At 43.0% G+C, this 144,179-nt stretch overlaps 1 protein-coding gene across 10 annotated transcripts; it reads left to right on the top strand.

Moving 5' to 3' along the window:
* The first annotated feature begins 59,392 nt into the window (after positions 1–59,392).
* Positions 59,393–122,384, top strand: ACTR3B (actin related protein 3B). Of its 10 annotated transcripts, none has more exons than XM_007165447.3 (12): positions 59,393–59,547; positions 75,572–75,627; positions 90,058–90,182; positions 91,170–91,280; positions 100,999–101,094; positions 102,021–102,128; positions 105,300–105,443; positions 108,179–108,352; positions 109,802–109,894; positions 119,838–119,963; positions 120,894–120,977; positions 121,530–122,384. In XM_007165447.3, the coding sequence occupies exons 1-12, from the start codon at positions 59,504–59,506 to the stop codon at positions 121,623–121,625; spliced, it is 1,257 nt and encodes a 418-aa protein (XP_007165509.1). In that variant the 5' UTR covers positions 59,393–59,503; the 3' UTR covers positions 121,626–122,384. The 10 variants fall into 10 exon arrangements, with proteins under 10 accessions (XP_007165509.1, XP_007165508.1, XP_057405947.1 ...); XM_007165446.3 differs by having other exon boundaries at positions 121,494–122,384; XM_057549964.1 differs by lacking the exon at positions 105,300–105,443 and adding an exon at positions 86,183–86,275 and having other exon boundaries at positions 121,494–122,384.
* Positions 122,385–144,179: the final 21,795 nt, after the last annotated feature.

The raw sequence follows: 144,179 nt of genomic DNA, 5'->3' as shown, positions 1-144,179 counted from the left end.
ACTAGATGATAGCTCCCATTTATTGAAAGTCAACTGTGTCCCAGACACTCTGCTTATTGTTGTATGTGTATCACTTCCAACCCTTCCCTGCAAGGTATTTATTATACCCTGATTTTATAGGTGAGGATTTTGAGGCTCCAAGAGGTTTAGCAAGCACACAGTCCTCCAGCCAGTAAGAACCCAAGTCTCCCTGACTGTAAAGCCTGTGGTCTTCCTAACACAGTAAGTTCTTTCCAGAAGATGCAAAGGATCTAAGTCCTTTTACAACTCTAGATTCTGTGATTCTTTGTTAAGAAGCAAGAAGGTGAGAATTGACATATCCGCTAAGGCGCTAATAATTCATAACCTAAATGTTCATTCGCTTTTTCTATTGGAATTAAACAACAGCTGGTATCACATTCCCTTACCCTATAGTCATTTTCAGCTCAACCTCTTTTTTATGTACCTTGGTGGTAGTTAATGGTACTTTTCAGTTTGTGAGCAGGTATCTTTCTGCTCCTGCAAAGCCCTGCTCTTGTTTCATTTATTTGTTTATTCCCTTTTAGCCCCATTTCGTACTCCCTGGCTCATCCCTGCATGGGCAATTATTCTCGTGTGTTTTCTATGTGTCCCTCATTTTGTAGGTTCTTTGTGAAATAAGAAGTTTTGTTTTGAATGTGTATGTATTTGTAATTTACATAAATAACTACGTGCTGGCTGGTGTCTTTGACTCTCAAATCCATTTCTTGTTCTTTCCCTGCTCTGCTTGGTATCACAGGGCAGTGCAGGGTGGTGTGAGGTGGGAAGGTAGGGGTGGACTGACCTCTGCAAGGAGCATTGCCAGGTTTCCTGGTCAGCCTTTGGCTGAGGTTAGCCAGTGGGAGGCAGGGCAGGAGCTCGGAGGATGGACGAAGGGAGAATAGGGTGCACGCTCCTCTATCTCTCTTTTTTAGGATCTCCTGCAGCAGCTGTGTTTCCCCATAGCTCCAGCTCCCCCTGCCACGGGTCCAGCTTCTGCCCAATGACCTCAGCCCCTGGACTCAGGTCACATCATTTCATCCCCTTGTCCCTCCAACCTTGGATGGTGGTGATGACTTCCTGCTTTTGTGAACACCTAGGCTGCCTCACCTGTCCCTTGGTGGTTTCTCAAATATTTCATCACCTGTGTAACCAGTTCCCCATATTAAATTCCCTCTCTGTTCTAAAATGCTTAAAATGTTTTCTGCTTTCCTGGTTAAATCCCCAGCTATACATTTGGTTTTCCCCTTTTTTTGTGCAACACCATATTTTAAGGTCCGTCTCTGTTCTTATTTGTATATGTAGCTCTCTAACTGCTGAATAGTGAACTACCGTGTATCCACCACATTTTATTTATCCGTGTCCTCCGTAACAAGTGTCTCCAACTCCTGCTCCCGCACACGGCACTTTGATGAACATTCTCATACATATGTTCCTTCGTGGATCTTTTCTGAGAATTTTTCTGCAATATATACACTGGAATGGGATGGCTGGGTCATAAAGTAAACACATGTTTAACTTGACTAAGTTCTACCAGGTTGGTCAACAAAAGTTACTCTTTCCTCGTATCCCCAACACTTGGCATCATCCAACTTTCCCATTTTCGCCTTATTTAATTTCATAATAATACTACTATTAGATAACAGTACTAACTAGCATTTGTTGAGTGCTTTACTATATGCCATCCACTTTACATAGTTTCATCATTTGGTCTTTATCTCACTTCTGTGAGTAGGTGTCAGATGAATGAACAAAGGATCAGAGAGGTTAAGCAACTTGCCCAAGGCCACAGAGCTGAGAAGTTGCAGAGCTGGATTATAAATCCAGGCAGATTGGTTCCAGAGCTCATGACTCTGACTGTTACAGCATACTGATCTTAGATAGTTGGTGATGTCCCATTTTATAGATGAAGAAACTGAGACTGGAGAGAGGAAATAAATTACACGATGAAGTTCACATGGCTGGGAAGAGTTAGAGATTATTTTGACCTTGGGTCTGACCCAAAGCCAGTGCTCTTGACTTCACACAGTGCTGCCTAATAGATTCTACGTCTGGGAGAACAGAGAACCAAGTCAGCGAGCTTGTGACTATGCGTGGGGCTTCTGAATTCTCTGGATCATGCTGACAGATAATAGGGTTATTAAAATGACCTACAGAAATAAAATTGCACTAAAATTAATTTAATTACTTAGGAGGTGAAACGTTTGAGGTTAGCATCCCCATTAGAATAAGAGTTTTGAGGAATTTGGGCATCTAAAGCCTGAGATGCTAGAATTTGCCAGTTGACAATCTTCATTTCCCAATGAAAAGACCACGACAAACCAAAGCCACAATGAGATGCCTCTTCACACCCACCAGAATGGCCAGAATTTTTAAAAAGGAAAATAACAAGCATTGGTGAGGGTCTGGAGAAGTTAGAACCTTTGTGTGTTGTTAGTAAGAATGTAAAATGGCTCAGCCCCTGTGGAAAAGTCTGGCAGTTTGTCAAAATCTCAAACATAGAGTTACCATCTGGCCCAGCACTTCCACTCCTAGGTCTATACCCAAGAGAAATGAAAACCCATACTCACACAAACACTTGTCCACTCATGTTCATAGCAGCATTTCTCATAAGAGCCATAAAGTGGAAACCACCCAAATATCCACCAGCTGATGAATAAATACCTAAAATGTGGTATAGTCATACAATAGAATATTCGTTGGCAATAAAAAGAAATAAAATACTGATTCATGTTACATCTGTATGAACCTTGAAAACATGATGTCAAGTAAAAGAAGCCAGTCACAAAGGATGACATACTGCATGATTCCATTTATATGAAATGTCCAGAATAGGTGAATGTAGAGACAGGAAGTAGGTTAGCAGTTGCCAAGGGCTGGAGGGTGTGGGAGAGTTGAGGGGTGATAGCTAATGGGTACAGAATTTCCTTCTGGGGTAATGGAAATGTTCAGAAATTGATTGTGTGATGGATGCACAATTCTTAAATATGCTAAAAGCCATCTAATTATACACTATATGATATATGAATTATATTTCAGGAAAGCTGTTTAAAAAAAGGCTATGAGATTGTGACTTTACAGAAATGGGAGTTGGGAATAGACTAGGATGACATTATCCTCTTTTTTTTTTTAAAGTAACATTTTAATTATTTTGACACACAATTATATACACTTCAGCTCATACCAGAAGAAATTTGTATTTCTCAGGGACAGATTTTTTACTCACGTGTATATATTTTCTGGGTTCTATGGGATGGGGCTTCCAATTCCCTCTTCCTTTTTCCTTTTTTATTTATATTTATAGAAATATATGAATAAGAGTTGTTATAATAAAAGCCTATGATATAGGTGAGGATGGAAATAGTAGATAGAATTTCCCCACCTTTGTGAGGTAAAAAATATTCAAAAGAAGATCTAAGATCCAGACTAAATTTGAATAATCATTTTAGTGCAGCAGCTTTCAGAAATCTTGAGCTGAGGAACCCTTTGCACTCTTAAAAATTAAGGACGGGCTTCCCTGGTGGCGCAGTGGTTGGGAGTCTGCCTGCCAGTGCAGGGGACACGGGTTCGGGCCCTGGTCTGGGAGGATCCCACGTGCCGCGGAGCGACTGGGCCCGTGAGCCACAGTTGCTGAGCCTGCGCGTCTGGAGCCTGTGCTCTGCAGCAGGAGAGGCCGCGGTGGTGAGAGGCCTGCGCACCGCGATGAAGAGTGGCCCCCGCTTGCCGCAACTGGAGAAAGCCCTCGCACAGAAACGAAGACCCAACACAGCCATAAATAAATAAATAAATAAATTTATAAAAAAAAAAAAAAAAAAAAAAAAATTAAGGACCCCAAAGAGCTCTTGTTTATGTGAATTATATCTATTGATATTTACTGTATTACAAATTAAATTGAAAAAAGTTTTGAATATATACTTATTCAACCCATTACATGTCAATGTATTCTATTTTATTTTTTATTTTATATTTTAAAGTTTTTATTTATTTATTTATGTATTTATGTATTTATTTATTTATTTGGCTGCGTCAGGTCCCAGTTGTGGCGCACGGGCTCTTCATTGCGGGCTTCTCTCTAGTTGTGGCACGTGGGCTCTAGAGTGCAGGCTCAGTAGTTACGGCACTCGGGCTTAGTTGTCCCGCGGCACGTGGGATCTTAGTTCCCCGACCAGGGATGGAACCCGCATCCCCTGCATTGGAAGGCGGATTCTTCACCACTGGACCACCAGGGAAGTCCCTCAATGTATTTCATTTAAAAAACTATTTTCTGAAATAAAAAATTAGTGAGAGGAGTAGCATCGGTCCACATCTTTGCAAACTCTCTGTGACAGAATCTCATACCTGCTTCTGAATTCAATCTGTTGTGATGTGAGCACAGTGCAAATGTCGGCACCATGGAAAAGGAAAATGGCATCTTAGTCCTTTTATGAAATAGTTTGGATCTCGTGAACCCGTGAAAGGTCTTGGGACTCCCTGGGGCTCTTAGATCATGCTGTGGGAACCGGGGGTTTAGTGCTTACTAAATTCCTGATAGCAGCTCCTTTGACTAGGTTTCACATTTCATTTTAATAGGATCATCGTTTAATAATTACATCTCAAAATATATGCACAGATGCCCGGGTATATGTACAAAGATTAAGTAATAAAGCTTCTGCCTCAAAACTAAACATTTACTTTCGCTCTGTGAAAATATGGAAACCATTTTAATCATGGAGGAGGAATGGCTAGCAGAAAAAGAAAATGCTGCTCAATGATCTGCTGGTTTGCAGTCAACTACTCCACATGTAGAGCACACTGCATGTCTACTCAACTTTGGATACCCTTCTAGTAGAAGCCCAGAGGCTAGAACCAATGGTTTTCAATCCTTGTGTGACAGATTGAAAATACAGCAGGAAAGAAGATTTCAGTCCAGGCTAGTTCAGATGTTAGTAATATAGGAGAAAACAGCAGAAACAATTATTCCAGTAATTCTTGGGACAAGACAACAGGGTTTAAATGAATCCGTATCTCTGTAACACGTGATATGCCATGTCCAGACCCTAGGTACTAAGCAAAGTGAACTTTGAATACATGAATACGGAAAATGGTCTTATAAAGTCACTGAGAATGAGCTATATCAAATTCATCATATGAATAAGAAAATAAGGGAGTACACTTTGTTCTAAAAAAACATATTAAAAGAGAGATGACCTGGTACTTTCTATCCAAAACTTATACACCTGTTGGGGAAATACACATTCTAGTAGGGAAATGGTGGAAAGCATTTGGGAAAGCAGAAATGAGGAAGGGGGTGCAGGAGGTTTGTTGTAGGGAGACCACCAGACCACATGGAGAAAATGAGTCATGTTTTCCCCAAATGAGATGCAAAACCAGCACAAGAAACACAAAGAGGACTGAATTGTCTGTTCATTGATGAAAAGTCTCATTCTGTTGAAAGTGGAAAATCAGATATGTCCTTAACTTTCTTGGTTGGAAATTAAACTGTTAAAATTTATTTATTTGATGTTTGTTTGTTTGTTTAATTTGCTTACGCTGTGCAGCTTGCAGGATCTTAGTTCTCTGACCAGGGATCCAACCCAGACTCCAGCAGTGAAAGCGCCAAGTCCTAACCACTGAACCACCAAGAAAGTCCCAAACTGTTCAAATTTAAATGTTAAATGAGAGTAACTGCTACACAAAGCTTAGTCCTGACCACGTGGGAGGGATGTAGTGGAAAATGACCACATTATCTTAGAGGAAATGTTGGGTCCAGTCAGATATGTCCTAAACCTAAGAATAGTAAAATTTTAGAGGAGGGAAAAAAAGCCATAACCCTGTGGTTTAAAAAGAGAATTTTAATTTAAAAGAGAATAAGACCAAAGGAAGATGTCTTCAAAAATAAGTCCCTTATGTCATGGAATTGTCATAGACATAACACATTTTGATTAGACCAAGCATTTACTAGTTTGTGAATAAAGTAGAGAAATAAAAGCTGACTGATAAAACTGCTTTTGTCAAATCTTTATCTCTGGGAGGTTGAAAGGAGTACAATCAGTACCCCTAGACCTATTAATACCCCTGTAAGATTCTGTCCTCGAAAATACCAGCTAAGATATATTTGCAAGGATAAATACTAGAGCTTTACTTGTAATAGAAAAAAGTTAAATAATACAAATGTCTGTAAATAGGTTGTTAATTTAATAAACTATGGTGATTCACTCGTAGTGGAAGGTAGCCCTATATACAGACATGAAAAAGATATGAACACAACATTGTTCAGTAGGAAAGCAAGAGGCAGAGCATGGCATGGTCAGAGGGTCTGAACTCCGACACGACAGCAGCTGAAACCACAAAGGGTTAGGCAACAGCGAGGGCAGCTGGAGGTGGAGTCTGGGGCAGAACCCAGACCCTCTAAAGGCAAAGAGAGATGGGAAGAAGGTGGATCCTGGGTGACATCATCTGAATCACTGCAATTAGCTCACCTGAATCTAGACCTCAACTTTCTGTTACATAAACCAAGCCAATTAAGTTTTGCTTTTCTTTACTTGTAAGCACCCCCCTCAAAAAAACTTCACACACATACATGCACACACACACACTGCATTGCCCACACCTTTTTTTTGTTGCTGTTATTTTTAACTTTTTATTTTATATTGGAGTATAGTTGATTAACAATGTTGTGATACTGTCAGGTGTACAGCAAGGTGATTCAGTTACACAGATACATGTATCTATTTTTTTAAAATTCTTTTCCCATTTAGGTTGTTACATAATATTGAGCAGAGTTCCCTGTGCTGTACAGTAGGTCCTTGTTGGTTATCCATTTTAAATATAGCAGTGTATCTAGAAACAATAAATGCTGGAAAGGGTGTGGTGAAAAGGGAACCGTCCTGCACTGTTGGTGGGAATGTAAACTGATATAACCACTATGGAAAACAGTATGGACGTTCCTTAAAAAACTAAAAATAGAACTACCATATGACCCAGCAATCCCACTACTGGGCATATACCCTGAGAAAACCATACTTCAAAAAGAGACATGTACCACAATGTTCATTGCAACACTATTTACAATAGCCAGGACATGGAAGCAACCTAAATGTCCATCGACAGATGAATGGATAAAGAAGATGTGGCACATATATACAATGGAATATTACTCAGCCATGAAAAGAAATGAAATGGAGGTATTTGTAATGAGGTGGATGGACCTAGAGTCTGTCATACAGAGTGAAGTAAGTCAGAAAGGGAAAAACAAATACCGTATGCTAACACATATATATTAAAAAAAGAATGGTACTGATGAACCTAGTGGCAGAGCAGGAATAAAGACGTAGACATAGAGAATGGACTTGAGGACATGGGGTGGGCGGGGGAAATTGGGGCGAAGTGAGAGTAGCATTGCAACATATATAAACTACCAAATGTAAAATAGATAGCTAGTGGGAAGCAGCCGCATAGCACAGGGAGATCAGCTCTGTGCTTGGCGACAACCTAGAGGGGTGGGATAGGGAGGATGGGAGAGAGGCTCAAGAGGGAGGGGATATGGGGATATATGTAGGCTTATGGCTGATTCACTTTGTTGTACAACAGAAACTAACACAGCATTGTGAAGCAATTACACTCCAATAAAGATGCATTAAAATATATATATAGCAGTGTGTACATGTCACTCCCAAGACCACGCCTTTTTTATGTGGCTGAAATGTTTCAGTATGACCTGGTTGGAAGGAAGAGAACAGACATGAGTCCTCAAGGGGCTTCAGGTCTTTTATTTTCATGCTCAGCTACGTAATGGTAGGCCTTGGGAACAGTGATTTCTTTGAAAGCCATGGCCAGTGCACATCTGGCAATCTGCGTCCCCCCGTCCTAGTCACTCATGATACACTGCTTTTCATTTATTGCTCAAAAAGCTTCTGTCAAAATGTATGGTAATCCAGGTTTAAAAATGCACGTGCAACTTCCTGTTTCATCTCTGACTTCTCAAGTTCTTGGAAGTCACCATGCTATCCCCACAGCAAGAAAAAAGCTGAATAAATTGAAAATCAAAAACTTCTCCTAGACTCATGAAAGAACTAAAATATCAGGGGGAAATCACTCTGCAATCTGGAGAAACAGGTGAAACAAGAGGCACAGGTGAGATCTGCTTACTGGCACAGAAGCTGCTAGAGCCATAAACTCTGGTAATTTTGACGATTTGCTGGAGGCTGAGTGTGGACTAGTATGAAAATTAGAAAGTCCAGGGGGCTGCAGTCTTAGAGGACTCCCATGGTTTCGTGGGTCATACCTCCAGCAATTCCACTAGCTTCTCATAGCGCAGAACCAAGAAAGATCCCTTCTTGTTTGGAGGTCACGGGTGTGTGGGGGGGTAACCTTGTAAAATAACATATTCTCCATTACAAAGGCTTACTCTCCAGTGTAAAAGTCTTTACCAGAGCCTCATCCAGCCATGGGAAAGGATATTTCCCAGTTCCTCCCAGCTGTCTCACTAAGAAGGGGGGGGGAAGCTAAAAGAGATTTGTGAATATAAGTTCACTAAAGGACTAATATTTGGGAGTTCCCTGGAGGTCTGGTGGTTAGGTCTCCGGGTTTCCACTGCAGGGGTGCAGGGGTTTGATCCCTGGTGGGGGAAGATCCCGCATGCTGCATGGCCAAAATATATAAATATAAATATATAAATATAAATATATATAACTAAATATATTAAAAAAATATATTTTAAACATATATATATGTTTTAAAAATATTTTTAAAAAAGGAGTCTCCAGGGAAACCCAAAATCAAAGACACTAGAGGAAACTGAAGACTCAGTCATGTACAACTATAGCAAGCATTGAACGAAGCCCATTCTTAGCCAGATTAACATAAAAACCTCAAACTAAAGGCCTAATTACCTCCATTCCTATTACCCAATACATCATGTCTCACTTTAAATGAAAAAGTACAAGGCATACTAGAAGGGAAGAAAAAACCCACAAGGTTGGAAGATCCCAGGAATGAATACAGATTATGACAAAAGAATCTGACTGAATCACAAATGTATAAAACAGCCTCATTGAAGGGGATGAGGGGAAATGTGCTGCACTTAGTAACTTTGGAAATGTCTTTAACACTAAAGCCAAAGGGAATTGCACTTAAGTATTGCAGTCTAGTTGATAAAGTTGTTTCCCCTGGGGGCCTGGGGTATGGTGTATATACAGGAATTGAAAAATTAAGCATTAATAAATGGATGGCAGATGATGGTAGCTAGTTTTCTTATTTTTGGAATGATTGATGCGGTAATGCATTAGAATTGGAGACATTAGTAAGAACTCATGTTTAGCTTAATATAGATACAGATAGTAACATAGAGAAATATGAAATATAGAGAGACAGAGAGAGGCAGAGAGACAGAGAGATTAGTATACTCACATACGAGGGTCTAAAAGAAATGACAGGGGAAATCTCTGGCGGTCCAGTGGTTGTGACTCCTTGCTTCCACTGCAGGGGTCATGGGTTCCATCCCTGGTTGGGGAGCTAAGATCCCACATGCCGCATGGCAAAAAAAAAAGAAAGAAAGAAATGACACTACAGTAGCACTGATCACACATGTCTTGGTTTGTGAATACCATCTCCTATAAAAGGAACCAGGGCTCCTTGGAGAAATGGCTGATTCTGGGACTCTAGCAGGAAATATACAAAATGAGCCTGGAGCGGGACTTCACTGGCGGTCCAGTGGTTAGGACTCTGTGCTCCCAATGCAGGGGGCACTGGTTCAAACCCTGGTTGGGGAACTAAGATCCCACATGCTGCACGGTGCAGCCAAAAAAAAAAAAAAATTCTTACATTGGTGGAGGGGTATCAAAGGTGCACAATAGCCAACTGAAAGAGCTCCCAATGGCCAAAACTGGAACAAATTTTTTTTACAGCTGTGTTTTAATTTTATTTATTTATTTATTTATTATTATTATTATTTGGCTGCGTTGGGTTTTCGTTGCTGCACGCAGGCTTTCTCTAGTTGCGGTGAGTGGGGGCTACTCTTTGTTGTGGTGCACGGGCTTATCATTGTAATGGCTTCTCTTGTTGCGGAGCACAGGCTCTAGGCGTGCAGGCTTCAGTAGTTGTGGCACGCAGGCTCAGTAGTTGCAGCACGTGGGCTCAGTAGTTGTGGTGTGTGGGCTCTAGGGCACGCAGGCTTCAGTAGTTGTGGTGCACGGGCTTAGTTGCTCCGCGGCAAGTGGGATCTTCCCGGACCAGGGATAGAACCCATGTCCCCTGCGTTGGCAGGCAGTTTTTTTTTTTTTTTGAGTATCAAAACAAAATTTATTGAAACGAATGTCAATGTTCGTATAAATTCACTCTTTAAAAGTCTGGTACAATGTTTGTGAGCAAGAACATCTGTATGCTGCAACGCTGAACATCTTTCTATCCAAACTTGACAAATAGGCCACATAAACACTGTTCTAGTTGGTGGGGGAGATGAAACTGGATTGCAGATGCACCATCAGTTGTAAAGGAAAGATAGTAAATGCCAAGCAATATACTGTCCTCAGAAACAATACATTATTATTTTTTACTGTCAGTTTGCCTTTCTTTGTAGGCAAGCCTAAGCATGGGCTTGGTAGAAAGGCTAAACATTGATAGAAATTGCCAGATAAAGTATTTTGACTAGTTAGAATTCACCCCTGGATTACAACCCAAAGTATAAAATAGATATCCATGATTCCATAGTGATATAAAAATTATAGAATAAATTAATTATTGGGGGAGAAGAGACAGATCTCCTTTGCAGAAGGATTCCAAATAATTTATGTAGACACTCTGTGCTCAGGGTGGAACATAACTCCCTACTCCTTAAGCATGGGCTGTGCACAGAGACTTCCTTCCAGAAAAGACAGTATGGACAGAGGGGAAAAAAAATAACTTTCCAGGGACTTTCCTGGTGGCGCACTGGAAGAGAATCTGCCTGCCAATGCAGGGGACATGGGTTTGATCCCTGGTCCAGGAAGATCCCACTTGCCGCAGAGCAGCTAAGCCCACGTGTCGCAACTACTGAAGCCCGCCCACCTAGAGCCCATGCTCCGCAGCAAGAGAAGCCACTGCGAGGAGAAGCCTGTGCAACACAACAAAGAATAACCTCTGCTCGCCACAACTAGAGAAAGCCCACGTGCAGCAACGAAGACCCAATGCTGCCAAATAAATAAATAAAATTTAAAATCTTAAAAAAATAATAATAATTTCCAGTGGAGAAAGCTGACAAACACCACCTCAGCCAGATGATCAAGGTCAACACCAACAGTGGTGAGCCGTGTTGACAGTATGTATCCTTGATATGATGTGATGAGAAGGGCACTTTACCTCTGTGGTCTTCCTCCCAAAACCCACAAACTCAGTCCAACCACGAGAAAAACATCAAGGAAATTTCAATAGAGGGGCGTCCTTCAACATACCAGACCAGTCCTCTTCAAAACTGTTACGGTCACCCAAGAAAAGAAAGTCTGTAAACTGTTACAGCCAAAAGGAGCCTAAGGAGAGATGACAACTAAATTCAGCATGAGGGGACTTCCCTGGTGGTCCAGTGGTTAAGAATCCGCCTTCCAATGCAGGCGACGTGGGTTCCATCCCTGGTTGGGGAACTAAGATCCCACATGTGGGGAGGCAACTAAGCCCACGCACCACAACTATTGAGCCTGTGCACTCTGGAGCCTGCACGCCACAACTAAAGAGCCCACGCACCGCCACGAAAGATCCCACATGCCGCAATGAAGATCCCACGTGCCGCAACTAAGACCCAAAACAGCCAAATAAATAAACAAATAAATTTTTAAATAAATAAATAAATAAATCATTCTCCTTTAAAAAATAGAATAAAATAAAATAAATTCAGCATGATTTCCTGGGTGGATCCTGGAACAGAAAAAGGACATTAGGGAAAAAACTAAGGAAATGCAAATAAAGTATATATTTTAGTTAATGATAATGTATTAATGTTGATTTATTAAATGTAACAAGTATACCATACCAATTTAAGATGTTAATAATTGGTGAAAGTGGGTGCCAGGTACACGGGAACTCTTTGTATTAATACTATCTTCTCAATTTTCCTGTAAATTTAAAGTTACTTAAAAATATAAAGTCTATTGAAAAATGTATGGGGAATTCCCTGGCGGTCCAGTGGTTAGGAGTCTGTGCTCTCATTGCTGAGGGCCTGGGTTCGATCCCTGGTAGAGGGAACTAAAATCCCACAGGCCACACGGTTCAGCCAAAAAAAAAAAAATGTATGTATACAAAAATGAGAAGTTCATGGATAAAAAGATGCTATTGAAGTGGCAATTTAGCATTTTTATTACCTTTTGAATTAAAACCAAAGAATCACAGTATGTTCACTAGTTGTATGAGAAAATCCCAATAACTCTCATGTTAAAAGACTAAAACACTCCATATAAAGTATAAGTTCCTCATAATTTATAAGTTTATTTTTAACTATTGGTGGCAAAGGAATAATCTTTGCCTTGTTTAGATAAAGTATAAGTGAACTGGGAAGCTCATTTTTTAAGACTTGAAACTCAAAAGTATTTTGTCCTTGCTAGTCTCCCAAAACCTCCTGTCAACCTGAAATATAGAACTTTTTCTCATTTTTGGTCTTAGCATATGTAAGGGATAAATAATTGATTAGCATGGGAATTCTGGGAATATATTCAGCTTATGTTCAGCACTAAACTGTTTTTAAATGTCCTTAGGCATCCACCCAAAATGTACATCAAAAGGATGTCAGTTGGAATTGGGAAGTGAAGTGACATTGTGGATTAGAATTATGAAACGTGAAATGCAACAAGAGGAATAGCAGTTGTCAGTTTCACTGCCAGTTAAACAGTCAGTGTACCTTGCTAGTCTCAAAAAAATTCCTTGAACGTCTCTCTGGTAAGACCATAGCCTCTTTGAGGATAGAATCTTCCTTTGTAATTTCAACAAAATCTGGTTGAGAGCAGAAACTTGAAAATGCATTGAAGAATAAAGTATGATTTAAAATTTTATTATGATAACACTTAACAATGAGATCTAATAACAATAAAATTTTAAGTGTACAATACAGTATTTTTAAAATAAATTTATTTATTTTTGGCTGCATTGGGTCTTCGTTGCCGCGTGCGGGCTTTCTCTAGTTGTGGCTGGCGAGCGGGGCCTGCTCTTCGTTGTGGTGCGCGGGCTTCTCATTGCAGTTGGCTTCTCTTGTTGCAGAGCACGGGCTCTGTAGCACACGGGCTCAATAGTTGTGGCTCGTGGGCTCTAGAGCGCAGGCTCAGTAATTGTGGTGCACGGGCTTAGTTGCTCTGAGGTATGTGGGATCTTCTCGAACCCCTGTCCCCTGCATTGGCAGGCGGATTCTTAACTACTGCGTCACCAGGGAAGTCCCTACAATGCAGTATTGTTAATTATAGGGACAATGTTGCAAGGCAGATCTCTAGAATTTATTCATCTTGCAAACTGACATTCTATGCCCATTGATTCACAATACACCCTTTTCCCCTTCCTGCAGCCTCTGACAACCACCATTCTACTCTCTGATGCTATGAGTTTGACTGTTTTGGATAGTGTAAGTACAACAATGCAGCATTTGTCCTGTGACTGACTTATTTCACTTAGCATAATATCTTCAAGGTTCATCCATGTTGTCACACATTCCGAATTTCCTTCTTTTTAAAGGCTGAATAATATTCCATTATATCATTTACTTTATCCATTCATCCATGATGGACATTTAGGTTGTTTCCACATCTTGGCTATTGTGAATAATGCTGCAATGCTGCAATTCTGAATTCCCAGAATTCCTGTGCTAATCAATTACTGATGTGCTGATATCTCTTCAAGATCCTGATTTCAATTCTTTTGGCTAAATACCCAGAAGTAGAATTGCTGGATCAGATGGTAGTTCTATTTTAAATTTTTTTTGTAACCCCTCCACACTGTTTTTCCATAATGACTGCACTATTTTGCTTTCCCACTGGCAGTGTACAAGAGTTCCCTTTCTCTACATCTTCACCAACACTTATCTTTTTTTTTTTTTTAATGGCCATCCTAACAGGTGTGAGGTAATACCTCATTTTGGTTTTGATTTGTATTTTCCTCATGATTAGTAATATTGAGCATCTTTTCGTATACTTATTGGCCATTTGTACGTCTTCTTTGGAAAAATGTCTACTCAACTCTTTAGCTCGTTCCTTTTAAAGCTTCACAACATTGGTCTTGGCAATGATCTCTTGGATGTGACACCAAAAGCACAGGCAACAAAGCAAAAATAGACAAGTGGGATTACATCAAACTAAAAAGCTTCTTCACAGCAAAGGAAACAATCAATAAAATGCTGTGTCAACCTACAGAATGGGAGAAAATATTTGCAAACCATATGTCAGATAAGGGATAAATTTCCAAAATATGTAAGGAACTCCTATAACTCAATAGCAAAAAAAACTAATAACTTTTAAAAATTTAAAAAATTTATTTATTTATCTTGGTTGCGCTGGGTCTTCGTTGCTGCACTCGGGCTTTCTCTGGTTGCGGCGAGTGGGGGTGACTCTTCATTGCGCTGCGCGGGCTTCTCATTGCAGTGGTTTCTCTTGTTGAGGAGCACGGGCTCTAGGTGCGTGGGCTTCAGCAGTTGTGGCACGTGGGCTAGACTAGAGCACAGGCTCAGTAGTTGTGGTGCACAGGCTTAGTTGCTCCATGGCATGTGGGATCTTCCCAGACCAGGGCTTGAACCCGTGCCCCCTGCACTGGCAGGTGGATTCTTTTTTTTTTTTTTCTTTCTTACCGCTTTCTTTTTTTTTTTTTAAACTAGGGCTTTTTTTGGGTTTTGTTTGTTTGTTTGTTTGTTTGTTTGTTTATTTATGGCTGTGTTGGGTCTTCGTTTCTGTGCGAGGGCTTTCTCTAGTTGTGGCAAGCAGGGGCCACTCTTCATCGCGGTGCGCGGGCCTCTCATTATTGTGGCCTCTCTTGTTGCGGAGCACAGGCTCCAGACGCGCAGATTCAGTAATTTTGGCTCACGGGCCCAGTTGCTCCGTGGCATGTGGGATCTTCCCAGACCAGGGCTCGAACCCACGTCCCCTGCATTGGCAGGCAGATTCTAAACCACTGCACCACCAGGGAAGCCCTGGCAGGTGGATTCTTAACCACTGTGCCACCAGGGAAGTCCCAAAAAAGGATAATTTTTAAAACTTGAATTTCTATACATTTATGAAATAGTGATCTCTGTCTGAAAAGTTTTCCTTCATAAAATTATTATTTATTTTTAATTTTTATTTTATATTGGAGTATAGTTGATTAACAATGTTGTGTTAGTTTCAAGTATACAGCAAGGTGATTCAGTTATACATATACATGTATTTATTCTTTTTCAAATTCTTTTCCTATTTAGGTTATTACAGAATATTGAGCAGAGTTCCCTGTGTTACACAGTAGGTCCTCGTTGGTTATCTATTTTAAATATAGCAGTGTGTAGAGAGCAATCCCAAACTCCCAGTCTATCCCTCCCCACCATCCAAAATTATTATTTTTCATCCGGAGCTAAAGGTCCCGGGCCCCACTCAGGGTGTAACTGAATTAACACCATGAACATGAAGAGCCTCAGTTCCCACATGCTCGTGAGACAGCTCAGCACCTTTATTCTCCCCAGCCCCACTCACTCCCCAGGGAATTTCTGGGATCCATCAGAGTTGGGCTATGTCCTTCTGCGCGGCTTTCTTCTGAGGTATCTCGCCCTGGTCTTTGCTACTCGTACCCTTCTTGGGTACCCAGCTCGACTGGATCCTGCTGTCCTCTGCAGGTGGCTTCAATGAGTCCTTGGAGGACCAAATGTGCAGACCGTAGAGGACGGACCTCCCACCAGTTTTGTGATTCAGTCTGTCACTTTGTCCTTAGAGCCTCCCAGCTCTCAGACAGAGCCTTTGGAGAGCACATCTCTTCCCCTGTGGGGCCCTACCCCCTCAGTCAATAGTGACGGGGAGGGGGAGGGATAAACTGGGACTGACATACACACACTACTATATACAAAATAGATAACTAGTAAGGACCTACTGTACAGCACAGGGAACTCTACTCCATACTCTGTAATGACCTGTATGGGAAAAGAATCTAAAAAAGAGTGTGTATACGTATATGTATAACTGACTCACTTTGCTGTACACCTGAAACTAAGGACGTTATAAATCAACTATACTCCAATAAAAATTTAAAAAAAACCAGTGATGGTGACATGTGCTTACCCATCCTCACTCTTTATCCTCATTCTGCCCATTCTCCTCAGGCATCCACGCACCCCACCCTTCATCCCCCACCAGCCCCCAGACCAAGGTCTCTGTTCATACCAGTTCATGCCAATAGGGCCCCTGGAGGAATTCCCAGATGCCCATCCTCCATACTCTGAGTTCTAGTTTGAGCTTAGCCAGGACCTACCATGTATTCCTAAAGCAAAGTCTTACTTTCTAGTTATGCTGGAGGAAGGGAGACTGGACTAGCTCATATCAGTGACCTGTACTCACCAATCACTAAGTCTGCACTGAACCTGCCATATGCAGGATTTCACTGAAGGCACAGGGAGCGGTATGAAGACGGGAGGTCCCTGCACAAGGCTTTCATAGTAACTGCTCAGCTTCTCAATCTTTCAGTTACTTTCTCAGGAATTAGCAGATGCCCTGGGACAACAGTAGGCCTACAGCTGGTTGCTCCTCCTTCGGTTCAATTGTTGCATCGATCTCAGCCCCATAAGTCCACACTGTGCAGTTAGCTCCCCTGATGCCTGTAAGCAAAGTATTCTTATATTTTGTGCAGCTTTTCTAAATCTTCTCAGTGAAAGAGTTGTTCCCCATGATTTAGTCTGCCATTTTCAGAAGATATCCAATTCAATCCTTAGTAAAATTCTACTCTTCCCACATAATCTAATAGTAAAAAACAAATGAACAAACAAACAGAAAAAGCTTCTGTTAAAAAAATGTCATTTTCTCTTTCTTTACTTATTGGTAAAGATGCTATTAAAACACTTTCTAAATAACTGAGAATCAAGGCAGATGGCCAAACAAGATAAAGGAAAAGATCTGGTTAATTCACAAACTGTAGAGTTAGTCTGAACAATGGGGATAAAAGGAATAGTCCCCGAATTAGGCTGAATAGACATTCTCCCTTTTAAAAGGCAATCCCATTTTCAGCATTTATATATATATATATTTTTTTTTTTTTAATTTTTTTTTTTTTTATAGCTACTTTATTTATTTATTTATTTTATTTTTGGCTGTGTTGGGTCTTCGGTTCGTGCGAGGGATTTCTCTGGTTACGGCAAGTGGGGGCCACTCTTCATCGCGGTGCGGGGACCGCTCTTCATCGCGGTGCGCGGGCCTTTCACTATCGCGGCCTCTCCCGTTGCGGGGCACAGGCTCCAGACGCGCAGGCTCAGCAGTTGTGGCTCACGGGCCCAGCTGCTCCGTGGCATGTGGGATCTTCCCAGACCAGGGCTCGAACCCGTGTCCCCTGCATTAGCAGGCAGATTCTCAACCACTGCGCCACCAGGGAAGCCCTATATATATATTTTTAAAATTAATTTATTTATTTAATTTTGGCTGCGTTGGGTCTTCGTTGCTGCACGTAGGTTTCTCTAGTTGTGGCGAGCGGGGGCTACTCTTCGTTGCGGTGCTCGGGCTTCTCATTGAGGTGGCTCCTCTTGTTGCAGAGCACGGGCTCTAGGCGTGCGGGCTTCAGTAGTTGTGGCGTGAGGGCTCAGTAGTTGTGACTCGAGGGCTCTAGAGCACAGGCTCAGTAGCTGTGGCGCACAGGCTTAGTTGCTCCGCGGCCTGTGGGATCTTCCCGGACCAGGGCTCGAACCTGTGTGCCCTGCGTTGGCAGGCAGATTCGTAACCACTGCGCCACCAGGGAAGTCCAGCATTTATCTATTATGTCCTCCCGGAAACAAATTTCTCTTTATGCAAAGCATAAAGTAATCAGGTATTTCATCAAGAGGGACAGAACTTGTTTTTCGCTTCCTCGATGACAGGTGGGTGTGCACACCATTTGTCTCACAGGAGGGGGAGGTAGCACCAGGCTGAAGGTGCAAAGCCAGGAAGGTGACCTCATCAGAAAGATTATGGCCAAGTCAGGGATCAGTGCTAAATCCATCAGTCAACCTGGGCAAGGGCAAGTCCGTCAGAGTGGACACGAGCTAAGGATGTGAGATGGCCTTGGCAGTCAGCAGGCCATGGTGCCTGGGGGGAGGTCAGCAGACCTGGAGAGGGCCACAGCAGCTGGAAGGGTCTGGTGAGACCTTGTAACTGGGGCAGTCTGCTTTAATTTCCTTCTTGTCCGGAGCCAGCCTCGTTCTCAATAGGACCAGCCCAGAGGAATGCAGGGGAAGAGAATTTCACACTGGTTTCTGTGGGCAGAGAGGGAAGTGGAATTTTATCCCTCTCCTGACAGAGGCAATTACAGCCTCCAGAAGCAAAGCCCAGGCGGTATTTCCCCAGAGCTGATCCTATTTCTCTCCCAGGGTTGACAACTACCTCAGGACAGGGATAATGGTTGTTGATAATATCTGCCACTGTGCTGATTTGAAACTAAAAGAGGGATTAAATGTTCAAGCAGAAAAGCATAAGGAAAAAAATCAAGACAGGGTTGCAGGCTTCTGTCTGCCTCAGATAACCACTGCTGAGTCTGGGTTGTGCAACTGAGAGGCTAACACGCCTTCTCTCCTGGAGCCTGGAAGGAAATGGGGTAGATCAAGGGCTCCCCACTTTCCCGGGCTCCCTGCCTCATCTACCTCAGTCATAGCACCTCTAAATGAAAAGGCCACATACTGACCCTGTCATGAACCGGGCCTTACCCAAAGCAGGAATTCTTTTAAAGCATCAACTCATTGACAAGACTCTGCTTAAGTACCATCAATGTCAGGAAAACTGTTAGGGGGTTCCTTTTAATTTCATTTTACTCTGTATTAAAACACATGCATGGAATTCCCTGGAGGTCCAGCGGCTAGAACTCGGCACTTTCACTGTCGAGGACGCACGTTCAGTCCCTGGTCAGGGAACTAAGATCCCGCAAGCCACGCGGATCGGCCAAAAGGAACAAACAAACAACGACAACAGCAACAAAAAACACATGCAGAACAAAAGAGTATGCTGAGCAGGGTAATTCTCCATCCTACCTCAGTCTCCTCCCTGTGGAACCATTGTTGTATTTTTAAAATATTTATTTATTTATTTTTGGCTGCGTTGGGTCTTCGTTGCTGCGCGCGGGCTTTCTCTAGTTGCGGCAAGCGGGGGCTACTCTTCCTTGCTGTGCGCGGGCTTCTCACTGCGGTGGCTTCTCTTGCTGCGGAACATGGGCTCTAGGCGCGCGGGCTCTGTAGTTGTGGCTCGCGGGCTCTAGAGAACAGGCTCAGTAGTTGTGACGCACAGGCTTAGTTTCTCTGCGGCATGTGGGATCTTCCCGGACCAGGGCCCGAACCCATGTACCCTGTATTGGCAGGCGGATTCCTAACCCCTGCACCACCAGGGAAGTCCTCCATTGTTGTATTGTAGCAGGAGGGTTTTGTACATGTGTTCATATGCGTGTAGCACCCTTCCTTAAACCAGCACCATACACACCTTTTTTTAAAAAATACATATGACAACATAGTTCTACATTAAGTTCCTTTTTGAGCACTCTAATTGACAGAAAGTTGTACCTAAAATTGAACTGGAATTTCCGCAGATTTCAAACGGTTAAGTCCTTATTTGGGCTTCTAGAACTTTACAGAATGGGTTGAACTCTTCTACACAGTGATGGTTCTGCAAGAATATCAAGACAGCGATCTTCTCTCACTTATCTTCTCCAACCCTCTGTAAGCAGCTCCTTGCCCCTTTTCTGTTTGTTCATCCCTGTTTTCCTTAGATCTTAAGCATAAAGATGAGATCATTAGGCAACATTTAAGTTAGCTCCTGATTTCTGCTTTTCTAAATATACACAACACCTTGCCTAACCTGTCAATTCCTTCCCTGGATTAGAAGGAATAAGAATAAAGAATTAAGTAGTTAAAGAATGACTGACTCTCCTACCCCAGCTTCTCCTAAGTAAATTTGTGGGTGAAGCCTGAGGACGCAGGCGGATTACGTGGGCAAGAGAACAGCCGATTGCAGGCAGGCCACGTGAGCAAGACAACCGGCAAGGAAGATTGGGAGGAGTCAGCAGTCCTGCAGCAATGGAAAGATGGCGAAGAATCTGACCTCCTGCCTTAACTGAGATTTTTTCCCTTTAAAAATTGTCCTGGGGCCTCCCTGGTGGCGCAGTGCTTGAGAATCTGCCTGCCAATGCAGGGGACACGGGTTCGAGCCCTGGTCTGGGAAGATCCCACATGCCGCGGAGCAACTGGGCCCGTGAGCCACAACTACAACTACTGAACCTGCGCGTCTGGAGCCTGTGCTCCGCAACAAGAGAGGCCACCACAGTGAGAGGCCCGCGCACCGCGATGAAGAGTGGCCTCCGCTCGCCGCAACTAGAGAAAGGCCTCGCACAGAAACGAAGACCCAACACAGCCATAAATAAATAAATAAATAAATTTATTTATTTTTTAAAAAAATTGTCATGGCTGAGCAGAATCTTTGGAGTTGGTCTCTGGACATAGTCCACCTTCTCCCCAGATCGCCGGCTTTTCTGAATAAAGCAACTTTCTTCTCTACTGAAGCTTGCCCCTCGAGTTATTGGCTGTTGAGTGGCCAGCGGCAGAACCTGCATTTGGGTACACCTCTATCTCTCCCATCACCCACCCCTTTACCACATGATTCATTTCTGGCCAAAATATTTTGAGTTTCTTTATTCCTCATGTGGCATTGTAGAACTAAAATAATTGTACATATTTCTTGCCAAAGAAAAACATTCAGAGTAGTAAGCTTGCTTGGAATTAAATAAAATGAGTTAATTGCTTTTGTGAAAGGTTTGTTTTTGCCATTATAACTTTATTATGCCATTACATAGCATATATTATGCTATCATAGCATTAGGTTATAGATGGTTACCTTCTGAAGACTCTATCTCAATTACCTGAGTTTCACTTGCATAAATAAGTCAAATACTCATGTGATTTTTTTGCAGCTGCAAAAGTAAACTTTCAAAATCAAGATAACTTAAAAAAAAAGTGTACAGTGTATCTCCTAAAGCAGAAAAAAGTTTAAATACATTTTGTTCTATAGCATGTTTATAGATACTATCAAATTTTCGTATTGAAATGCAAATCAATGGATTCAATTGAAAGACAATTTAAATCCCCAGCTATATAAAATCTCTATGAACTGGAAATCATTTAACTGTAGGAATTAATTTGGCTCTCTTCCTCAGAGTTTTGAAAATGGAGCTTCGACAGGGTCTCTATTTATGAAAGAATTTGTGCTTCGACATAAAGATCAAAACACAAGATTGCAGGAAATATTTTAGGACTTTCCCAAATTCTTAAAATGTGTGTGGAAGGAAGAAAAACACTGGATCTGAGTCAGAAGACTTTGGTTTGTATCCCAGATTTACCTCTTGTTAGTTTTTAATCTATTTGAGCTGCAATTTCCTCACAATACCATTATCTGCATTATATCATTATAACCAGTATTTAGTGAGCATTTACTATATGCCAGGCACCGTACTAAGTGCCTTACACAGAAGATCTAAGTAATCTACACATCAACCGCATGAGGATCATACTCTTATTAACCTGTTACAAATGAGCAACAGGCTCAGGGGTTAACTAGCTTGCCCAAGGTCACACAGCCCAAAGTGAGGGAGTGGGAATTCACAGGCAAACAGTCTGGGCTTCCCCACCCCCAACTCAGGGGTATTTGGGGGGATAATATTTTTTAAGTGCTTCCTTGCTTGTGTTTCCTTCATTCTATTCTACACATCTTCCTTTAAGACACTTATGGAATCTTTCTTTTTTAAAAATCTCAACTGGCTCTTGATTTGCACCTGTTAAACTCTGCACTTCTAACCTGGCATTCAACATCTTTAAAATATGCTCCCACTCATCTCTCTAGACTATCTCATAGAGACGTACCCTTGTGCTGCCCCTTGAACCCAAGTTGTGCTTTTTCTACTGTTCCCTTTCCTCTGACCAAAAGGCCTTTCTCAAGGGCCATGCTTTTGTGAAGCTGGATTATTCCCGTCTGGAGGGATTTCTTGCCACCACGCCTGGAAATCTTGTGGCAGGGACTGTGTAATTCATATTATTTCCTTAAATACACTGTCATGTAGAGTTATTTGTGTACACGAATTATCTCCTTTCATATCCTATAAGATGGTAGAAAACAATGTACAGCTCTTTCTATACCCATCACAGGAACTTGATGAGTGTTTCCAGAAGACAGGGATTGCTGGCTTTTTTGGGAAGTGGAATGGGGAGGGATTTGTGGCCCCAGTGGGGGTGAATGAACAGCCTTAGAAGTATCACTTCTACTTTGTGTTGCCAACAAAGGAAAGCTGTTAAGCCTCAGGCCATAAAGAATCACAAGCCAGTCCTTGGGCTACATTGCATTCCAACTTTACCTGGGGGCGTTGGCGGGGTGGGGGGAGGTAGAAAACCTGAGCTCCTCTCCAGTTCCAGGACTGTCATTCACTAGGATCTCTTTCAGCCCGTCTTGAAACCAGCATTTGACCCTGTGGTTTTAGGTCGAACGGTTTATGTAATCGAGTTAATAACGGCACCCGGCAGTCAAAAGTACCTTTGCATTTTTGGTTTTTTGCAGTACTCCTCATAAAGCTAATATATTTAAATTGCTGTGAAGTAGACAACTGAGTGTCCCGTCATCTCTTTACAATAAGTGTTCAGAGTCCTTTAGCAACTGGAACGGAGACAGAAAAAAAAAATTCCTTAAAATGCGGCCTCACACAGACAACACTGCCTCCTAGTGTCTAACATAGGTACTGCCTCACATCCGCGGACAGGAAGCCACTGTGGGTTGGAGACGGAGGTTTTGGAGCAGGTTTGAGTGAGTTTTTACCCGCCAGCAGAAACCTTAAGGACAGTGAAAGTTTCATCACAAAATGGATCCCAAGCAAGGAACTTTTGACTTTTCACAACCAAGATTCAAACCAGGTCTTCCAACTCATATCCCTTCCTGAGCCTGGCAGGTAGGGGTGAGATCGCAGGAGCTGTGGCAGAGGCATGCCCCTTATAAAGGCATTCACTTTTCTCAATGTTTAAAGTGTCATGGGAGCCCCGAAACACTTCAGAGGACCACATCAGACGCTAAATCATCAGTTTGCACTTAAACGATTCTGCGTGGGAGAAAAGAGATTTTCTTTCTCTTGGAGTTTCTGTTTTACTTTAAGAGGTTCCCAGAGCCAGTGAACTGAGCTCCAGAGTTTGCAAATACAGGCTACTTGTTTTCCCAGTGCCTGTGTACCGCAGACACACGCCAGGGTTAGGGATACTGTGGTCTTGTAACCAGGATGTGTGACTGGTACACACAGGGTTCCATACTTAGGAAGGTCCCACGCTTGGGTCAACATGCTGATGCTATCTTAAAATTCTTTTTTTTTTTTTTTTTAATAAATTTTATTTATTTATTTATTATTATTATTATTAATTTTTGGCTGTGTTGGGTCTTCGTTTCTGCGCAAGGGCTTCCTCTAGTTGTGGCAAGTGGGGGCCACTCTTCATCGCGGTGCGCGGTTCTCTCACTATCGCGGCCTCTCTTGTTGCGGAGCACAGGCTCCAGATGCGCAGGCTCAGTAGTTGTGGCTCACGGGCCCAGTTGCTCCGCGGCATGTGGGATCTTCCCAGACCAGGGCTCGAACCCGTGTCCCCTGCATTGGCAGGCAGATTCTCAACCACTGCGCCACCAGGGAAGCCCTTGAAATTCTTAATACTTTCGGAACCATGGCTCCCACCTTTTCATTTTGCACTGGGACCTGCAAATTATGTAGCTCGTCGTGCATTTGATAGAATTTTCTACCTTTCTGTCTTTTCTCCCCATTTCTTGCCCCTACTCGATGTTCTTGGCACCATGCTACGCCCTAAGCCTTGCCAGGAAAAAGAGGAGAGTCTCGGTGATGGTGGTCTGGACCCATCTTTTGATTCTCAACCCCAGCCTCTGAGACTAGGAGTCTGTGTCTTCTTTTGAAGTGCACCTGCCACGGTCACCCCACAACACGGACAGTGAAGCCCAAACATCACAGTTTGGACCCATCATCTTTTTTTTAAATTTATTTTTGGCTGTGTTGGGTCTTCGTTTCTGTGCGAGGGCTTTCTCTAGTTGCGGCAAGCGGGGGCCACTCCTCATCGCAGTGCGCGGGCCTCTCACTATCGCGGCCTCTCTTGTTGCGGGGCACAGGCTCCAGACGCGCAGGCTCAGTACTTGTGGCTCACGGGCCTAGCTGCTCCGCGGCATGTGGGATCTTCCCAGACCAGGGCTCGAACCCGTGTCCCCTGCATTGGCAGGCAGATTCTCAACCACTGCGCCACCAGGGAAGCCCCCCCATCATCTCTTATTGGACCCTGTCTGGTTACCATGTTTATTCTTGCTCCCCAGCTGTATCGTTAAACAGTCAATAACCATACTGGCAAACCTAGGTATCAGGTAAAGAAGCACCTGGGGCTGAATGCTCTTTGGCTCAGGCTACTATTCTGACGTAGCTCCTTTTTATAAAAAAAAATTTTTTTTAATTTTATTGAAGTATAGTTGATTTACAATGTTGTGTTAATTTCTGCTGTACAGCAAAGTGATTCAGTTATACATATATATACATTCTTTTCATATTCTTTTCCACTACAGTTTATCACAGGATATTGAATATAGTTCTCTGTGCTATACAGTAGGACCTTGTTGTTTATCCAGTCTCTATATAATAGTTTGCACCTGCTAGTTGCAAACTCCCTATCCATCCTTCCCCCATCCCTCCTCCCCCTTGGCAATCACAAGTCTGTTCTCTACTGACGTATCTCCTTTATTTATTTATTTGTTTATTTATTTATTTATTTTATTTTTGGCTGTGTTGGGTCTTCTTGCTGCACGCGGGCTTTCTCTAGTTGTGGTGAGCAGGGGCTACTCTTCGTTGTGTGTGGGCTCTAGGTGCACAGGCTTCAGTAGTTGCAGCGTGTGGGCTCAGTATTTGTGGCTCACGGGCTCTAGAGCGCAGGCTCAGTAGTTGTGGTGCGTGGGCTTAGTTGCTCTGCAGCATGTGGGATCTTTCCGGACTAGGGCTTGAACCCGTGTCCCCTGCATTGGCAGGTGGATTCTTTACCACTGTGCCACCAGGGAAGCCCTCCTTTTGATCACAAATTTCCTTGTACAACTTGTCATATCCTCCTCCCTGCCCACTTCTGGCAGGTTTCTGCTCTCCTGTATGACTGTCTACTTACCTACCTACCAACATCCTATATTCCTCCTACCTACCTGCCTATAAGATCACACACCGAACACCACCTATGTGCCAGGCACTACTAGTAGCTTATACACACATGCCCTTCAGTCTTCAAGGCCAGTAGTTTATTTCTTCATTTTCCACTTGAGAAAACTGAAGCTTACAGAGAGGTTAGGTAACCTGATGGAGTTGGAAACATCTCAGATTCTTCTGAACCCAAAGCCCATACTTCTTCCTCTACACCAGTGGTTTTCCAAGTGTGGTCCCCAGAGCAGCACCAGGAAATTGGTTAGAAATGGAAATTCTAGGCCTCACCACCTCAAACCTATTGAATCTGAAACTCTGGGGGTGGGCCCAGAGTCAGACCAAACTGTGTCTGAACAAACCCTCGGGGTGACTCTGAGGGACACTCAAGTTTGAGAACCACCATGTTGTATCCCATCCCTGTCTGCCTTCTCTACATCCTGGAATTGGCAACCAAGATTTTGGACCCTCAGATGGTCCCTAAACTGAATCATGCCCTCTTCACTCCAGCTCCATCAGAATATAAGTATCACTGCAAAGGGCAGATTGTATCCGGGCTCTGGGTCCCTGCTGTTTTGCCTTCTCTCTCCCTGTGCCTTTTCAAGTAGCATATCCCAAACCCAAATCATCTTTTCCCCCTCCTCAAACATGGCCCTCCCTCACTTCTTCATTTTGGTTAATTATTTCACTTCTTTACCATATACTCAAATGGAAATCTGAAGTTCTCTTTACCTTTTGTTGCCTTTGCTACCCCATCTACATCATCTTATAAAATCTTTCATCCTGCTCTTCTAGCTGTAATACCAGTTTTCTCAGATTCTTATTACTTCTAGCCTTTTAACTCTAGAATGTCTGTAAGAGTCGTTCTAAAGAGCAGTTCCTGAGCCCACCCATCAGATATAAAAAATCTCGGTCCTTTGGTCTCTCCCTGCCCCACAGCTCTTTATGTGTCTCTTGTGGCACCTTCCTTGAATTGTAATAATTTGTGTGCTTGTCTGCAGTGACGGCACAGTAAGAAAATGAGACTGGCTTCCAGAAGCCATTCAATATAATCAGCTCTAGTTTTTAGTTGTTTTTTTTTACTGTAGTCACATCAGCTGGCTGATTAGACATCTGCCATTGGAAGAGAATTTGATGGGCATCACCGATATTTTTGCAGACCAATAACGAACATCCCCAATGACCCAGAACAAACTCCCAGTAACCCAGAAACCACTTTTCAGTGACCGCATTAAGAAAAGCTCTACAGTTGAAAGCAGAAAGCTTTTTCAATGACCACAGAACCACCTTTGGAAAAGTTGCCTTAGGGCCAATATCAGAGGTAGACAGATTCTCAGTATTAGGGCCCTAATGACACAATTACCACCACCCTCCTCATTTAGTCTGCTTCATTAAGCCCTTGCTTTCCATTAACTAAATCCAGTCCTTTTGTTGCTGGTTGAGGTAATAAATAGTGAATGGCACCTTTGTCCAGCCACCCATTTGATTAGCTTAAAATGACCTCATACTAGTTTTACATACTAGCATGACTCACACTGATGTCGTTGGATCCTGCTAAGTGACTGTTGATTCCCCATGGCAATCAGCACCTTCCCAAAAGCTTCAGCAGGGAAGATTATGAAAAGCCTTTTGCTCTAACTATTTTTTTTTTCTGGACGTTGTACAATAAGCTTTAGCCTTGAGGTAATTGTCTCTGTTGACATATTAAGTCTTTAATTTTTAGTGCCTTGCATGCAAACAACTTGTTGAGAATGAGCCACCCTTACATTTCCAGTTTTGAGTGAAAGCCATTTTCTAAGACTAAATGGAATAAAAAATCTAAATCCAGGAATCAATTTTCTCTGGTGAGAGAATATTAGTCAGTGTTTCAGTTCATGAATTATTAATAATAACACCTGACATTTGTATCACTCTTCTCATTTCATCAAAACACTCTTATGTGTATTATCTCATTTGACCTCCCAATAATCCCTTCAGGAAGATGGGGAGGCATTGTTAGCTCCCCTGCTGACAGCAAGGATGAGTGAGCTGATCGGGGTCAATTAAGTAGCAGAAGGTCAAGTAAGTAGCAGAAGGAGAACCCCAGTCTTATGTCTACTTATGGAAGAGGTTGACACTGAGAAGTCTAATTATCAGTAAGCAATAACTTAAAAAAATTTTTTTAAAGCGGACTGGTGATCCTAGGAAATAGAGGAAACAGGAGGTAAGAATAGGAAGAATGAGGTGAAAGGGGAAGGAGAGAAAAGAAGGAGAAAATTTTCTATTAATGGACATCAAATCTCAAGCAGTTTCAAATTTACAGCCTCTTCTTTTCACAGAAGACTTCCGGATTTAAATATTACCGTAGAGAAGAGCTAGAATTTAAATGGTGGAGATGTTTTTTTTTAAAGTTAAGAACTGTGAAATCAGAGAGATGAAAGCATGCATATGAGAAAAGAATATCTCTGTTCAATAGCCAGAGTCAAGCTGACCTTAATGGAAAAAGATTCCTATGCTAAATGAGGTCCCATCCATGGTCTTTACATTCCTAGCTGCTCCCATCTCTTCCCTACTGATATTAACCTGCTGTCAGGTGGAGAGAATAGCCTTCCACCCACACTTCAACTGTGGCTTATTTCCCTCTGACTTAATCCAGCCCATTCTGGCCCATGACCCAGCTGAACAGATGGATCATGTGTTTGACTCTCATGTGAAGACTCTTTGTAAGGCTGATTTGGAAATTTAAACAAAATTAACGATTTGGTACTGGTGTTGATGGTGAAATATTTTAAAATAATGTGTGGGACTTCCCTGGTGGTGCAGTGGTTAAGAATCCACCTGCGAATGCAGGGGACATGGGTTCGATCCCTGCTCTGGGAAGATCCCACATGCCACGGAGCAACTAAGCCTGTGCGCCACAACTACTGAAGCCCGCGCGCCTAGAGCCTGTGCTCCACAGCAAGAGAAGCCACCACAATAAGTCTGCGCACCGCGACAAAGAGTAGCCCCTGTTTGCCGCAACCAGAGAAAGCCTGTGCACAGCAACGAAGACCGAACGCAACCAATAAATAAATAAATTACTTAAAAAAATAAACCCAATCTGCTAACAAGTGCAGATTGCCAATCTAAAAATAAAATAGGGGAGGAGCTTCAAGATGGCAGAGGAGTAAGACGCGGAGATCGCCTTCCTCCCCACAAATACATCAGAAATACATCTACATGTGGAACAACTCCTACAGAACACCTACTGAATGCTGGCAGAAGACCTCAGACCTCCCCAAAGGCAAGAAACTCCCCACGTACCTGGGTAGGGCAAAAGAAAACAGAAAAAACAGAGACAAAGGATAGGGACGGGACCTGCACCAGTGGGAGGGAGCCGTGAAGGAGGAAAGATTTCCACGCACTAGGAGCCCCTTCGCGGGCGGAGACTGCGGGTGGCGGAGGGGGGAGCTTCGGAGCCACGGAGGAGAGCGCTGCCACAGGGGTGCAGAGGGCAAAGCGGAGACATTCCCGCACGGAGGAGCAGTGCCGACCAGCACTCACCAGCCCGAGAGGCTTGTCTGCTCACCCGCCGGGGCGGGCGGGGCTGGGAGCTGAGGCTCGGCTTCAGTCGGATCGCAGGGAGAGGACTGGGGCTGGCAGCGTGAACACAGCCTGAAGGGGTTAGCGCACCACAGCTAGCCCGGAAGAAGTCCGGGAAAAAGTCTGCAGCTGCCGAACAGGCAAGAGACTTTTTCTTGCCTCTTTGTTTCGCGGCACGCGAGGAGAGGGGATTCAGAGCACCGCCTAAACGAACTCCAGAGACGGGCACGAGCCGCGGCCGTCAGCGCGGACCCCAGAGACAGGCGTGAGACGCTAAGGCTGCTGCCGCCGCCACCAAGAAGCCTGTGTGCGAGCACAGGTCACTCTCCACACCGCCCCTCCCGGGACCCTGTGCAGCCCGCCACTGCCAGGGTCCCGTGATCCGGGGACAACTTCCCCGGGAGAATGCACGGCGCGCCTCAGGCTGCTGCAACGTCACGACGCCTCTGACGCCGCAGGCTCGCCCCGCCTCCTCCGTACCGCTCCCTCCCCCGGCCTGAGTGAGCCAGAGCCCCCTAGTCAGCTGCTCCTTTAACCCCCGTGCTGTCTGAGCGAAGAACACACGCCCTCAGGCGACCTACACGCAGAGACGTGGCTAAATCCAAAGCTGAACCCCGGGAGCTGTGTGAACAAAGAAGAGAAAGGGAAATCTCTCCCAGCAGCCTCAGGAGCAGCGGATTAAATCTCCACCATCAACTTGATGTACCTGCATCTGTGGAATACCTGAAGAGACAACGAATCATCCCAAATTGAGGAGGTGGACTTTAGGAGCAATGATATATATATATATTTTTCCCCTTTTCCTCTTTTTGTGAGTGTGTATGTGTATGCTTCTGTGTGTGATTTTGTCTGTATAGCTTTGCTTTTACCATTTGTCCTAGGGTTCTGTCTGTCCTTTTTTTTTTTTTTTTTTTTACTTAAAAAGTTTTTTTTTCTTAATAATTATTTTTTATTTTAATAACTTTATTTTATTTTATTTTACTTTACTTTATTTTATTTTATTTTATCTTCTTCTTTCTTTCTCTCTTTTTTTTCTCCCTTTTATTCTGAGCCATATGGAAGACAGGCTCTTGGTGCTCCAGCCAGGCATCAGGGCTGTGCCTCTGAGGTGGGAGAGCCAAGTTCAGGACACTGGTCCACAAGAGACCTCCCAGCTCCACATAATACCAAACAGCGAAAATCTCCCAGAGAGCTCCATCTCAACGCCAAGACCCAGCTCCACTCAACGACCAGCAAGCTACAGTGCTGGGCACCCTATGCCAAACAACTAGCAAGACAGAAACACAGCCCCATCCATTAGCACAGAGGCTGCCTAAAATCATAATAAGGCCACAGACACCCCAAAACACACCACCAGACGTGGACCTGCCCACCACAAAGACAAGATCCAGCCTCATTCACCAGAACACAGGCACCAGTCCCCTCCACCAGGAAGCCTACACAAGCCACTGAACCAACCTTAGCCACTGGGGACAGACACCAAAAACAACAGAAACTATGAACCTGCAGCCTGCAAAAAGGAGACCCCAAACACAGTAAGTTAAGCAAATTAAGAAGACAGAGAAACACACAGCAGATGAAGGAACAAGGCAAAAACCCACCAGACCTAAATGAAGAGGAAATAGGCAGTCTACCTGAAAAAGAATTCAGAGTAATGACAGTAAAGATGATCTAAAATCTTAGAAATAGAATGGAGAAAATACAAGAAATGTTTAACAAGGACCTAGAAGAACTAAAGAGTAAACAAACAGAGATGAACAACACAATAAATGAAATTAAAAATTCTCTAGAAGGGATCAATAGCAGAATAACTGAGGCAGAAGAAAGGATAAGTGACCTGGAAGATAAAATAGTGGAAATAACTACCACAGAGCAGAATAAAGAAAAAAGAATGAAAAGAATCGAGGACAGTCTCAGAGACCTCTGGGACAACATTAAACACACCAACATTCAAATTATAGGGGTCCCAGAAGAAGAAGAGAAATAGAAAGGGACTGAGAAAATATTTGAAGAGGTTATAGTTGAAAACTTCCCTAATATGGGAAAGGAAATAGTTAATCAGGTCCAGGAAGCACAGAGAGTCCCATACAGGATAAATCCAAGGAGAAACACACCAAGACACATTAATCAAACTATCAAAAATTAAATACAAAGAACAAATATTAAAAGCAGCAAGGGAAAAACAACAAGTAACACATAAGGGAATCCCCATAAGGTTAACAGCTGATCTTTCAGCAGAAACTCTGCAAGCCAGAACGGAGTGGCAGGACATATTTAAAGTGATGAAAGGGAAAAACCTACAACCAAGATTACTCTACCCAGCAAGGATCTCATTCAGATTTGATGGAGAAATTAAAAGTTTTACAGACAAGCAAAAGCTAAGAGAATTCAGCACCACCAAACCAGCTCTACAACAAATGCTAAAGGAACTTCTCTAGGCAGGAAACACAAGAGAAGGAAAAGACCTACAATAATAAACCCAAAACAATTAAGAAAATGGTAATAGGAACATACATATCGATAATTACCTTAAATGTAAATGGATTAAATGCTCCAACCAAAAGACATAGACTAGTTGAATGGATACAAAAACAAGACCCATATATATGCTGTCTACAAGAGACCCACTTCAGACTTAGGGACACATACAGACTGAAAGTGAAGGGATGGAAAAAGATATTCCATGCAAATGGAAATCAAAAGAAAGCTGGACTAACAATTCTCATATCAGACAAAATAGACTTTAAAACAAAGACTATTACAAGAGCCGAAGAAGGACACTACATAATGATCAAGGAATCAATCCAAGAAGAAGATATAACAATTGTAAATATTTATGCACCCAACATAGGAGCACCTCAATACATAAGGCTAATACTAACAGCCATAAAAGCAGAAATCGACAGTAACACAATCATAGTAGGGGACTTTAACACCCCACTTTCACCAATGGACAGATCATCCAAAATGAAAACAAATAAGGAAACACAAGCTTTATTATTTTTTTTTTTCCAAAGGATTTTCTTATTTATTTATTTATTTATTTATTTTTGGCTGTGTTGGGTCTTCGGTTCGTGCGAGGGCTTTCTCCAGTTGCGGCAAGCGGGGGCCACTCTTCATCGCGGTGCGGGGACCGCTCTTCATCGCAGTGCGCGGGCCTTTCTCTATCGCGGCCCCTCCCGTCGCGGGGCACAGGCTCCAGACGCGCAGGCTCAGCAATTGTGGCTCACGGGCCCAGCTGCTCCGTGGCATGTGGGATCTTCCCAGACCAGGGCTCGAACCCGTGTCCCCTGCATTAGCAGGCAGATTCTCAACCACTGCGCCACCAGGGAAGCCCCACAAGCTTTAAATGACACATTAAACAAGATGGACTTAATTGATATTTATAGGACATTCCTTCCAAAAACAAAAGAATAACAGAACAACAACATTCTTCTCAAGTGCTCATGGAACATTCTCCAGGATAGATCATATCTTGGGTCACAAATCAAGCCTTGGTAAATTTAAGAAAATTGAAATCGTATCAAGTATCTTTTCCAAGCACAACGCTATGAGACTAGATATCAATTACAGGAAAAAATCTGTAAGAAATACAAACACATGGAGGCTAAACAACACACTACTTAATAACCAAGAGATCACTGAAGAAATCAAAGAGGAAATCAAAAAATACCTAGAAACAAATGACAATGAAAACACAATGACCCAAAACCTATGGGATGCAGCAAAAGCAGTTCTAAGAGGGAATTTTATAGCTATACAAGCCTACCTTAAGAAACAAGAAACATCTCGGGCTTCCCTGGTGGCGCAGTGGTTGAGAATCTGCCTGCTAATGCAGGAGACACGGGTTCGAGCCCTGGCCTGGGAAGATCCCACATGCCACGGAGCAGCTGGGCCCGTGAGCCACAGCTGCTGAGCCTGCGCGTCTGGAGCCTGTGCCCCGCAACGGGAGGGGCCGCGATAGTGAAAGGCCCGCGCACCGCGATGAAGAGCGGTCCCCGCACCGCGATGAAGAGTGGCCCCCACTTGCCGCAACTAGAGAAAGCCCTCGCACGAACCGAAGACCCAGCACAGTCAAAAATAAATAAATAAATAAATAAATAAATAAAATTTAAAAAAAAAAACAAGAAACATCTCAAATAAACAACCTAACCTTACACCTAAAGCAATTAGAGAAAGAAGAACAAAAACCCGCCAAAGTTAGCAGAAGGAAAGAAATCATAAAGATCAGATCAGAAATAAATGAAAAAGAAATGAAGGAAATGATAGCAAAGATCAATAAAACTAAAAGTTGGTTCTTTGAGAAGATAAACAAAATTGATAAACCATTAGCCAGACTTAGCAAGAAAAGAAGGGAGAAGACTCAAATCAATAGAATTAGAAATGAAAAAGGAGAAGTAACTACTGACACTGCAGAAATACAAAGGATCATGAGAGATTACTACAAGCAACTCTATGCCAATAAAATGGACAATCTGGAAGAAATGGACAAATTCTTAGAAATGCACAACCTTCCGAGACTGAACCAGGAAGAAATAGAAAATATGAACAGACCAATCACAAGCACTGAAATTGAAACTGTGATTAAAAATCTTCCAACAAACAAAAGCCCAGGACCAGATGGCTTCACAGGCGAATTCTATCAAACATTTAGAGAAGAGCTAACACCTATCCTTCTCAAACTCTTCCAAAATATAGCAGAGGGAGGAACACTCCCAAACTCATTCCACGAGGCCACCATCACTCTGATACCAAAACCAGACAAAGATGTCACAAAGAAAGAAAACTACAGGCCAATATCACTGATGAACATAGATGCAAAATCCTCAACAAAATACTAGCAAACAGAATCCAACAGCACATTAAAAGGATCATACACCATGATCAAGTGGGGTTTATCCCAGGAATGCAAGGAGTCTTCAATATACGCAATTCAATCAATGTGATACACCATATTAGCAAATTGAAGGAGAAAAACCATATGATCATCTCAATAGATGCAGAGAAAGCTTTTGACAAAATTCAACACCCATTTATGATAAAAACCCTCCAGAAAGTAGGCATAGAGGGAACTTTCCTCAACATAATAAAGGCCATATATGACAAACCCACAGCCAACATCATCCTCAATGGTGAAAAACTGAAACCATTTCCACTAAGATCAGGAACAAGACAAGGTTGCCCACTCTCACCACTATTATTCAACGTACTTTCGGAAGTTTTAGCCACAGCAATCAGAGAAGAAAAAGAAATAAAAGGAATCCAAATTGGAAAAGAAGAAGTAAAGCTGTCACTGTTTGCAGATGACATGATACTATACATAGAGAATCCGAAAGATGCTACCAGAAAACTCCTAGAGCTAATCAATGAATTTGGTAAAGTAGCAGGATACAAAATTAATGCACAGAAATCTCTTGCATTCCTATACACTAATGATGAAAAATCTGAAAGTGAAATTAAGAAAAGACTCCCATTTACCATTGCAACAAAAAGAATAAAATATCTAGGAATAAACCTACCTAAGGAGACAAAAGACCTGTATGCAGAAAATTATAAGACACCGATGAAAGAAATTCAAGATGATACAAATAGATGGAGAGATATACCATGTTCTTGGATTGGAAGAATCAACATTGTGAAAATGACTCTACTACCCAAAGCAATCTACAGATTCAATGCAATCCCTATCAAACTACCACTGGCATTTTTCACAGAACTAGAACAAAAAATTTCACAATTTGTATGGAAACACAAAAGACCCCGAATAGCCAAAGTAATCTTGAGAACGAAAAATGGAGCTGGAGGAATCAGGCTCCCTGACTTCAGACTATATTACAAAGCTACAGTAATCAAGACAGTTTGGTATTGGCACAAAAACAGAAATATAGATCAATGGAACAGGATAGAAAGCCCAGAGATAAACCCATGCACATATGGTCACCTTATCTTTGATAAAGGAGGCAAGCATATACAGTGGAGAAAAGACAGCCTCTTCAATAAGTGGTGCTGGGAAAATTGGACAGATACATGTAAAAGTATGAAATTAGAACACTCCCTGACACCATACACAAAAATAAACTCAAAATGGATTAAAGACCTAAGTGTAAGGCCGGACACTATCAAACTCTTAGAGGAAAACATAGGCAGAACACTGTATGACATAAATCACAGCAAGATCCTTTTTGACCCAGCTCCTAGAGAAATGGAAATAAAAACACAAATAAACAAATGGGACCTAATGAAACTTAAAAGCTTTTGCACATAAAGGAAACCATAAACAAGACCAAAAGACAACCCTCAGAATGGGAGAAAATATTTGCAAATGAAGCAACTGACAAAGGATTCATCTCCAAGATTTACAAGCAGCTCATGCAGCTCAATAACAAAAAAACAAACAACCCAATCCAAAAATGGGCAGAAGACCTAAATAGACATTTCTCCAAAGAAGATATACAGATTGCCAACAGACACATGAAAGAATGCCCAACATCATTAATCATTAGAGAAATGCAAATCAAAACTACAATGAGATATCATCTCACACCGGTCAGAATGGCCATCATCAAAAAATCTAGAAACAATAAATGCTGGAGAGGGTGTGGAGGAAAGGGAACCCTCTTGCACTGTTGGTGGGAATGTAAATTGATACAGCCACTATGGAGAACAGTATGGACGTTCCTTTAAAAACTAAAAATAGAACTACAATATGACCCAGCAATCCCACTACTGGGCATATACCCTGAGAAAACCATAATTCAAAAAGAGTCATGTACCACAATGTTCACTGCAGCTCTATCTACAATAGCCAGGACATGGAAGCAACCTAAGTGTCCATTGACAGATGAATGGATAAAGAAGATGTGGCACATATATACAATGGAATATTACTCAGCCATGAAAAGGAACGAAACTGAGTTATTTGTAGTGAGGTGGATGGACCTAGAGACTGTCATACAGAGTGAAGTAAGTCAGAAGGAGAAAAACAAATACCATATGATAACACATATATATGGAATCTATAAAAAAAAAAAAAAGGTCCGAAGAACCTAGGGGCAAGATGGGAATAAAGATGCAGACCTACTAGAGAATGGACTTGAGGATACGGGGAGGGGGAAGGGTAAGCTGGGACAAGGTGAGAGAGTGGTATGGACATATATACACTAGCAAACGTAAAATAGATAGCTAGTGGGAAGCAGCTGCATAGCACAGGGAGATCAGCTCAGTGCTTTGTGACCACCTAGAGGGGTGGGATAGGGAGGGTGGGAGGGAGGGAGATGCAAGAGGGAAGAGATATGGGGACATATGTATATGTATAACTGATTCACTTTGTTATAAAGCAGGAACTGACACACCCTTGTAAAGCAATTATACTCTAATAAAGATGTTAAAAAATTAAAAATAAAATAAAAATAATTTGTACGGAATATTTGTCTTTTTAGGGTTTCCTGAAGCAGCCTGGCTGGCTGGCAAGTAATTATCAATCCATTATTCAACTGTTTATTGAGCATTTATTTTGTTTTCTGCACGGTGATATGCACCAGTTATAAAAGCTTAACATTTGACAAGTGCATCACTCGTTTCTAAAGCATGTTTGTGGCAGCGGGGAAGGGGAGAGATAAATCAGGAGTTTGGGATTAACATATACACACTATTATATATAAAATAGATAAACAACAAGGGCCTACTATAGAGCACAGGGAACTATACTCAATATATTGTAGTAAACTATAATGAAAAAGAATATGAAATAATATATATATATTAATGTATAACTGAATCACTTTGCTTTACACTGGAAACTAACACAACATTGTAAATTAACTATACTTCAATGAAAAAAAACCTTAAAAATAAAGCATGTTCATACTCATTTTCCCACTTAACTCTCATAACCTCTGAGATGGGTGGACAGCATAGGTATTATTCTCTCCTTTTGGCACGTGAAGAAAGAGGTGAAGGATGAAGGGACTTGGCTAAAGTCCCTATTTGCCAGTTAATGACCAAGATATGCCAAGATATGACCATTTCTATCGACTTCCACTGCCTGGGTACTTCACCTAGAAATGTTGTTTTGTTTTTGCTTGATTTGTGAATCATGGAATCTTTATACATAAGGGGGATGGGGAGGAAACTGCAGACTCTTGTTTCAGAGTGAAAGACTGGATAAATTGTAACAGAACTTTAACCCAATTTGTAGACAAATTTGTAGGGTAAATAGGAAATGATAATCTGAGAAATGAGTGAGACTATATTAGCATGGTTACTGAGGATTGGAAATTGTGGGAGTACATGTTTCAGTTTATTGTTTTTCATTTATACTTGCCTGTTTGGATATAACATACATTCAGTATAAACAGTTCAATGAATTTTTATAGTGTGTGCAATGGAGTAATCACCACCCAAAACACGATACAGACTATTTCCAACAACTAAGAATGTTCTCTTAGGTTCCCTCCCAGGCACTACCCCACCCTCCTCCACCCAGAGCTAGGAGCTATTCATAATTCTGTAACATGAGTTTTGTCTCCTCTTCACCTTCATATAAATGGAACCAGAGGGTTTATACTTTGGTTCAACACAATCCCTGTGAGATTCATCCAAGTTGTGTGCAGCAGTGGTTTGTCCTTGTTAACTGTTGTGTAGTATTCCATGAATGACTACACCATTATTAATTTATCCATTGCAAGGTAAATAGGCATTTGGGTTATTTCCAGTTTTGGGTTATTATAACAAAGCCACTATGAGCCACTATCCATTGCAAGGTAAATAGGCATTTGGGTTATTTCCAGTTTTGGGTTATTATAACAAAGCCACTATGAGCATTTTCGTACATGTCTTTGGAGGATACATGTAGTATTAATCTTGGATATATACATACTTGGGGATAGAATTGTTGGGTCACCTGGTAGGCATACATTAACATTAATCAATACTGTTAAACAGTTTTCCAAAGAGGCTGGACCAATGCACACTCACACCAGCAACGTATGAGATTTCTAGGTGTTGCACAGCCTCCCTACACTGGTTAGCGCAGCTAGAGGCTTGATCTCACTGAGCTGTGATCATTTCAGCAAGCCTGGGGGTGATGTTGTGCTTTTCAACAAAACACACCTAATTTTAGGTTTTCCTGATAATAGTTTATCTGTGCCATTTATACTTGAGGGTCAGTTTTGCTAAATAGGAAATCTTTGGCTCACAAGAATTTACTCCATTTTCTTCTGGTACGAAGTGTTACTGCCAGAAGTTTAATCATAATCTCATTTTATTTCTATTTCTTCTTTCATGTTAGCAGCCATTGATACACAATGCCAAGATCCCTTAATTTATTAGAGGTTGCAAAACAATGATATTCTAATTTTATCTTTCATTTTTATGGATAAGCAGAAATGATTTTGTAAGAAAGCTAGCCCTCATCTACTATTAAGTAACCCATTAATAAAGTTCATACAGGAAAGTGAGGAAAAATGTTTGATTATTTCCTTTTATTTACTGACTTTCCAAATAATGGTTTCCTGCCATCCTCAGATGACATCCTCGTTGGGTCTTCATTTCTGCGTGCAGGCTTTCTCTAGTTGCGGCGAGCGGGGGCTACTCTTCGTTGTGGTGCACGTGCTTCTCATTGTGGTGGCTTCTCTTGTTGCAGAGCACGGGCTCTCGACGTGTGGGCGTCAGTAGTTGCAGCACGCGGGCTCAGTAGTTGTGGCGCACAGGCTTAGTTGCTCTGCAGCATGTGAGATCTTCCCGGACCAGGGATTGAACCCATGTCCCCTGCATTGGCAGGTGTATTCTTAACCACTGTGCCACCAGGGAAGTCCCCATGTTTTAAATATGATCATGAACTCCTGGATTTAAGCATATTTGATGGATTTTCATTTACTGTAGTCCTTATCTTTATTGCAACTCAAATCATCCCACCTTTGGCCAGTGGGGGCCTCCTTAGGTTGACTCTTAAGTGCTTTGCCATAACTCTAAAGTCTTTGATAGCTTTTTTGCTTTCTAGTATGAGAAGATATTTGAGGCTTATCTTGTACATTTCCTGCCCCAGCCCTGAACCAGGCATTTCACCAAGAAGCTCAGATTTATTTTAACAGGGAATGGTTTTTCAAGACTATGATCTGAGAACGAGGCATGCTTTTTGCTGCTGGGTTGTTCAGTTTTTTACTTTGGACAGATCTAGGAATTATATAAAGATAAAATACCTCATGAGTTCATATTGCTATTTCCAAATCAAATTCAGGACTATAGGGTTTTTCCTTAACCTCTTCTATGTAGCATTTTTATTGTATTTCTTCCACAGTAAGAATTTTGATTCTCAAGGGAATATGGAATTGGAATGTTCCTTACCTACTCATGGAATTAACACCTCTTAACTATACACAACATTCTCTAAAGAACAATAATTCTACTACCACCAATTATGATTAATAAAACAGTAAAAATATTTTGACATACACTATCCCAATAACCCCTCATATTTCTTCTTTTTAACTCACATTTAGACTTAGTTCTACAACTAACTATATAATTAATGCTCACTATTTACTGCTATGTCTATCTCTCTCTCTAGTTATTTTGGTGTTTGACACCCATTCTCTAGTGAATTCCTTAGGAAAGGCCAATGAAAACAATATTCTCCGTCTGTGCCATGTATACTTGAGGGTTAGTTTTGCCAAATAAGAAATCCTTGGCTCACAGGAATGTACTCCATTTTCTTCTGATATGAAGTGTTACTGCCAGAAGTTTGATCATGATCTAGTTCTATTTCTCTTATGTATATTTGTTTACCTAGCTGTTCAATGGATGTTTTTTCTTTAAAGTCCAGTTATTTTACTAAAATTTATTTATATTTGTTTATTTATTTATTTATTTTGGCTGTGCCAGGTCTTAGTTGTGGCATGTGGACTCTTAGTTGCGTCATGCATGTGGGATCTAGTTCCCCGACCAGGGATCGACCTGGGCCCCCTGCATTGGGAGTGCGGAGTCTTACCCACTGGACCAGCAGGGAAGTCCCCTAAATATATATTTTATATATATATATAATATATATATAATATATATATTATATATATATATATCCCCTATATATCTATATAAATATATATATATTTAAAATAAGTTTATTTATTTATTTGTTTATTTATTTTATTTTTGGCTGCGTTGGGTCTTTGTTGCTGCGCGTGGGCTTTCTCTAGTTGCGGCGAGTGGGGGCTACTCTTCATTGCGGTGCACCAGCTTCTCATTGCGGTGGCTTCTCTTGTTGCAGAGCATGGACTCTAGGAACGCAGGCTCAGTAGCTGTGGCTCACGGGCTCTAGAGAACAGGCTCAGGAGCTGTGGCACGTGGGCTCAGTAGTTGTGGCTCACGGGCCTAGTTGCTCCGCGGCATGTGGGATCTTCCCAGACTAGGGCTCAAACCTGTGTCCCCTGCATTGGAAGGCGGATTCTTAACCACTACGCCACCAGGGAAGCCCCATGTGTATCTTTATAAAGGGCAAGGAGGCAGAAGATGATTTTATAAAGAGACACACAGAGGAGACGTGATGTAAAGACGGAACAGAGAGATGTGAAGATGCTGGTCTGAAGCTTGGTGGTGTTGTAGCCCCAGCCAAGGAGTGCCGGCAGCCACCAGAAACTGGAGGAGGGAAGGAACAGACTCTCCTCTAGGGCCCCCAGAGGGAGTGCAGCCCCGCTGACACCCCGATGTGGACCCAGTGATACTGATTTCAGGCTTCTGGTCTCTAGAACTGGGGGAGAATAAATTTCTGCTGTTTTAAGCCACCACGTTTGTAGTTACAGCAGCCACAGGAAACAAATACAAAGATCAATCAAGGTGATTCAGTGAATAGAGCGGCCCAAAGCGATTTAAGGAACCCACTGAACTCGAATTGCGGAACTCTGAGTCAGCTGCGCACAAAGCCTCCACCTTCCCCCCAAGAGAGGGATTGCACCTCGATTTACTTTCCCATAGGGCCAGCAGCTCATTTACTCTGACAGGACAAGGACCAGCAGTGGCCCCAAAGTCCCCAGGTGGCGTCCCTACACCATTCATTTAAACAGCTTCACCCCCCAGTTCAGAAGGCCTGGGACCAAGAATCTGGCTCTCCCCCACTGACCCGGCAGCTCTTCTCCAGCGCTGCTAGTGGCTACACTACCGAGAGCTCTTTCCAAAGTCCTGGAGGAGTTCTGCCCCAAGACTCGGAGGTCCAGCCCTTTGAGGAATTAACACCATCTGCTGTATTAATCATATTTTTCATTTTCTGCATTTTATGATGTTTTGACATATTGGGAGCCTTGCCAGCTGGGGAGAAACTGCCTTTCCCAGGGCTAAACTCACCTGCAGACACTCCTTTCATATGCAAACCAAGCAGCCCTGGTTCTTATCTCCAATTACTTCCTTTATCTGACTCACACCCCAAGCAGTATTGTCCCTCCCCTAAATCACCCCAGGGCCATGTACCAGACAACTTCTGCCCCAAAAGCCACTGAAACCATTCATACCAGCCAATCCTAGCCCTGTCTTGCCTTTCCTGTGGAAACCCCAATAAAAGCTGTGCCCTACGCCTTCCTTTCCCTCCTTTCTGCCTCCTGACTGGTCCTGGGGCTTCCCCACATGGCCCTGTATGCTGTGACCTGCCTCTCATTTCTCCAGGAGTATAACATTAAACTTTTCTTTCAACAGCATTGCCCTCTTCATGTTATCACTTGGTCACCATTATAAATTAAGACTTGGGCACAAAATACCAGCAGAGTTTAGCCAATGACTGACAATGTTATCAATTGGGGTATCGGTACCCCAGCTGTATTGCCCTCAAGTGGGATAACTTTGAATTTCCCCATGAGAGGAAGTCCAGATGCACAGAGGTAGCCAGCTAGATAAGGCATCTTTGTGTCTTTCCCTTTCCCACCTCGGACCACTTACAGGTGTTTTCTGCACTTCCAAAATAAACGATTGGCTTCTGATCCCTTGTTTCTGGATATGCATCTGGGTGACCCCAAACTAAGACAGAAAAGGTGACAAAAAGATAAGTGCAAAAAGAAAAGTGTCTGGGTGGTGCAATAAATGTATAAAGATGAGTGAAGGGGAACAAAGGAGGGTGTGGTTTGTTCTACCCACCTGGGGTAGACTTATTGGCACAAGATGGTTCTTGAGCTGAGTTTTGTAATAAGTAAGTGAGTTTTGAAATAAGGCAAGGAATCTGGGGTGGGCCAGGGGAGGGAGTGATGTGAGCAAGGAGAGGATTCCAAGAGGGTGAGCAGAGATATAAAACAATCGTGCATGGTGGTGAATTGCACGGAGGATCTACGCTTGTCAAGAGGTGAGGCTGGAGATGTTGGCATATCACGGGGGGCCCAGTGTTCAATCTTATAGGTAACAGGGAACCTTTGAAGAGGCTAATACATGATTAACTTGATCAGATTTGCGTTTCCTCCTGACAATGCCATGGAATTTCGGAGATGATTTAGGAAGAACAATTGCAAAATCCAAGGTAAGAGAATAAGGATATGAACAAATGCTGTAACATCGTCAATGGAGGGGATATTCACAGGGATGTCATAGAGGGAAAACTAACAGGAATTGAGCGTAGGGGCTGGGGAAGAGTCAGGAGATGCTGAGAAAAATTATCCCAAGCTTGGAAACAAGGTAAAAAGGTAGGCTGCACAACTTGTCAATGACAAAGAAGGGCGAAAAACCCACCTAATGATTATCACAGAATGTACTTTGTTTAGCTCATTGTTTACTAGTAACTGAAGTTCCCAGACATAAAGAAGTTACATGTTAACTTGTAGATTTTTGTCTGGTAGAGATGAAAATAATTTCAGTCCAGTGGAAAAGAAAACCCCAAAGGTTATGTTTGATTGCCCTCTAGTGCATTAGCCAGTTTTTAATCCAATCCATCAATCCTATTCTAATGTTTCTTCATTAATTTGCTTATACATACCTACCTTCTCATTTGGTCTTTGTAACAGTATTAACATCTTACTATTTCCTGCATTAATTAGTGAGTTGAATAATATATTTGACAAATGTTCATTTTACATTTACATGAGAGTCATGATTTTCTCATTTTGAAAATTATAATCTAGTAGAGTGCATGCATGACATTGGGTATCTGGCTCTGGTGACAGTGTGGAGAATGAGGATGGTCCGCAGAGAGAAGATCTAGTTTGTTGATAAAGATAATAACATCTCTTGCTATGTGCTTGAACTTGAGGTGTCCTTGTGGTATCCAGAGGTAAATGTCTACTGACCTACTTTCCTGGAGACAGGAAAGAACTTAGGGAGTGAGGCCGCAGCATTTTTGGAAAGGCGGAGGCTCTAAATAAGTAACTGAGCATGATGAGCGTTGGAGTGGTCTCTGCAAGTATACTGTACACACACGCATACACACACTCACACACACTCACAGGGGCAGGACAAAGCTACTGCTAATTGCTAATTTGTTTTTTCATCAGAAAAATGGAGTGCTCCTCAAGCTTCATATGCTGAGATGGAGAACCTACCAAATAATTTTTAAATCAAATTAAACAGCAGAATAATTACTTTCAATCCACAGATATTTTGAGTTTCATTGACAAATTAATATAATACTCTTGCTGCAACCGTGCAACAATCAGACCAAACATAAGGATACCAGCCTTTGCTTGTCATCAAAAATAATCTTCAGATATTACTTGTTCACAAGGGGGGAGACTACTTAAAAAGTTATCCAGAACTTGGATATAGGGTCAAAAGGCGGGTGACATGTCCTTTCAAAGCCACAAAAAGGTGAAAGCTCATTGAGGGTTTGTCCAGGAGGATGTACTTCGACTTGCTCTTCACTGTTGATTACAGGGAGAGGATACAGTACTGTAATAAACGTTTGGCACTTTGCGAGAATATGCACTTAAATTTTTTCTTCAGTTATAAGGTATCACTTTTTTTCACTCGTTAAATTTCCTAAACACTTAATTTAAAGCAGAAATTGGTGGGGCACCTTCGATTAAGGAAACATTGTACTATTTTAGTTGAATTTTACTTATATCCTTGTAAGTATTCATGTTAACTAATCAAATCTTCTAATTTTCCATTTAGCCACCTAAGACATTGACAGGAAAGTGATATCAATGGCTGACAACAATCAATCAATCAGTTATAAAGCACAATTATGAAACTAAGACTTGTTAGTCCCTTTTAATTTTCTTCTCCAATGGAGCAACTGTTTTGACTGCTAGATACAGCAAAGCAAAAGACGTGCAATATTTTGATTTTCATGGAGCATTTAAGTTTTATATTTTGAGTAACACTGTCATCAGCAGCTATAAATATAAAATATATAAAAACATAATATATATATTCTATATATGTAATGTCTCTGAGTACATATCTTTGTTCTAGATGTCACAGCATTATAAAGTAAGGGGGTGGGTGTAAATGGTCCCTTCATAGTTACACATCTTGATTAAGGCTTCTCATTTCTCTTCCTCTGAAGAGCCAGTGGGGTGAGAGTTTAAAATCATTGGGATTTCTGGGAATTCCCTGGTGGTCTAGTGGTTAGGATTTAGCGCTTTCACTGCCATGGCCTGGTTCGATCCCTGGTTGGGGAACTGAGATTCCGCAAGCCTCGCGGCGTGGCCAAAAAAGAAAAGAAAAGTCATTAGGATTTCCACTTGAAGGTGAGCTGAGAAAATACAGTGACAGTAATGGAAAATTAACCTAGTTCATCTTGCTGCCTTTTAATATTTCTGAGAACAGATGGTTATAATAAATGGTCAGTTAAAATACATGTGTCTCCCGCATCCCATGTTGGTAATGGAAAGTGAGCGGTAAGGTTGTACATGTCTGAACACAATCCTGGTAGAAGGGAATGTTTGACAAGACCTACTATCCTTGCTCACTACTTATAGGCAGAAATGAAACCAGAAATTATGGGAAGGTTTCTTCCAGAAGAGGATAAGACACTTCTGGAATATCTTTGTCCACATTTTCTCCGGGTTGTTTTTGCTCCATCTGAGTGAGATGCTGTTGGCATATTGAATTTCTAGGAACTTGTAGAATGTAAGATGCTGAAGGACACTAGTTGTTATGAATCCAAAGCGGGGGAGAGCTGGAGCTGATAAATGCACTGGCTATACTTAGAAAACGAGGACAAAGGGTATAACTAGAGATTATAGTGCAGTCTACTTAATTTTAATTCTAAAAATGTTCAGAAAGCCAATTGCAAAAATCTCAAACATTGGCTTTGTAAAGGACACACTTTATCAGACCAATCCTAATTTTCTTCTACAATAGTGATTAACTACTAGAAGAGCTTAGAATGGGTCTGAGACATTTCAATTTTAGGAAATTTTTGGCCTTTAAATTCTGAATAATACACGTCCTAGTAGGTTGTGAAATATTTGGAACTTACTAATATTAGGTTGATTTACATCACACACACACATAAAATGGTTACCTGGGGGTTAGCATGAGTTACCACGGGGCTGTGATTCCTTGCAGCAATTCTGAAGTTCAAAAGGGCTCTGAAAACAGAAGGGTTTTTGTTCAGTATGCGGCAGACTTTTTGGCTGTAAAACTTGACCTGAACCAACGTGAGGCTATTTTTAGTCTTTATACTACTTAGTGTGAGAAGTCCTATGTTTCACTGCAGAAACGTTAGCATGATTGATTACAGCACGCTGCTCCGACCCCCGCTGATGTTACCCAACGATCTATACCTGCACCATTTCCTTTCTGAGGCCTCGAAATTCTGAGTTCTGAAATGCAGCTGGAACTAAAGGCTGTGGATAAAGGACCGTAGAAAAGTATTAAATATTTTCTCTTAGCTTTTTAAAAAGAAAGGATTAAGAAGGTGCAAATAATACGTATGAATGATACTAAATTTCCAGAGGTAGTTCACATTGGCCTCCTTTTTATTTCATGGAGTTAAAAGACTTTCTGAGAAGGATCCCCTGGTCTAACCCCTTCATCTCACACATGAGGCAGCTAAGATCTAGGGAGGCTACGTGCTTTGCTTAAGGTCCTGTATTTCAAAACCCATAGGAGGGGCTTCCCTGGTGGCACAGTGGTTAGGAACCCACCTGCCAAGGCAGGGGACACGGGTTCGAGCCCTGGTCCGGGAAGATCCCACGTGCCGCGGAGCAACTAAGCCCGTGCGCCACAACTGCTGAGCCCGAGTGCCACAACTACTGAAGCCGGGGTACCTAGAGCCCGTGCTCTGGAACAAGAGAGGTCACCGCAATGAGAAGCCCCCACTCGCCGCAACTAGAGAAAGCCCGTGCGCAGCAACGAAGACCCAACGGAGCCAAAAATAAATAAATAAATTTATTTAAAAAAAAAACAGAAACAAAACCCATAGAGGACGTTCCAAATGATTTTCTCAGCGACTTATTATCAAGTCGTTGCCTATAAATGGCCCCGTGCAACTGTAGAATCGAACATCTGTAGCCTTTTAGTTTGGTCCTGCCTAACCCCCGAGTTAATGAGAAAACAGCACAAAATAAAAAATGATTAGGGTTCCCTTCATCCCCGGTGGGTGGGGCGAGGACTTGGTTTAGTTGCCGTCACGCCTGCGACCTGGGACCTGGGACCTGGGACCCAGACCTGGGGCTCCGCGGTCAGGGCTCGGGGTTCGGCATCTACTCAGGGGCACCTGCTGGGTTACTTGCCTGAAGCTTGGTGCACGGGGCCTTCACAGCCTGTCGAGACCTTGTCACCTCCCTGGAGCTCGGACATCCAAGCTGGGTACATGTAAGAAAATCCATGAGGTTGCAGGGTAAATAGAATTCTGATTGTATCTACTTTTTACATAGTCAGACACAAACAAAGCTTTGCTAATATCTAAGAGCCTGGTGGCCACAGGTCAGCACTGTAGCTGGTGATGTGACACTGCTGGAAAGTGAAGAAGAGGGGACACTCCAAGGGGCTGACACAGCCCCTCCACGCCTCCTTGCTGCCAGCACATCGTGAAGATGGCAGTTTACGTGCACATGGTTAAGTGGCTTTATACGTTGTAGTATCTGTAAAAATTTTTTTTTAATTTTTATTATTTTTTTATTGAAGTATAGTTAATTTGCAATGTTGTGTTAGTTTCAAGTGTACAGCAAAGTGACTCAGTTATACACAATATATATATACATATATCCTTTTTCAGATTCTTTTCCCTTAGAGTTGATTACAAGATATTGAATATAGTTCCCTGTGCTATACAGTAGGTCCTTGCTGTTTATCTATTTTGTATATATTAGTTTGTATCTGCTAATCCCAAACTCCTCATTTATCCCTTCCCCACAGCTTTCCCCTTTAGTAACCATACTTTGTTTTCTATGTCTGTGAGTCTATTTCTGTTGTGTAAACAAGTTCATTTGTATCATTTTTTTAGATTCCACAAATAAGTGATATCATATGATATTTGTCTTTCTCTGTCTGACTTACTTCACTTAGTATGATAATCTCTAGGTCCATCCATGTTGCTGCAAATGGCATTATTTCAGTCTTTTTTATGGCTGAGTAATATTCCAATTTATATATGTACCATGTATTATCTTAAATTGTGTGATCTTCACAAAAGTTTTGTAATGAAATGGGGAATGACCCTGAAAATATTTTGTACCACACATAGGTTCATTGGTTATTTCATCACAGAGTAGTTCAAAGAATCTTTGAGTTTAAAGAGGAGCTATTCATTTCTTAGCTTTTGTGAAGTATCTTTTTCAGCAAGTTGGGCAAGGTTTAGTAATGAAACGAGTACAGAAGGAAACCAAATTTGATATCAGACTTTGAATAACTGTATCACAGTGTTAAATCAAGATCTTGTGAAATAATGAAGCACAATTAATCACAAAGTAAAGTGTGTTTTGTTCCATTAATAGATGAAATAAAATGAGAATTATTAAAAAATATTATTTATTTTATTCTTTTACATTTAAATTTTGTGTATGTTTTAGAATAATATTAATGCAGTAGCATATATACAAAACAATATATATATGCACAGACACACACACACACACACACACACACACATACACACACACACATATACAAAGCAAGTTCAAAAATTTTTTATAACAGTGTATGATCAAGCATTTGGAGACCAGTGCCCCAGGACTGGCTCCTGCCCTGTACCCTCAGCAGGTGTCCCTGGTTCTGACCCCATCTTGCCTTGAAATGATGATATCTGACCCTGATTCTCTATAGCTGGATTGAACATTTTCGTTATTAACGCCAAAATACCAATCTGGAAAAAAATGCAAAAATATTCCTAGAGAGAGATGACAGTTTAATGGGTTTACATTTGCTAAAATGCATTAGCATTGTGAAGTGTGGGATGGGAGGGACCTATTCAAATTCCTACTCTGTTGCTCACCAGCCCTGTGCTCTTGGGCAATTTCTTAACCTCTCTGGGACTTGGCTCCCTCATTTATAAAGTGATGACAATGCATCTTCAGAGGGTTCTTGAAGTTTAGGTTCAAACAAGGTAGACTTTATGAAAAAACCGGAGTGTCTACTGCATCCTTAACACTCTCACTTCTCTCCATAGCTCCCACTCCCGAGAAAGGTCCTTCCCAAACTTTTTTTAACATGTGGGCAACACTCCCACCTAGAGAGGCAATACACTCTGTGCAAAAGAGTGTTGTCCATTGTTGTTCATTACTGCTTCCCTGGAGCACAGCACAGGTGTGTGGAAGAACAGTTGAAGGAGCTATTAAATGTTTGCTGATCATTTAACTTTTCCAACTCTGTAAAGAGGGTATTTCGATATTCCAAAGTTGCAGATGAGGAAACTGAAACTAGAGGTTAAGTAACTTGTCCAAGACAGCAGAGCCGGTCAGTGGCAGAGCAGGGCTTGTATGCTATTTAAGACTAGCATACGTAACCGTAGAAATCCATGGAAACTTTTCTGGAATAGCTTGTCATCTTTTGTGTTTTCCCTCTTATTTTCCAGTACCTTCTACTCCATGGACAAAGTAGCAAAGGCAAATACAAGAGCTGGCTGGGTTTTTGTTGTTGTTGTTTGTTTGTTTTTTTTAACCTAGCAATTGATCTCACCGGCCCAACCAATTGAGCTTGAGAACTTGCATCATTTTTCTCTTTTGTCAACTGTAGGTAATCCCAGTGAGGGTTATAAATATAACTGCATCACTATGAGGATGGCTACTGCTGTAGGCTTTGTGAAATGCTTCTGATCATCTGCCTGCTTGTATATTACTTGGGGGGGCGGTCAGGGTGGGGATTCTAGGTAAGAAACCAGAGAAGAACTAGAAGGCATGATCTGACTCTACTGTTTTGGTGAAATCCTTGCAATTTCTTGGTAGATATTGCATATTTCCAGATACTCCAGAGCTTACACATCTGCCACCAAAGCAGGGATGGCAGACAGAGAAGTTGTTGCCATTTATTGAATGCTTATGAAGTTCCAGGCACACTTTCTGTCAGCTTATTTAATCTTCACACCATTTCTACATGGTCGGCCTTGTTTCCCCCTCTTTTACAGATGAACCTATTAAGTTTCAGAGAGGGTGAGAACTTGTCCAGGGTAACTCAGATTGCACGTGGCAGAGTCAGAACTGGAACCCATGTCCACCTGGATCAAGATCCCCACCTTTAATCACTACTCACACCATCTCTTGTGAAGATAACACCCAGAACCGCCGGCTGATTGAGAAGATCTTCTTTCCAGAATGAAAACCAGTGACTGTCATTGAACACAAGTGTCTTCCCTGATGAGTGTGCTGTTTTGGAGTCCGATTGCTGCCTTGGAATCCTGGATCCACCACTTAGTTCTAAACTTGCTTCCCTATCTACAAAATGAGCCTAATAACAATAGCACCAACCTCCCAGAGCTGTTTTAGGGATTAAATAAAAGTACTCATGTAAAGCATTTAGCACAGTGATTAGTAAGTTTTTTTAAATGTTAGCTATTTTTCACAGGGAACTATATTCAATATCCTGTGATAAACCATAATGGAAAAGAATAAGAAAACGAATGCATATATGTATAAGTGAATCATTTTGCTGTACAGTAGAAATTAACACAACATTGTAAATTAACTATACTTCAATAAAATAAAATTTTAAAATGTTCGCTATTTTTATTATTAGACAGTTCCCAATGTAAATATGGATGGAGTTCCAAAAGTTCATTTTACATTCAGTTGTTTGGACTCAGAACATATGAAGAATATTAGATGTTCTATTTGATTACCCATAAATACTATTATTGTGTCGCTGGCAATGTATGGACTTAGATTTGCATCCCAGAAGCCGGGGCTCTGCAGGGTAAGGAGGGGGCAGAGCACAGTCTACTCTATCCCAGGGTTGTTCTCCTTGAGGGGCCAGGTCCAAGAGCCCTCAAGCTGCCTTAAGCCCTTCTTCTATGGTTCTATGAGGTTTTCTGCTTCAATATTATTCTCTTCTTGCAGTAGTAATTAAATATTCAGTGCCTCTGGCAGTTGTCCAAACCTTAAAAAAAATAAACAATCCTCTTCTCCCCACCACGCTTGCCCTCTGTGCCCTGCATCAAATATCCTATTTCCTCAGTAGCTGGCTCAGGCAAGCAACCGCTAATTTATGATGATCCGTGAAAGCCCTAAACCTCTTAAACGCCCCAGAGTTGTTTACATTTTTGAAGAAATGGAATCTAGAGTTTCAGGCAGCGACACAGAGAGCAATCCCAGAATCTGTAGCGCTGGGATATTAATGATGCCCTTCTTACAATGTCGTTTTGAGAATGACATGCCCTCAGACAGGGCTAACGGGTCCACTATCTGTTTTCTTACATACTACCTGTATGACGGAAGGTACTTTGAGGCAGACCAGCTTTACCCGGAAGTTTGACCTGAGATCATCTCTCTTAAGCTGACCTTGTTTTCTTCATCACCTCTTTCCTTCTTCCATTCCTTAAACCAGTTTTGCTAAGAGCTCCTGGATTAAAAAAAATAAATAGTTGTAAGGTAGACGGACTCTGGTAAAAACTGGGACCTCTGATGGGGTACATGCTTGTTCAGTGACTAAGAGATTGTTGATGTGTTAGCGGAACACAAGAAGGATATGCAAACCAGTGACAGAGTGTGTGGGTGACAGATAGCTGAAGACTAAGGTTCCTGTATTGTCCAAGCTAAAATTTAGGACACATGATCTAAGTACAAATAAATTTATGGAGACAATGGGACCAAATAATTGAAACTGGGATGCACGTCAAACATATGATAGCTGAAGGAGCCGGGCAGATAACTGGAGAGAGGAGTCTTGCGGTGCTGTGGGAAGAGTTTTGACATTTCTATGTCCCCGTGCCCTAGGCAAAGACAAAGATGAATAACCCAAAGCCCCACCTTGCCTCTTCCAAACATAACAGAGAGTTAGTGACATCCTTTTTATGGCACTGGAGGAATGAAGAGCATCTGCCCTCCCTGCTCAGCTCCAGACCAGCATTTCCAACTGCTTCCTGAGCATCTTTCCCTTGATGTCCATGAAGTGCTTCAAAGGGAACCTGCTGGTCCTCCTTTGATCTCAGTTCATGGCTTCCCCATACACAGAACCATACAAGCTAAATATAGCAATTATTTTGTCTTCCTCTTCCTCACTTAAAAAAAACCCAACTGGTCCCTGAGACCTTTTATTTCCATATTTCTACCACTGAAATATCTTTTCTATTCCTATTGCCATCATGACCCTCTATTTCAACTACTTCATTGGTTCCTTAGTTAACATCCTTGCATTCAATCTCATCCTCTCTATTCCCTCCAGACATACACACACACACACACACACACACACACACACACACACGCACGCACACACTTTCCTCCTGCAAAATCTTTGGATATTTATTGTCTAGAATAAACTATAATGTCATACAATAGTGCTGAAGGTTTTGCCCAATTTGATTTCAGACTCTTCCTCCTAACTTCATCTCAACCAACGAACGTATCCTGCATCGGCTCACACCAGACTAGTCATTTCCTGAAATAAGCCTCTGTGCTTTTGCAAATGCTCTTCTTCTTTTCCCACTTTTCATTGTTTTATTTTTAGATGTCTATCCCTCTGTGGAGCTTGTCTTAGGTCTCCTGATGAGAATTAATTATTCTCTCCTTGGCGTTCCCTACAATGTCCCCATCTATCCTAGCATGTTCAGAGACGGACATGCATACATTTCCTCCTCTACCCCTCCCCGCACAGGCATTCATCTTTAGATCCCAATCACTTAGCCCACTGCCAGCATCTAAAAGGTACTTGCTAATAAGTGCATAAAGTCAGAGCTGAAATTCAAACCAAGGGAATTTGGCTTCCAAGCCTGGACCTTTCACCAATACAGACTATTTAGCTCTGAATCACAAAATCTTTAGCACCATGACAATGAAGTGTCCTTGGTCACAAGGGAGAGCTGGTAAGAGGACATGAATGATTCAACATAGCTCATCTCCACTAATGGAAAAATGTCTCAAATCTTAAGTATTAGTGATGATAGGTCTATGTCAATCCTTTTTTTTTTTAATCCCTTAGTTATAATCCAAATAGCTGGAACAGAGCTGTGTGATTGTGGCCACAAAAATCTAAGGTTAAGAGAATTACTAATCAGAGGAAAGCAGCCACTGAGAATCAGGGCAGTAATGATATTGAACACTTTACATGTTACAATGCCTGGTATTTTTATAAGCTAATTTGAAAACTCAGAAAAATCCTTCTTTACAGATAAGGCAACTAAAGCTTAGAGATGTTAAATAACTCATGCAGAAACATATTTAAGTTTCTGAGATGAGATCTGAACACAGTTCTGAAAGACTTCAAAATTTAGCCTCTTTCCATACTCCAATAAACAAGTAAAATTAATTTTATACATTTTTTGTTGGTACAAACTAATACAACTAAAAATATCTGGACTAAGAATACAGTATAACTTTTATCTTAACTCATAGCTACTTCTTATCAGTTATAATTATTGGGAACACAGTGACCAAATGTTTTTCTGCAAACTACTCTTGCTTAGAATTCATCTTGCACCTTGGTAAGTAAGAAGCACAAGAAATAGTAAGATAAGACATGGAAACATTGTGGTTGTGTGTCCAGTTTCAGATACACTTTGTTGCAACCAGAATTTCAGCTGGATGAAAAGACAAACTCAGCAGGTATGGTTCTCACTTTGCACCCTCCTACCTGTCACTGCTCAGGTAGAAACTCTTTAAGTCTCCCTGCACATCTTTTCCTGCCCAAAGGGACCAAGTCAATATCCAGTGAAGACACGTCGAAATGGCACAGTCTTGCTTCCTTTATTCTCTTATAATTATAAGAGTTCTTGCTGTGATGCTTCTAAAAAACGTTCTAGAATGAGCATCAAAAAGGAAAGGAGAGGCCCCTGGGAAGACAACTCTTCCAAAACCTGTTGCTTGTGAGATTGCACAATGGCGAGAAACGTTTGGACTTAGAGCTCTTGGCAGTACATTCTGTCCAGATTGCTTGGCGTCCAATTCCGCTACTCAGCAGTTTCATTCCGATTGGCAAAAGAATTAGATTTTTATTGGATATTACTCGGTCTCTAGAACATATAGTAATTGCCTAATGGGAGTTCATGGGCATTTGTTACTGGAAATAGAAAACATTCAAGGTGAAGAGCTCAAAAATTTCAAAGTGTATTTGAAATTATCAAAGGATTGGGTTAGTCTGAAGGACGAACTGCTGAGATTCCTTCTGGCTCTAACATACATTGAACCTATGCTTACCAGATGCTGGCTTTGAACACTTTATCATTTTCCTGTTTTCTCAAGGGCGTCTAAAGAAAGTGCCCAGAACAAAATGAAACTTTTAATATATCCTAATTTGAAAAGTACAAGTCTCCAGTTCTTTATTTCAGAGAGGTTTTTATAATATCTCCCTCATGGGATTGTTATGAAGGTTAAATGTGTGATGGAGTGAAAATGCTTTGTAAACTAAGATACTGTTATAATTTAGTTTTCTCCATGAGAAGTTGGTAGGAAATAGTTACAAATAAAACCATAAGACTGTTTGGTAGAGCAGAAGACCTTATTAAAATGCACATCTCCAGACTTCATCTGTAGACTCTGACATAGAATTGGTGATTGATTCTGATTTGAGCCGTAAGGAAGCACTCATCCTGTTTTGTTGAATGAATAAATGAAGTGGATTTGAACTGAAATTGAAAGGACGAGTGAGCTTTGAATGGAATGGATGTAGAGGATGGGGTAGGTAAAGAAGAATGTTCTAGACTGAGGAACCTGCACAAAGATCAGACAATAGCAATGGTTTGGTCTGCGGTCGGCTGTGCCCAGACGTGTCAAGGGCATCATGCGAGATGAGATTAGAAAGGTGACTTGGGAACAGATCATGGAGGACCCTGAATGCCAACTTGAGGGTTTGGATCAAATTCCATAACAATAAGGGGTCATTGAAGGTTGTGGGGAAGGGAGACTGACATGATGTACAAACTTTCTGGGTTTTGCCATGTTGCTTCTCCTAGCAGCATAATTCACCCCAAGATGTCTTGGATGGGCAAAACATGGAGATAGGCTGGCTGGCAGGAAGCTACGGAGTAGTTTAGCAAGAGTGACAGTAGGAGAAAAAGCAGGGTCATAGACCCAAGGGAAGTGGAGGGATTGAATGAACGGCACAGGAGGGGAGCAAGAAGAGGGGGGTGGGATGGAGGACCAGTTTTCCAGTCGGAATCTTTGCCATGGGTGGAGGCAGAAGCAGCAGAGTTGATCTGAATAAGGTCAGAGCTTTAGGTGATTTCCTTACCAATCTTGTGGTTTTATGTCTGTTATCAATTCAGCACACTCCGGCCAATCAACTCCAGCTTGGACCATTTTCTCACACTATTGCCAAGACCTCTGGGAGGTCCTTTGAGTGCAGTGACAGGCCCTTCCTCTTAAAGGAAAATGCCAGCTACTTTCAAAGGAACGGGCCCTACTTTTTGGGTACTCCTTTCTCTATTTGCATCCTCATGGCAACAGAGAACACACAGATCGCTCCTACCCACAGCTCTGCAAATTAAGATTCACAGAGCTGCTAGGTGGACAGTTTTTCAAGACAGCCTTTAGTTTTTGTGTTCTTTTTCCTTCTTGGCCCAGCACGACTAGTTAAATGCAGGAAATTAAGATCACATTGTCCGAGTGTGCCCTGACTAAATTCCATTAGATTGACAATCTCTATATAAGTCCTGATTATTTTGTTTTTAAGTTGTCTTCATATGCATAAAAATGCATCGTAACCAGCATCAAAAGATGTTTATTAAAAGTTCATTTGAGAGTGATGCTGGGTTATGCAGCCCTCAGGAGAGTAGGAAACAGTGACAACATCTGCCACGGAAGTGATGCTGAATTCTATACAGGAAGCATTCCGGTTCCCCTGTTTCTGCCTTTTTGGGGGTGGGGGAGGGGAGTAGGAGGCTATTGTTGGGTAGAAGCACGGTAAAGAGTTGCTCGTTCCTGCCACAGAAAGCCAACTATTGATAAAACATTCCTCTCATTACAAGGAGACTGTAGAATTTTGCTAAGTATGTTGGAGGGAGCAAACCTTAGCAATATAATTAATAGAGACTGTACTTGAAGTGCTTCTTACAGAATGGGAGGTTTATTTCTCTGTTGGTGTTTTGGCCTTTGTCAAAAGGGATGCCATCAGTCTCTGATCTATAGGAGTTTATGATCTAAGAAGAATAACACAGAAGAATGGGTTGTAATATAAAGAATAACTAGCAAAAACACGAACACAGAAATTATACATAACCTTTGCTTTTATTTGCTTTTGATGATGACAGCAAATAAAAGCAAGTGTCATGTATAATTGAGAGGCTTAAAAATTGCTGGATGACTTTCATTTATTCAATAACCATTCACTCAGTGGCTACAAAATGCCAGAAGTGTCCGATGAACTAGAGACATAAAATTATACGAGACATAGTTGTACTCTCAGAGAGCTCCTGGTGTACCAAGGGCTATGGAAGTGTAACCGTTATGATGCCATCAGATAAGTGAAAATGTGGAAAGATGTAGGAGGCTCTCTGGGAGCCCAGAGGACAGAGCGATTACTCTTTCTGGAAGTTGAGGGAAAGCTTCAGAGAGGGGACAGATCTCCACCTGGGTCAGCAAGGATGATTTATTTATTTATTTATTTATTTATTTATTTAATTTATTTATATATATTTTTGGCCATACTGCCCGGCATGGGGGATTTTAGTTCCCCGACCAGGGATTGAACCCGTGCCCCCTGCAGTGGAAGCACAGAGTCTGGAATGCACTGGACTTCCAGGAAGTCCCTAAGATGAGTTATTTAAATGATAATTCCAAGCAGAGGCTAGAGGAGTGAAAAGGCATAGAATCAGTTAGAATATATGGTTTAATTAGGAAAATAACCAGTGAGGCAGAAACTATTTGTTGTCATTCCCCTTATTGCTCATTAAATCCCATTCCCATCAGGCATTGGTACCATCTGCTTCTGAGGACTTGAGGCCCCTCTCCAGCCCAAGAGTATGGTCTTTAATAGTCTAAACCAATCACAGTCTATCAGTTCCCCTTACCAATGACTGTTTTTGGCATAGGCTGGCGTTATGAGTTGAACTGTCTCCCAAAAAGACATGTTGGAATCCTCACCCTGGTACCTGTAAATGTGATCATATTTGGAAACAAGGCCTTTGCAGATGGAATCGTGGTAAGATGAGGTCATTAGGGTGGGCCTTAATCCAATATGACTGGTCTTTATAAGAAGAGAACACCGTCTGATGATGCAGAAACACACAGGGAGAACACCACGTCATGAAGAGGCAGAGACTGGAGAGATGCATCTATAAACCAAGGAACATCAGGGTTTTCTGACTTTCCTCCTAGAGTCTTTCAAGAGGGCTGGTCCTGCTGACATCTTTTTTTTTTTTTGGCTGTGTTGGGTCTTTGTTGCTGCACGCGGGCTTTCTCTGGTTGTGGTGAGCGGGGGCTACTCTTCATTGCGGCGCGCAGGCTTCTCATTGCGGTGGCTTCTCCTGTTGCAGAGCATGGGCTCTAGGAGTGCGGGCTTCAGTAGTTGTGGCGTGCAAGCTCTGTAGTTGTGGCACACGGGCTTAGTTGCTCTGCGGCATGTGGAATCTTCCTGGACCAAGGCTCGAACCTGTGTCCCCTGCATTGGCAGGCACACTCTTAACCACTGTGCCACCAGGGAAGCCCCCTGCTGACATCTTGATTTTGACCTTCTACCCTACTGTGAGATAATAAATGTGTGTTGTTTTAGGCTGCCCAGTTTGTGGTACTTTGTTACAGCAGCCCTGGGAAACCCATAGAGCTGGATAATGAAATGAGAGAAAGCAGCTAGGGACTTCCAGGGACACCTTCCTCCCTCTCCTTCTTAGAAAAGAACCAAGATGGGGCATTTCTCCATCTGTCTTTGCCCATTACAGTTACGGTGGATGGAGTGGCTGTACCCATTTCACAACAGCAAGGGGATCTGTCTGAGCACCAAGGCCAATCTGCAGAGTCTGGCAGAACAGAATGTACAGGCCCACAGTGATGTCATGGGATGGTTGGATTATCCTGGGATTTCTGGATTTTCTATTACATGAAATAATAAAATTTGCTATTTCCTGTGCCATCTTAAGGGAAAACACCTTAACTCATACATCAAGGGTTAGTGGTGTCTAGAGGAAATAACTGAAGTCAGGAAGTCTTTTGTTTACTACCAGCTACTGGCCATGGTCACCATTTCCAGTAAGTCCTATGCCAAAGGGACACTCCCTGAAAAAGCACATCCTTTATTACGAGCCAGTTCCAAATTCCATTAAGGCTTCTCACCTGGTGAAGGGGACGGGCCCATATATGAGTCTTGAGGTCCTCCTGGCCTTTGTATGTGTTTCCCATCCCAGAAACACTCTCCCACCCCACCCTCTCCACCATCAAGCTATTCTCCACCCACCTTCTGGCTTTCAGCTTAGACACCATTGCTTTGAGAAGATTTCATTGACTCCCAAGACAGGTTTAGGTGCCCTGTTAATGGCTTTCTGGGCACCCTGGACTTGCGCCATCTTGGATTACACTGTATTGCAACTGCCTGTTTACTGTTGCTATCTCTCACTAGACTCTAAAGTCTTGGGGGCAGAGACTCTAAATGTCCCACTTACTGTTTCATGCCCAATCTAATACAAGGCCTGTCTCATAGTAGGCACTTGATAACTATGTATTAAGCGAATGAAAGACGTGGCAGTGCTGACAGTCTGCAGTCTAGAGTTTGCAACATTCTGATGAGGGCCATGGAAAAGTGGGGCTGGGCAGGGCTTTGGCAAAATACAAAGGAGTGAGCCTTTGCCCCCAGCCTCTGGGTCCTATACTGGGATTCCTCCACACTCCTGACCTTTCCTTTTCCTCCCACATTCTACTTTTCTTTCTAGTTCCCTTCAAAAATTTCTAGATCTGGCCCTTATTTGAACTGAATAGGTTAAAAAAAAAAAAAAAGGAATGACCATGGGTTACCTAGCATGACCAACTAAACTACTACTTTTCCTAGGGGAAAAACAGTTTAAAAGTGCTTTTAAGGGACTTAAAAGCTGCTGGTCCAGTGGTAGGACTCCACACTTCCTCTGCAGGGGACATGGGTTCCATCCCTGGTCGGGGGAACTAAGATCCCACAAGCTGTTCGGCAAGACCCTCCAAAAAAACCCAAAAAAACCCCATGTGCTTTTAACACCAGTTAAACTACATGGAACTATGTCTCCAGAAAGCTCCTAAAAAATGTCAGGAATTTATTATAGGGAGGGAGGAGGAAGGAAGTGGGACTTTCAGTACCTTCATAACATAGTCGGTAGGTGGTTGCCTACTTCGGTCCCAGGGTTCCAGTAAGAACTTTTGGACATCATCCCATCTTTGATACTTGAAAACATTTTCCATAATGATCTTGGTGTAGTGTTAACCCAATCGGAGGTCATTCATTCCTAAAGGCTGACCATGCGTTTGTTTTACAGGTTTTTCTTCTATAGAGGAAGGCATGCAATGTTCTGGTAGGTATAAGAATTCTAAGGGCAATTTTTTTCTTTATTCATTCAAAAAACATTTGGGTGCCTCCCATGAATGCACCAAATACTGTGCTAAGCATCCGGTGATCAATGATAAGATATTCAGGAGCCCTATCCTAGCGGAGTTTATATTCCAATGGGAGGACAGACTACAAATAAAAATATAAATTTGCTCCAAGTGTTGTGAATGAAAGCAATAGACTGCTGAGATAGAGAGTAAGGTGCAGGGAGGGCACCCAGTGGGTGATCACAGACAACTAATCTAAGAAGGTGACATTTGAGCGGAGACTTAAAGGATGAGAAGGAGTCAGCCTTCGGAAATGGGGTCACGTTCACCGTAAGTCAGTTAAAAATAGCCCGCAGTCTCTCCAGCTGCAAGGTTGGACGTATGGGCAACGAGGCTCCGCCGCCAGCACTAAAGATGGCGGACATGGGGCGGGTGCGGGGCGTGCCCGCGCCGTGATTGGTCAGTCAGGAGAGGCGTCACGTGGGCGGCGGCGAGCATCCGGGCTCCCGGCAGAGGCGCTGCGGAGGCTCCCGGGAGCGAGCGGCGCGGCGTGAGCGCGGCAAGGGGACAGCGGCGGGGCCTCTCGGGCAGCCAGCGTGGACCGAGAGGCGCGCGTGCCGAGCATGGCGGGCTCCCTGCCTCCCTGCGTGGTGGACTGCGGCACCGGGTAAGAGCCGCGGGTGCCCACCCCGCTCCCTCGCGGCCCCGCTCCAGCCCCGGCGCCGAGCACCTGCCCGCGGCCCGCCCCCTCTCTCACCTGGAGGCGCCCCGCCCGGGGCCCGGGTCTCGGCCGACAGCTGGGCAGGTTCGGGCGGCCGGCCCGTCTCCGCGCCCCACTCCTCTCCTCCACGCCCGCGAGGGCCACGCGCGGAGCTCGCTCCCCTTGATGCGAAGAGGACCGAGGGGCGGAGTCGGGCCGGCTCGCCTCTCCTCCCACCTCCTCTCTCCGCGCTCGGCCGGGGCCTCCCGGGATGCCAGCTTTCGGGCAGGCGGACTCCGCTGCCGTCACTTGCCTTCTGCCTGCCTGACGGTGCCCCTACCTTCTTACGTTCTTAAAAGGGGCCCTCGTTTTGGGTTCCCAAACGCATGCCATTTCTCCTTGCTGAGGATTCTCACTTGTGGAGGTTTTTATATTCATCTACCAAGTTGACACCTTTTTTTTGCAGCCCACTCTGCTCTCTTCCAGGAGTGAATGGTTCTCTCGGGCTAAGCTCTTGCTTTAGTTTGCGTAGAGTTGCCTTTTCACTTAAAAAAAAAAAAAAAAAAAAAGACTCCATTTTGAAAAACAGAAAGTCTAAATTTGGGAAAGCCTGTTTGTGGTATAGGTTTTATTTCGCATTACTTTTGGGGTGTGATTGCTTCTTTTGATGTTGTTGAGATATGCAAAAGAGACCTTAGGAAATTTCCTGCGCTTTCTTTCAGTGGCCCACGCTTTGCTGGTTTTAGGAAGGTGCTCACCGAATCCGTCTAGCTGGTGGTTTAGAAATTCAAGCTTGCCTGCTAAATTTAGCCTCATCAAGATCTTTCAAGATGGGGTTTTAATCATTTCTTCCACAAAATATTCCGTGGTATGTTCACCTTAGCCTTGATTCTTTTCTGTAGAGAAATGCACTTGGTTTAGTTTCCTTGACAACCTTGTAGGGGTGTCTTCTTTAATTTGCTTCAGTCCTTCTCCTACGGATCGTTCTTTCCTTTTGCTGCTGAAGCCGCCGATAGTGGTTACAGGCTGGAAAAAACTGCCTCTTTGCTTGTACTAATTTTCCTTTTTGAAATAGACATTGTACCAGAAGTTCCGGGGCTCTTTATTTTAGAAGTTGTTTGCTACCCAAAACCCAAAGCCAAACCAGTACTGATATTAACGCCCCCACCCAGTCGTTGGCTTCCTTATTCAACCTCTCCTCCCAGGAACTGGTGTTCACCCCACACCCACCTGAGGTCTGTTTGTGTCAAGAGTGCAGGCAGCAGGTAAAAGAATTTTTCCTTCTCACATTTGCACGTGAGATTTTTTGTTTTTGTGGTTTTGGTCTTGTAAAACTATTGAAATACAAAGCATTTCTTGGCAGAAGCAATAAAATGTGCCCACAGGGTTTGTCATACCTCTACTAATAGTAAGCTGGGGACCTTACTCATCATTCTTGCTGTAAATATCTAAAATGTGCTGCTCAGTTTTGACCTTTTGAGGTAGGTGGTATCTCACTTGGAGATGTAACTTCAGAATATCTTTGTTTTATGGCCCAGTTATGTTATTGTCTTCAGGCTGTCGTAGGCTTTGGTGTCAGGACTTAGAAACAGTGGCCGGGAATCTTCCCAGTGGGTTTCACATGGACATGTTCTGTTGTGGAAACAACGGTGGTTAATTATAAATTTCCAGTGTCCAGTGTGTGGCCAGGTGGAGCAGCCTGGAAGAGCCTAAATTTATTTAAGCATGTTAGTAGCTCTTACATTTCCTGTAGAGCTAAGTGGTTTTTGGATTGACTTTTACCTCAAAATACAATAAAAAGGGGTAAAATGCAGATTAAAAATAACTGGGACCAAGGAAGAGAATGGGCCTGGGGCGTCACCCTAAACTGTAGACCAGTGGTGCAGCCGGCCGGCCTCACATTTGGCCTTAGTCTTCCTGTCTGACAAAAATTATAAGAGGGTCACCATCAGTTATGTAATTCCTGTCATCGGGAAAGAAGAGAAATACCTGTTTCTCAGGTGAAAAAACTTTTCCTAGTACTAAATTCTAACAGAAAAATTCACACTGAATTGTACATAGTGGACATTAATGACTGAGTAGACAGTGTACTAAGTAGTATTTTTTAATTGCAAATAAATTTCATCCTGGGAGCCTGGCCTCCTCTGATGAGCCCTGAGACCAGCTCAGTGAGCACAGGTGAGCTGGGAGCCACGATAATCTGGACCACGGCTCTGCCTGCTCCAGAGATGAAGCTTCATTTACTTAAGTGAATCACTAGGCTGCTTAGTGTTCAGAGAATATCCCACAAATCCTAGTGTTTCTTCTCTTAACTGAACTTTTCGTATTTTTGAAGATTTTTATATTTTTAAACTTACTTTGAAAAATGTCGGATATACTGAAAAGCTGCAAAAAGAGTACCGAAAAACCTGCTATATATTTTCCATCCAGTTTACCAACTATTAACATTTGCTTTATTGTTCTCTATATACTATACACATTATCATTTTTCTGAACTGTTTGTAAGTCGCAGACGTCATGCTGTTTTATACCAAGATTCTTCAGTGTATCCTTTATGAAAACAAAGACCTTCTCTCATATAGTCACAGACCAGTGATCAAAATCAGAAAATTTAACGTTTATGCAGTAGCGTTGTCTACTAAGTTTGGATCCATGAATGGTCCCATTATGTCTCTGGACGCTCAGCTCTCTGCCCTCATCCGGCACCGTACACTGTGTGTGCCTGTCATCATGTCTTTTTAGTCTCGTTTCACTGGACCAGTTCCTTAGCCTTTTTCTGTCTTTCAGGACAGCGACATTTTTGACAGTCAGTTATGGATAATGTTCCTCAATTTAGGCTTGTCTGGTGTTTCTTTATGACAGATACAGGGTGTATATTTTTGTCAGGAGTACCACAGAAGTGATGTCAAAGCTTCTCAGTGCATCACATCAGAAGGCTTTTCCCCTCCAGCTTTATTGAGATGTACTTGACACACAACATTGCATAAGTTTAAGGTTACAACGTGTTGATTTGGTACATTTATATATTGCAAAATGATTATCACATTACGATACTAACACCTCCATCCAGTCACGTAATTACCTTTTTTTTTTTGGGGGGGGGGGGAGAATATTTAAGATCCACTTGTCTTGGCAACTTTCAAGTATAAAACAGTATTATGAACTATAATCACTGTGTTGCCCATTAGCTCCCCAGAACTTACTCGTCCTATCAGGAGGCTGAAGATAGTTGATGGCGTTCATTTGGATTATTCGGATACGGTGGTGCCGACTAGATTTCTCCATTGGATGGTTACTGTTTTCCCCTTTGTAACTAATGTCATTTGTGGAGAGATATTATGAGATTATGCAAATACCCTGTTCTTCCTTAAACTTTCACCCATTAGTTTTAGTATCCATTGGTGGTGATTCTTGTTCTAATGGATTATTACAGTGATGGTTGCAATATTGTGGTTTTATTTTTAAAACTCCAGTATTTTCTACATTTATTAGTTAACATTTTACTATAAGGATGCACTTTTCTGTGGCTCCCATTTATTTATTTATCGTCTGTATGGGTTATTATCTTGTTCAAAGAGTTATTTATGTCATTCTTACTATATTCAATGGATTATTATTTCTTATTGCCATTATTTGTTTTGATGCTTAAATTGTCCGGATGTGGCCAGCAGAAGCCCATTCGGGCTGTTTCTGGAGTTCTTTAGACATGTCCCCATCATTTTTTGAGCATTTTGTTATTATCAAAAGACTGCAACGTAGCCAGTGCAGTGCATTTGTCTTTTTGCATTTTTTGCTGGAGCATCTCTGAGATAGGTTTCCAGAAGTGGGATTTCTGGGTCAAAGGATAAGTGCATGTGTAATTTTGCTAGACAGTGTCAAATCCCACTCAGTAGCATGTGTCTTCACCAGCAACGTGTGAGAGTTCCTACGGCTTCTTACAGACTCACCAGCAGAGTAATTGCCAAATTAAAATTGTTTTTACCAATCTAGAAGGTAGGAAATGATATCTTATTGTAGTTTTAATTTGAATTTCTTACATTATTATGTGGGAAGATGAGCATCTTTTCATATGGTTAAGAGGCATTTGAGTTTCTGTTTTCTGTCTCTTCATTTCTCTAGCCAGTTTTTCTGTGGGTTTTTAGTCTTTTGCTTCTTTATTTTTAGAAGCTCTTTATGGATTGAGGTGTGGTGAGGGTCCCACAGACCACCCGCAGGTTCGTTGATTTGCTAGGAACAAGCACAGGATGATAGTGAAAAGGTAAAAGCAAGAACAGCCAAGGAAAAAGGCACATGGGGCAGAGTCTGGAGGAAACCAGGAGCAAGCATCCGGAATCCTTTCTCAGTGGAGTCACGCAGATGTGCTTAATCACAGCCAGTTGTGATGCACGTGTGAAACATTGTTTACCGGGGAAGCTTGTTAGAGACTCAGTGCCCAGAGTTTTTATTGGGGGCTGGCCATGGTACCTCCTGCCTAGCACAAACCAGAATTCCAGAGTTCCAGAAGGAAAGCAGGTGTTCAGCATAAACTGTATTTGTGTTAATTTTATAATCTGCTACTTTACAAAATGCTCTTATTGTTTGTATGAATTTTTCTCTTGATCTTTAGGGCTTTCCAGATACAGAATTTTGTCATTGGCAAATAGAGATTGTTTTCCCTCTTCCTTTCCGTTTTTAGGATCTCTAATTGCCTTTTTTTTTTTTTCCTTTATTTTGACATACTGCAGTGGCCATTGCCTCCAAATAATGTTAAATAGGAGTGGAGTTAGTGGGCATTATCCTTTTGTTCCTTACTTTAGTGGAATAGTTTCTGGTGTTTCTAAAATAAGTGAGATGCTGGCTTTTGGGCTGCTGTTTGTGTATACATACTTACGTATACAAATACATGTTAAGAAGGTTATACAAATATGTTAAGAAAGTATCTGTCAACTGCTATATTTTGGAATGTTATAACATGAATAAGTGTTGCATGTTGTATGATTTCTTTATAATAAATGGAATGTGTGGTTTTCTTCCTTAGCCAGTTAATATGGTGGATTTCCTAATACTGAACCACTCTTGCATTCCGTAATAATCCCCACTTGATCATGCTCCATTATTTTTTGATGTGTAGGTAGATTCTGTTAATATTTTATTTAGATTTTCATGTCAGTATTAGTATGAGTTATAGTTTAGCTTTCTGGTGCATTCTTTGTCAGATTTCGGGATCAGTGTTACACTGTCTTCATAAAACAAATTAGGAAGTTTTCTTTCTTTTTCTGTGCTCTGGAATAGTTTAAGTAGTTTGGGGATTATCCGAGTTTTAAGGTCATGGTAGAATTCCCCAGTGAAACTGTCTGAGCTTAGTGCTTTCTTGAGAGGAGAGTCCTGCTGTTCTTTACATTTTTTCTAAGGCTGGTTAGACTTCCCACCTCGAGTGGAGTCAATTTTGGTATGTTGTATTTGTCTAAAGAAAAATTCTATTTCATCTAGATTTTTCAAATTTATGTATGTAGGAGTCTCATGATTTTTAAAAATCTTTGTTTTTATGGCTACTTTTCCCTTTGTTGCTCACATTTATTTTGTTTTCATCCTTTTTTCGTCATGGCTTACCTAATGATGTGCCTATTTTGTGGATCTTTTTTTTTAAAAGATAAGCCTTGGGGTTGACTTATTCTGTTATTTTTCTGTTTTTTGACTTATTTCTACTTTTATCTTTATTTCTTTCTTCTGCCTTCCTTTTTTTGTTGTTTTTGAGTTGGATATTAAATTCATTTTAATTTTCCCTTTATATTGAAAAAGTATTTAATTTTGGCTGTTATGTCTTTAACTGTATGTATCCCTTACCTACAGGGATTTGGGTGTAGTTTCTCATTATCATTTTCAAGACATTTCTGTATTTTTCTTTTGTATTTCCCTCTTAACTCAATATTTCTCTACTAGTATGTTTTGAAATTTTCAGGTAAAAAGGCCTTTTTGTTTTTTGATTTTGTTTTTCATTCTAGTTTTATTACATTATGGTCAGAGTGCTGTTTATATCCTGTTCTTTAGACTTCACTGTGTCTGAGATATGGTCAGTTTTGTGAGTGTTCTGTATGTACTTGGAAAGAGGAATATTCCCTATTGGTATGTTCAGAGTTCAGTGTATATCTATATGAGCTATCTTATTGGTGATGTTATTTAGGTCTTCCAGTTTTTTTGTTCACTTACTCTTTGACTGAGAATGGTGTGTTTAGTGCTCCTATCACTAGTGTGTTTCTTGTTTATTTTTTCTTGCTTTGTGAAAGTTACTGCTGCCTTATTGAGTGCCTGCATGTGTAGATTTGGCTTATTGATTTTGAACTTCACCAGGGGTGATATAGGTGGGTTGTTTGTTGGGAAATCTCCTGGTCTTATGGTCTTTGGCTCTTTGCTCTTGAGCTGGTCATTTTCCCCAGAGGATATACTTCTGATCATCTGCTTGGAGGGTGGGGTCTGAGTGCTTGTGTTGTGAGAGCTGAGTTGGGGGCGGAGAAGGGCGTGGGAGAGGGCCTCTGAGCCATCAGCTTTTTTCTGTATTCAGTCAGGTAACCCCTTTCTTTTCAGAATGGTTCCCGGACTCGCCCAGGCCAGGTGACTTCGGAGTCCGAAGGCCCTTGGCTTTACACTCTCCAGAGTCAGCTTGCGGGAACGCGGGGGTCAGGGAAGGGTGGTCACCCCGAGGTGTGGGGCGGGAGGGGGCAGTATCACCTCAGCTTCGTGTTTTGGACCCTTCAGTCCTGGTTCCACAGGTGCCTGTGCAGCCACCCATTCCGGGGCTTTTCAGGGTCCGGGGTGTGTTGGGCTGGTTCTCAGCTTTGCCCACTGCTGGATTTTGTACACCTCCAAAGCCACTTACTACTGATCCTCTGCTATCCAGGGCCAGAATTTTGCTGTTACCTCCTCTTCTTTTCTCCCTATTGTTGTGGTTTATATATCTTCAAAAAATCATTTTGCTTTGGTTTTAGTGGGGCTTCGGGACAGAGTGAAATTAGATCACGTTTAGTCCACCGTTTCACCCTGGAAGTCAGAGTTCACTTGATAATGCGCCAAACCCACAAAGAGGCCACACATCATCATATTTACTAGCCATAGGGTAAAGAATGCTGCTGTAGAAGAAGAAATGGACAGGTATATAGGGTAATGTAAAATTTACAGATCAAATAGAGAAAAAGAAAAAAAAGGATATTGGATTTAGATAAAATAATTAATAAATTTGAACTTACATGTTTAACTGTGTCCTATAAACAGAGACTACCCTTTTCTGTATGACAGACAACCCAAGAAACGTTTGAAGAATTTGATCATATGTCAGTATACAGTGTACAGTGTGGGGAGTGTATATTATTTAGAACTCTATCATTAGGATCTGGGAGCAATTTTAGTTTTATCAAAGTCATATTCTGAGTCAGTGTAGTCACTTTTTTAAAAACTGAGAACATCTTAGGAGGGGGTAGAGCTATTCTGGGTGAAGTTGGGCGTTTGAGACTGGACCTTATAAGAGGTCTCAGTCAAAAAAACCTCCCTGCAGGATACAGTTTCAAAAACACTGTTTTAAAATGTGACATTTCCACTTTCACACATAAATTAATCGAGCTTACATTGTCACCTTCTGCTCTAGACACATGGTTGTAGGCGGGATATATATAAGTGTGTTGAGTTGACGGCAGTCAGATTAATCCTTCTCACTGCAGGCAGTTACTGCTGTGGGCAGAGGGGCCTTTAACAAGTGGAGCGAAAGAAGTTTTGCACAAGGACCTTTTAAAATGTTTGGGGCAAATAAGGATATGCTTTATTTACAGAAAGACATTGGAGGATACATGAGAATAGGATGGAAGGCGAAATGGGGTAGATGGGTGTAGGAGTGAGAGTGAGACTTTTTATAGGTACCTTTTTAGAGTGTTTGGAAGTTTGAACTATGAGAACATATTTGGTTAACAGGCAGAGTCCTAACTCTTGGCCTTGCTGTATGCAGCTATTGATCTGTTTCCATATCTTCTGTCTGTCCTGATTTCCGTATGAGAAAAGGTCTCAGGTCAGGGGATGTGTGGAAGGTGGCACTGAGTTTGAGAATATGGCTGGCAGTCTGTAAGCTTAGTTTATGTATTTTTGAGAATGATGCTTGCCCCCACCATGCTGGCTGTCCTTTGGGAAGATGGTGTTCAAATAAACAAAAAACCAAAGCCTTTTAATGTAAAAGTTGTTGATCTTAATTCCTTATGTACACATGTTTGGGAAAATCTGATTGATGTGTCTCTTCATGTATCAGGTATATTAGATATACACAGAACTGGAAGAGAAACAATACAAAATTTTAGTGTAGGGAGAGACTTTTCAGGTAGAAACTGCAAAGGAAATTATTCAGGAAAATAACGTAGATTTGATCACCTAAATTGTTTAAACAATTATATTTCAGAAAATGTATAACTGAAGGTAAACAACAAACTCAGAAAAAATAGTAATATATATGAGCAAGCATTAATATCCTCAGTGTGTAAGAGTTTACACAAATTGATAAGATCCAAAAGTCTAGTAGAAAAATTATCAAGGATAATTCATGGAAGAAATACAGATCATGACTATACATCAAATAACATTCAGTAGTAAAATAAAATTATTGACTGTGAGATCCTTTTACTTTTTGAATTAGGAGATATTTTCCAGAAATGGTAATGTTTAACATTGAAGTAGGGATTGTTATTACTCACCTTGTACCAATGAAGCAACTAAAGTAGGAGGGATTAAAGTCACAGAGCTAGTGCTGCGCTTTGAACCCAGCACTGTGGGCCCCATTAACTCCCTCACAGTATGAAAATACACTGTTTTGCAACTATTTTTACTATGAACTTCCCTCTGAGAACCGCTTTTGCTGCATCCCATAGATTGTGTAGTATTGTGTTTTTACTGGCATTTGTCTCAAGGTATCTTGTAATTTCCACTTTGATTTCATTGTTGACCCATTGGTTTTTTAGCACAACTGTTTTCAAATTATATCTATATATGGCCAGTAACATAAGTCTGCTTCATTTTTGTTGGTTGTGTAGCATTTTATTGAATGATTGCAATGTAGTTTATTTAATTTATTCTCTATTTATGGCATTTGAGTGTTTCCAGTTTTTTCGTTGTTTTGCTGCTATAATGCTGTAGAGAACATTTTTTGTGCATATCTTTTCATACGTGTAAAAGTGCTTCTGTGGGGGTAAATACCTAGAAATGTGCTATTTGGGCAGTAGGGTGTATGCATTTAAAACTATTTGGATAATATGGTATATGCATTTACAGTGTTGATAGGTAATATGAAACTTCTCTTTATAATGACACTTCAGCCTTTTAATAACACCCATGTATAATTTACTACCACCTTCTTCAGTATTGGCCCAGATTTTGAATGGTTTTGCATTAAATTTATAGGTGAATTTAGTGATATGTGATGTTTCTTTTAAAACTCTTGACTCATCCTGTATGAATAACGTGTGTCTCTGTTTGTCTCCTTGTATATGGAGAGTTCCTCACATCATATGGTTTATTCTCAAGGGTAATATTTTTCTGTGTTGTTGCCATTGTGAATGGGATCTTTTCATCCAGTGTATAGTCTCACTTGTTACTGGTAGGAAAGTTGCTGATTTTTGTCTCTTCATTGAGTAACTGGCCATCTTGCTGAATTCACTATTGCTTTTAGTTTTTCACTTAATTTCCTTTGATATTGCAGGTCTGTAATTATGATTTACAAATAAATTTTGCCTCCTCTTTCCCAGTACTATTCCTTTTATTTAGTTCTTTGTGGTTTGTATTATCTGGTTCTTCCAAAACAATGTTAAATGAGAGTTATGGTGGTGGGTCTCCTTTGCTTCATTCTGTCTTCAATAGGAATGCTTCTAGTTTTTCACTGTCTTTTGGTTTGAGAGATTTTTTTCCCCCCTATTATCTCTTCCTAAGGATTAACTATTTCTGTTTTGAGCCTTTTTTTTTTTTCCCACTACTAGATTTTTTTCATCACACCTTAATTACATAAATAGTTTGCATTGAAAAGCATTTCCTACATTTTTTTTTTTCCATAGAATACTTAAACACACAGTATTCTAAATAAGACAGACTTGGTACATCTGAGTCGTTTCTTCTGAGCCTCTAGCCAGTATTTTTTTTTTTTTTTCTTTTTTTTTTTTCTTTTTAATTGTATAGCTACTTTATTTATTTATTTATTTATTTTTGGCTGTGTTGGGTCTTCGGTTCGTGCGAGGGCTTTCTCTAGTTGCGGCAAGTGGGGGCCACTCTTCATCGCGGTGCGGGGACCGCTCTTCATCGCGGTGCGCGGGCCTTTCACTATCGCGGCCCCTCCCGTTGCGGGGCACAGGCTCCAGACGCGCAGGCTCAGTAGTTGTGGCTCACGGGCCCAGCTGCTCCGTGGCATGTGGGATCTTCCCAGACCAGGGCTCGAACCCGTGTCCCCTGCATTAGCAGGCAGATTCTCAACCACTGCGCCACCAGGGAAGCCTCTAGCCAGTATTAAACTTCAACATTATAGGTACATTTTATTTGATAATGTGGTAGGTGTAGATGGTTTTGTTAGAACGTGAGCGTGAGGATGGGGAGCTTGCGTTACATAAAAATTCACAGATGATTGCATGTGGTATAGTTTAGTCAGTGATTCCTGGGCTGGTTGATCATCAGAACCATGGCAGGGGAGGGGCAGGGGATGTTTAAAATATGGAAGCCCAGGCTCCTTCTCTGTGATTCTGGGACAGGCCCTGGGAATGTGTATTTTCAGAAGCTTCCCAGGTGATCTAATCAGTCAGGCTTGGTACATTCTTTCTAGATGCCTACCCAGATGATCTTAAACTCACCTGCCAGATAGTGTGGGCCATGCTACCGTGAAAAACTCAATCTGAAATCATGTTTCTAACAGGTGACCATTTAAAAAAAAGTATAATTCACATCATTTATTGTACGGCTTTCATTTATTTATTTTTACATTACATTTTTCTTTTTTTTAAATTGAAGTATAGTTGATTTACAATGTTGTGTTAGTTTCTGGTGTATGGCAAAGTGATTCGGTTATACATGTATATATTCTTTTTCATTATAGATTATTACAAGATATTGAATATAGTTCTCTGTGCTATACAGTAGGACCTTGTTGTTTATCTGTTTTATATATAGTAGTTTGTATCTGCTAATCTCAAACTCCTAATTTCTCCCTCCCCCCTCTTTCCCCTTTGGTCATCATAAGTTTGTTTTCTGTGTTTGTGAGTCTAACAGGTGAGCATTTGGGGGAACATTTTGAGGACAAGGGCCGTGTTTCCCCTCCTCTCTCTCTCTCTCTCAGTGTCCTCATATATGCCTGCTATATAATTTCTAGCTAGTAAACTGGTTGGAATGTTTCTTTGTTTGCATAAATGGTGTCTTGAACACTTTACCTATTTAAGAGTTGTGTTTTACTTGTTGATTTCTTTTTGGTTGTGTTCTTTGTATAGTTGCACCATTGTAAGATCACTGCTAATGGGGTGTGCCAATCTAGCACTGGGTTGTCCTCCTAGGAGAGAATTTTAGGAGGAACACTTGTTAGTTATATTTACAGTGTTCTGTTTAATAGGGTCTTGTTGAAGTTCTATATGAACCTGTATTGATGAAGATTTTGTTAAAATTTAAAATTTGAATGTCTCTTAAAAAATATTGTTACATGTTCCTTACGTTGTGATTATTCAAAGTGAGAAAACCTCAAGTATATTTGGTGCTATATAAAAAATAGCACAGGAAGATTCAAAGACATTAAATTACCATAAAGTGATCTGAGTCATTTGTGCTTTTGCCAGTGGTTTTAATGGTTTCAGTTTTGCTAGCAAAGGAAGGGAAAACCTCATAGTTAGTTGTTAGTACCTACAAATATTAATATAGTTTAATGTTAGTTTGCCTCAGTTATGAAGATCAGTGTTTGCCAAATGTTACTGCTGCAAGGTACTCATGTGATTCTGTGACAGAAAGCCTCCCTCCTGTGAAGGCTGTGCTGTCTCAGAACGTGGTGACTTCAGAATCTGAACACTCTAGCAACTGTTGCCAAGTGGCATGTGGTAGTGGCATCATCAGTATATAGTTGAATTTTAGAGCTGTGGGCCTGAAAAGGGCCCCATGCATTTCTGCAGCCTGACCTTTTGCTGCTGTGGGCCATTGTTTATGATTTCAGGGCACAGAACTTGGGATGGAGTTGAGCCATGGTTGTTGAAGGACACCTGGTACTTTTAGTTTCACTGCCAGTGCAGTTTATCTCCATCACTTCACAAATTAGTTTGTGGTGTTTAGAGTGGGCATGGCAGAAAGACTGAGTAATATGATTTCGGGCACAGAACGTCCTGTTTTTTAAAAAAATTTTCAGGGACTTCCCTGGTGGCACAGTGGTTAAGAATCCGCCTGCCAGTGCAAGGGGTATGGGTTCGGTCCCTGGTCTGGGAAGATCCCACATGCCGCCGAGCAACTAAGCCCGTGCGCCACAACTACTGAGCCTGCACTCTAGAGCCTGCGAGCCACAACTACTGAAGCCCGTGCGCCTAGAGCCCATGCTCCGTGACAAGAGAAGCCACCACAATGAGAAGTCTGCGTACCGCAGCGAAGAGTAGCCCCCGCTTGCCGCAGCTAGAGAAAGCCCGTGTGAAACAATGAAGACCCAACTCAGCCAAAAGTAAATAAATACATACATACATACATACATACATACATTAATTAGTTAAAAAATTTTTTCCAAAAATTTAAGTTAGGAAATATTTCAAACATACAGAAAAATAATAGTAAAAAATAACTGAAACATATAGCTAGCACTGTTGTAGTGCTCGTTCTGTTTATCTTTTTAATATATTAACTCACTAATCCTAGGGCGTAGGTTGTATTATGATACTCCTTTTAACAGATGGAGAAACTGAGGTACAGATAGTTACACATTTGGCAAATAACAGAGCTGGGATTTGAACTCGGGCAGTCTGGTGCCAAAGTGCATGGTCACAACCAATACAGTACGCTCTGTTGCCTTTCAGAAATACCAAAAGTAATATAACGGACATGAATGATACTTAGCGCCTAATTTTAATAAATGTTAGAATTTTTCTATACAGTTGACCCTTGATCAACAGTGGGGCTAGGGGCACCGACCCCCCCCCCCCCGCCCCACAGTTGAAAATTCGTGTATAACGTTTGACTCTCTCAAGACAACGACTAATAGCCTACTGTTGACCTTACTGACAACATAAACAGTCGATTAACACATATTTTGTTGTATGTATTATATACTATATTCTTAAAGTAAGTTAGAGAAAAGAAAATGTTGTTAAGAAAATCATAAGAGAAAATACATTTACAGCGCTGTACTGTATTTATTGGTACCGTAAGTTTACATCATCTGTTTACAAGATGAATCATCTGTCAGTACCTACATCAGTATTATACAAAACACTGTAGATGTTATATGTGTTACTAACACTAGACATCAAGAATGAAAAGAAAATGTGAAAAAGGAACTCATATTTATTTACAATGCATTTCAAACATTAATAACGAAGAGGCAGCAGTATGATGGAAACCTAGTGTAATTGATACATCTGCTTCTCGGTAGCCCAGCCTATACAGTGATGGATGAATTGTTATAGAATTTTTATGGCAAACAGTATTACAGTCATATTCATAATACAGTATTGGAAACATTGTTGCATTTTAAACACCACCACTTACCTGTGATGATAGACTGGTCTGCAGGTTCTCCAATTACTGGAGAGAGAGAGAGAGAGAGAGAGGCATACTGTAATGTAACTCTTTGAAAGCAAAGTAAGAAAACGAACACATTATTAATTTTATTTATTTTATTTTTTCATTTTATTGTTTATTGAAGTATATAGTTGATTCATTATTAATTTTATATTAAATATCACTTAACCTTTTGCCTGTGTAAGGATAGGCTATCCAGTTCAGTGTAAGTCTTGCACACGATCTTCTACACATTTATTTTTGTATATTTATTGAAAAAAAATCCACACATAAGTGGGCCTGTGCAGTTCAAACGTGTGTTGTTCAGAGGGTCAGTGGTATTCATATTTGTTTCAGGTTTTTTTCTTTCTTTTTTTTGAAATAACCCTATTACACAAAACCAAGTGTGAGAGATTGTATCAGACAATGTCTCTGGTCTTTTCTTGTCCCATCAAATGGTTTTTCTGACTGTCAGCATCCCCCCCTTTCAAACACTGGTTCCTTCCCCAGCAGTTTGCCAGTGATTGCCTTTTCTTACACCTGGTAAGAACTCATTCAGCAGATGCTTATGGAGTGTCTGCCGCAGCCAGGACTGTGCCAGGGTGGAGATAAAATCAAGAAGAAGGACCCTGTTCTGGTCATCCTGCAATTGATAATCTAACAGTGTGGGAGGGCGGGTTTCTTGAAGTACGAGGTGGTGGTGTGGCTGGTGAGCAATGTGGCCCCTGTTAAAAGCACTGACTTAGGTACAGTGCAGTGATTCTAGGGATTTCTGGCCTGCTTGTTAGCTTCTCTGGACTTCTTTAGCCTTGGGTCAGTCATTCACTTTGTTTATATTTGTTATTTGGGATTTACTTCCAGAAAAATGGTTCAGTTGAAGATGATCCGGAATTCTTAAAGTTCAGTATATATTGCCTTCCCTGGGCTCTGGGTTGGCTTCGACTCTCCTTTTGGGTCTGGCGAGCCCTGGAGTCGAGGACTTGTGGGTCCACTTGGTTTGTGTACTTGGGTAGAACTTGGGAGTGCCCTCAGATGGGTCTTGCCTTTTATAAACTGCTTGTTGGGCCTGACGGGTCTCAGGGCCTGGCCTTGCCCAAACTCTTGTGACACCAAGACCTTATTAGTTCCTCGGAGACTGAGCAGTAAGGCATGATTTAAGTGGACCCGACTTGCTTTTTTTGTCTCCCTAAACCTTATTTATTTAATGTGTGTTCAAAAATAGTAAAATTAGCGTATGGTTAAAATACACTTAAAAATCATAAAATCAATTTATTAGAACTTGGAATGTATTAATCACACTGAAAAATTTAGTATCAAGCATCTTGAAATAATTTGTAAAATAGCATGAATTAATAAAGTTGCTTTCAGCACTGCTCGGAAGTGTTTTTATTCCTTGGGAACATTACTGCAGAATGATGGCTCCTCGCCTCGACCTGACCGCTTGGTACAGAGGGCCTGCTGAGAAGGTGGCACTCAGGAGTCTTTCCAGGGTCACATTTCCAGCAGATGGTTCCGGGGGGTGGTCCCCGCCCCACTTTTTTTTATTTAGGAGATAAGCAAATGCTTTTGGAACAGATGGTAGTATTTTGGCATTCATTTTAGTTAAGACTTTTGGAATCCATCATAAAGAGTATCTTGACAGAAGATGGGCTCGTTCTGAAATGAGATGATAGAGAGCTGCTTCTGTTGGATACTCTCAGGACCTGGCAGTAGCTCTTCTAGCCCTGTGCCGTGACACTTTAAGAAAATTATGGGATTCCCTAACCCCCCCAAAAGTTCATGAAGTTTGGGAAGTAAGTACATTTTTTTGAGAGGCAGCTCTGGAATTAGAGCCTGCATATTTAGATTTGGGTTCTTTTTCTGTTCACTAGCTGTTTGGCTTTGGGCAGCTTAATTAACTTCTCAGTGCCTCAGTTTTCTCATCTGCAAAACAGGGATAATATTTACTTCCTTTGTAGGATTTTTGTAAAGATTAAAAGAATATAAAAGCACCTTAAAATTATTAGGGATACACAAATGTAATTCATGTGTTAATATATGAATTTTTCCAGTAGAAACAGGCATAATATTTTATGTTTTTGTAACTGCTTGCTTATCTGAAATTAACATTTGATTCTTAGTCATCATGAGGTTTTTTTTTTTTTTTCTTTAATTTCACGGGCATATTTTCAGTCTTGATATTTTAGGACTTGGAGAGCTTGTAATAAAAGACATTAATGGGATATAGAGGAGAGTATTATTATCTAAACATGTGTTGATGACTTTGTGCTTTTAGGTATACCAAGCTTGGCTACGCAGGCAACACTGAGCCACAGTTCATTATTCCTTCATGTAAGTAAAGCTCCACCCTCGGTTTATAAAGGATTGTGTTTCTTATAATTGTTCTAAACATTCTAATTCTGTTTTTCAAGGTACATGAATTTACTTGCCGTCTTCTTTTAGATGATTGTTCTGGTTACTGGGGAGTTATTTATGTTGGCATCTGGCTGCTGAGTATTGCTATCGGCCGTAGCTGTCACATAAACCCCCCCAACTTTCTAGTCCTTTGATTCTCTTCTGATACAGTCCTTTGTCACAGTCATTGGAGTTTCAGCTTGGGTAGTTGGCAGAGGCCTTCATTCAGTCATACATGTCTGAGCTGCTTACAAGAAGTATATGTGGTTCCTTAAGGTTAATTTGTAATTTTAAGTAAGTACAGATTTATTAACTTAGCACTTTGGTGGACTATCTATTGTATTACACTATTCACTTTATTGAAAGTTTTTTTTTTTTTTTGAAAGGAGAGGCCTGTTTTATTATGTTCTGAAGTGTTCTGTCTTTGTTTAAATGTTAGTCAGTAGAGCATAATAAGGGAAGAAACGCCCACATTTTGGCCAGAGTGCATCCTGCCCACTCTTTATTCACAGGAGACCCCAAGGTCAGGTTGGTTGTCCACAGGGTAGAATTCTTCTCTGAAACTGTTTAACTTCTGGGTTATTTTTTGGAGACCGTTTACCAAAGAGGCAGGTACATCAGTCAAGAGTGAAGTGAAGTTCTGCCTCCTAAATGTAGCCCTTGTAAGATATGTCATGATCTGAGAAATTGTAAGCTGTTAGGGGCTCAGGGACTTTGGATAAACAGGTTCTGACCACTGTGGAGCGTGAGCAGCCTGGCGGAGCAGTGGGGAGGGAGCTTAGTTACTAGTGTTTGTCCAAGGGAGACTAAAGCCTTTTTGGTGGATATGGGTATTCACATCGCTAGAAAGGGCACATTCCTTGAGAACAGTTAATTCACCTCATTCCAGGTCCTTGCTTGCTGGATAACTGATCATGAACTTGATTTTCTGGGTCTAAATGCTTGGTTACTATGATGGGGTGTCCTCGACAATAGGCATGATTGGTCTGCTGGTCCTCATTTTAAATTCATGATTTGTTGTACTAGTTTGCTAGGGCTGCCGTAACGAAATACCGTAGACTGGATGTCTTAACCAACAGAAATTAATTTTATCACAGAGTAGAAGCTTGAAGTCCAAGATCAAGGTGCCATCAGGATTGGTTTCTGGCGAGGCCTCTCTCCTTGGCTTGTGGATGGTGACTTCTCACTGTGTCCTCACATGGCCTTTTTGTGTGTGTGTGCATGGCTGAGAGAGAGACCTCTGGTATCTCTTCCTCTTCTTATAAGGACACCAGTCCTGTGGAACTGAGGCTCTACCCTTATGACCTCGTTTAACCTGAGAGGTCCCATCTCCAAATACAGTCACATTGGGGGTTAGGGCTTCAACATAGGAATTTTGAGGGGACACAATTCAGTCCCTAACAATTGACATTCTGTAGGCTAGATCAGTCTTTTGTGAATTTTATATTGTGAATGCCAAAGAACTGGATCATTCCATGCTGAACTGGTGAATTGGAATTGGACTTTCCGATTTTTCAAAGCAGATTAGTTTTAACCTTGTGAAGTGCAGCAGCTCTAAGAGGATAACCTTGCACCTCTTGCTTTAATACAACTGTCGGCAGCTTTCAGTTGGCCGCCCCACTTCACCTGTCATCATTAACAGAGAGGGGATTGAAGTCAGCTATTAGCAGGATTCCATTCACTGTCAGCAGGCGTGGCAACTCTCACACTGGTGCTGAGAACAGCCGTGGGAGAAGCTAGAAAGAAAAAGGTCAAGGAGGCAGGAGTAAAGGAAGAGCTATACCCTTAGCTGAATTTGTTGCAAGAGTTAGAGAAGCCACGGGGGGCAGAAGGGAGTGCGTTGGGACAGGTGGACAGAGGGCCTCGGGTACCTTGGGCAGCAGGCCTGTTGCCCTCTCAGTCCTGGCAACCGAACCCTGTTTGTGGTTATAGAGGCTCTGTTCACAAGGTGAAGTTCAAGATGCAAAGTGGCCTCGCTTCCAAAGAGAGAAGGGAGCTTGTCTGTACGTGTGTGGCTGTGTGGAGAGTGCCGGAACAGGGCCTTTCTGGTTCTGGTGGGCACAGAGGGGGAGGCACCCCCCAGGCAGAGGGTGGCGGGAGAGCGGGCTGGGAACGTGGAGAAGGGCCAGCACTTGTATCTTAAGGAATTGTCGTTTTATTTTGCAAACGGGGAACCTTCACCTTGTTTCCCAGGCTCCCTCAGGGGCCTCGTCCCAGACTAGAGAGTCGCTGAGCCCTGTCCTGGTCGACCAGGGCAGTCCTGCCTGTATCTTATTTATTTGAGCTTCTGTGCAGAATTTGCTTGATTGTTTGAAGAAAGGTTTTCTCTATTTTTTTTTTCCTTTAAGTTGTTGGAGAATGTTGAGAGTCATTGAAAAGTTTCAGGCAGAGGAGTGTGTGTGTGGTGATCACATCCATAGAAAGAGGATGTGGGAGGGGTCAGGAGAAAGTAAGTACATTGTAGACAGTTGGTGTTCGAAGAGTTCAGGTGTAAACGTCCTGTAGGCAACTGGGTAAAAGGTTTGATGCTCTGGGGAAAGGTCTAGACTGGAGACAGGGATTGAGCCCAGAGATGCTTTTGTTTCTGAATGTCTTTTAAATCTTTATTTTGGAAAAAAAAAGAAAGACAGAAAGAAAGATAATATAACAAAGACCCATTTACCTACCACCCGGAATGAACGAATGTTAACACAATTGCATCTTGTAAATACGTAATACAGACATACATCCGTGTGAGTGCCAGCCCCCTTTTCTCTCCTCCAGTCCTTCCCCGCTCTCCCTCCTTTGCTGGACATTAGCTGTATTCAGTCCACACTTCATCCTTATGTTACAGATACAGGATACAATGACAGTATGTAGTATTTTGTGAATTTAAACATTTCCAAAATGATAATTATACTGTAAATAACTTTCTGCACTGTTTTTTTTAAACCCTCAATATTTTGTTTTTAAGATGTATCAGTGTTGCTATATACAGATCTAGATCAGAAATCGAATACGTGAATCTACATTTGGGCATTTTCCAGTTTTTTCTCTGTTGTACAAAATGATACAGTAAGTATCTTCTTATCCACATGTGCTAGTTTCCCAAGAGAAAATATGAGAAACGGGGTTGTTTCATCACTTAGGTATGCACCTCTTCAGCCTTGTCAGGTATTGCCAGACGGCTTTTCCGAGCGCCTGTACTGATTTAAATGCCCATCAGCAGTGGATGGGAGTTTCTGATTCTGCACATCCTTGACGACAGTTGATCTTATTTGACTTAAATTTTTGCCAGTCTAATGAACGTAAAATGATGTCTCATTTTATAAGTCTGCATTTCTCTGATTACTAGGAAGGTTGAGCACCTTTCATTGTGTATTTGCCCATTTTTCTGTTGCATTTTTTGGTCTTTTTTATGGAGTTACAGAAACTCTGTGTATACTTTGAATACTAATGTCTTATAAATATCCTCTTCTATTTTATTTATTTATTTATAATTAATTAATTAATTTTTTGGCTGTGTTGGGTCTTCGTTGCTGCACGTGGGCTTTCTCTAGTTGCAGCGAGCGGAGGCTACTCTTGGTTGCGGTGCGTGGGCTTCTCATTGTGGTGGCTTCTCTTGTTGTGGAGCACAGGCTCTAGGTGTGCAGGCTTCAGTAGTTGTGGCACGTGGGCTCGGTAGTTGTGTCTTGTGGGCTGTAGAACGCTGGCTCAGTAGTTGTGACGCATGGGCTTAGCTCTTCCGCGGCATGTGGGATCTTCCTGGACAAGGGCTCAAACCCGTGTCCCCTGCATTGGCAGGGGCATTCTTAACAACTGCGCCACCAGGGAAGTCCCTCTTCTCCTATTTTAAGATGTCTTTAAAATTATTTTTTAATCCCAGAAGTTTAAAAGTTTCATGTAGTTCAGTTTTTCAGTCTTACCTTTTTTATAATTTGTTTCTATTAAAAAATGCATTTATAGTCTAAAGTCATAAAGACTGTCTGTATTTTCTTCTAAGAAAAAAAATTTTTTTTTTATGGTGTGGGAGAGAGAGTTAATTTAATTGTTTTCCAAATGGAAGGCCAGTTGCCCCAGCACCACTTATCGGAGGGTGCCTCTTCAGTCATATTGAGGCACTGTGTATGGTTGGGAATATTTATGGTGTTTTTCTGTTGCAAATTCATACTGTATTAAATACTATTACTTTGGCATGTCTCTTTATATCCGGTGGGTCTGGTTCCTCCTCCTTTTTCTTTCTCAGAGTAGCCTTGGCTATTCTTAGGCCCTTACTCTTTATCATAAATTTTAGAATCAGTTTAAGGTCAATGAAAAATTATGATGGGATTTTGATTAGAGACACATTGAATTTGTAGATTAATTTGGGAAAAACTTGATATCTTGGGACTTCCATGGTGGTCCAGTGGGTAAGACTCCACTCTCCCAATGTAGGGTGCCCGAGTTCGATCCCTGGTCGGGGAACTAGATCCCGCATGCATGCAGCAACTAAAGATCCTGCATGCCGCAACAAAGATCCTGCATGCCGCAACGAAGACACGGCGCAGCCTAAATAAATAAATATTTTTAAAAATTTGATATCTTTATGAATTGAATTTTCCTATCCAGGAATATGGTATGTATGTTTTATTGTTTATTCATGTCTCTTGTGTTTTTCAGTAATATTTTTCAGTATTCTTTAAAAAGCTCATACATACCTTTTGCCATATTTATTTTTAGGTACCTTTATGTTTTTTTGCTGTTGTGAATTTTTTTTTAAATTAAATTTTCTAATTGTTGCCACCATAGTAGGAATGCTGCTGAATTTTTAAAGTTGTTTTTGAATCCAACAATCCTGCTGCCCTGTCTTATTTGTTCGAATAGCTTGCAGGTTCTCTTAAGTTGTCTATGTAAGCTATTGTATTAACTGCAAATAATGGTTATTTTGTCTCTTCCAACCCCAGTACTTCATATTTTTTTTCTTGATCTGGCTGCACTGGCTAGAGCTTCTATCAGTGACTAGAACTGGGGATAGCCAGTGCTTTTGTCTTTCTGATTTTAAAAAGAATGATTTTACTGTTTTACTAGTGATTGTTGTAGGTTTTTGTGGAAATGCTTTTTCAGGTTAATACAGTGCCCTTGTATCCCTAGTTTACTAAGAGGTTTTTTAAAATTTTTTTTAAAATTATGAATAGATGTTGACATTTAAGGCTTTTTGTGTATCTCTTGAGATGATTATGTGGTTTTGACATTTAGGCTCCTAATATGAATTAATTGATATATTTTTCGAATGTTGAATGGTCTTTTATTTTATTCTTGAGATAAACCCTACTTGGTTATGAAATATCAAGTACATGCTGAATTGTATTTGCAAATATTTATTTGGGATTTTTTTATCTATGTTCAAAAGTGAGATTAGTCTATAATTTTTTTGTACTAGTTTTGTTTGGTTCGTACATCAAAATTATACTGGCTTTATGAAATGAGGTTGTTAGCTTTCTTTTCTGTTCTTTGGAATAGTTTATATAAGTTAGGAATTATTGTTTGAAGGTTTAGTAAAATGTTTGACGTTCTTTTGAGAAATATACTGGATATTTTTATTTTAAAAATTACTGTTGTCAGGATTTCCCTAGTGGTCCAGTGGCTAAGGCTCTGCTCTCCCAATGCAGGGGGCCCGGGTTTGATCCTTGGTCAGGGAACTAGATCCCACATGCTGCAACTATGAGTTTGCATGCTGCAGCTAAAGTTCCCACATGCTGCAACTAAAAGATCCCGCATGCCGCATCTAAAGATCCCGCATGCCACAACGAAGATCCCACATGCAGCAACAAAGATGCTGCGTGCCGCAACTGAGACCTGGCACAGCCAAACAAATAAACAAACAAATAAATAAATAAATGTTAAAAAATAATTACTGTTGTCTGTCAACTGCTGTAGCAAGTGTTCTTGAGATATAGAATTTTTATCTAAATCTTTAGGTGTATTCTTCCTTAGATAATACTCTCCCTGATAATTTTCCTTAGATTGCCTTCCAATGACTTTTTAGCACTTGGAGAATAGCTTATGTCTTCTGGTTATACACATTCTATACCCATACATTTTTTTTTTGATCTGCAGAACTTTTACATTGTTCTTTATTAAGTTTAATCTTGTTAGTTTTGATTCATCATTATAGCTAACTGAGGTGCTTTATTTTTTAATTTGTTTAAATAATTTACAAGCTCATACATACCTTACAACTATATTTTATTTGTGTTTAAAATATTTTATTTTGAAATATAGAGTCACAGGAAGTTGTAAAGAGAGTTTAGAGAGGTTCTGTGTACCCTTTTTCCTGTTTCCGCCAAAGGTTACATCTTACATAATCATAGTACAATATCAAAACCAGGAGTTTGACGTTGGAACAGTGTAAGTGCAGTTCTCTGTCATTTTATCCCATGTGTAGATGCCTGTAACCACCACTGCAGTCACGATATAGAACTATTTCATCACCACAAAGATGTATTATTTCTTTATAATTACACATATTATTACTTTATAATTACATGTGTTATTTCCCATGTTATTTCTTTATAATTACACGTATACCCCTCCCCTCCACCGTCCTTGCCCACTGACCACCACTAATCTGTTTCCGTCTCCATAATTTTGCTGTTTAGAGGATGTTATAAGAGATGGAGTGATACAGTATATGTGTCCTTCTGAGATTAGCTTGCTCATTTGGCGTAAAGCCCTTGGGCTCCATCCAGGTTGTTGCATGTATCAGTAGATTGTCCCTTTTTATTGCTGAGTGGTATTATTCCAGTGTGTGGATGTGTACCACAGATGTTTAAAGATTCTTCTTTTGAGGGGCATCTCGGTTATTTCCAGTTTTTAGCTATTACAAATATAGCTGCTGTGAACAATTGTGTATAGGTCTTTGTGTGGACATAACTTTTCATTTCTCTGGACAAATCCTATGTATAGCGCAAGTTATATGGCAAGTTTGCGTTTAGTGTTTTTCAGTAGCTACCAGAGTGCTTTCCACAGCGGCTGAGTCACTTTGCACTCCCACCAGCTATGTATGAGAGAGCCAGCTTCACCTTGACAGCGTTTGCCATTGTCACTGGTTTACTTTATCTGTTCCAGTAAGTGTGCAGTGATGTCTCATTCTCCTCCTTATTTTCATTTACCTCATGGCCAGTGATGGCAAACATCTTTTCATGTGCTTATTTGCTATCTGAATATCTTCTTTGAAATGTCTCTTCATGTCTTTTGCTCATTTTTTAATAGTGTTGCTTGTATTTTTACTGTTAAGTTTTCAGGGTTCTTTGTATATACTAGATATGAGTCGTTTGTCAGATATGTGGTTTGCAAGTAATTTCTCCCATCATTTAGCTTGTCTTTTCATCCTCTTCACAGGGTCTTTTGCATAGCAAAAGTTTTAACTTTCGATGAATCAGCTTTCTGATTCATTGATTTTTCTCTGTTTTTCTGTTTTAAATTTCATTAATTTCTGCTCTTTATTTCCTTCCATTTTCTTGCTTTTGGTTTATTTTACTCTTCTCAGTTCTTAAGGTGGGAACTTAGATTATTGATTTGAGACTTCTTCTTTATTCTAATGTAAGCATGTAGTGTTAAAAATTTCCTTCTTAGCACTGCTTTAGCTATGTCCCACACATTTTAATATTTTGTATTTTAATTTTCATTCTGTTCATGCAGTTTTTAGTTTCCCTGAGACTTCCTCTTTGATCCATGGATTATTCAGAACTATGTTGTTTAGTTTCCAAGTATTTGGGGGATTTTCTCATTATCTTTCTGTTATTGATTTCTGAGTTAATTCCATTGTAGTCAGAAAGCACACTTTTATGGTTTTAATTCTTTTTTTTTTTTTTTTTTTTAAAGGATTTTCTTATTTATTTATTTATTTATTTATTTTTGGCTGTGTTGGGTCTTCGGTTCGTGCGAGGGCTTTCTCCAGTTGCGGCAAGCGGGGGCCACTCTTCATCGCGGTGCGGGGACCGCTCTTCATCGCGGTGCGCGGGCCTTTCTCTATCGCGGCCCCTCCCGTCGCGGGGCACAGGCTCCAGACGCGCAGGCTCAGCAATTGTGGCTCACGGGCCCAGCTGCTCCGCGGCATGTGGGATCTTCCCAGACCAGGGCTCGAACCCGTGTCCCCTGCATTAGCAGGCAGATTCTCAACCACTGCGCCACCAGGGAAGCCCTGGTTTTAATTCTTTTAAACTTGTTGAGATTCGTTTTATGGTCCAGTATTAGATTTATTTTGGTCCCATGTGCACTTGAAAACAATGTGTGTTCTGCTCTTGTTGGGTGGAATGTTCTCTTCATGTCAGTTAGATCCTGTAGGTTGATGGTGTTGAGTTCTTCTATATCCTTGCTGATTTTCTCTCTACTTGTTCCATCACTAGCTGAGAGAGAGGTAAAGTCTATATCTATAATTGTGGACTTGTCTTTTTCTCCCTTGAGTTTTTGTTTCATATTTTGCAGCATTCTTTGGTGCATACACATTTAGGATTGCTCTGTCTTGACAGATTGACTCTTTATTGCTATTTAATGTCCCTTTCTATCAGTGGTAATTTTCTTTGCTATAAAGTTTACTTTTTCTGATAGCAGTATGGCCACTCATACTTTCTTTGATTAATATTTTTGTGGAGTATCTTTTTCCATCTTTCTAGTTTTAATCTATATACAGGCATACCTTGGAGATGTTGTGGGTTTGGTTCTAGACCACTGCAATAAAGTGAATATCACAGTAAAGTGAGTCACACGAAATTTTGGTTTCCCAGTCGATTTAAAAGTTATGTTTACACTGTTCTGCCATCTGTTAAGTGTGCAATAGCATATGTCTAAAAAAACAGTGTATGTACCTTAATTAAAAAATACTTTATTGCTAAAAAATGCTAACCATCATGAGCCTTCAGCAAGTCATAGTAGTAACATCAAAGATCACTGATCACAGATCCCCTTAACAAATATAATAATGATGAAAAAGTTTGAAATATTGTGAGAATTACCAAAATGTGACGCAGAGACATGAAGTGAGCAAATGCTGTTGGAAAAGTGGCACCAGTAGACTTGCTCAACTCAGGGTTGCCAGAAACCTTCAATTTGTAAAAAAGACTAAATAAAAGCAAAGCACAGTAAAACCAGGTGTGCCTGTATATTGTTATATTTGAAGAGAGTTTCTTGTAGACAGTGTAGAGTTCAGTCATGTTTTTTTAATCCACTCTACCAATATCTGTCTTTTAACTGGTGTGTTTAGACCATCATTACATTTATTGTGATTATTGATTAGTTCTTTTTCTGTTTGTTCTTTCTGTTTTTCATTTCTTTGTTTTGTTTTACCTAACTTCCTGTGGATTACTTGAGTATGTTTTAGAATTTCATTTTGACTTATCTGTGGTGTCTTATTTATTTATTTAGGCTGCGCTGGGTCTTAGCTGTGGCACGCGGGATCTTTGTTGTGGCATGTGGGAATCTAGTTCCCTGACCAGGGATCGAACCCAGGCCCCCTGCATTGGGAGCGCAGAGTCCCAACCACTGGACCACCAGGGAAGTCCCATATCTGTGGTGTTTTTGAGTGCTTCTCTCTGTGGAGCTTTTTAAGTGGTTGCTGTAGCTATTACCTTATATATACATAGCTTTTCTTAGTCTGTGGTGTCAGCATTTACCAGTTTCATTGACATGTAGAAACCTTATCTCCCTTTATGTCCCTTTACCCTCCTCCCTTTCTGTTACAATTGAGGTTATACATTGAGAAGCACATTAGCATTATAATTTTTGCTTTAACTGCCAAACATAATTTAGCAAACACAAGAGGAGAAGGAAAGGAATTGTAATTTCCATATTTTTGCTCTTGTTCTTCCTTCCTTCCTGATATTCCAGGATTCCTTCTTTTATCATTTCCTCTCTGTTTAGAGAACTTTCTTTAGTCTTTTAGAATAGATATGTTGGTGACAAATTCTGTTAGTTTTTGTTCATCTGAGAATGTCTAGGTTTGCTCTTCATTTTTGAAGGAAATTTTTGCTGAATATAGAATTCTGAGTGGGCAGTTCTCGCAACACTTGAAAATATGCAACTTCCTTTTGGGCTCCCTGATTTCTGATGAGAAATTTGCTGGAGGCATTCAGAATTTTTTCTTTGCTCTTTAGTTTTTGGATTTTTTTGGGTTTATCCTCTTTGGAGTTTATTCAACCTTAAATTTATGGGTTTATTTTACTTTTTTTGCCAAATTTTTTTTTTTTCTCACCACGCAGCTTGCAGGATCTTAGTTCCCCAACCAGGGATCGAACCCAGGTCCCTTGCAGTGGAAGCGCGGAGTCCTAACCACTGGGCCACCAGAGAATTCCCAAATTTGAAAAAAAATTCTCAAATTTTTAACCATAATTTCTTTGGATGCGTTTCCAGCCCTGCCTCCTTTCTCCTCTCATGTGGGACTCAGAATACATGAATATTAGATCTGCTGTTGTCCAGCCCACATGTCCCTGAAGCCCTGTTCATTTGTTTTTCAGTTTGTTTTCTCTTTGTTGTTCAGGTTGGGTTATTTCTGTTGCTGTCTTCAAGTTCAGTGACTCTTTCCCCTGTCATTTTCTGCTGCTGAGCTCATCCATTGACATTTTTATTTCAGGTATTGTGTTTTTTGGTTCTAAAATTTCTGTGGGTTTCGTCTTTATATCTTTTATCTTTGCTGTGACTTTGTGTTCCTTTGCTGACTTCCTTTTATTTTTCATTTGTTTCAGGTGCGTTTGTAGTTGCTCATTGAAGCATTTTATGATGGCTCCTAAAATCTTGTTTGGTAATTCTCTGTGTCATCTCAGTGTTGGTATCTATTGATCATCTTTTCTCATTTCACTTGAGATGTTCCTGGTTCTTGCTATGGTGAGAGTTTTTTTTTTTATTGAAACCTGGACATTTTGGGTATTATGAGATTCCAGATCTTACTTAAATCTTATGCTTTGGCAAGTCATTTCTGATATCGCTTCAGCAGGGGAAGGGGGATACCCTTTGTTAATGCCAGTTTGGGGCTGAAGTTCAGGTTTTCCTCTTGGCCTTTGTTGACACTCATTTGGGGAGGCTCTCCATGTTGCTGCTGAGTGTGGGCGGGGGATCAGACCCCTGACTGGGCCTCTACAGGTACCATCCGCCAGGAGGGTGAGGGGTGGAAGTGCTGACTTTGCACCGGGCCTCCTCTGGCAGGACCCTGGTGTGGAGGCAGAGGGATGAGAAGAGTCCTGGCTCCCGCGTGGTGTCTACACTGCGCGTGGGGGGTTTGTTTTTCTGTCGTGTTTGACTGGAGTCATGCAGTTGTATGTTTTCACTGCCCCTTTCACCTCCTTTGGCTGGAGACAGCAGGCTTTTGGGGACCGTGTTTGTTTGTTCCCACGGGTGTTTCTGGGTTGTTGGCTTCCCTGGCAGCCAGTGTAGGATACGTGAGACAAGCGAAAACCTGGAAGTCACCAGTGTGTTGTTCCTTGGGTCCTGAGGTCCCTAGCCAGTCTGCTGCTTTCTCTTCACCTCTCAGCACTTTTTTTAAAAATAAATTTATTTATTTTATTTATTTATTATTTTTGGCTGCGTTGGGTCTTCGTTGCTGCGCGCGGGCTTTCTCTAGTTGCGGCGAGCGGGGCTACTCTTCATTGCAGTGCGCGGGCTTCTCATTGCGGTGGCTTCTCTTGTTGTGGAGCACGGGTTCTAGGCGCACGGGCTTCAGTAGTTGTGGCACGTGGGCTCAGTAGTTGTGGCTCGCGGGCTCTAGAGCGCAGGCTCAGTAGTTGTGGTGCACGGGCTTAGTTGCTCCGCAGCATGTGGGATCTTCCCGGACCAGGGCTCGAACCCGTGTTCCCTGCATTGGCAGGTGGATTCTTAACCACTGCGCCACCAGGGAAGCCCCACCTCTCAGCATTTTTATGTTTCTTTCAAATATAAAGTCCAGGGACTCTAGCTGTGCTTAGTGAGAGGAGTAGAGAAAAGTATGTTTACTCCATCTTTCCAGAAGCAGAAGTCCAAATTTAATTAATTTTGAATAGGTAATGCATTCATGTGACATACAAATTAAATGCTGTAAAAAGATGTACAGTGAAAATTCACTCTCTACCACCCACTTCCCCTCTTAGATGGCAACTACTGTTTCTGGTTTCTTCCTTCCTGAGGTAGCTCTACATGTACCAGCAAATATACACAGACGTGTTTTCACCTAAGTGGTGGCATCCACGAACACCGTTTTGCACCTTGCTTTTTTTCTCGTGGCGCTCCATCTTTGAGAACGTTGTGGGTCACTTTGTGAACTGCTTCATTGCTTTTTGTGGCCTCATGATATTCCATTGCATGGAGATGCCACATGTATGTAAGTGGTTGGAATGTTTAGGTGCTGATCCTGTTATCTGTTATATTTGTTGTCCTTTCCATCTTAATGTTCTCCGCACACTTGTTGTCTTTGTTTACACCTGAGTCAGGGTCCTGTAGGAAGCTGTGGTGTGCTGGAGAAAGCTGCGGGTGATTTAGATCTGTGTCCTACGATGAGTCATGTATATATTCCGTGAATACTCAGAGATGCTCACTGATAGCTACTCTTTAGACACATTTCTCCATCATGTTCGCAAGGACTATTTGGACCACATCTTGCTTTTCATAGGTATGAACAAAAGACTTTGAATATAAGCTCTATAAACCTTTACTCTCTTTCATGGCTTTAGTTGCTTCCGTGTAATAGTTAAAAGAAGCACGCTCTACGGTTTGTTGCTGCTGCTGCTGCTAAGGGCCACTAAAACATAGATCTCCTGTGATTTGGGGTCAGAGTGCTTACATCTCCCTTCTGGGAGGGATAAGGTTTACTTTGTTGTCAGGTGAAGTTTTGAGCGTGGTAGCTTCATTCTCACTAAGGTTAGCATTTTTTTCTTTAAGGTGGTGAGTTTTCTCTTGGTTAGATATATTGCCCTCAAATTGTTGGCAAACTTGAATGAAGTCATGAATTGAATCTTTTTGTCTTTGTCTCTTTACAGTCTTTTATGTTGACTTGGCAGTTTAATTCTAAATTCATGCATAGTTAGGTTTGGTCTTGCCCGGAGGGTGGAATCTGGCACTGCCACAGGGCGAGGAGTTTTGAGGTCTGCTGCAAGCCCTCTCTCCAGGGGCCCTTTGAAATGCTCCCTGGTGCATCAGATGATTCTGTGTCAGTGCGCCACTGTTCAGTGTTCAGAGACGGGTTGTGTTTGTCTCCACAGGTTGCCTTAGTAAGTGTTGGCCCTCCAGACTTTTCTGGCCCCATTCTCAGCCTCATGGCCCCGATGGGCTCACTGCTTCTGACCTGGATGCCTTCTCTAGGCTCAGCCCCAGCATTTCCTGCAGAAATTCTGTCCTTTAGATTTGTGCCACCTTTCGTAACTTGAAAGCTTCGAGACTAAATATGGCAGTGAGTTGGAGTGAGAAAAGGAGATGGGCAAAGTGATTTCTGTCCTTTTTTTTTTCCACCTCTTCAGCCTGTTACTTAAAGATAGCTTTCTGAGAAAAAGGATTAAAATTCACTCCCGTAGCTTTGTTGCTATTTTTCATTTGTAATAAATTGGGGATTTCAGATAATCTACCTTTAAAAATAATTGTATTTGTTTACTAATTTGTTTTGGAATAAATTTGATGAAGAGTAGTTTTTAGGAACTCAGAGTTTAACCAGGGGTTAGGAGTTTAAATGGAAAATTGAATCTTTTGAAGCTTTCCACATTTCATTAGAGGTTAATTCTGGAGTTAAGTTTTATATGATTATTTACTACTAAGTATATTCCTAAGTATCAAGGTTAAGCTCTTAGTAAAATAATGTTTCAAAAAAGTCATTAATATTTTTACATAATACAGTTGTTTGATTATTGTACTTTTCTTTTTGTCGGATACTAGTCAGCAACCTCTTAGTTTTTCTTTTAATGGGAAATCAGGTTTTTTTTAAATTTTTTGGTAACAAGACTAAAAATATGTTTTAAATCTGACATAGAGTTTCATGAAAATGACATGAGGCGTTTTTCAGTTTACTCTCTTCTTCTGTATTATATTTTAAATTTTGTCTCCTATATTGTATTTAGAAATTTGGAACCTATTTGATACTCCATGGGCATTTCACTTACTATCTTGAGGAATTTTTTTCAGATGAAACTGAGAAATTTAGTAATGTAGCTTTTGTCGGCATTAGAAGCAGACCAGCTGAGTTCTTTTGTGCCACGCTGAAAATAATGCTGGAACGTGGTAACTTGTTCCTGTATTACTTGATGTACTCACTGATAGAGTCTTCTCTGTGAACACACTCGACCCCAAATAAAACCCTAACGTTGAAAATTTACTTGTACATACATAGGGATTTTATCATCCTCTCTTGATCATTGAAATGAATGAGTATGGTGATGGGCTCTTTGTGCTGTTTTTCCTAAGGTATTGCCATCCGAGAGTCGGCAAAGGTGGTCGACCAAGCCCAGAGGAGGGTGTTGAGGGGTGTCGACGACCTGGACTTCTTCATAGGGGACGAAGCCATAGATAAACCCACGTACGCCACAAAGGTAAACTCCTCCCGGGATTCGCTTCTGCAAGTGCACAGCCGGGAGCAGAGCAGCAGGGCGAGTGATGCAAGAGGGTGCTTGTGTAGAATCTGTACTTGTGAGTTCTAGAATATGTTTTATTCTTACATTTGAAGAGAGGTTTTGTTGTTGTTGTTTTTGATGAGGGTATTTTTGATGTGGGGAATCAAGTGAATTTACAAATGCAGAGTTGACTCAGGGACCGCTGGGTTATGTGGAAAGCAAGGTCTGCTCCTGTGGAAACCTGCAGGTTGACTAATTAACCTGTCACACGTGGAAAGTTGCAGATCAATCAATTAAAAAGAAGCACTAAAGTTATTTAACTAAACATTTGTTCCAAAAAAAAAACACTCCCCAAACTCCAGATCGAATGGTGTTGTAGATTAGCTCTGCTTTTCCGTCTGTTACCCCACTGTTAAGACGATTCGTTTTTTTTTTTTTTAAATTAATTAATTAATTAATTACTTTTTTTGGCTGTGTTGGGTCTTTGTTTCTGTGCGAGGGCTTTCTCTGGTTGTGGCAAGTGGGGGCCACTCTTCATCGTGGTGCACAGGCCTCTCACTACCTTGGCCTCTCTTGTTGAGGAGCACAGGCTCCAGACGCGCAGGCTCAGCAGTTGTGGCTCACGGGCCTAGTTGCTCCGCGGCATGTGGGATCTTCCCAGACCAGGGCTCGAACCCGTGTCCCCTGCATTGGCAGGCAGATTCTAAACCACTGCGCCACCAGGGAAGCCCTAAGATGATTCTTTGTGCTTAGAAATGGGTGGAGTAGAATATAAACATGTAATATCATGTAATCTTTCTGGTAAAGTGCCTGTTGTTTCTTTATATAAATTAACATTCACTCCATGCAGAGGAACTGTTTAATAACTCGCTGTCTTCCATCTCTTCCGGGCCAGTGCTGTTGTTAAACTGTTGCTCTTACTGGTGTGAACTGAACCTTGATGTAGTTTGGTTTCTCTTGCTTTAGTGGCCAATAAGACACGGAATAATTGAAGACTGGGATCTAATGGAAAGGTTCATGGAACAAGTGATTTTTAAGTATCTTCGAGCTGAGCCTGAGGATCATTATTTTTTAATGGTGAGTAACTGGACCTAAGAGGAATATATCCCTGTAAATTCCAAGTTGCGTAGATTTTAAACCCAAAGTGTTCTTCCCTGGGGAGTTTTTAATGCCTGCTAAAGCTGTTTGTATGAATGGGGGTGCTTTTGGGGCAAATAACAGAAAGCTCAACAAAAATGCCTGAAAGCCAAAAGGGGCTTATTATCTCATGAAACAAAAAGGCCAGAGTCAGGCCGCTCCAGGGCTCGTGATTTCAGCAGCTCAGGGACGGAGGCAAGGACCAGCCTAATTCAGTGGGGTGGCCTCTTGTGTTGGTTCCCCTCAAGCCCCAGGATGGCTGCCCAAGTTCCTTTACCACCTCTTGGTGTATTTGCTGTCAGAGGTAGAAGCACTTTTTAGGAATTAAGAATCCCTTTCCTAGAAACCTTCCCAGCAGATTTACCCCATCCGTCCATGCCTAGCCTGGTCCCTTGCAAGGGGAATGGAATTACCTTGACAGGTTTAGATTAATCAAGATTCTCTCCCTTGGGCTGGTGAGGGGACGATGTCTGATCACCTGGCCCCAAGAGGGTAGGTACCTAAACAGGCCTCTAACAGCAAGGAAGGTGGAGGGAGGAATGGACTTGGGTAGGAAACCAACTGTGCACTTAGATGTCCTTGAGAAGTAACTGGATGACTCTGATTTTTGCTTCTTATATAGCAGAGGAAACTGAGTCAAGATGTTATTTTGCCAGGGTTTAAATCGCACTCTAAAATAAAATTGACCTGAGTTATGGGCCCTGATATTGTGGTACGTAATTGATCTTGTTCAAACAAAATAAAGCATTACAGAGAAATGAAAAGAAATATCTCTTGGTTATGGAATCTGTTCTAATTGTTCGACTCAACTTCACATGTTTCCTTCCATGAAATGTTCTTTTTAAGTTAAAATTAATTACATGTACAAAACACTTGCTTTGTGGAGAGCAATTGCACGTAGCATTAAGCTGCACATTACAACCTACATAATTTAGCTTTGGATTTTTTCCATGCAAGTACATTGTCAAATGGTCCCTGATCCCCAATTATATAGTTCTTTCTAATGTTAAATATGGAGTGTTCTTTAGAATTATCTGGCTTAAAATACGTTAACTACAAGGCTAATAATGGTAGGTAGTGGAATCTATATATTTAATGTCTATTACAGCAAGTCCTTGCAAGTGCCCTGATCTTTTTTTCTGGCTATATCGCCATAACTAGGAATTGCCAAGTGTGAGTACTGTGTTTTACAGGCCGCCATGTGTTTTCTCTCCTGTGCGTCTACAGTGGTTTACGTAAAATAAGTGGAGCCAGGACACTGACAGTGTGTCTGAGTGGCTTTGTCTTTAAAGCCTCAGTAGAGCACAGATTCCCACCCGTCCCATTTGGCGTCTTTCCATCTCTCGCGTGTTGCGTAACAACCTGTTGGACGGGACTTCGGGAGCGCACGCCGCCCTGCAGCTTCCTTCTGTCCGCCTCAGCTTCCCACGCCAGGAGGTCCCCTCTCACTCCACTCAGAGGGACGCTCAGTCCTCGCCTGTGGAGCAGACACACACCACCAGGACACAGCCCGCAGGAATTGTTTCCTACAAGAAATTATTTTCTGCTTTAGCTGACATTACAGGCTAGTAAGATAAAACCACTTTCTCGGAAGGAATTGGAGGTGTTTGGTGTGAATATGGAAAAGTCCATTTGCCAAAAATGAGTACCTGTAATGAATATTCAAAAATAATCAAGTTTATTAAATTAAACAGAGAAAATATTGTGTTCTGTGTATTGTGCTTTGAATTTTGCAAGGTAAGTTTATTGCATGATGTGATTGAGGAAGTAATGAGAATGGTACATTTCTTTCAGGTTTATGCCCTTAAGTCGTCAGTTAATGGAATAGTTCAAGGGGAGTAAAGCAGGTATAGAGATTTATGGCCGAGTCTAGAAGTCAGTTGAAGACATTTACTGAACTGCTATACCAGATAATGCTTTTTGGTATAAGAGAGTCTAAAGGGGTTAAATTAAAGGTCCCTCAGTAGCCCCCCAAATTGTTCTTTCTGACTGCGGTGACCAGATGCCTGAGCGTATAGGTGAGAATGAGCTCATTACGGCTCACGTTCTTCAAGACGTTTCAGAGACTCGGCTGTATCAGTCATGTGGATTGAGCTGATAGCAAATGGGAATCCTACTCTTTTCTCCAATACTGAAGTGCCCAGAGTTCAAAACAGACGCATATATTTTAAAGAATTGCAGTGCTCTTGAGTGGAAATCGAGTTATAACTTTAGAAGAGATTGGCAGACTTTTTGAATACGAATCAAGGAGGAAGAGCAAGCAGCACGTGCTGATCAAGAATGCCTGAGCGCCAGGAGCCGGAAAGATGGACATCCCAGCTTAAAGAGAGAGAGAGAATCGCCCTTCCTTCGTCTTTTGTTCCATTCGGGTCCTCAGTGGCTCAGATGACACCCGCCCACATTGGTGAAGGCGTGTCTCTGTTCTCAGTCCACTGAATGCTAACCTCTTCCAGAGACACCCTCACAGACACACCCAGAAATGATGTTTTACCAGCTCTCCGGGTGTCCCTTAGCCTAGTCAGGCTGACCATGACATGTGATAAGTCCTGACTCGCCATAATAGTTGCCTTCCTGGCTCTTGAGAATGATGTAGACCCGCTGAGTCCAGTACGGAAGCCACCAGCCGGTGCGAAGGTTGACAGCCCTGGGTATGCTAAGTCCGTCACCCCCGGCCCACGTGCTTTCCACCTTACAGTGCCTTGTCATCTCCTCTCCTGGTCTCCCTCCCTTCAGGATTTATATTTTTTAAAAGGTTTCTTTACTGCAGTTATAGAGAGGCTTGGGGGTGGAGCAGTGTTAGGGACATGTGTTCAGTTTGCTGTCTTTATCCAGAAATATGGATTGGTTTTATGGAATGGATTAATTCTTTATTTTTGAATTAACACCAGATGATGTTTCACCATTATTATGAATAAATTTGTTTGTGTAACTTGCATTCATGTGATGTTTTAATCATATGCTTCAGTATTAAAAAAAATAAGAAAAACTTGATATCTCCTATTTAGATCTTGTTGTAAATAATGGTTTGGGAAAGTTTCATTTAAATTGGTCTCCTAAAGGAACAGTTACTGGTGGTAAACATAAAAGAAATGGAGGATTGAGGAAAAAATGGGTTTATGATTATGAGTCTCAGAACCCATAAGAATATGCCTTTAATAATGCTGAATTTGATTCAGGAGCCAGGAGAACCTAATTACATTGTAGACATTCCCTTAAATAGAAGTATGTATATTTTAATGTAAATTCTTCACAGATGGTGAATTGTTTGGCAGCAAGTAATTAAATATTGGTTTTAGCAAGCTAAGGGTTTTATTTTCCTTACATACATTTGTAGTAGGGAGGGCAGTGCTGGCAGGGCAGTGTTCTGGTGTCATTAGCGGTCTCTGTGCGCTAGTACCTCTAGCATATGGCTTTCATTCCAAGGTTACCTGATGACCCCGCGTTGGCTCCTGCAGCTCCCTCATCACCTCTGCATTCCAGGAAAGAAGGCATTGAGAGCGAGCAGAAGGAAGTCTACTGCTTGAGTCTGCCTTCAACCCTGTAAGGAGCTTTCCTAGAAGCCACATCCATCAGCTTTTGCTTCTTATTGGCTGGAACTCACTCACGTAGCCATCCCTGTCCATGAGGAAGTCTGGGAAATGCTTTTCCTCTGGGCCTGTGATTGATCAGTGGTCTGTCGTTAAGGCAGAAGGGAGAATAGGTACAGGGTAGGCACGTTGCAGTGCCTTCCATAATGATGTGACTACAGGTATGAAGGCAGTGGCAAGACGAGAATTCATTCAGCTGTCTTCACAACTCTGGCTGGACGTGGCGAGCGCCATCCCCATCGGGAGCCAGAAGGCCAGGAAAAGCCGTGTCGAGACGCACTGCTGCTTCTGCTGTGTTGCCGTCTTGCCTCTGTGAGTTTCTCCGTCTGGATAGATAAATCAGGAAGTTGTATTGGGAGTTTCTGTGGTCTTTACACACAGTCTGTAACCCAGGGTTTCACAACTCTTGTAAAGATTTTTTTTATTATAGAACTGTAAGTGTGATTTAGAAAATTTGAAAGATATCTGTGGGACTTTTCACATCCCATTAACATAAATATTAACATTTAGTGTATCTTCATTTAATCTTTTCACCCATGTTTTTGTATGACTTTGCATTCAATATTGTGTCCTCTGTCCCGCTTCCCCCGTTTTCTTACACTTTTTTCATAATCCTCATTTTAATGGCTATACAATCCTCTATCCAGTGAATATTTCCTATCTGTTTAGCAGTTTCACTATTTTTAGATGTTTACTGTTGTTTCCAATTTCTTGGTTTTCTAAGAAGTAATATGAAGTAATCTTTGCACAGTGTTTTCTATATTAGCATTTTTTATATTAAAAATATAAAAATTATATATAATTTGGGGGTACAGAAGTATTAATAATTTTGAATCTTTAGCATACCATTTCACGCTGAAATCTTCAGTGCACTAGAGGTCACATTATTAGAACTCTTGTCAGCATTGATTAATATTATTTTTGATTATTTGTTGTCAACTTGCATTTTTAATAACTTTGACCTTAAACATTTTTTCATGTGTTTATTAGCTGTATTTTCTCTTTTGTGAATTGCCTATTCATGTCCTGTGTTTTGTACATATCAGTGTTTTATTGCTTTTCCTGTTGCTGTGATTTCTATGATCTTTTTTTTTACCTAGAAGTTTCTTTTGTGATGAAATGTACATAAAATTTACCATTTTAACCATTTTTGAACGTACAGTTTGGTGAATTGAGTACATTCACATTGTTGTGCACCCGTTACCACCATCCGTCTCCAGAACTTTCTCATCTTCCAAACTGAAACTCTGACCCCATTGAAGAATAGCTCCCCCTTCCTGCTTCCTCCCGCCCCTGGCACCCCCCATCCTGCTTTCTGTCTCTATGACTGTAGCTATTCTAGATCCTCATATAAGTGGAATCCTACAGTATTTTTCCTTTTGTGACTGGCTTATTTCACTTAGTATAATGTCTTCAGGGTTCAGCCACATTGTAGCACGTGTCAGAATTTCCTTCTTTTTAGGGCTGAATAATATTCTGTTTTATGTATGTATCACATTTTGTTTATACTGTGAACTCTTCCATATAATAGATAGGAAGCTGTTGTCAGGAGCAGATACTTTTTTTTCTCAATTGATTTTTTTTCCCTTTATAGATTCTGTTTTTGAATCTGTAAGTTTTTATGTAGTAAACCTGTTTTCCTTTGATGTTTATACATAATTTTCATCCATTTGGGATATATTTGGAACATCATTTGACACTGGACTTAAACCCAGGAAGAATCCAGGAGCCAGGGTCAATCTACTTCTTGCTGGGAGTGTCTTCTGTAGGCTCACTTTTTGCTTCAAACCAAATAGGCAGCTGTTAGCCGGCGGGCAAGAAATGTTCCTCGACTGTGCTCACACTTTTCATGCCTTTTTAGTCTTCTCCTCTTGATCCTTTTTTCCCCTCTACTCAGTTTAAATGCTTTGTTTATAAAGTTAACTTATTAAGGTGCTTGCATTTCTCTTCATGGTGAGAAAAGATTTTATAGATCTCTGTAGCTAATATATATAATTTCTTCTGGTGTGAATCACATTATTGATGGCCTGGCTGACATGTATTCAGCGCTTGCTTTGTGCCCTGCCCCTCCCCTCACCAAGTATTTACATGTATTCATTCATTTATTTAATCCCACCAACAGCCCTGGGGGAGGTAGTTATTAGGCCTGTTTTTCAGATGGGTAGGAGGTACTTTAAGGAGATATATTGTAGCCAGTACTGTTGGAATGTGCAGCTATTATTCATGTGCTTTAAATGAAAGAAATCTAAAATAGTAATCATAACACAGTGCCAGCTATGTGCAGGGCGCTTTAAGGTATTCACAAATTTAATCCCAACCCCCTGAGGTAGGCATGTTAAAATAAGTTATGTTGTTGTTGGGTGACTTTCAGATCCCTTATTTACAATCTGCTTTTGATGACTTTACTATTTCTCACATATGTCTTAAGATTGCTTTCTCTCTCCCATCCAGGGAATATTATATATTGATTCTAATCACAGTAATTAAAACTTAACTTGGGGCGCTGCGTTTGAGCTTTCCATCATTGCTACACAAGAGTCTAAGCTAAAGCCCCCAGTGAGCTGACAGCCAGACTTGCTTATTTGTTTGAAGTGATAACAGGCACAGCACAGAATTCAAAAGGTGCAGAAGGATTTCCCGTGCACATGTGTCTCCTTCCCAGCTCTGTGCTGCCCCCCAGATCCCCTTCCTGGAGGAAAACACCTTTACCGGTTCTTAACCAGAGATAATTGTGTGCAGGCATATGGATTATACATAAACTTGTTTTTATAAAATGGTAATGAAATACACATATGGTTGTAACCTTGTTTTTTATTGTAAAACCTTTAAAAATTGTGATTAAAAACATGAAATTTACTCCCTTAACCTTTTTTAAGTGTGTAGTTCAGAGTGTTACCTATATTCGCATTGTTGTGTGACAGGTCTCTAGAACCTTCGCATCCTGCAGAACTGAAGCTCTGCCCATTGAACAGCTCCCTATTCCTCGCCCCCATACACCTTGATTTTTTAAAAAAAAAGTTGTTGATACAGAAGAACATTTAAGAATGTGTAAAGTGTGGAGATGCCTTTCTCTTTTCACTTAACTGTTTATCCTAGAGATTGTTTCATACCAGCACACAAAGAGCTCATCCTTTTTAATTGCTGCAAAGTGTAGCATTTTATGGATGTGGCATAATTTGTTTAACCTTTTCCTAGTGATGGGCATTTAGCTTTTTTCTTTTTTAATATTTTATTTATTTATTTGGTTGTGCCGGGTCTTGGTTGCGGCACGCGAGCTCCTTAGTTGCAGCTCGCGGGCTCCTTAGTTGCGGCACGCATGTGGGATCTAGTTCTCTGACTGGGGGTCGAACCGGGGCCCCCTGCGTTGGGAGCATGGAGTCCTAACCACTGGACAACCAGGGAAGTCCCAAGGTTTTTTCTGATCTTAGAAGCAATGCTGACTTTGGACCTCTCTGAGGCACCTTGTTTTTTCTTGCCTAGAGAATGTAATTTGATTTTGTTTCATGGTCTTAGCTAAGAGGCTGTCTTTAGTGAGTTTCTCACTGGTACTTGCTGATGATTTTAGTAACAATAACTCACCACGTGCTGGGTGCTGCCGTGAGCACTTTATTTAGACTCCTGTGAGGTCAGTGCTAATTACACACTGAGAGAGGAAATCGCTGTCCAAACTTAGTAAAATTGAAGGTGGGACAAGCTCTCCTTTTAACCGGGCTGGTGTGGCCTGCCACCGTGCGACAGGTGTGTGTGGCCTTAGTTCAGCTGTTCTACTATATGCTTTGCTTTCTGGTTTTAATGTGTTTTATTTATGTATTAGTATTTTAAGACTTACTATTTATAAAAATAATTCATAATAATTCATTAAAATTACTTTAATGTAACTATCCTTCTGTATAATATATTTGCCTGTGTTTGTTTAGGTGTGATTACTTCCTACTGTGGTCAGTGACCAAGTTGGTACATTTCCACATTTTCTTACCTCCTCTTCCTTCCTCTGTCACCTGCTTTTGATTGATTATGTTACTAAACTTATTCTACTATTTACAACTTTAGGTTTACTGATGTCTCTGATACTCTATAATAAAACAATTATCTTTTGATTCCATGGTACAAGGATATCAATGTCTATATTCTCTCCGTCCATCTATACCTCTCCTTCCATCTGTACCTCTCAACTTGATGCTGGTTCTGCTGTTTTAATTTATAATGTTTGCATTCTGTTCTATAGCTATTATTCCCTGGAAAGAAAAATCTTTATTCCTACATCTTAAATGGATTAATTGCTCACTGTGAGTCTTTGGCTGTACTTTCTGCATTCTTATTTTTTGGCAAAAGCTTATCTTCTAATAGTTAATTCATGAAGGCTTCATAGGAGCCAAATTCTCCCAAGTTCTTATATGTTTAAAGGTCCTTTGTTTTTGCAACATACTTGATTGGCAGTGTGGCCAGATGTAGAATTCTTGGGTCACACCTTCCTGCCCTGAAGACTCTGTAAGTGTGGCCCCCTGTGTCCCAGTGCTACAAACGTATCTGTGTTGATGGCCAAGGCTGGCTGTACTTTTCCTGCTTTAAGGGTGTTTTAGGTGCTCGAACTAAGCATAACAAAATCCCACAGGCTGAGTGGCTTACACAGCAGACATTTGTTTTCTCACAGTTCTGGAGGCTTTAGGTCCGAGATCACCGTGCTGTCAGGGTTGGTTTCTGGTGAGACCTTCCTTCCTGGTGTGCAGACAGCCGCCTTCCCGCTGTGTCCTCACGCGGTCTTTCCTCTGTGCGTGTGCGAGAGAGAGCTCTCTGGTGTCTCTTCCTTTTCTTACAAAGACATTGGTCCTGTCGAATTAGGGCTTCCCCCATGACCTCATTTAACCTCGATCACCTCCCCAGAGGCTTTGTCCCCAGATGCGGTCACATTGGGGGTTGGGCTTCAACATAGGAATTTTGGGAGACACAACTCAGTCTATAACAAAGGGTAATGTGGGAGTTTTTGCCAAAAGGCCCAGAGAATTTTTATTTATTCTTTTTTTCTCTTTCTTTCTTTCTTTGTTTTGCAGCTTAAATATGTGATGTATAACCATATTTATTGACATGGAAAAATGTTCACAACCTATTGCTGAATGACAAAAAAGCAGGTTTATTTATTCTTTTTATCTTTCTGTAATCCTGTTAATTTCCTCCTATTTGATAATGGTTATTATTTTAAAATAGATATTTGAATTTTTTGAAATGTCTTTATCATGATTTTCATCTGCTGTATTTTTACATTTTTCTGGGTACATGTTTTTTTGTCTGCCATTTGTTTTTCCTGTTACTTTCCTCTCTTCCCTCTCTTTTTCTTTCAGTGTTTTTATATGGTCTTTGGCTGGTTTCTTTGTGTTCTTTCCTCCTCTTTGAATGAGGGGAATTCTTCCTGGACAGGCTGTGTGTGTGAGTTGAGGCCGGGCAGGGGGCAGTGTCTGGGTGAATCTGCTTCTGCCCAGCTTTTTCTGCCTTGCAGCTGATGGCAAAGATGCTTTGTCTAACCTTGCGGCCTGTGCTCTGATGGCAGGTGGGGCTTGGGGAGGGAGGCTTCTCAGCTGTTCTGCTCAAACTGGTCTTGTTCCAAGCACGGGCTCACTGCTTTTCCTCTCTCTGGAGGCCTGTGTAGCTTGCCTGGGGTCTGAAGTCACCGGTGTTCCCTCTTGGCATACTCACTCGTCTCGGTGGGGTTATTACTACCCTTGGCAACTTGCTGCAGGGCTCTTCAGTTTCAGGGTGTTTGGGTGTTATGTTATCGAAGGTAGAGTTCCCTTTTCTGTAACTTGTTCCTGTTTCGGGGTGGTTAATAAGAGCAGAAGTGTTTAGAGAGGCCTTTACTCTGCTGTGTCAAAGCTTTTAAGCCCCGCAGCCAAAGTTCTTTAAGACAGTTTCTTTAAGTACAAATTTCTTTAGAGTACGCTCTGGGTGTACGCTACCTGTAAAATCAGGAAGTTGTACAGAATCCTAATTAACATGCCTTTAGGTTAACTTTTTTATGATTCTGATATAGTTACATGAAATTTGGGTGAACACTAAATATAGTGAATGTTTTCTTACAGACAGAACCTCCACTGAACACACCAGAAAACAGAGAATACCTTGCAGAAATTATGTTTGAATCATTTAATGTACCAGGACTCTACATTGCAGTTCAGGTAAAAACAAAGTGATTTTTATGATTCCCAAATGACCTTAGCTGTCTAATAGTGGAAGAAATGGTGATTCTCAAGGCCTCTGTTGTAAGAGTGTGCTGCTGTGCATTCTTCCTTTTCCACACCCTACACACACACACACACACACACACACCCACCCACCCCATTCAGGTTTGAACTCAGACACTGTGCAGACCATGTTCTGTGATTTATATTTTTATGTTTTTACTGCTGGTGTAGAGTTTGTCCAGCTTTTGTCTTTTTACATGCTTTAGAATCTAATGTATTCTTCTCTGGGTGACAAGATCGATATGATGGTTCTGTTTTGGCTTCTTTCACTTCTGATCATAAAAAAGGAAAGATACTATAATATCTGCTAAAAAACAAAACAAATGTCTCTAGAGGGTTCCCCCTGTGGGATCTGGGCTCCTGTGGGTCCATGAGCTTGTAGGGCTTCCTTTGAAGCTACTTGTTCTTAGTGTGGGAGTTTTTGTTGGGTTTGGATTTTGTTATTTATCTGCCACCCTATATAAGGGAATTGATGGAGATTTGGGGGAATACATTTTTAAAAAGTATCTCCTAAAATGTTTTCTGCATATTCCAGTCCCTTCTAAGAAAAAGGAGAAGGAGTTGCATAGAAAATTAATTTGGGAGATAGCACAGGCTGTTGCCTCTGGTGATTCTCTCCGGCTTTTCTTTGCAAAACTTTGATTTATTTTATTGAAAACTTGACCCCTCCAGATGAAGTATACAAAATTTGCGTGTCAGTTGTTCAATTTGGAATTTGAATTTTGGGGGGAAGATGGAGGATAGGGAAAGGGAAGAGTTACTCGTAAGAAAGGTCTTATTGATTGAACCTGAGAACAATCAGGTGCAGTCCTTGGGAAGAGTTTCCCCGAATGCTAATGGTCTCCGTGTCTTTGGTGCAGGCGGTGCTGGCCTTAGCAGCGTCTTGGACCTCGCGACAAGTGGGCGAACGTACGTTAACGGGGATCGTCATCGACAGTGGGGATGGGGTCACCCATGCTATCCCAGTGGTAAGCAGAGTGTTCAGTGCTTCGCTTTCTGTAGGCCTCCCCCGACTGGAGGTAAGGGAAGAGATTAAAGGAAAAAACCCTTCTGTATTTAAGGTACAGAAGTTAAGGTACTTTCTAAAGTACACTTTAGAAACCATAACTGTACTTAGCAAAGGTAACAGGAGTCTTTAAACTCAGGTATGTGAGAAAGAAGAAGAAGACCAGTGTCTTCGGTGCTGGCAAGTTGGAATTCATGCTGGGAAATTTCTGCAGTCAGGATGTCAGCAGTCGTTCGGGGTCTCCAGGGCTCTGCCTGATCACCGGGGGTCCATCACCAGGAGGTCCTTCCTGGCTTACGTTCTGAGCTGTCAGCTTGGGCATCAATAGGTGTGGTGCACCGCCGCTCTGAAGGGTGAGCTCTGTGACACGATGTGGACGGCTTCAGCCAGCTCACGCTTTAGAGAAATCGCTTCTTGTCTTTCAAAATTTATTTAAGAGCCAAGAAGAGGAGATTGTTCCTTTTGACTTGCAGAATGCTCTGCAGTGTCACTTTTTGGTTTTAATTTTCAAAATATTAGAGAAGTGATTCCTAATTCAGGGTCAAGAGACAATGTCTATATTTTTCTTTCGGTCCAGTGGACTATTGAAATGAATTATTTGAAGTTTGCTTTTTTGAAGATGAATCGAAGCTCTCTGCAAGGGGACACACAGTGGACAGTCAGACCTCCTCTTCCTTCTCATCTTCCTCCTCCAGGCCCCCTGCTCAGAGAACCCTGTTACTAGTTATTTACGTATATTACAGGCATATTTTCTGCATATATGGGGTGCGTGTGTGTGTGTATAGCTCCTTTTAAAAATGCAAACTGGGTTTGTTTTTTTTTTAAACCATTTACTTTAATTGAAAAAAGAGACACCGTTTTCATTTCAGGAAGTGGAAGGAATGATGTACTAATAGGCTAAGGCTTTAGTTCCTGAAAGGCCAGGAATCACTGCGGGGGAAGGTCAGTGTGTCGTCCCCGCGCCCTTGCCAGTGTGCCCTCCGCGGGGCGAGGGAGACGGGGCAGAGCCTCCTCTGTGCTCAGAGCGCCCCTCGGCCGGGCTCCGAGCACTTCCTCCTTAGTGGGCTGTGACAGTTGTTCGTGCCCCTTGAGTCATGCTGACCGGCCTTCTCTCTGAGCGTTGCCCTCAAAGATGAGCACAGACCAAGGTCCGGAGAGGTGCTTGTGGGCCCTGCTTCTTTGCCTTCCTCATCCATCTGATTGAGGAGAAGAAAAGAAAACGAATGCCACACAGTGTACAGGCCCACAGAGAAAGCCGTTGTTCAACTTTTTTATGTTTCTCAGTTCAGTTTTTTTGCTGATTATAAAAATTACATTTGTTGTACAAAATTTGGACAAAATAGAGAAATGTGAAGAAGAAAATAAAATGACTCATAAACCCACCTGGAGGGCTGCATCATACTTTTGGTTGTATAGCCTTCTAAGCTCTTTTTCTTAAACACACGTGTGCACGTTTAAAGCAAAATTGGAATATCCTATGTCTGATTTTGTATTCTAATTGTACAATGTAATCCTAAAATTATCTTTTGCATGTTGGTTTAATCCCTAATATTTTTTCCTAGGGTTAAATATTCTGTGAAAAAATAGTAACTACATAATAGCCCATCATGTGGGTATAACATTACTCACTTATTTGCCTGTTGTTGGACTTGTGGGTTGTTTTAATATATTTAATGCTGTGATGAAGCTGATACTTATTTAACACTGGTTGAATTCATTTTAGAAAATGTTATATGTAAGGCATGGATTATAAAAATTGTGAATAGTTTGTGTTAGAATTCATATTCTTAGGAGTTTTGAAGTTGATCTTTATTATTTTAATAATTTGTACATACCTTTTATCTGGATCTTAAAATATTTTATAAATGGCTCGGACTCTTCAGAAAGGCCACACCTACTCTTACTTGTAGAAGTAGGTACATCAGAAGAAGGCACACGAGGAATTCAGTGACTTGTTCTTGCAACTTAACTGGCGACTGTATCTGTGCTTACGACCGTTAGAACTGAGGCCCCCGAAACGTGGAGTCACTCCTGTCCCTCTATCTCAGGGGCACCTGGCACAGAAGCCACTGCTTCACGGGGGTCGCGGGGTGTTTCTCCTCTACCTGATGAGACTGGGTGGGGCTTCTCTCTTTGACTGTCAGCTCTGTAGAGCAGCCGGAGGCTCCGAGCCGGGCTTCCGTGACGCCATGCCCGCAGGGAGACACCAGCGGACAGCCAGACCGCCTCTTCCTCTCATCCTCCTCCTCCAGGCCCCCTGCTCAGAGAACCCTGTTACTAGTCAGTTACGTATATTTCAGGCATATTTTCCGCATATGTCGGGGGTGTGTGTGTGTATAGCTCCTTTTAAAAGGTGTGGGCCCTCGGGCCGAGCTGCGGGCCGCCGGCAAAGGGCTGTAGCTCCCTTCCTGGCGCTGGCAGGGGGCGGCCCAGCGAGAGGATCCCAGCTCCTCCCAGCGTGGTCTCACACGGCAGAGCATTTGGGTGAACTGGCCAGAATCACTCCTACCAAGTGCCGCTCTTTGTACAGTAAACCGGACTGTTTATTGAGTACCTAACTACCGGTCCCAAGCAGGGCTGTGAGCTGGACTTACTCTGTTTCATGAATTCTGTGCTGTAAACCCCGTTTGCCCCATATTATGGATGAAGGAACTGAGGATGAAGCGTGTTACCCGACGTGTCCACGGCCACTCAGCCCACAGACGTGGAGCCGGATTGAGTCCAGGTGGTTGGGGTCCATGTCCTGCCTGCTAACCAAATACGGGTGGATTTATAGTTGTTTTAATGATTTTATAGATAAACTTCTTCCTTTTGGTTAGAGGAAGAAGAAAGTGATTGATCCATTGTTCTGACAAACGGCAGTACTTTTTGGAAATGAGCCATTTTATTTGGTTTTTCTCTTTACGTTCCTGACGAAGACATCATTTTGGTGGCTTACGGGGCATCTCCGGTTCTACTACCGGAATTGTGCCTGCAGTCGTTTGAAAAGACCTCCAGGCCCGAGCTGTGCACAGAGTGGGGGCTCAGTAAATGCAGTGACGTGGGCGGGGCGGGGCGGGAGACTGACCTAGCGTCCAGGGAGCCCTTCTCTCCTGGAGTCGCTCACACGCCGTCTGTCTCCTCTTCTTCCTAGGCAGAAGGGTATGTCATTGGGAGCTGCATCAAACACATCCCTATCGCAGGGAGAGATATTACGTATTTCATGCAACAGCTGCTGAGGGAGCGGGAGGTGGGGATTCCTCCGGAGCAGTCACTGGAGACTGCCAAAGCCATCAAGGTAAAAGCAGAAGCAAACGGCCGGCTTGCGGGTGAGAGAGGAACGGTGTTTGGGTGCTTCCCTTGCTGCTGAGACCCCCCCGCCCTCACCCTCCTTCCTCCCCACTCCCCACGCTTGTGGAGCTTCCAGCTATACTTGAGAGCAGCCTGATCGAGGCTGGGCGCTGGGGTTGAGCGCCCTACACAGTACGGCATCGTTTCATTGGCGCCTGATAGGTGGAACCTTGAGTTGGCTGGATGTGCCTCCCACGCCTCCCTCCACGTTCATTTCCAGAGTAAGGGACAGGCAGCAGCAGCGGCCGTGAGGAACCCTGAGAGGTCAGCCAGTACCCAAACTGGTTTCCAGTAGCTGTAGTCTGTGCTTCTGTGCCCTGTGAACTACACTTCAGAGCAGTGCTGTTCTAGGGTGGAAGCATAAAACAGAATCCACCTGTAGTTTCCAGACGGTAATTACCATGCTGGAAAAGTTACAGGAGGTTTTAAAATTAAATCAATAAGAGTTAGAAGGAAAATGGCTCATTGGTCCCTTTTTAAAATGCCCGCTTGACCTGATCCATCAGTCTGGTCTTTGTATGACTCTGTGTGTAGCAGTTGACAGACCCTGATTAAAGGAGCTTTCTTTTCAGATTGCAAAATCAGGACAAATTATTGTGTTTTTTTTTAAGCCAAAATGCAAGAGATTCTTAGTAATACAAGTGTGATCTTCATATAGATGAAGAGCAAGGGTTTTGTTTGTTTCTGGAGAAGAATTGAAACGTGGGGATGACACACGGCCTTGAGCATACACTTAGCTTCTGAGCCGCAGGGGAGTTTAGCCTGTTCTCCCGCGCCCCCATCGCTGCTCCCTGAATTCCTCGCACTAAGCACCCAGGACCGGGCTGGATAAAAGGAAAGGAAGCATGGGGCGGGGGCGGGACTCCCGCGTTTCACCCGCCACTCTTGGTGAACACAGGTGTTCTGAGCCCGGGCGCACTGGCAGTGGTCAGGGCTCCTGTGAGGAGGGGCCCGTTGCCCCGTGTGCCCAGGACGGGAGCACCGCGAATGCCCAGCCAAGGCACCAGGGCCTGTCCTTTCCTTCTGGTGGGAAGGTTGTAGAAGCAACATAAGACTTTCTTTTTAGAATAAAATATTTCCCCAACTTTCCCTCTTCCTCTCCTTGCCTTTCTTCAAGGAAGGAGATTTGGGTCTCTGATCCAGGTTCCCTCACCACCCCCTCTTTCACAAATGGGACCCGGCCCTCGGGGTGGACGTGGGGTGAGCAGAGCCCTGAGTGTGATGATCGGGAGGCATTTCCTCTACTTGCTGGCTCTCTGGGGTCCGGCTCTGACCCTGACCCCGGAGCTGGCCCGTTCAGGCCCCGACAGTGCGCCGCTCGGCAGTGGAGGTCAGGAGTGGAAGACACTCCTCGTGTTCCCTCCACGTGAGCTGCACCGACCCTGCTGTTCGTTCTCGCCTCACTTCTCTCCCTGACGGAGGAGATCCTGGAAAGGGCGGTTAGAGCCCCTGCACCTTGTTACTCCCGGGGTCGCTGGTGGGCCTGAGGCTGGTGGGCTCTGGCACACACCGTCCTTGCAGCGGGCGTCCAGAACTTAGGGCCGACAGGGCTGCGCTCCATCCCACTTCACCGAATCAGTTAAGCCAGTTGAGGTGCCCTAAGAAATTGACCAGGCCTCTTAAGGCAATGTAATGATTCTGTCTCCAGTCTCTAGATTTAAAGTCATAGGGACTGACTCGCTCTGTTGTCAACAGGCAGGGTTGTGTAGCTTATAATTCGACAAAGTATATCAAGGATGGTATTAGGATCTGTTTCAGGGATTCTCAGAAACTTTAAACTTGATATCATGAAAAGACCTTCAGAGGTCCTTCTAAAATGTGTAATGAGCACCAGTTGTGTGCCTGGTGTTGAACAAAGCCCACCTTGCCCACAGGCAGCTTACTTTCAGAATCTGCCACCCAAGTGCCACCTGCCGCTTTGCTGAGGTTAGCTCTCAGAACAGATGATCGACCCAGAGATCCCCAGTCGAGCATCACCAGATGCTGAGGAGACACTTTCCACCCGTCAGGCTGGTCCGGTGCTGGGGTGGAAACATGAGTGGGTTCTCGTGTACGGGCGTACGGCAGCTCCGTCCCGCCTAAGTGGGCCTTTTCTTTTGTCCGTGGTACCTGCCGCCTTCTAGCGTGCTGTGTCATTTACTTACATATCACGCTGTCACTTTACTCTCTTGACTCTCAGAGCGTATGCTCCAGTGGGCAGGGGTCTGTGTGTGTTTTGTTCACTTGTGCATCCCGTGTGCCTAGGCGCTCAGGGAATGCTGTCGTGGAGCCGATGACCGTGCTGTGTCGGGCTGCACAGCAGGTTCACGGCCCACCGGTGGGCCGTGGTGGGCATGGGGGTGAGATCCACCGCATTCACCGTGGGGAGTGCGGTCTGCTGGTGCAGGGTGGATGGCGGTGTGTGCCCAGCCAGGCGCTGTGTGGAGAGGGATACCTTTAGACATCACTTCAGACGATACGCAGCAAAATTTGATAGGGTAGGGCTGAGGTTCATAGCCAAGCGGCAAAGCAAGCAGATTTACAGGTCCAGAGCGTAGTCATGAAAAGTCTATGAGGCTTGGCCACGCGTCCACACTGGAGTTGCGTGTGGGCGGGACTCATTTCAAGGTGTTTGATGCTGCGGGTTACTGGGTACTTGTCAGAGGGCAGACTCTGGTGACATCTCTGTGTGTGTGTCTGCAGGAGAAGTACTGTTACATTTGCCCTGACATCGTCAAGGAATTTGCCAAGTATGATGTGGATCCTCAGAAGTGGATCAGACAGTACACGGGGATCAATGCAGTCAACCAGAAGAAGTTCATTATAGACGTTGGCTACGAGAGGTTCCTGGGCCCTGAGATTTTCTTTCACCCGGAGGTACGATGTTCGCTTTTTGAGTGTGAGGTAGGGCACGTGTGGAGCGATACTGCCACCTCGTGTGTGTACGGAGCGTCCCCAGTGGGGTTTCCTGAGCGGCTCTCAGGCCGCCTGTCGTGAGGACACTGGGGTACACGCTGCACCCGCTGCAGCTCTTGCAGCCCCTGTGCAGGTTGCCTGCTTGACTGATGCCCCCCTTTAGACTTGGTTCTCCGTTAGAGATAATGAGTGATTAGGGAGAAGCTTTAAGAGCAATAGAAGATAATGGAAATGAAATTAATCCATAGTAATAGGAAAACTAGTTAATCCCGGGGACCGAATGCAGTCTGCCTTTGTATGCCTTTACATGTAACATGTAACCTTTCCATCCTTGGTGATGGTCCATCCTAGTTGCAGTTTTTAACCCCAGGCAGTTGGTCCTGCTGTGTTCCCTGTTGCAAGTTAGTTAAAGCTTCTCCCTGAGGACTAACCTTTCCATTAGTTAGATGGGCTTTAGGAATTACAGATATCATCATTTTAACTATAGTCACAAAGAATTATTATTACTTTTGCAGAAGCAGTCATCAAGAGGCAACATTTTAAGGTTTAAATAAAGTGGATTTTATTTGTATTTTGGTATATTTTTCTGCCTAATTCAGCTTACATTTGATAGGTAGGTTGCAAACTGCTGCCTGTTTTTAGATGTGTATGACCATTTTGTATAGGGAAGTGGCACACAATGTATGCCTTACTATAATCTAATAATCACGCCTTTGATATTATTGATTTAAAATAGACATAAAACCGAAAATGTCCAGTGAACAGCTGGTGAGCAACTGGATGTTACCTTCTTCCCCTTGAGTACGTTAAAGATTTCCTTGATTTTTAAAGTGTATTTAAAATTTTTTTAAGTTGAATTATTTATACTTTAACTTACGGAATTGAATCCAAGACTGTTTACTCAGTGACATGATTGCTACCATACTGACTGTTTCATTTAAAAGCCACCCTGAACCCTCCCCAGGCTTCTAGCTCAGGTTTACAGTGTGATCTTTCATTGCCTGTGTTTTTTTCTTATATCATGGCTAGTTTTTTCATGACGTTAACATTCATAAGTGATATACTTATTCTATACTCGCGGCATTTCCATTACGTCACATACGTCATGCACATGCGTTTCACACTCTGACAGCAGGATTCACCGTGTGTCCTAACACAGAGCTGGTCTGTTTTTGCTACTCTTTGATGTTTTCCCCTTGCTGACCCCACACATGTCATCTCCTGAGGGCACGTGTCACCATCACCCCATGCACAGTCACTTGGGTTCTTCTGACATATGAACATTTGACGTAGTCATTCCAGTGTGATGGTTTTAAAGGTATAGTACATTCTGTATTTGTGAAAGTTACTTTTTAAAAAAGTTATTGAGAGAAATGTGTAATGTTTCTTTTATATTTATATGAAATTCAGTTTGCCAACCCAGACTTTATGGAGTCCATCTCGGACGTTGTTGATGAAGTCATACAGAACTGCCCCATCGATGTCCGTCGTCCGCTGTATAAGGTATAAGCTGCCTGGGTAAGGTGCTCGGGTTCATTCCACAGTTAAAGGCCCAGCATTCTTGGAATAATAGGTTCTTAACGTCAGTATGCAGATGTTCCTGCTTCACTCCTGTCTCACAGGATTTGTTAAAGGCCAGCATACTGGCGAAATATTTTTCTTGGAGTGGAGATGACTTAAATGTTTGGAAATAGGACTCAGCTCACCAGAAGTGTTTAAGTATTCTCATGGCTTTATTCTTACCTGGCCAGCTGTATTTTAAACTGGACAATTTTAACCCTACGTATTGATGGAAAGATGAAGGGTATCCTTCCCCTCATGGTTTCCATGGATTCACGGGTCTTGCTTCATGCGTATTTAGGTTTGTGCCAAATGTGCTGTTGCCAGGAAGAGGTCAGAGCCTGAAATGAAGCAGTCAGGTAGAAAATACTCATGTAATTTTCAGCCCTCAGCCTCTGCCCCGTCTTACCTTCTCAGCCCAGGGAGCTGAGTTTAAAGAGGAGCATACCAGGCTCGGGAGTGAGGGCTTAATAAATTTTGTTTCATCTACACAATGGGATACTACGTAGTCTTTAAAAAGAATGCGGTGAATCAGTGTAAATTCAAATGAAAAGATGTCTGTAGTGTACATTGTTAAGTGAAAAAGCAAGTTGTAAAGTTTACACATAGTATTATTTTATTTAAAAATATAGTTTGCATATATATATGAAAAGGTTTTGAATGAATGCTAAACTCTTAAAGAAAATATCTTTGGGGGTGGAAGATGCATAACTTTTACCTTCTACTTCTTGTGTTTTAAGATTGAAATTTTATAGTTAACAAATGTTATTTTTGTTATTGGAAAACATTTTCCTATGTAGACAACTTTTTATGAGTGAAAACAAATTATAATTCTATTTTTATTGTTACATGTCCTTAATTAGACAGCTCTCTCCTCCAACAAAATGTGCAAGAAAGGGAAACTAGAGACAGGTGGGAGTATTAGTAAGTTTAGTAAAATACATGCCTTGTTCTCCCTGCTTCTTAAATCTCACGTAACATCAGCTGTGTGTTCTTGCCCATGAAAGCAAGGGACAGGTGTGCACTCTTTAGTCTTTATCTCATCCTAACAGAAAGGAAACTTCTGCCAGCGATTACAGATTGTTCACTTTCAGTACATTTACAGGAAGTAGAGATGGCCTTGTAACCTGAGTTCCTTGTTTAATAGATGATGGCCCTGAGCCCCCGAGATGGGGAAAGGAGGCAAAACTAGAGGGACCTGGGTCAAATGGAGCAAACTGGTCTTGGACTTCTAAAAAAAATTATTGAGGTATAGTTGATGTACAATATTATGTAAGTTTTAGGTGTACAACATAATGATTTGCAATTTTTAAAGGCTATATTCCATTCCTAGTTGTTATAAAATATTGGCTATATTCCCTGTTTTTGTACAGTATATCCTTGTAGCCTGTTTATTTTATACATAGTAGTTTGTACCTCTTAATCCCCTACTCCTGTCTTGCCCCTCCCCCCTTCCCTCTCTCCACTGGTAACCATTAGTTTGTTCTGTATATCTGTGAGTCTGCTTTTTTTTTATGTTCACTAGTTTGTTTTCTTTTTTAGATTCCACATATAAGTGAGCTCATATAATATTTGTCTTTCTCTGTCTGATTTGTTTCACTTAGCATAATACCCTCCAAGTCCATCCGTGTTGCTGCAATTGGCAACATTTCATTCTTATTTATGGCTGAGTAATATTCCCTTGTGTGTATGTATGTGTGTGTGTGTGTGTATATATATATATATATATACACCACATCTTCTTTATCTATTCATCTGTTGATGGATGCTTAGGTTGCTTCCATATCTTGGCAATTGTAAGTAATGCTGCTATGAACATAGGGGTGCATGTATCTTTTTGAGTTAAGTGTTTTCATTTTCTTTGGATAAATACCCAGAAGTGGAATTGCTAGATCATAAGGTAGTTCTATTTTTAGCTTTTCGAGAAACCTCCATACTGTTCTCCACAGTGGCTGCACCAATTTACATTCCCACCAACAGTGCACAAGGGTTCCCTTTTCTCCACACCCTCTCCAACATTTGTTTTTGTGGTATTTTTGGTGATAGCCATTCTGACAGGTGTGAGGTGACAGCTCATTGTGGTTTTAATTTGCATTTCTCTGATGATTAATGGTGTTGAGCAACTTTTCATGTGCCTTTTGGCCATCTGTATGTCTTCTTTGGAAAAACGTCTGTTCAGATCCTCTGCCCATTTTTTGATTGGGTCGTTTGTTTCTTCTCATGTTGAGTTGTATGAGCTGTTTATATATTTTGGATATTAACCCCTTATCAGTCGTATCATTTGCAAATATTTTCTCCCATTCAGTAGGTTGTCTTTTCGTTTTATTGATGGTTTCCTTTGCTGTGCAAACGTTTTAAGTTTAATTAGGTCCCATTTGTTTATTTTTGCTTTTATTTTCTTTGCTTTAGGAGACAGATCCAAAAAATATTGCTATGATTTATGTCAAAGAGTGCTCTGCCTATGTTTTCTTCTAGGAGTTTTATGGCCTCTGGTCTTACATTTAGGTCTTTAATCCATTCTGAGTTGATTTTTGTACATGGGGTTAGAGAGTGTTCTAATTTCATTCTTTTATATGTAGCTGTCCAGCAGACAGTTGAGTTTTGAGAGGGGTTAAGCGCCGGGTAGGATCGCTTAGCTAAGTGGCAGGGTTGGATTTTGAGTTCACTTGCCACACCTTTGAAAGCTCGTGCTTTTTCCACCACGTCACACTGAAGATTATGGTAAATGTGGAAGGAAGACGATTCCGCAAAGAGGGAAACCCTGTCCCGACCGCTTCACCCCCAGGAAAAGTCATTTCTTCCCCAAGGCGTTCGAGGGCTTTCTGCTTGGCCCTGGTCACCTGGCCCTGCCCTGCCAGCCGCGTGAGTGCTTCTGTGTGGGACCTTGGCTGAGTTACGGCAGCCTTGCGAGTGGTTTAGGATCTCAGTAGGCTTGGTGGGGGGCTGACGGGGTGGGCCGTGTGTTTCTCCTTTGTCGGGCTCTGTACCCCGGTGTGCCCGCAGCACACGTTCACTTGTGTGTTTACGGCCTGTCTCCTGCGGTGCAGCTGGCAGGCACCTGGCTCCCGCCCGTGGCCCGTCGCTGCCACGTGGCCCGGCCGCACTGCCAGCCCTGGGCGTGGGGAGGGTGAGGACTGTCTGCTGGCACCTCTGCCACGGCCACCACGAAAGGGACTTGTTTCCAAAACAAAGGGTTTGATGAGTGAATGCAAGTGTAATATCGAAGCCTAAAAATGCCCTTTCCTGCGTGTTTGCCTGCCAGGTAATGGCTGTCGTCATGCTTTTCCCCTGGTGGTTTTAGACCAGGGGTTGGCCAGCTCTTTCTGCAAAGGGCCAGATGATAAGTATTTTCAGCTTTGTGGGCCGTTCGGTCTGTGTTGCTGCCAGAGAACACGCGAGTGACCAGGAGGGGCTGTGTTCCCAAGAACTTTGTGTATGAAAACAGGCGTTGGGGACGTAGGCGGGAAGCGCGATTCTCACACTTTCCGGCTCAGGCCTCACACACTCATTCACTGACTGCAGCCAGGGCTGCTGTTGGGAAAGGCTCCCCTCACCCCAGGGCCCTGTGGCCCCCGCCGGCCACTGCTCTGCCCCCTCGTTTCCAGAGGCTGTCACCCCGTGTTCCGGGCTCCCGGGGCGGCATCCCGGGCGGGCGGCCTTGTTCTTCGGATTCACTCTGTACTTTTGGTCCCGCTTTCCTCCCCCTCCTCTGCCTCCTCCTCCAGAGTTTAGCCGCGAGCTTGCCATGGAAAGAACCTTCCACTGCGACATCTGTGTTCATGAAATGCACAGATGTACAGTTTGTGGGATTTTGAAAGTAATTAGAGACACACTACATACAAGTGCTTCTGCAGAACACGTGGGCGTCTTGCTCTGGAGAGTTGTGTTCACGTGTCTTTAGGTAGCATGTCTTTCCAGTCTTACCGTTACTCTGTCATTCCCTCCTCTGTTACCGATGTTTCTTCCTACCTGCTGGGCCCCCTCTTGTCAGTGTCTCAGACACCTGCCATGGGACTTAAAAAAGTACTCAGTAGCCACTAAAGAAGTAGGAAGCAGGTTCGTACCCAAAGAAACTCATGATTGCCGAGGGGAAGCAGCCCGTCTGCTGAGCCCTGCTGGATTCCGTGCCCGGGCAAGGTGCCCCTCCAGGAGGCTGGTTTCCTGACTTCAGCCTCCGTGCACTGTCCCCGCAGTGCCCACAGGCTCAGACGGGCGGCTGAGGGGGCCGAACCAGCCAGAGGGGAGCCCACAGGCCCCGCAGGAAGGGTTCTGAGGCTGCTGCTTGGTGCCCTGAGGTCTGCTGCTCGGCGTCAGAGGAAGGTGTCTCCCCTTTGCCTCACCTGCTCCCAGAGGCGCCGTCTGGACCAGCCGGGCCTGGACCTCTTATGTTTCCCAGGCTCAGTCTCGGGAACTGTAGGTGGAGTTTCTTATGGTGAAGCGAGCAGGAGGAAACACCCGAGACCTTCTTGGTCCTTGAGTTAACACCTTCCTCAGGCTAGTACACAAGAAAAAGAAGTCAGTGGAGAATAAAATGTGGCTTTGAAAATTTAGAATCTTCAAAAACATAAAACAGGGGCTTCCCTGGTGGCGCAGTGGTTGAGAATCTGCCTGCCAATGCAGGGGACACGGGTTCGAGCCCTGGTCTGGGAAGATCCCACATGCCGCAGAGCGACTAAGCCCGTGAGCCACAATTGCTGAGCCTGCGCGTCTGGAGCCTGTGCTCCGCAACGGGAGAGGCCACGATAGTGAGAGGCCCGCGCACCGCGATGAAGAGTGGTCCCCACTTGCCGCAACTAGAGAAAGCCCTCACACAGAAACGAAGACCCAACACAGCCATAAATAAATAAATAAATAAATAAATAAATAAATAAAATTAAAAAAAAAAAAAGCCATAATCTAAGTAATACATATAAAAAAAAAACATAAAACAGGTTTTTGTGGACAAAAGGAGTTATAATCTAATTTTTATTTCAGTCTGGCCTGTAGATCAGAAGGGTATTCCCATGCCCCCTTTTTCTGGTCAGTCTCTCAGTATGATGGAGGTCGGGTCTGGAGGGGACTCGTGTGTGAGAGCCAAGTCTTGGAGGCCTGTGACTTCCTTACGAAGCCAAGTCATTGCCAGCAGCAGGTGCTGCTTGAAACAAGACGTTTTCGGCCCTGGCTGTCCGTGGGCGTCACCCCAGGAGCATTAAAATATACTGATGTTTGGGTCCCACCCCCAGAGATTCTGATGTAATTGTTCTGGGCATCCGGATTTTAAAAGCTTCCCAGATGATTTTAATGTGCAGCTAAATTGAGAACCACTGTTAGCAACTAGTTCACTCTGGGGTTAGTCAGCGTTTAGTAGCTTTCATGCTTTACTCGAGGGCAAAGCCAATTTTGAGTTGCTTTGTAACACAGCTGGGTCTCTACTAAATACAAGACACTATTGTTGTTAACTTGGAGGATTTAAGTATGTATAAGAGATGGATCTTGTCTTCAAGAGCTTATAAAAAAGCTAAAAATAATACCGAAATAATTCTCACAGGAACCGTCACCACAAGCTAAATGTCGTTAATTGAGGTGTCATGGAAATTTAATGAGAGGGGCTCAAGGAAGCCTTGGAGAAGGTGGCATGGAGCTGGTCTGAGGGCTCGGCCTGCAGAGATGAGGTGGGGATGCAAGCCAGGGGGAGGGCACTTGGCATAGGTGGGCGCGCAGGCGCAGGGCAGAGGCTGCAGAACTCTGCTCCGGGCGGAGCCCAGAGTGGTACTGAAGGTGGTGGGGAGCAAGTCCAGGAGGGAGAGCGGGGCTGGCAATTAAATATTTTTAGACCTGCTTTGGCAGCGGGCTGGGAGTTGTTAAAAATTCTCATTCATTGTGTTTGTCAAGCAGACGTGACTGCATCTTGATATGGTTCAAGGAATGATTTTTCTGGAACAGATTGCTTGAACTGGGTTATATATAAGTATGTTAATACCTTTTAAATCAGAGAAGCTATTGCAAAGTGAGTTATATGTGTATTTTTATTCTTAATGGTGAACGAGTTGAAATATCTTTAATACTTGAGAGAGTGAAATACACATTTTAAGACGTTATTGGTTTGTTCACCCCTTTTCGCAGTAGGCCTTCTATTAGGTGAGATCCCAAGTGCAGCCTGATGTGTGAGCGGATGAGCGGGTGGGGTGGTGGACGGAGCAGGCTGAGGGCTTGCTGGTCCAGCCCCGGCGCCGCGCTCACCCCCATAGCTGATGCTTCCGGCCCACGTGTCCAGAAATGGCAGGATCCGTGTGTCGCTGGGGAGGGAAGAGTGATGTCACAGCTGAGCACTGACCTGCCAGGTGGAGAGGAACTTTCAGAGGCTTACTGTTATGAGAGAGTGAGGAGGGGCCGACGGTGACTGTTTTGACACCGTTTTGACAATGTTGAGCAAATGTGCACTGAGCCTCCAAGGAGGGCCCGGCCTCACGTGGGCACCGGGACAGACCCTGACGGGAGTGTGTCGGGCTTGAGGCCAACTCCTTTTGCTCAGGCAGCGCCTCATTCTTGCTCCCGGGGCCTCTAGCTCCTTGGAAGAGGCCCCATCCGCGTTAGGGAGGGCGCTCTTTTCTTAACGTTGACCGCATCTGCAAAGTACCTTCACAGCGACACCGAGGTTGCCGTGTGGGTCAGTCATGGGGTGCTGGCTCCAGACCAAGCTGACACGCAAAGTTAACCATCCAAGAAGCCAGGAAGGAGCAGTCGAAGAAAGAAGAGAAAGAACACTCTGGGAGTCAAGGGGAGACAGCTGTCATCAGCCGTGTCAGGTGACGCCGAGAGGTCACCCAGGACGAGGGTCGAGGTGGCCCCTGGTTCTCGGTGAGGATGCGGGCAGAGGCCAGGTTCCAGCAGCTGAGGGGAGAAGAGGAGTCACCGGGGGAGGAGACATGCAGGTAATTCTCGGAAGACATTTGTCATCGGTTGTTAAATCTCCTATGGTCAGGCAGCCGTTTTGAGCCGGCTTAGAGTTGGATTTCCTCTAGGACAGGACGAGGCATCGTATGGCCCACCTTTGAGAAGTAGGTTTGTTCAAACTTTGCTGGGATAGCAGTCTTTGGGTTCCATCTGAGAGTAAAAAAGCTCTTGTGCCGGGACTTCCCTAGCGGTCCAGTGCTTAAGAATCCGTTTTGCGATGCAGGGGACGCCGGTTTGATCCCTGGTTGGGGACTAAGGTCCTGCATGCCACGGGGCAACTAAGCCCTCGCGCCGCAACTACTGAGCCCACGTGCCACAACTAGAGAGCCTGCGTGCCACAACTAAGACCTAACGTGGCCAAAAATAAAAATATTTTTTAAAAAGTTTTGAGAACTGCTGTAACAGAATAAGTTGCATGCTCCCTAAAAAGCTGTGAATTTTTTTATTTTAAAGAAAGCTCTCGTCCCTAAAGAGGGACAAGCCTTTCAAAATTTCCACATAGGGGAAATAGACCCTGCCGGGAGAGTTGTCATCTTAACCTGTAGCGAGCGGTGGGGGTGGAGACTTCGCTGTGAGCATCTTACTTTGTGCCTCTGGTTAGCGGAAGAATAGCACGGTGGGTAGGGGCACTGCGTGTCTGTCAGACGGGATTAAGAGTAAGAATAGAGTCTCCAGCACAAAATATACTTAGCGTTACAGGAATGGGAGTTTTTGTTATTTTTAATACTATGTAAGGTACTGAACGAGCTTACTATTAACATAGACTTTGTCTTTCTGGCTTAAACGTCAGGTGACTAACAGGCTGTGTGTAGTGTTCACGATGATGTGTGCTGGGATGTTCTCCACTAGCATGAAGACAGGGCCTTTGCTTTTGTAGAGGTAGTTTACGACTGAGGCTTTTATTTGACATCACGGGATAAACAGTTGCGCAGCAGAGTGAGCTGCAGTCTGTAGAAGAACCCAGTCTGCACGGTGGTCTGGGTAAGCAGATAGCACAGCCGCACTGAGTGAGGAGGTGCTGTGCAGATTGGGCTCCGCGGCCTTTCAGCAGGTCGGCGGACAGCACCGTAAAACACGATCTTAGTGCAGGAAACGTGGACTCTACAGGTGAGCGAGGATTATCGTTTCTGGCTTAAAATGCATTTAGAAAATTTGAGAAGTGCCAAAGTCTTTAAGAAAGAAAACAGTAACCACTGACTTTATAAAAACGACTGAACTTTTCCCAAAGTGGTTGTATCATTAATACTTCCACCAGCGATGTGCAAGAGTTTCATTTGTTTGTATTTTAACCTAAACTTAGTGTGTAATGGATTTAGTTTGTATGATCCTGATTACAACTGCTGTTGCCTATCTCTTCATGTACTTACCGGTCATTTGTGTATCTTCTTTTGTGAAATGTCTGTTTGAATCTTTTGCCCATTTTTTAATTGGCTTGTTTATATTATTATTGAGTTGTAGGAGTTCTTTTTATATTCTGGATATAAGTCCTTTGTTAAATGTATGTATTGCAAATACTTTTTCTTAGTCTGTGGTTTGTCTTTTCATTTTCTTAGTGGTATCTTTTGAAGAACAGAAGTTTTCATTTTATAAAGTTCAGTTGGTCAGTTTTTATTTTTTATGGTTCACGCTTTTTATGTCCGATCAAATACATCTTTGCCTACATCATAGTCATGAAGACTTTAAGAAAATATTTTCTCCTAGAAGCTCTGTAAGTTTTAGCCCTTGCATTTAAATCTGTGATCCATATTGAGTTAAATTGTGTGTGTGAAGTAAGGTAAGTAAGCAAATGTTCATTTCTCCTCTGTGGATATTAATTATTCAGCATCATTTGTTGCAAAGACTATTCTTTTCCTGTTGAAGTATCTTGGCTGCTTTGTCTAAAATCATCTGACCACGTATACATAGCGTATACACAGCACCGTTTGTATTGTGTGAATGAATGATAAAATGAATCTTATATGTTACGCCTTTGAAAGCAACTCAAGATCTTGCAATGCTTCTGATCTTAACGAACATTCGTTTTCATACCCTGGTGAGTTAATTTTTAAATTAAAAAATCCATTACAGAGATATGAGAAGTAATTGCAGTAACTGACCCGAGACTGTATCCTGGACTGGAGAGAAAAATGCTAGAAAGAATGCCAATAGTGCAAGTGACAGAATTGGAAGAGCAGTGATGGATTTAGATAAAGTTTTTTTATCGATATAATTTATGAAGTTGAGAATTGAACTGTGAGGCTTATTCTAAGATATGATGCCCAGAATATCAAGAATGCTTTTAAATTGTGATTCTCAGTAGCAAACAGATACGCAGTTTCTGTGAAGGTGCTAGCAGGTGAAGAGACCTGTCTCTTCAAGAAGGTGGGGATCAGAATGTCCTTGTTTTACTCTATTAAGGTTGCCATCTGACCTGTCCGGGACTTGGTCCTGGTTCTCTCAGCTCCTGGCCAGGTCGAGGAGGAGCGTCGGTGAGCAGGGGTGACCCCTGAGGGCAGCGTGGGTTGGTGGCCCCTTGACTCTGATAGGAGCCGAACCGTCTCCTGTTGTTTCTGAGCGATTTCTCCACAGGTGACCGGGTGCAGCAGTGATTATTCGTGATGTTGATCGTGGGGCAGGATGTTGTCTCAAAGATGTAGATTTGCAGTTTGTCAGGAGGAAACGGGGAGGGGTGTTGGTAGAAGACGGCCCTTTGAGAAATGGAACAGGCGGCCTGTTTTCACTTGGTTATAATTGAGGAAAAGCACCAAGAGAAAGAATTTGTGACGCAGGAAAAAAGATACAGTTTATACTTTCTTGATAGCATTAGCTCTGCTTCGGTGATTATCTTTTCACATGGATTGAAGTGTGTTATTCAAACAAGCGATTGGGCGCGTGGGGTGTGTCGTGGGCAGGTCACTAGGCCAGCGTGGGCGGGTGATTTCATGCAAGGAAACCTCTGCTTTGTGTCTTTTAGAATGTCGTTCTTTCAGGGGGCTCGACGATGTTCAGGGACTTTGGACGTCGCCTGCAGAGAGACTTAAAAAGGGTGGTGGACGCCAGACTGAGACTCAGCGAGGAGCTCAGCGGCGGCAGAATAAAGGTGAGGCCCCTCCCCAGCACAGGCCGGCGGGCGCGCCCGTCTGGGCAGCGAGGGAGAAGCGCAGGTTGCAGCCACTCTCAGCCACCGTGTGAAGTGACAGTCAGAGGTTTGTCACCTGGACTCACCCCAGGTGTGCGGTCAGGGCGGATACGGACCTCCCGAGGCAGCTGCGCAGCTTTACGCTGCCCGCTGACCCACGCACGCCAGCAGTTGCCTTTGCGTGTAAGAGGTCAGGTGTGTAGTGTAATGACCAGCATCCCAAGGAGATGGGTCAGTTCACGGTGAGGAACTGTAACGTCCTTCGGGAACATTCTCATTAAGCTCAGATGACTAACGCGAGCGGGGCGTTAACGCCGTGTTCCTCCAAGATAATAATTCTTAACTAGCTGGTGAGTTTACTCGGTTTACCCAGGCAAGCTTGGGCTTCGGTGTGGGGTGAATGGGAGCTAACCTGTGTGTCCTCACCGAGTGGGATCACACTGCTGGCAAAGTGTAATTCTTATAGTATTTTGGGGACACTTAGTGTTATTTGGAATTCTCTCTAAATGCTAAAACATCTAATTTGTTTAGTTAAAAATCAGTTGGGTTATTTGCTTGGATATTTTACTTTTTAAAATGCCTTTAGATAGAGGTAACCTGCCCTTGACTTGTGTGCTTTGTTCTCTGCACCACCTGGGGCCGGGCCGGGGCCGGGGGAGGGGGCCGGGGCCGGGTGCCAGGCGGGTTTGGCAGCAGGAGCGGCTGAGAACCTTCCTTTCAGGGCGGAGTGCGGCTGCTCTGGCTCGCCTCTGCTCCGAGGCGCTTGAACCTGCGGGCAGGGCCTGCGGGACGGGAGGAGGCTCTCAGAGTGCAGCCGAGTCCGGTAGGTGGAAGGCGTCAGGGTGCGGGTGTCTGCACCGGTGAGTCAGCGCACATCACTTCCCCTTCCAGCCCAAGCCCGTGGAGGTCCAGGTGATAACGCATCATATGCAGCGCTATGCGGTGTGGTTCGGAGGCTCGATGCTGGCCTCAACTGTAAGTCCTTTTCTAGACTGTGCTGTCTTCTCATCTCTGTGTTCTCCGCTGAGTTTGAATAAATGCTGTCTTTTGGAGGTTAAATTATGCGTGTTCTAATTGTGTGTGGCTCTGAACAGCCGCACGTTTAATTCTGAGAAGAAATAACTTTAATGACCATTTAAACTGCACAGCTAATTCGTAAGCATCCTTGCCAATTAGGGGTTACAGATAATATGGATAAGAGAATCCAAAAATAACCTAAAACATCTTGCGTTAATCATTAGTTCCAGTGACTTTTCCGAGTAATTACTGCTTCCTTGCCTCAAATTTGGGACCAGCTAACGAACTGCTGATTTAGGGCGAGCACATAGTTGTTCCTAAATAGAAGCTGAATCAGTTTTGAAAAAATGAAATAAGCTTCCAGTTTGAAGAGGTCAGAATCCGTGACAGAGGTCACGGGGGGCGGATGGAGGTTCGGGGCGAGGAGAGTTTCTCACTTGCTTGGCCATGTACTTAGCTTTGTTTCTCTGCCAGAGTGTTCATGCTCCGTCTGCTGGTTGCCTCGTGCAGCCCGAGTTCTTCCAGGTCTGTCACACCAAGAAGGACTATGAGGAGTACGGCCCCACCATCTGCCGCCACAACCCCGTCTTCGGAGTCATGTCGTAGTGGCGGCTTTGACACCGCCCTTCCAGTGGCGTCGCGGCGGTGCGCAAGTGTCCTTCAGACCCGGAGGAGACCGGCTCCTGTACATAGTGCGCGTGCCGTGGTGCCCCGGGGAGCCCCGCAAAGCCACCTCCGCGCCCGGCCTCCCCCTGCCTCCCCCCCACCACCCCCGCTCTCCGCTCCACCCGAGCTTCGCGTCCACAGACCCAATTCCGGAGGAATTCAGCTGCGACTCTCAGATTTGTTACGGAAAACCCTAGAACACGGCGCACAATAGCTCCCCACCCAGGGCAGAGTATGGGGCTCTCAACCCTTTTCCTCCCAGACTATTTTTGTAAATAAAATGTTATAAACTTGAAATACAAATTGATGTTTATATTTCCTATCATTTTGTATTTTACGGTATTTGGTACAACTGGCTGATCCCGAGCATGAGTAGATGTCGATGTCATGGAGTGTTGTCATAAAACGTTTTTAATTGTGAGGCATGTTCTGATGTGTTTGTAGGCAAACAAAATAAAGCAGAGCAAACTTTTTTGGCCACATGTTTGCTAGAAAATGGTTACACTTTATTGGAGCGATGTGAAGTTTAAACACTAAGCAGTGTTGTATGAGAATTATTACAGACAACGTATCTTTTCATTTTCTTGTTTGAACTTTCTGGAACTGTTTTATAGAAGATGCCGGTTTGCTGCTGGTGAGTGTTGGATGAAATACTACCTTGCACCATTGTAATAAAAGCAGTTAGACTCTTTATAAAGATCTCCTCTTGTGCTGTAGTGGTCTTTTGGTTTTCCCCTTTGTGCCTGAACTTCTTTCAAAGAATACTGAAATTTGTTTCACGTCTATGGAGGCTTTGATGATTAACACCAAGTTTTGGGGAGGAGGTTTCCTAAAGTGATGTGGATTGCCTGTCTTGCAGTGACCACTTGGCCGTCAGAAGTGGGGTGGATAGGCCTGTGAGCGTGGGGGGCCAGGTGGAGGGACGCGCCTGGTGGTTCCCACTGCCCCTTCCTGGGAAGTCAGAATTCATGGCTTTAAGCTTTGAGTAGCTACTCTGACATCTGCTGAGTGGATTGCTGGCTTGAAAGGTAATTTGCTAAATTAGGAGATTTGGTTTTACCCCATTCTTCCTATAATACTTAGGTTACTTTTTAAACTGTTATTGTATTTCTTCTAGGTCATGAAGTATGTTTTATTCTCTGAAAATTTGCCTTTGTAAAGAAACATTTGGTTTTACTCTTTAAGGTTAAGAAGTTTGGGCTAGTAAAGGAATCCTTCCGCCCAGTGTGGTAAAATCGGTTTTCCCGGGCCGTAGGCGGTCCCTGGCACTTGCTCTTGTTGGTCAGCGACCCCAGGCCCTCCAGCTCCTCAGTGGAGAGTCTCAGGCCACTTGGTTCTTCCTTTGTCCAAACTCTGCTTTGGAGCCCCGCTGGGGTCTGCTCTGCTCAGGGCCCCGGGGCTGGCTTGCTTTCTCCTGGTCTTCCAGCCGCTGTGTCACAACTCTCCAGCTCTCGTGCAGGCGCCCCGTGCGCCCTACGTGTTGGCAGGAGTCACCTGCCCTAACGCCGCTTCCGCCGCCTTCCTCTTCTGCTGAGGAACCGTGGGACCTTCGGGGCCCCTCCTGTCTCCTGCCTCGGTGGGCATCTTCCCACTGGGGCCCTTTGCCTCCCCAGCCTCACTGTCTCTGCGCTTCTCACAGAGAATGCACCGTTTCTGCCTCTGCTTGGTCCCCCCCTTGCTTTGATTGGCCAGGTGCTTTGCTGGCAGGTGCATTTCCCCCAAACTCCTAGAGCAATGCGCTCCTGTGTGTCAGTGCCGGCCCCGGGCTTCAGAGGGGTCGTGCCCACTTCCTGTTTTAGCTGCCCCTCAAATGACCCTGTGTCAGGAGCCCAGTATCACCCACATTGGCTAAACTAGAACTAATGTAACCCGTCCTTCAACCACAGAACTTGTAAAGCTCCCGTTGCCCTTGTTTGGGACAAGATTATCTTTGAGACTGTACTTTTGTTTCTCATCTTACAGAATCTTCATCAGAGCATTTTGTTTTAACATAACATTGGTGGGACAGAGTCATACATGAGAACGTGACTGGTGTGATGAGGGGCCCTCAACTCCGGCTGGGACCCCTCCCAGACCACATGCATCAGGATGGGGGGAGTGGGAGGGAACAAGGAAGGCATTCATTTTTCACTTTCTGTTTTTAAGCGCGGTAGGTGATGCCCGTCTGTAGCTGGGGCTGAAAACCCTGGTGAGCAGAGGAAGGGCTTTTGAATCTGAAAGATCTGAATCTAAATTCTGGCTGTTCCTTATGCAGATGGTTTCTCTTCTGTTTCCTCATCTAGCTGAGAATTGCAGTGGCCCCATTGCTGTTAGTAGATTGGAGTGATCATAATTTTTTTGTTTTTTCAATAAACCTGCCAGATACTGTATGTACTGTATGTAGAAATGGCATGTGATTCTGCAATGTGCATTGGTCATTCTATAAGGAGGAAGAATGCTTAGAGTTGTTAGTAATTTTAAGAAAATCTACACATACCTCTTCTTCAGATTGAATTAGCACTAGATCATAATGTAGCAATGAGTTAAGTATTAATGGAGTTGTTGGGTAAAATCAACCTTCTGTGATGCCTTATAAATGCCTTATAACTCTCAGCGAACAGTTTTCTATAAAGAATTTCAACCAATGCACACTTTCACAAAACATTCTAAAGTTATGTCAGTAGTTTTTACAACTGTTAAACCTGTAGATACGACAAGAAGTCGCTTCACCCCATTTGACAGATGTAAACATGACTTTATGATGATAAGAATATTACAGGCACGCTTTGCTTAAGGAAGACCTGGCTAACTGGTGTGTGAGCATCTGCCAGCGCTCCCTTCCTAACGAGACGCGGTGGCCGGCTCGGGGTGGCTCTTTGCAGCCCACCTGTGGGAACCGCCTCTCAGTGTTCGCAAGGGGGGCTTCATCACTTCCTCCTGAGGGCTTCCACGTCTGCTTTTATTAATCTTCTATCCAAGACTGGATCAAAGAACATGAGGCTTATGATATTTTTCCTAAATGTGTGAGGGGTAGGGGAAGAACACAGGAGAGGGAAATTCAAGATACCAGTGGGGAGGCTTCCCTGGTGGCGCAGTGGTTACGAATCCGTCTGCCAGTGCAGGGGACACGGGTTCGAGCCCTGGTCTGGGAAGATCCCAAATGCCATGGAGCAGCTGAGCCCGTGCGCCACAACTACTGAGCCTGCGCTCTAGAGCCCGTGAGCCACAACTACTGAGCCCGAGTGCCACAACTACTGAAGCCCGCACTCCTAGAGCCCGTGCTCTGCAACAAGAGAAGCCACTGCAGTGAGAAGCCCGCGCGCCGCAACTAGAGAAAGCCCGCGAGCAGCAACGGAGACCCAACGCAGCCAAAAAAAAAAAAAAAGATACCAGTGGGGGGAGGGTTAGGTAACTCCTTGATCGAGGTCCTCGCAGAGGTGGGAGATGATGTGGTCCAGAGTTGAGGGGAGGAGAAGCCCAGGATGCACCAGGTCCTTCTAGTGGAACAAATCCACAGGGCTGGGGACGCCCTTCAGTGGAACCTCCATGTAGCCCGGATGGAAGAGGGAGGAAGGCAGCGAGTTGGCTTCCTTAGGAGTGGGGTTTTGCCGGGCAAGTGTGGCGACAGGGCAGGTGTCCTGGGGGTTCTCTGTCCTTGAAGTCTATGAAGTCCGGGTAGGTGGGAGTAAAGGGAAGGGAGGATTGAAGGTCCTGAGTTTCAAGGTCAGGAGGGTGGGCTCATAGGGCAGATGTTAGTGTTTCGGATTTCAGAGGTGGAGCACTTCCCAGTGAGAACAGGACCACTGAAGTGAGTGGTCATCGTGTAGAGGTCACTGGGACTGGAAGAGATGAGGGGATTTTGACGTGAGTGTGTTGGGTAGATTGGCGCACGCCGGCGTCACCCAGGTGGGGCGGGGCCTCGGAGGTGAGAGCGGGATTGTGACCCAGTTGCCGAAGTCCCGAGTCCGCGTGGGTAGTGGCCCTGAGCTGAGCACAGAGTGTGTGGGGTACTGTGCCAAGTGCTGACTGCACGTGACCTTATTTAATCTTAGCAGCCTGTGAAGTTGGCATTACTATTATCCCCCCATTTTCCAGGTTGGAAACTGTGGCTCAAAGAGATTTAATCACATGCTCAAGACCACACGGTTAAGAAGCAGAGAAGTCATTATTTGATCTAAAGTTTGCATTCACTGAAATCATGCCATTTGCAGCAACATGGATGGACCTAGAGATTATCATACTAAGTGAAGAAAGGCAGACAGAAAGACAAATATGATATCACTTATATGTGGAATCTAAAAAAATGGTACAAATGAACTTATTTACAAAATGGAAATAGAGTCACAGATGTAGAAAACAAACTTATGGGGGAAAGAGGGGGAGGGATAAATTGAAAGATTAGGTTTGACATATACACACTACTATATATAAAATAAATAACTAATAAGAACCTGCTGTATAGCACAGGGAACTCTATTCAATACTCTGTAATGACCTATATGGGAATAGAATCTAAAAAAGAGTGGATATGTGTATATGTATAACAATCACTTTGCTGTGCACCTGAAACTAACACAACATTGTAAATCAACTCTACTCCAATAAAAATTTTTTAAAAAGATAAAAAATAAAATTGTACACAACATCCTCCCTCCCAATCTAGCTCTTACATCAAATAGATCAGTGGTCGTCTGGGAGAGGGTTGGTGGGTGGGGAAGGTTAGGAGGAAATGTACCTACCAGTAGGTATGGGGTTTCTTTTTGGGATGAGTAAAGTGTCCAAAGTTGATCCTAGGGAGGATTGCACAGCTCTGGGAATACACTAAAAGCCATTGAATTGTGCACACCAAGTAGGTGAATTCTGTAGCATGTTAATTATATCTCAGTAAAGCTGTTAAGAACTTAGTAGGTTTCTGAAAAAAAATCTGGCTCTTAAGCCATGACTCCAGTAGGTGTTCCGTATACCTGACAGGTGGGTGTGCGATGCTGTAGCACACGTGTGTGAGAGGACCTCCCTCCGCTGTGTCACCGTCTGCAGTGTGGTCAGCGGGAGAGCCCAGTGGAAGAAATGACCCCGCAGGAATCTTGAAGACGTAAGTATATTTTATGGTAGCGATGGCCAGTTCATTCTCCAACTTAACTAATACGCCTAACGAGCTCTCGTGTGACTGAAGTACCGACAGTTCTGTGATGAATTCATTTTTTATGATCCCTGCATTTTATCTCATTTGTAAAAAGTACGGTTGTGCTGAACAGGCTTGTGAGGTTAATCAAGTGTGTAGCTTATTTCAAACCGCAAGAGAGCGCCATTAAGAATATTTATCTGTTAAATAATTCTTTACCTGATTGAAGACTATTTCATAATGTTTCTTTTAAAAGTAACTGTCACGCTTGTTAAATAGAAATATAAATTGATTGGCAAAATAATTGTGTGGGGTTCTAACTGGCAATTACATCAATTTCGCTTGGTTGGATGGAAATAAATCTTGTTTAAAAGGAGGAAAAGACCTATCGTTTGATATTGGTATCATGGAAGGATTTTTCTCATGTTAAAATATTAATTCTTTCTACCCTGTATTATGTCTCAAAAGTAAGCAGCTGTTTATTCTCTGAAGATTGATTTCTCAGGTTTTACCCCCTTGTTTTTAGCTTGGGATGCTACAGATTACTTCTGGTTATGTGTGTGTGTGTACAATCATATATATATAAGTTAATAGTATTTGCTACTAAGAATTTCAAAGTTTTTTGATTGATAAAAGAGGAATATAGCTATACATTGTTAAAAATTAATAATTACAAACCCAAGAGTTTATGATGGCCAATAAAATCTAAATGATACAGCATTGGCTATATTTTCAATATTAAGGGGTCAGATCAGCTGTAGTAATTGATCAGAGCCCCATTTAAGTCACTCGTGGCTGCACTAGCACTTAGTGCAGATAAATTTTTAATGGTTTCCCATCAGACACACTTTGGCCTGAGCAGTCTCTCCTCGTGCTTAGAGCTAGTTTGGCCGTGGTGACCAGATGAGAAGGAGTTCTGAGGGGTGCTCTTGGTGTCCCTTTTCACGGCAGTGTGGCTGAACTTGGCGACTGAGCAGAGAACGGGCCAGCTGAAAACCTGCCTCCAGACTCTGGCATCGCTGTCGGCTTGTTGCTGGTCCTTGTTAATATCAGTTCATTTCTTTCTCCTGCTCACCTACTGATGGGGGTTATGTGCTCCAGGGGAGCCAGTGGCCGCAGGATCCCACCTTACTGGACAACTCCGATGACCAGAGTTCCTGGAAAGATGAGCTGGGGGTGGGGGTGGGGACACTGTCAAGGAAACCACAGGAGGCTGTGGTCCAGCTCTCACTGCACCTCTCAGACTGTAGTCTGTAGAACCACACTCTCTGGGTTTGTGCGGTTGCCTCCGGTTTTTGTTTTTTTAAACTGGGAAAAGCCATCATTTGTCGAGTGCCTGCTGGGTTCTGGGTACTGTGCTAAGTCCCCGTTCCGTCAACGCACGTTTGCCAAGTGCCTGTGAGCCCCAGGACGTGCCGGTCTGAGGTGGAGTTTCCTTTCCAGTGGGAGAGCTGTGCGTTAAGCAGATAATCACAGATTATCACAGACTGTGAAAGGGCCACGAGAGAAGTGTGGGGTGCGCTGAGACATACCACAGGGGCCCTGGGCGAGGATGTGGGTGAGCAGAGGGGTGGTGTCGCAGCTTCCCGAGCAAGTGACACTCAGCTGAGACCACGAGAGACGCCAGCCGGGTGGAGGTGTGGGGAAGCAGCCAGAAGGGGCTGACATGGCAATTAAACGCCTCACTGACACACAGGCCCGGTATGATGGAGTAGAGGCATGCAAGGTGGGGCCGGGTGCAGAACTCGGTCTTTCTCTGGAGAACAGAGTCCTCAGGCGCGTAAAACAATTTTAAACATCAGAGTGGATGATCAGGTTGGTGCAGCCATGCCTGGAAGTTTCAGCCAAGAGCTGTAGCTTTTCTCTAGAGTCTGAGCAAATGTGGAAGAAAAGAGGGGAGTCAGCCAGACGTGAGGGCTGCTCTGGAGTGTTCTCTTGGGAAAGTTGTCTCGTGAGACCAGACGGTCTGGCAGAGGCAGACAGGGAAGACGGGCAGAAAGTTCGAGCCTTACCCTGTAGAACAGTGGGCAAAAGGAATGAGAGCAGCCAGCTCCTACGATCTTCAGATGAAGGTGGGGAATGGGTTTTCGGGGTTTTAGTATAATAGAATATACGGCCAGTGGATGCAGTTAGTTTTCAGTTTTAAAACTGAAACAGAATTGCTCCTGCTGAATTTAGAAGTAGTAGGTGTTTTTCACTCTTCTTAGCTCTGTGCTTTGTTTCTTTTGTAGAAAAAGAGCTCCTATGATTTGTCCATAATCAGTGGCATTTGAGAGCTATTACAGAAGGACTTATGATACAGCACAGTGTAGAAAAAGTGCTCTAAATAGTCATTAGAAACAAGCTATCAAGAGAAATAAGTTTGTGAGCTATAAAGGTACAAATGACTGGTATTTTCCACCGGCGTGACTCATCTTAATTAGGATGGTATACTGAACTTGCATTTCTGATTATGCAGTCATTTTCTTGAGCTGAATTAGTATGTTTTAACATTTATTCATTAGCTCTTAGTCTATGATAAATTAAACGTTATAGGTAATCAAAACATTATTGTGTGATATCATTACAGTGCTCTGAATTAGAGTTTAAGAATGTTATTATAATAGTATATGTAACTTAAATGTCCCCTACTGGCAAAGATGAATAGCATTATGAACTCTCTGGGGATATGCCGTTCAGGTCCGGGTTGATTTCCAGTTGAGTAACTTTTAAAGAGCTGACAGCACTTGTGCCGAGCCTTTATGGACAGTGTCCCTTCCAAGGAGGAAGCCATCCTCTGCAATTTGGTGGTGATCACTAAACCACTCATAATAATATGTGTACTAAGTTTGTCGTGCCAGTGCCCTGAGAAGTTGTTATATTCATGACACAGTAAAGTAGGCGCCTGGTTTCACAATGTCACATTAGGAAATTAGCTACATGAAAACGGAATGATGATGTCGATAGGGCTTAAAAACCACACCTGGGAGAGCTTCCCTGGTGGCGCAGTGGTTGAGAGTCTGCCTGCTAATGCAGGGGACACGGGTTCGAGCCCTGGTCTGGGAGGATCCCACATGCCGCATAGCAACTAGGCCCGTGAGCCACAATTACTGAGCCTGCGCGTCTGGAGCCTGTGCTCCGCAACAAGAGAGGCCGCGATAATGAGAGGCCCGCGCACCGCGATGAAGAGTGGCCCCCACTTGCCGCAACTAGAGAGAGCCCTCGCACAGAAACGAAGACCCAACACAGCCATAAATAAGTAAATAAATAAATAAGTAAATAAATAACAAAAGTGATTGTTTAAAAAAAAAAAAACCACACCTGGGGATAGTTTTTCAGGATTTTGTTTTTTCTTAAAAAAAAAAAAATCACTGATACATTCACACAAAGAGATATACATTTTTGAGCGTATATATATTTTTTCTTAAATCTTAAATTCTACCATTCCAGTGGACTGCTCTAGAAAGCCTTGGGGCTGTAAATACTGGACTTCTGCTTATTCAAGGGCGATGCTTGTTGCCGGTGTGAATAGAATGGGAAAGGGACTTGGTGTTCTTTCCCCAACATCAGAGATGGATTTGTGGGGGTGACAAGAGTTACAGACCTTTAGACCCAGCAGTTCACCTCTCCCCGCCCTCCCCACGACCAGGTCCTCTTGACGACGTGGGATGAGAAGTGACTGATGGTGAGCAGAATTCCAGGCTGTGTCCACCGCACAGAGTCGCGCTTGCTGGATCACACAGGATTGAACCAGAGACCCCATGGAGACCAACAAAAATTACTCAGGCCTGCTCACAAGTGAACTGTGGCTCAATACCAAGCAATTGCTTCCGGATGTGCTTGTTACAGCAGAGAGATGAAAAACAAGTTCCAAGCTCAGATATATTCAGGAAACCTTGTGGTAAAGAAAGCACATTTCTTTTTTCTTTTAGTTTAGAAAGCATCTTTTTTCTCAGTCCACGAGAGCTTTTGATATGCTGGGATGCGTCGTGTCCTTCTGAGCACAGTGTAGCGTGCTGCGTTCCGTGTCTACACCCTGGCCCCCGAAACGCTAACACCTGTCGGCACCAGTGGTCCAGAGGACAGAGTTTGGGGAATCCGTCCTACTGGGATCCCCCAGGGAGAGCCGCCTTTGGATCGGGTTGTCGGTGGAGGGCCCTCTCTCATCTTGCTCTTGGTAGACTAAGTGAGGGAAATTGAGGTTTCTAAAAAGGATTTTTTTGTTTTTACTTTGGAATAATTACTTTTATTTTACTGTGAACTGAAGAGAAATGATCATTGTGCTTCTGATGGTCATTGGTGATAAAAAAAAATTAAGGAAAATTGAAGTTACAGAAAGTATTTTGGTATTTTGCAGAAAGATTGTAATTAAGAAAATGGGCTGTTTGGCATTTCTTTCTGTAATTTTTCATTTCTTATGCTCTTATTCATCATCTGAGATGATGCACCCGTTCGGTGTGTTACAGTCTTCAGGCTGCATTTGTGCAGTTTTTCTGTAAGGACATAATTTCTATCCATTGGAGTTTGATTTCAAATATGAACAAAATCCCCGACAGGAAAAGATTGAGAGATGCCAGGGGTTCCTATGGTGCTAACTGGGGGGGGGGGGGTGGTGTGTGGGGGGGATTGATAGTGTGGTGGTCACTGGGACAACAATTTTTATTTTTTAGGGAAAACAAATTCCTTTTTTTTTTTTTAAATTTTATTTATTTATTTATTTATGGCTGTGCTGGGTCTTCATTTCTGTGCGAGGGCTTTCTCTAGTTGCGGCAAGCGGGGGCCACTCTTCATCGCGGTGCGCGGGCCTCTCACTGTCGCGGCCTCTCTTGTTGCGGAGCACAGGCTCCAGACGCGCAGGCTCAGCAATTGTGGCTCACGGGCCTAGTCGCTCCGCGGCATGTGGGATCTTCCCAGACCAGGGCTCGAACTCGTGTCCCCTGCATTGGCAGGCAGATTCTCAACCACTGCGCCACAAGGGAAGCCCAAACAAATTCCTTTTAACGAGTATGATAAAAATAAGAACGATATGATGTTGTGCTGACATCCTTTGTTCTTGAGTGAGAACCCCCAGTTTTCTTTACTTTAATCTCCAGTCACAATTGTGTGCTTTGGAGAATATTCTTTTTTTTTTTCAGAGGGGGGGTGGATATTCTTAAAGAGGAAAATAATTTTTATTCATTTTAATAGTTTTAGTGGACATCCTATTTGTGGTTAGGGCAAAGAGTTTCTAAAGGTCATTTACTTTCAGACGTTTTTTTGATTCAGAACTTTGGAGGGTGTGTCAACCTTCCATCCCGTAGGCTCTTCCCGTTCGTTATCCGGGGCGGGGGACACTCTGATTGCCCCCCTGCCCTGCCCTCCGGCTGTTTTACTTCATGGCAGCACCTCTTCTGCAGAACGCAGAGGAAAATTAAAGATGAAAACGGCGTTCCTCTTAGTTGTGGGAAAAATAATTGGTGGTAAAGAAGATACAACTTTGTTGTATGGAAATAAATGAAGAACCACGTAAGTAAGAGGCTGCTTACTTAGCGCTGGTGGAGCGCAGGGGTCCATCCAGGGGAAAGGGGCTCCGGGGCGCCCTGGTGGAGGCTATGGGCGCGGGGGACCTAGGGCGGCTCACTTCCCCACGTGATTGGTTAAGGGAGCATCTTAGGTTTTCCCCAGTTGGTCCTGAGTTGGAAGTGCGGGCAGAAATTAGGGAAGCTGTCCATTATTGATAGAGTCCTGGCTGTCTTGGGCTGGCTGCTGCACGTGTGGTTTGGCTTCCTGGGCTGATGCTTGTCGATGAAAAATGAATCAGTCGATCTAAGAAAGAATTGGAAAATTTTATTTGAGCCAAATTTCAGGCTTATAACCCGGGAAGAGCATCTCAGAAAGCTCTGAGAACTGTTCTGCCCTTTAGAAGTCAAGGCCCAGTTATAGAAGTTTTTTTTGGAGACAGAGCACTGTACATTAAATGATGTATTATTGACAGCTTGCATAATCCAGATCTAAGTGCCATCGCGGTGGGTCATGTGACCCTTACACGATCAAGGAGGAACGTTATCTTTTAAGGAGTTGTCTTGTCGCCGGGAGAATGTTGCTCTTTTTGGTTGAGCAGGTATTTCTGCTGTTGGGGGAGGTTTGATCGATGCCTAATGCAGATACACAATGCTCAGTGCGGGGAGAGAGGAGGCCAAAGGGCAGAGAAGAATTTTTATCTTTAAATTTTTCTTGTCTTGCCATAAAGTATGAATTTTATTTCACACGCTGCAGGTTGTGGGTCCGAGGCAGGTTGTCACATATGGTCTGGCTGCCGTCTGTTCATATATTTAGTCTCTCAATTGGAAAAATGAAATTTTGAGTGATGTGTGAATGATCCAGACTACATTTTTTTAAGTTTTTTTTTTTTTTTAAAGAATACATATGCTTTATTTATTTAAATTTTTGGCTGTGCAGTGCGGCATGCGAGATCTTAGTTCCCTGAACAGGGATCGAACCCACGCCCCCTGCATGGGAAGCACAGAGTCTTAACCACTGGGCCGCCAGGGAAATCCCATCTACATTTTTCCATTCCCCAAAGCACAAACGTTGACTGCCCCAACCCTGAGTATATGCTGCTGTGCTGCTGTCACTTTATTTCAATAAAACCTTTGAAGTATTTCTGCCGCCGAATACATTTTTCCTTAGAAGACTTCAAGTGATGGTGAAAAGAACCTCAGACGTAGCCGCGGTGACAGCGCTCTGGTCCCTGCTCTGCTCCTGCTGTGCTGTGTGGTCCCCGTGAGTCCCTGCGCCTCCAGCGGCCTTGGCGTGGATACGATGAGGTCCCACGACTCTCTCTGGGGTGTTGTGAGGATACAGTGAAGCCCTGGAAACAGTTGAGGAGACCTGTATCAGTTTCCCGGAGCTGCGGTAACAAAGTACCACAGACGGGGGCTTAAAGCAACAGAAATTCACTGTCTCACGGTCTGGAGGCCGGAAGTCCGAGATCAGGGTGTCAGCAGGGCCGTACGTGTGGCAGCAGAACTCTGGTCTCCATGGCCTGCTCCCTCTGTGCACGTCTGGGTCCACCTTTTCCCTGTTTTTAAGGACACCAGTCATCTCAGAGGAGGGGCCCACCCTGCTCCAGGGTGACCTCATCACAACTACTTACATCCTCAAAACTACTTATTTCCTGGGACTTCCCTGGTGTTCCAGTGGTTAAGACTCTACGCTTCCACTGCAGGGGCACAAGTTCGATCCCTGGTTGGGGAACTAAGATCCCGCATGCCGCATGGCGTGGCCCAAAAAACCAAAAACCAAAAACTACTTATTTCCAGATAAGATCACGTTCTGAGGTACTGCAGGTTAGGACTACGACATATGGGTTTGTGGGGAGGCCATTCAATGCATAACCAGACCCCTGAACACACAGGCCTTGGGTTCCTTGGAGCTGATAGGTATCCAGAGTGCTCCTGGGGTCTCGGTGGGCAGCTGTGAGCATGGTACCCAATCAGTTTCCTCACCTGTAAGAGGAGGGTCGTGATGCATACCTCGTGTGGTTGGAAGGGTTAAAAGAGGGAATACATGGAAAGGAAAGGGCTCAGCACAATTCCTGGAACAGAATAGCGGTTAGAAATGTAACCAGGGACTTCCCTGGCGGTCCAGTGGTAAAGAATCCGCCTTACAATGCACGGGACGCGGATTCGATCCCTGGTCAGGGAACTAAGATCCCACATGCTGCGGGGCAACTAAGGCCGCGCGCTGCAACTGCTGAGCTCGTGGGCCTCAACGACCATGTGCTGCAAACTACAGAGCCCAAGTGCCCTGGGCCTGCGAGCCACAACTGGAGAAGAGAAAACCTGCACGCTACAACTAGAGAGAAGCCTGCGCACCACAAGGAAAGATCCCGTTCGCCTCAGTGAAGATCCTGCAAGCCGCAACTAAGACCCGACGCAGCCAAAAATAAATAAACAATAAATAAATATTAAAAAAAAAAAAAAGAAATGTAACCAGGAGCCCCTCGGTCTGCAGGAATGCAGGGTCAGCATGGGGAGAAAGGGAACAGCATGTCTCTCACTAAGGGATTGGGTGTCCAGGTTCAGGGGAGAACCTGCTTCCTTCAGGCTGCGTTCTCAGCCAGTCTGACTTTTGCAGACATGGAAGGCCCAGCTCAGGGCTCGCTTCTTCTCGAAGCAGTTGGCAATCTTCCTGTGTTCCTTCCGCCCAAGGACTTCGTGCTCCCCAGCGCCCGGGGCTCTGTTCCTGAGGGCAGGGCCTTGCTAAGGGTCTTCTCTGCCCACTGGACTCCACGCCTCATCACCAGGCCCCCCGCTGACTGGTGGCAGGACCCCGTGTGAAAAGAAAACGCGGACCCCTGTGCGAAAATTATTCAGAATTTCAGGGTGGCAGGAGTAGGTCTTTCAACCTGGGTGTGGAGTCCTGTGTGATCACGTGGCTGTTTGTCCACGAAGCCGCCAGAGTTTCCCAGGAAGAGACACTCAAAGGACCACTGACATGCCGGGAAGCAGAGGCGTGCAGGAGGGAGATGCGGCTGGGTGCTGCGAGGACCGCCCACCTCGCAGGGGCCACCGCTGGAGGGGGAACCCCTCCCTGGAGGGAGAGGACGCTGCTGTTAACACCCCGACTTCCTCCCGGTCCTTCGTAAGGGTGCCTCGCGTTACAAGCCTGTGTCCCTCCCGGAGGAGCAGGTGGTGAGATAGCGCAGGGGTGGAGCTGCCACGGGGGCGGGCGTGGTATTTACTGATTCATGAGTCTTCTTGTGAAGCAGAGGAGAAAAGAAACAATTATGTGCCAGAAAACACATTTTGGTTTCTTAAGGGCATCCATTAAACTTTTACACTTGAATAGTAAATTAGAGCAGCCGCAGGGCTGCCTGGAAGGGCCTTCTGCTTTTCCCGCCTGCGCATTGCTCCTTGAGTTCAGGGTTTAGGGGGAGGCTTGAGCGTGGTGGGCAGACTTGTGGCTTGTGGCTCAGCCCTGGGACAGAACAAGGACACTCCTATTGATGGACCAGTTTGCTTCTCCACCTAATCTCCTTTTCCTTCTGGTCAAGCACAAACTGAATATCCAGCTTAAACTTGTTGTTTGTGTCAGACAAGTAAGAAAGTGAAGAACTAAAAAATTTGCAAAAATGTGTCATGAATATCATATGCTCAGCGTAGTTGGCAGGGCCCCCAGTGGGCATAGACTGTGGGTATCACTTCCAAAGGGAGTCTTTCCTTGAAATAAAGCAAGCACAGGATTGTAAGAACAACCGTGTCCACAGATTTCATGCTCGAGCTTTTATAAACTATTGATCAATTCAAACAACATTTATCTATCTTTTGCTTTCTCAAGGTTGTCTTTTTTTTCCCCCCAAAGTGTATTCTATTAATAAATGTTAGAGGTTGGCCAAATTGAGGTTGTCCTTCAGAACCGATTATTCTCATTTTCCATTTGCAAAACATGTAGTTTACCTACAGATAGGATACATTGAAAACACGGTAAGTTATTTCAAAAGAGTTAGGTTGGGAGGGGATTTTAAGAAATACCTGCATCAAAACTTGCTTCTGCTCTTGATACTTTCAAATTTAAATAATATGCAGCAGCACAGAGCTTGAAGAATAATACATAGGTTTAGTATAGAATTCCTGAGGGGATGAGCAGGGGTTTGCATACAAGATACAGCATCCCAATGTTCCACTTTCCCATGTATCAGGGTTTTAGTCACAGACCACAGAATGCAAGTTCATTATTTATTTATTTATATTAATTAATTTTTAATTGAAGTATAGCTGATTTACAATACTAGTTTCAGGTGTACAACATAGTGATTCAATATTTTTATAGAGTATACTCCACTTAAAATTATTATAAAATAATGGCTGTACCAAGTTAGATTTTAAAAGAACAAGAGTGCTGGTGGCTTCAGGAGGGCCAGGGCACAGTCATCGGGAGAAACGCCTGGAAGCCAACCAGACATGCAGAGCCCCTGGCCCAGCCCACCACGTGGCTCCTGCCGTGGCCGCTACAGCCTGAACAAAACGCGAGGCTGCACCCCCGTGCTGCCCAAGATGACTTCTCAGGAAGGGGCTACTCCTTCCCGTTGCTGCCTCCTGCCCGGGCAGACCCTGGTCACATGTGGAACGCCAGCTGCAAGGCCATCTGGGAAAGGCCACCTGTGTCCGCCTGGGTGGACGCACCCTCTGGGGTAGACCTGTCCTCTGGGGTAGACGTGTCCCCCTAGGTGGATGTCTCCTTCTGGGTAGACGTGTCCCCCAGGGTGGATGTTTCCTCCTGGGTGAATGTGTCTTCCTGGGTGGATGTCTCCCCCGGGGTAGACGCGTGCCCCTGGGTGGATGCGTCCCCCTGGGTGGATGTGTCCTCCGGGGTGTACGTGTCCCCCTGGGTAGATGTGTCCCCCTGGGTGGATGTGTCCCCCTGGGTGGATGTGTCCCCCTGGGTGGATGTGTCCCTCTGGGTGGACGTGTCCCCCTGGGTAGATGTGTCCCCCTGGGTGGATGTGTCCCTCTGGGTGGACATGTCCCCCTGGGTGGATGTGTCCTCCGGGGTGTACGTGTCCCCCTGGGTAGATGTGTCCCCCTGGGTGGATGTGTCCCTCTGGGTGGACATGTCCCCATGGGTGGATGTGTCCCTCTGGGGTGTACGTGTCCCCCTGGGTGGATGTGTCCCCCTGGGTGGATGTGTCCCTCTGGGTGGACATGTCCCCCTGGGTGGATGTGTCCCTCTGGGTGGATATGTCCTCCGGGGTGTACGTGTCCCCCTGGGTAGATGTGTCCCCCTGGGTGGATGTGTCCCCCTGGGTGGATGTGTCCCTCTGGGTGGACATGTCCCCATGGGTGGATGTGTCCCTCTGGGGTGTACGTGTCCCCCTGGGTGGATGTGTCCCCCTGGGTGGATGTGTCCCTCTGGGTGGACATGTCCCCCTGGGTGGATGTGTCCCTCTGGGTGGATATGTCCTCCGGGGTGTACGTGTCCCCCTGGGTAGATGTGTCCCCCTGGGTGGATGTGTCCCCCTGGGTGGATGTGTCCTCCGGGGTGTACGTGTCCCCCTGGGTAGATGTGTCCCCCTGGGTGGATGTGTCCCCCTGGGTGGATGTGTCCCTCTGGGTGGACATGTCCCCCTGGGTGGATGTGTCCCTCTGGGTGGATATGTCCTCCGGGGTGTACGTGTCCCCCTGGGTAGATGTGTCCCCCTGGGTGGATGTGTCCCTCTGGGTGGATGTGTCCCTCTGGGTAGATGTGTCCCCCTGGGTGGATGTGTCCCTCTGGGTGGATGTGTCCTCCTGGGTGGATATGTCCTCCGGGGTGTACGTGTCCCCCTGGGTAGATGTGTCCCCCTGGGTGGATGTGTCCCTCTGGGTGGATGTGTCCTCCGGGGTGGACGTGTCCCCCTGGGTGGATGTGTCCCTCTGGGTGGATGTGTCCTCCGGGGTGGACGTGTCCCCCTGGGTGGATGTGTTCTCTGGGGTAGATGTGTCCCCCTGGGTGGACGTGTCCCCCTGGGTGGACACATCCCCCTGGGTGGGTGACTCATGCTGCTGTGTCTGGGAGAAGGCAGTTGCAATGCCCAGTTCACTTCAGGCTTCCTCAGACTCCAGCTCTTTTTCTCCGTACATGTGTTACCAGTCTGTTCCTAAATATGGTGATTTATTTCCTTCGTCGGTGCATCTGAACTCTGTCTCTGAAGCTGTTAAAATGAAAGCAAATTGAGTTCCTCTCCAGAAGCAGCACATGTGTGGAAGAGGCTGAACTCAGGGACCAAAGAACTGAAAGAACAAGAGAAATGATTGTGTGGGAAGGACATGCTGGACCCTCTGTCCCCTTTGCAGAAGATAAAGGACATAGATTCGCTAGTTTCAAATTTGGTAAAGTTGTATTTTTAATAGGATCAAATTCTTTTAATCATTTTAGAAATGAAAATGTTATCCAGTAATGAAGAACTAGGAGCAGAAGCTACCCAGGTCAGCTGAAGACAGAGGCTCAATTTTACTATTAGATTGGAAGATAAGATGTACTAAGGATTAGAGCAGGGAAAAAACAGAAAGAAAGAATTTAAACTGCTCTTGTAGTAGCTCTATGACTTCTTCTTCAGGGTGAATAATGATTCCCGTCAGGCAAGTTAGAAAATATTCCCATTTCATGAATCTAATTATCTACAAACAAGATTTCAGGAGTAGAGGAGGTTGGTTAAAAATACTTAGTGTAGGGACTTCCCTGGCGGTCCAGTGGTTAACACTTCGCCTTCCAATGCAGGGGGTGCGGGCTCGATCCCTGGTCAGGGAGCTAAGATCCCACATACCTTGGGGCCAAAACACCAAAACATAAAACAGAAGCAATACTGTAACAAATTCAATAAAGACTTTAAAAATGGTCCACATCAAAAAATCTTAAAAAAAAAAAACCAACTTAGTGTAGAAGCCTGTTTTTTTCCCTCCATATATTTATCGGTCTAGTGTAAGAGTGGAGCTTTTATGTGTAAATAAAAGGATCTACTTATTTTGACTGCTTGTAAAAAAAAACACTATCAATAGTAGTTTCAATACATAAGGTTTTATTTTTTCCTGTAGGCAGGCTGTCCATGGCTGGCATCACGATTTCCCTGAGGGCCTCGGGGACATGCTCCTCCAAACGTTCTGGCCTACAGTCCCTAGACTGTGGCCCTGGTCCTCATAGCCCAAAGTAGTGGCTGGAGCGCCAGCTGACACGCATGCTCTCCAGCCAGCAGGATGAAGAAAGTGGCTAGAAAGGGAGTGACTCCTCCCTCTTCAGGATATTTCACGGAAGCACCAACCAGCACTTTCTTGAACTTGATTGCATGGCAATAAGCAACTGCCAGCGACGGTAGTAAATGGAGTCGTTTGGCTGGGGGACAGTGGGCTTAGCTAAAACTCAGTGTTTCATGATTAAAAAATAGGAGAGTGGATGTTGGGCACTGATGAGCAGCCTGTCACAGCTGAGCTGAAGGATCAGTTTTTATAGATTTCTTTTTAAAAACGATGCTTCAAGGACAAAGGGCCTCCTCTCCTGGCCTAAGTGCTTCAGAGCTGCCCCTGCCCCGAGATCCCACATGTGCTGACATCAATCTCCATTTCCCAAGAGTCACGTTGGTCGCTTCAAGGAGCACCGACGGGGTTTTCAGGCCTCTTTCCTTTGATCTTAGCCTAAGGAAATAGGACACTTTCCTGGAAGATGCTCGTTGCTGGCTTTTAATTCCCCATGAACACAGCCAATTCTGCCTTATTCGGCCCGTTGAGACTAGGAATGAGGTGATAGAAATAACTAGAAGAATCCTTCATTTTTATCTTATACTCTCAATCTCCTTCCTTATTCCCCTTTCCCTCTGCCTACTGTTTAAAGCAAATAAAACAAAACAAAGCGCCTGTTATGAGTCTCCCAGGGCTGCTGGCACAAACTATCACAAACTGTGTTGCTTAAAGAACAGACATCTATTCTCTCCCAGTTCTGGAGGCTGGAAGTCCAAGATCAAGGTGTTGGCAGGGCCAGGCTACCTCTTCTTCTGGTGGTGGCCATCGTCTTTGGCCTTTCTTGGGTCGCAGCTGCATCACTCCAGCCTCTGTCTCTGCCACCCCATGGCCACCTGCCCTCTGATGTCTGTCTTCACATGGCTTTCTCTTGCGTCTCTTCTCCTTTTCTTTTTCTTTTTTTTTGGCTGAGCTGTGTGGCTTGTGAGATCTTAGTTCCCCGACCAGGGATTGAACCCGGGGCCATGGCAGAGAAAGCACTGAGTCCTAACCACTGGACCGCCAGGGAATTCCCTCTTCTGCCCTTCTTTTTTTTTTCTTTCTTTCTTTTTTATTGATGTATAGTTGACTTACAATATTATATAAGTTACAGGTGTACAATATAGTGATATACAATTTTTTGGGTCAATCCCAAACTCTCTAATTATCCCTCCCCCTGACCCTTCCCCCTGGTAACCATAAGTTCTCTGAGTCTGTGAGTCTGTTTCTGTTTTGTAAATAAGTTCAGTTGTATTATTATTATTTTTTTAGATTCTGCATATAAGTAATATCATATGATATGTCTATTTTTCTGTCTGACTTACTTCACTCAGTATGACAATCTCTAGGTCCATCCATGTTGCTGCCAATGGCATTATTTCATTCTTTTTAATGGCTGAGTAATATTCCATTGTATATATGTGCCACAACTTCTTTACCCATTCCTCTGTCGATGGACATTTAGGTTGCTTGCATGTCTTGGTTATTGTAAACAGTGCTGCAATGAACATTGGGGTGCATGTATCCTTTTGGACCATGTTTTTCTCTGGGTATATGTCCAGGAGCAGACAGGACTGCAGGATCATATGGTAGCTCTATTTTTAGTTTTTTAAGGAACTTCCATACTGTTCTCCATAGTGGCTGTACCAACTTACATTCCCACCAACAGTGTAGGAGGGTTCCCTTCTCTCCACACCCTCTCCAGCATTTGTTGTTTGTAGAATTTTTGATGATGGCCATTCTGACCAGTGTGAGGTGATACCTCATTGTAATTTTGATTTGCATTTCTCTAATAATTAGTGATATTGACCATCTTTTCATGTGCCTCTTGGCCTTCTGTATGTCTTCTTTGGAGAAATGTCTATTTAGGTCTTCTGCCCATTTTTTGATTGGGTTGTTTGTTTTGATGATATTAAGCCTCATGAGCTGTTTGTAAATTTTGGAGACTAATCCCTTGTCGGTCACATCATTTGCAAATATTTTCTCCCAATCTGTGGGTTGTCTTTTCCTTTTGTTTATGGTTTCCTTTGCTGTGCAAAAACTTTTGAGTTTAATTAGGTCCCATTCGTTTATTTTTGCTTTTACTTCCATTACTCTGGGAGACGGATCAAAAAAGGTATTGCTGCGATTTATGTCAGAGAGTGTTCTGCCTATGTTTTCCTCCAAGAGTTTTATAGTGTCTGGTCTCACATGTAGGTCTTTAATCAATTTTGAGTTTACTTGTGTGTATGGGGTTAAAGAATGTTCTAATTTCATTTTTTTACATGTAGCTGTGCAGTTTTCCAGCACCATCTGTAACTGAAGACACGAGAGATTCAGTTTCCTCTTGACCACATGAGAAATGAAGTCACTTATGTTACAGGGAGTGGGGAGAATCAAATAAGGTAACACGTAGAAGTGCTCTGTTGGCCGTCTGCACAATCACTGTTGTTATCATGGTGTCTAACATTTTGCAGACGTCTGTGTAACGGAGCATCATTCGTGGAGCATTTGTTGACCAAAATAGTGGGTGGTAAGATATGGCTGCTGTTCTAAACATTTGCAATTCTGATGCAGAGACAAGACATCCACATGGCATCCTGAATAACACAAGGTCATGTGTAAGTGCTGGAGGACGCTAGCGGTCAGGAGCTCCAGTCAGCCCAGGCTGAGCATCTGTGGCAATCTGCAAGGGTGACCTAGTCATTCAGACCCAATGGGAGGGGTATCAGAGGACTCACCAGGAAGGCTGGATGCACAGATTTGATGGAGAAGATTAGAACACAGTGGAGGAGCCGGTAATCAGTTTCTCTGAAATTCTAATTAGGGGTAGCAATTGGGATCTGTATTTTTTCTTCTGTGCCATCTCAACAAAACCAATTAAGTCTTATTGCATCTATACATCACCACGTGCACAGGCCATAAGCAGGAGAAGGCCTATTTAGCTTGTTGCCTTTTGGCTTTTAATGGAACATCAATTTATTCCTGTGTATTAAGCTATTAGTGCGTATTGGATGTTACCTTCCATTTTTCCGTCACATCCCTCTCCCACTTCCCCTTTCTCAGGCATCAGGGAGGAATCTCTTGTGACTTTAAAAATGGTGAACGCGGGACCTCCAGGGAGTAGAGGAATGAACCAGGTGTTCACTAGACGTATGTTGGACCCTCCCACAACTTTCCGATTGAGTTATTAAATTCCTCAAGGTTTTTAAATTCTACAATCAAGCATCAACTTTATTAATTCCACAGTCTGTTAAGAAGTGGTCCCATTTAGGAATATTACTGAGCCATAAAAAAGAATGAAATAATGCCATTTGCAGCTCCATGGGTGGAATTTCTGATTGAGTTATTAAATTCCTCAAGGCTTTAAAATTCTACAATCAAGCATCAACTTTATTAATTCCACAGTCTGTTAAGAAGTGGTCCCATTTAGGAATATTACTCAGCCATAAAAAGGAATGAAATAATGCCATTTGCAGCTCCATGGATGGACCTAGAGATGATCGTACTAAGTGAAGTAAGTCAGACAGAGAAAGACAAATATCATACAATGCCACTTATGTGTGGAATCTAAAATAAGACACAGATGAACTTATCTATGAAACAGAATCAGACTCACAGACATAGAGAACAGACTTGTGGTTGCCAAGTGGGAGAGGGGCTGGGGGAGGGATGGGGTGGGAGTTTGGGGTTAGCAGTTGCAAACTATTATATAGAGAATGGATAAACAACAAGGTCCTACTGTAGAGCACAGGGAACTACATTCAATATCCTGTGATAAACCATAATGGAAAAGAATATAAAAATAGAATGTATATATATGTTTAACTGAATCACTTTGCTGTACAGCAGAAATTAGCAGAACATTGTAAATCAACTACACTTCAATAAAAAAAATAAACAAAGAAGTCAGACCCAAAAGAAGTGGTCCCATTGAGAACCTAATGGTGTAAGCCTTGTTCAAAGTGTACTCAAAGGCTTTGGCAGATTAGACGAGCAGCCCTTTCTAAAACAGGGAAGGAAGAGTCATGGCACCTGTGATGGTTATTTTATGTGTCCACTTGGCTGGCCTCTGGTGCCTAGTTGTTTGGCCGAACACTAGTCTAGATGTTACCATGAAGGTATTTTGTAGATGTGATTCACATCTGCGATCAGCTGACATTAAGGAGATCACCCTCCCTAATGTGGGTGGGCTGCATCCCATCAATTGAAGGCTTTAAGAGCAAAAACCGAGGGTTTCCGGGGAAGAAGGGATTCTGCCTCAAGACTGTTAACATAGACATCCTGCCTGAGTTTCCAGCTTGCCTGGCTGCCCAGCAGATTTCAGACTGTAACACCAGCTCTTTCCTGACTTCCTAAATGGTCAGCCAACACTCTAAGTTTCAGATGTGCCAAGTCCCTCCAATCATGTGAGCCAATTCCTTAAAATAAATCCCGCTCCGGCCCCTGCCCTCACGTCCATGCACATCTCCTATTGGACCTGCTATTGGAGCCCCGACTGACACACCTGACCTCCAACCCCCTCTCTCGGGCTCAGGGCATCCTGGGAAATTGCCGGCAATGCTCTTTCCTCCCGAGCCCGGACCCGGCCTCAGAATCACCCAGAGGATACTAGAGAGGGAACCTGTTTGCTTTTCTAATTCTAGGAGACATTCTTCATGGATGTTGACGAATAAATCAGTAATTGCTCTCATATTAAGCACCAGT

This window comes from Balaenoptera acutorostrata, chromosome 7 (genome assembly GCF_949987535.1).
Source record: "Balaenoptera acutorostrata chromosome 7, mBalAcu1.1, whole genome shotgun sequence".
NCBI classification, from domain to species: Eukaryota; Metazoa; Chordata; class Mammalia; order Artiodactyla; family Balaenopteridae; genus Balaenoptera; species Balaenoptera acutorostrata.
This window is presented reverse-complemented; position numbering and strand designations above follow the sequence as displayed.

Bases quoted from the DNA above. Each gene is read 5' to 3' on its own strand.
- ACTR3B (XM_007165446.3), top strand. From the start codon at position 59,504: ATGGCGGGCTCCCTGCCTCCCTGCGTGGTGGACTGCGGCACCGG. The intron at 102,129-105,299 runs GTAAGCAGAGTG...TCTTCTTCCTAG, and splicing joins TCACCCATGCTATCCCAGTG to GCAGAAGGGTATGTCATTGG. The intron at 119,964-120,893 runs GTGAGGCCCCTC...TTCCCCTTCCAG, and splicing joins TCAGCGGCGGCAGAATAAAG to CCCAAGCCCGTGGAGGTCCA.